At 44.5% G+C, this 123,450-nt stretch overlaps 2 protein-coding genes and 1 long non-coding RNA gene across 5 annotated transcripts; 2 read left to right on the forward strand and 1 right to left on the reverse strand.

The window, feature by feature from the left end:
* Positions 1-23,523: 23,523 nt before the first annotated feature.
* BARX1 (BARX homeobox 1) lies at positions 23,524-26,704 on the reverse strand. Its single transcript, XM_034066404.1, has 4 exons — positions 26,500-26,704; positions 24,523-24,811; positions 24,320-24,404; positions 23,524-23,992 (listed from the first exon to the last, which is right to left on the reverse strand). Exons 1-4 carry the CDS (start codon positions 26,702-26,704, stop codon positions 23,828-23,830), a joined length of 744 nt encoding a protein of 247 aa, XP_033922295.1. The 3' UTR covers positions 23,524-23,827.
* Positions 26,705-52,023: 25,319 nt separating this feature from the next.
* PTPDC1 (protein tyrosine phosphatase domain containing 1) lies at positions 52,024-79,322 on the forward strand. 3 transcript variants are annotated; one of them, XM_031049274.2, is made up of 10 exons: positions 52,024-52,063; positions 68,016-68,108; positions 70,933-71,104; positions 71,860-71,940; positions 72,163-72,281; positions 73,056-73,193; positions 73,893-75,097; positions 75,792-75,977; positions 77,874-77,984; positions 78,784-79,322. In XM_031049274.2, the coding sequence occupies exons 2-10, from the start codon at positions 68,024-68,026 to the stop codon at positions 78,898-78,900; spliced, it is 2,214 nt and encodes a 737-aa protein (XP_030905134.2). In that variant the 5' UTR covers positions 52,024-52,063; positions 68,016-68,023; the 3' UTR covers positions 78,901-79,322. The 3 variants fall into 3 exon arrangements, with proteins under 3 accessions (XP_030905134.2, XP_005149419.2, XP_005149418.2); XM_005149362.4 differs by having other exon boundaries at positions 52,032-52,313; XM_005149361.4 differs by lacking the exons at positions 52,024-52,063; positions 68,016-68,108 and adding an exon at positions 70,095-70,318.
* Positions 79,323-105,342: 26,020 nt separating this feature from the next.
* On the forward strand, positions 105,343-108,027 carry LOC115946561 (uncharacterized). The gene is made up of 2 exons (XR_004080616.1): positions 105,343-105,446; positions 106,340-108,027. It is a non-coding gene; the product is annotated as an uncharacterized lncRNA (long non-coding RNA).
* Positions 108,028-123,450: the final 15,423 nt, after the last annotated feature.

The following is a 123,450-nucleotide window of genomic DNA, read 5'->3' on the forward strand; positions in this document are numbered from 1 at the left end:
TAACTGATGTTATAGATCTTATAGAGAAAACTGATGTTAGATAACACACATGGGCTAGGCAGCCCTGAGCCGCCAAGCCAGCCTCCCAAGCACACTTCTGCACTTGAGAAGTTACAATTCCAAGCCACTTGGCTGGAATACAAACAACTGAAGTGAATAAAAGACTCAGTGTATGTGTGGGGAACATAAATGTGATATTAATTATTAATTTTGACAAGTCTGAATACCTTAATGATGTATTATTTTAAGTTGCAAGCATTTTAAAAAGTCTTTAAGGCTAAAATGAGCAGACTTTGTGGCTTGGACTCTCATTCCTCAACATACAGCAAAACGCACTGTGACAACAAAATGGGCTGTGACAGACTTAGGCAAGTGTGGTCTTGTTTTGTATATTTAATAAAGGGCTGATAAATACAACGCTTAAAGTGTAAGGGCTGGAATGTATCAGCCAGAAAACACTATGTGTTAACCAACCTGTCAAGACAGAAAAGATGATTTAATTTAATGCTTGCACAAACTGATCCACAAGCTGATTCCCTCTGAGTTCAGTCCTGTTGAGTAGCATGATACAGGTGCAGGTAACAGCATTTCTTTAACAAAAATGGATTATTTGTGCAGGAAAACATACCATGAGCTAATCCCACTCTGTTCTGCAGCCTTGCTGATGTGGGATCTATGTTAAATTTCTACCATGGATTTAAGAGCAACTTACTGAGCAAATCATGACAAGACTTTCAGAAGTACTGAGGGAAGCTTTACTTTTGACACCACCTGCAACAGCAATACCAAGCAGCATTTTAACACCCACCATAAACCTTTAAAGGGCCTTCTATCTACAAATCCCAGAGCATTTTACACCTGTTAATCAGAGAAAACTTCATAACATTCCCACAAGTTGTTACTATCTTTGTTAAATAGATTTCAGAAAAGAATTCATGAACTTGGACAAAAGGAATTCTCCAGTGCTCCTTCATGGCACAAGTGAAACTGTAGGCTTTATCTGAAACAGGCAGGGAGTTGGATATTGAAAAAGAAATATAGCACCAGAGTAGTGATGGCCATATTTTAAAACTGAATCCACATTATTTTCTTTCCTATCATCCTGTACAACTGCAGAAAGGTCTGAAATTTGATTAATCACACTTTGTTATAATCTGATTTCTAATATGTCCAGGGATGGACTGGGCAGTTCTCTTATTTCCAAGGAATGTCATAATGTTGCCTGTTATCTTTTACCTTCAGTCTCACAGTAGTTAGGGTTGTGGGGTTTTTTTCTTGGTTATATATAAAATGAAGTTGAGGCTTTAAATTTCTAACCCTCCGTGGTAGAGAGTGAATAATAAAAGCACAGAAAAGCTTTAATAAACACAGCCCAAACAACTTAAAAATCACAAGCAAAATAGTGTTTCATTAAGCTCTGTGATTCTTTTCAAGCCAGTTTTATGGTTCCTCGGGGTTGACTTCTGATTTTGAGCTGGGATTGACAGTTTTACAACCAATGTGAGATAATAATCAGGTCCCTTATACTAACTGTGCAATTCAGAAATTCAGTCCCTAAAACAGATATGTTCTCTCAGACGGTCTACCTGACTAGACAGAAATTGAAAGATGGAAACAGAAGGAAAACAAGTTCTCTTCCTTCTTAATTCTACCATACACACGTACAAACTAAAAAACCTTCAAGATGGTCAACAGACTCATGAAATCTGGTTCCTGCAGGTCTTGTTTCCTCAGAAAACACATTGAAAAATCTGAACCCACCAATTTTCACTGCAGCAAACAGGGATTTTGTAATAACCTCAAACTTTTTGTTGAATTGCTTGCTGCCATGTCCAAAAAACAGTCCTGCCTGCAGACTAAGTAACAAACTCAAAGACAAAGACACTTCCTTAATTCTTTGTTTTCCAAATGGTTGCTCTTAAAATATGAATAGCAACATACAGCTTTATTAGGATGACTAGGGTCTGGAGAACAGGTCTCACAAGGAATAGCTGAGGGACCTGGGGGGTTTAATCTGGAGAAGGCTCAGGGGGCCCTTATCACTCCCTACAACTGCCTGACAGGAGGATGGAGCCAGGAGGGGCTGGGCTCTGTTCCCAAGGAACAAGGGATGGGACAAGAGAAAACAACCTCAAACTGCACCAGGGCAGGTTTAGATGGAGCTGAGGAACAATTCCTGCCCCAGAGGGTGCTCAGGCATTAGAACAGGCTGCCCAGGGCAGGGCTGCAGTCACTGTCCCTGCAAGTGTTCACACACCATGGAGACGAGGCCTCAGTGGCATGGTTAGTGGAGGTCCTGACAGTGCTGGGCTAGACTTGGTGAGCTTAAAGGTCTTTTCCAACCTACTTGATTCTATGATTTTACAATAAAGGTCTGTTTCTTCTGTATAAACAAGGAGTTTGAAAGAAAGAATGCATCCAAATTCTGCATCTTTTTTGTTCAGTCTAGCAAACAACAGAGACCTTGCTATGCCCAGGTCCCTAATGTGATATACTATATTCAGTCCCTGCAGCTCCGTGTTTTTTATCTGCGGCTCCACTATTTCCCTAGTTTGTTTAAAAAAAATTGATCATTAAAACAGTTCAGAGTTTAGCCAACGTTTCAGTAAGTCTCTAAAACACCCGTAAGTAGCATCTACACAACTGTCTGTAACAAGGTTACTAACCCATCTGCATGGAAAAACAGCAAGGCTCCTTGACTGCTAGAAGCAGCCTAACCACAGAAGCAGGGTTCTGTACCATTTAGTATTGCTCCTTTACTTCTTAAATTAGTCCCCTCCAGTAGCTAAACAAGACCTTGTTTAAAACTATCTCCCATAACTCCACATTACACTTCAGCCTACACTACAGATTGACCTTAAATCTAGCTGAAACTAGAATTCTGTTTAGATGTAGGCACACTTCCCTGACTGATGCTGACACTGCTCTTTTCCTGCTACATAAAACCTAAGAATTCTGCTCAGCAAAAACCAATACAAACACCATTTTATTTTCAGAGAACTCTAGTCAACTGGTATCAACCTATGCATTATAGAAAACTTGAAGGACAAAGGCAAAACAAATATTTACCTGGCAGTATCAAATAAACATATTTATGCCCCCCAAATCCTATTTAAATTCCCCAACTTTAGGTAGAAGACAGACCCATCATTTTTAAACAATGCAAATTTTTCACCACTTTCTCCAACTTTGCAAATAGTTTGTTTCAAGGGAAAAATATGTGGAGTTCTGTCAGCCTAATTCCCAGAAGCTGGAGTCAGATGTCCAGGTGGTAATAATAATACATCAGTTAACCTGTGTGCACATGTATATCTCATTTTCTGCATTTATTTTGTAACCCTACTGGATAAAAATAGTATGGAATGAAAAGAACAGCTAAACTCAAGCTGTTAAAACATGCAAATACCATTTCTTAAAGAAACTAAATTAATCTTTCCCAGTAGTTACAATAAACATTAACTATCAAATTATCTGAAATAAGAGCAGCATTCAGTTAGGTGCAACTACCAGAATTTCCTGTATGGTAGTTTTCATTAAGCCCAAGTCACACGTTACCTAAGTGCTCCTTAATAAACCACAGCTAACTCTAAATGTCATCCTAAATCCTGTAAAGGCAAAAAGCTCAGTCACCTTCTACAAGCCACTGATGACCAGAGTTCTATGAAAATCATTCTTAAAACTTCTTCAGCCAAGCCCTTAAGCACATGAAAAACTCTCAGCCCTGCTGAAGTCCCAGAACTGTAGAATGTACGTTTAAAACTGGATTTTTGCCAAAGTAAAGACTGAGATTTAACAGGAACAAAGAAACCAAACGTTTAAGCAAATGCCTAAAAATAGCTGTTTCTTTTGTGAGGAACAATACTGTGGGCTTCTTCCTGTGTGTTCAATTAATGAAAAAATCCTTTTAAGCAAGGATTAAATTTCAGTTTCTACAAGGAAACCCTAGCAACATATACTATTTAAATGGATTTTGGGGTTGAATAAACTCTTGCCCATCTTTTTGTACCCAATTATGAACACAAGAATGTATTTCCCAGTTACAATGAACGATTCAATGTACGTAAAATAAATGTATGTTCATCTTTCCCTGTATGATACAGCATTCTTCTGATGTTTTTAATCATACCTGAAATGCTGGGGGGAAACTGCTTATTCCATAAAACAAGTGTGCTGCTAAAATAGAGGAAGATTTTTATCTTTTCAGTATACTACTAGGAAAAAAAAACCTAAATCACAAGTCTGTGGCAAACATTTAACACCTCGTGAATTAGGTTATGTCCTATATATGAGGTAAATTTAACTCTACTCACTCATAGCTGTCAAAACTCTAAGTATTTGCTCAGATGGCAGACAAATGTGTTATCTGTTATTATAATATACATGTTTGCATAAACAGACATAAAGTGGAGTCACAGATTCCAAACAGGCAAAACCCCCATGCGTACCAAGTCTGCTGGATGCTCAAGATGCCATCCAGCAGATTTCCAAATAGAATCATAGAATGATAGAACAGTTAGGGTTGGAAAGGACCTCAAGATCATCTAGTTCCAACCCCCCTGCCATGGGCAGGGACACCTCACACTAAACCATATCACCCAAGGCTCTGTCCAACCTGGCCTTTAATACTGCCAGGGATGGAGAATTCACCACCTCCCTGGGCAACCCATTCCAGTGCATCACCACCCTCACAGTAAAGATTTTCTTCCTTATATCCAGTCTAAACCTCTGCTGTTTAAGTTTCAACCCGTTACCCCTTGTCCTATCACTACAGTCCCTAATGAAGAGTCCCTCCCCAGCATCCCTGTAGGCCCCCTTCAGATACTGGAAGGCTGCTATGAGGTCTCCATGCAGCCTTCTCCAGGCTGAACAGACCCAACTTTCTCAGCCTGTCTTCATACAGGAGGTGCTCCAGTCCCCTGATCATCCTCGTGGCCTCCTCTAGACTTGTTCCAACAGTTCCATGTCCTTTTTATGTTGAGGACACCAGAACTGCACACAATGCTCCAAGTGAGGTCTCACGAGAGCAGAGTAGAGGGGCAGGATCACCTCCTTTGACCTGCTGGTCACGCTTCTTTTGATGCAGCCCAGGATACGGTTGGCTTTCTGGTCTGTGAGTGCACACTGAAGCTGGCTCATGTTCATTTTCTCATTGACTAACACCCCCAAGTCCTTCTCCGCAGGACTGCTCTGAATCTCTTATCTGCCCAACCTGTAACTGTGCCTGGGATTGCTCCAACCCAGGTGCAGGACCTTGCACTTGGCATGGTTAAACTTCATGAGGTTGGCATCAGCCCACCTCACAAGTGTGTCAAGGTCCCTCTGAATGGCATTCCTTCCCTCTAGCGTATCAACAGAACCACACAGCTTGGTGTCATCGGCAAACTTGCTGAGGGCACACTCAGTTCCATTGTCCATGTCAGTGACAAAGATATTAAACAAGACCGGTCCCAACACCGATCCCTGAGGGACACCACTCGTTACTGATCTCCAACTGGACATTGAACCGTTGACCACAACTCTTTGAGTGCGACCATCCAGCCAGTTCTTTATCCACCGAGTGCTCCACCTATCAAATTGATGACACTCCAATTTAGAGACAAGGATGTCATGTGGGACAGTGTCGAACGCTTTGCACAAGTCCAGGTAGATGACGTCAACTGCTCCACCCCTGTCCATCACTTTTGTAGCCCCATCATAGAAGGCCACCCAATTGGTCAGGCAGGATTTCCCCCTAGTAAAACCATGCTGCTGTCACCAAGCACCTTTCTCTTTTTCATGTGCCCTAGCATGCCTTCCAAGAGAATCTGCTCCCAGATTTTGCCAGGCACAGAGGTGAGACTGACTGCTCTGTAATTCCCTGGGTCTTCCATTTTCCCCTTCTTGAAAATGGGGGTTATATTTCCCTTTTTCCAGTCGTCAGGAACTTCACCTGACTGCCATGATTTTTCAAATATGATGGCCAGTGGCTTTGCAACTTCATTCGCCAGCTCCTTCAGGACCCACGGATGGATTTCATCAGGTCCCATGGACTTGTGTACATTCGGGTTCTTAAGATGGTCTTGAACCAGATCCTCTCCTACAGTGGGCCCAAGGTCTAGGTTTTCACAGTCCCTGCATCCGCCTTCCAAGACTTGGGTGCTGCGGTCAGAGCCTTTGCCAGTGAAGACTGAGGCAAAGAAGCCATTCAGAACCTCAGCCTTCTCAAAGTCCTGTGTAGACAGTTCTCCTGAAAGCTTCCAGAGGGGGCCTACATTGTCCTTAGTCTGTTTTTCAGCCGCTACATACATGTAAAATCCCTTCCTATTATCTTTAACATCTCTAGCCAAGTTTAGCTCCAACTGGGACTTAGCTTTCCTAACTTGATCCCTAACTTCCTGGACAACATCCCTGTATTCATCCCAGACCACCTGTCCTTGTTTCCACCTTTTATAAGTCTCTTTTTTCCTGTGAATTTTTCTCAGCAGCTCTTTATCCATCCAAGGAGGTCTCCTGGCCCTCCTGCTGCACTTCCTTCTAGTCTGAGCTTGTAGCAGGTGATCCTTGAATATTAACCAAGAGTCTTGGCCCCCTTGCCCTCTAGGGCTATATCACATGGAACCTTGCTAAGCAGGTCCCTGAGGAGCCCAAAGTCTGCTCTCTTGAAGTCCAGGGCAGTGAGCTTACTGCACGCTCTTCTCACTGTCCTGAGGACCTTGAATTCAACCATCTCGTGATCACTGCATCCAAGACTTCCCTGGAGCGTCACATTTCCCATGAGCCCTTCCCTGTTAGTGAGCACAAGGTCAAGCAGGGCACCTCTCCTTGTCGGCTCCTCTATTGCTTGCAGAAGGAAGTTGTCTTCCACACAATCGAGAAACCTCCTGGATTGCTTGTGACGGGGTGATGTTCGACTGGATGGTCTTTACCACAGCCATCATCAGACTGTTCCTAGATATCACCAGATGGCTCTTTCTGATGTCATGATATTCCAGTCAGTGAGAATGCGAAAGAGGAAGCTTCACTATTTACAAACAAATACATTCAGAGCAGTTAAAGCCAGAGAGTTCTTTCTAGATAACTGCAGTTTGGTTGAACGACAACCCGTATCTTGGTCCTCACCTCCCTACCTGATGGCTATTAGCTCACTCTAAGTTGTTGTATTATCAAACTAATCCCAGATAAAGCAGTTTACAGGTGGGATACAGATAGCTCAGCAGTGGCACACTCATAGCCAGCAGCAGCACATCTCTCCCACATAGGTGTTTCATTTTCCTTTTGTCATTTCCTTTGATTTTGGGCTAGCCAGCACAAAGTCCTCATCTTCTGGCAGCTAAGGTGTGCATTCATCCTTGAAGGGCAAGGGAAGTCCATTAATCCTCTTAATTTCTCTACACTTAGTAGGAAAGACTTCATCTTCATTTAAAAATAAACAGTGAACTCTGGAATGTAGTACAGAGCAGATGGATGGATAATCTAGGGAAGTTCTATATCCTTGGATGGATATACACCACAATGGACTGCAGAGGACATGAAGATGTGGAAGTCATCTACTTCTGATGAAATACAAGCAGCAGCAGTGAAGCTTTCTTGATAGTTCTCAGCCAATGTGCCTTGAGTAAAACATCAATTCCCAGCTGTAGCTCATAGAGCAGCTTCCACCCTCCTTCTTTCCCCAGGGAGTTCCCTTTCCAGTGTTTGCTAACAAGCTTGCAACTAGACCTGCATGGACTTTCATTAGATGTGTATTAGCACACTTATGCAAAGAATGCTCATTTTGCAACAATTTCCAACCAGTTGCTCATTATCAGCACAAGAACGACAATGGTGGTCTAGAAGCAATTATACCAAATTCTTACACCATCGCCTCTCTGATTTTCAACCAATACAGTTTAAATGTTAAAGAACCTTGTTGTTGACCTGTGCCAAAGGTCAAACTTCACTGTGAAATGATCATCTCATCTTTGAAAATCCTGTTCTTTTTGCTACTATTCCTTCTTCATATACTGAAATATGGCCCCAGAATAAGGGGGTGAACATGCTAAGAATCTTGAAGAAAATAAAGCTCTTGAAGTATTACTAGAAATCAAATCACTGTAATAAATTTCTTGTGTCTAGATGGGATGAGGATACATCAAACCACCCAATTAATATTGATTTATTCACATTTTCTAAAACACCAGATTAAGTTACTTAAAACCAAAACAATTTTTAAATTCACCTCAGGTAACTGGGAGTCTTTGGAAACAGATAAAACAAATCTGAGAAGATAAACCAGCAAAGACAACAGTCTTAGCAGGTAACTTCTTCCTAAGTTCAAAAGGACATCAATTATTACCACTCAATAACTTATTGCTTAACAGAGATATTTGAATGAGCAGATGGAAAACATAGAAGAAATTCATAAAGCACCAAAGCTAGTGACTGTCAACAGAAATCCCATGAGAAATTACATTTATATGTAATATATGCATAAATATTTATAAGTTTATAGTCCTTGAAATATTTGAAAAGCTTTCCAATAAATATTCAATTCAGCGTGATACCATTCCATCTTAGACAAAATAATGGCACAGAGACCAAAATGAGCAGCTGTAGTGGAAAACAGACCATTACCATCCAGCTTAAGTAAAAAATACTATTTTAAAGATGGCAATTGTTAAGTAATAATAAAAAAAGACAGCCAATTCCCATATTTGATGCAATCCTTAGGAACAAGGGCAGCAGCACAGTCCGGGTAAGGAATAACTAACTCTTCAACTGCTTTGTGGAACAAATCTTTGGTCTATTTGCAGACAACAGATACAACTTTCTGAAACCACCCTTAAAAGTGCTGGCTCAGTTGAGCAGTCAGAGAAGAGAGAATGGATAATGTGGACATCAGAACAACACAGTGAAGCATGTTGGCTGGGGTCCACAAGAAAGTTCAAGCCACCACGGCCTTGATGTTCTGTAGCCAAGCAGATAAGTTCTTCTTCCAAAGCTGCAAATTTCATATTTTTCGTAAGTGCTGGATTCAATTAAACAGGTTTCAGCTCAATGCTAACTAGGTGCATCACTAGTATTAAAAGCTCACTGTGGCTCCCACTGCCAAAACTTCCACATAAACTAAGCAAACTTGCTTATAATAGCAGGAAGAAACTGGATCTTTCCAAACACTGAGGCTCAGCCAAATGCATCCCAGAGCCCTGTCTTGCCATGAACCAGCCAACCGTCATTTGAACTGAGGCTGGGGCTGGTTTCCACATTGTTTTGTTTATATTGACTGCATTTATGTTGCCTCAGAAGTTGCCAGTAAAATATTTATTTAGCAGTTAAAAAGTTCTGCAAATGATTTTGCTGTCCCAAAAGATAAATATTTCTTAGCATGCTGAAATTATACATTGATGTTTTTGTTACGGAAATTGCATGTTGATAAAATTTTCTCGGATTACACTTGGTCGTTCCTTTGTATTTGAAGTGGCCACATTAATTTTTTTGTGATATTTATTGTAATTGTAAATTGCACTGAGATTAGAAACATTAAACTTACCATAAAATGAAACACATCTCAAGTATTTCCGAGTCATCTATTTAAGGGCTTGAGGACACTTTTGATCCTTCAGGTGGATTGGAGTGTTCTAAACTTACAGAACAAGGGTCCAATACAAACCAGATTCACACTTTAAACTTTTGGGGAGATATTTTCTTTTCTTCTTCTGTTTTTTTGTTGGTTTTTTTTTTTGAGAGGATTTGGGATTTTTTTTCCCTCTCTTTCCTTCTTTTCTAATCTGCAAATATACAGCACCACATTGAGGTGTCCCCGCACTGCAAAATTTCAATCTGAATGTGAGATTTACAACAGATTTATGCAAGCTATTAAATAAAAATAGGGACCACACTGCAATCTTCATACCTTCCTTCCACTTCCTTTAACCTCAAAACAATATTCACATCCATGGTTTTAGTTCAGCTTACCTGCTTAGAGGCAACTTCTCTAGATGAGGCCAGACACTTGCAAATGAGCAAAGGCTGTCAGTGCCCCACATCATCATGGAATCCCAGACTGGGTTGTGTTGAAAGAGACCTTAAAGCTCACCCAGTTCCAAACCCTACCATGGGCAGGGATGACTCACAATAGACCGTGTTGTCCAAGACTCTGTTCAACCTGGCTTTGAACACTGTCAGGGACGGACCATTTACCACTTCTTTGGGCAACCTGTGGCAGCACCTCACCACTCTCACAAGGAAGAACTTCTCCTGTTTCAGTTTGAGCCCATCACCTCTCATGCTATGCTGCAGTCTCTGATGAAGGTCCCATTCCAGCATCCTCCTAGCCCCCCTTCCAAACTGGAAGTTGCTCTGAGGTCTCCACACAGCTTCTCTTCTCCAGGCTGAACATCCACAACTTTCTCAGCCTGTCTTCATATGGGAGGTGCTCCAGTCCCCTGATCATCCTCGTGGCCTCCTCTGGACTTGTTCTAACAGTTCCATGTCCTTTTTATGCTGCGGATACCACAACTGCATACAGTGCTCCAAGTGGGGTGTCACGTGAGCAGAGCAGAGGGGCAGGATCACATCCTTCGGCCTGCTGGTCATGCTCCTTTTGATGTAGCTCATCATGGACATTCAGGTTCTTAAGATGGTCTCAAACCTGATCCTCTCTTACAGTATGCCTAAGGTCTTCATTCTTACATTCCCTGCATCTGCTTTTGTTGTGGTTTAAGCCCAGCCAGTAACTCAGAACCATGCAGCTGCTCGCTCACTCCCCCATCTTCTTCCTCCCCAGCTCCCAGAGGGATGAGAAGGAGAACTGAAAGAATGTAACTCCCATGGGTTGAGACAAAAGCAGTCCAGTAACTAAGGTATAACACAAACCACTGCTGCTACCATCAATGATAATAATGATAAGGGAAATAACAAGGAAAGAGAATACAACCACTCACCACCCACCAATCGATACCCAGCCCAACCCAAACAGTGATCTTGCCCTTCTGAGTAATTGCCCCCAGTTCATATACTGGGCATGACATGCTGTGGTATGGAATAGCCCTTTGGCTAGTTTGGGTCAGGTGTCCTGTCTGTGCTTCCTCCCAGGTCCCTCTCCTCCCTGGCAGAGCATGAGACTCAGAAAGTCCTTGGTCAGAGTAAACATTACTGAGCAGCAACTAAAACCATCAGTATTATCAACGCTGTTCCCAGGCTGAAAGTCAAAGCCGCAGCACTGAACCAGCTACTAAAAAGGAGAAAAATAGCTACCACTGCTGAACCCAGGACAGCTTTCCAAGACTTGGGCAGTGTGTCATACATTTTAGCCTACAGGTAGGTTCATAATATCAAGATATCTCTCTGATATTATAGTCTATGTGATGTCCAGTTCAGCTTATGCCACAACCCACTGTGTAATTCTATTGTATGTAGTAAAAAAGTGGTTGTACTTCCAGCCAGAGGTGACCCCAGATTGAAATCTTCAGATGCAACACTGGAACTATTCTGGGATTAGCATCTGCATTAATAAAATAAGCTACAGTTCTTGGACACTCCTGTATTTGGCATTAATAAAATGAGACATGAAGTGTAATAGAAAACCAGATGTCTTTCCTCTTTCTAATGCGAAGGAAGCTTGCTTTGGATTTCCAAGTATCTGCTGAGGTACTGTAGCTTACCAAGGACAGGAGGTGTGCTTGTTTGAACAGGCTCAATGCCTCATCTGCTACAGAAATAGTCTCTAAGCAGGTTCATAGCTGGCAAGTAATGTTTTACCAGCAGAATAAGACATCGCATGTAATGTAAAAATATGCAGAGATCCATAGATGTAATTCAGAAAAGGTCTCACCCCACACATAAACAGGCAGAAATATGGGCCCATTAAGTACAAATAAATATCCATACATTGCTAAATAAAACACCTTCAGTTTGCCTTTCAGATTGCTGGGACAGCTCCACAGTTTCTACCTTGATTTTCAATTCTAATAAATTCTCTTTAGAAGAATTTAGGAATTCAAATAGTTTTCAATGCACTCAATTGCCATTGTTACGTTACCACTCCTGCTGCATCCTCTGTGTGTGTGCATGAGTGTACACGGAAGGTGAAGGGAAGCTTACAAGAAAAGCATGCATAATGTACAAATAAGAAGAAGGAAAACTGTTCTTATGTATTATTTCTTCACTTCTTGTTCCAAAGAATTTTGCTTGTCTTCATACTTTGAAAATAAACTACATTTATTTTGGATAAGGGCTAAGATTTTTTTCAGATCTGGCAGGTAAAAGCCTTATGAAATCTCATGACAAATCAGAAATTCATTTTAAGGATGCTGGTTCACTACCTGATGAAAAAAAAAATCAATGTCATAGATCTTCAAGAGTTTCTTTCATTACAGAAAAGTACTTGGGCTTCGTAAACATGTATGACATCATCTTCACTTTGTAGGTTTGTAAATTTGGTTAATGTTTTGTTACTATTATTTCAGGATTTTCTTTTTATCTTCTTGTATATGGGTGGATTTTTTTATAGTATTTATTTTTTGGTTATGTTCAAACATTCAGCTGTATTACCGGCAATTTACCCCTCAGCAGGAGAAACTTGTTTTCAGCCCTACCACAGACTTCTTTCTTAAACCCTCAGTTACATCTTCTGAGAAAAATCAAACTAAACATACTACCTGAATGCAGGCAGAATATATGTGTGGAGAGCACAAGATGCTGCTGGATCCCAGGAGTTTATTCCCACTCAGAACAGTGCCAGAATAAGCAGTCAATGTGAAAAATATTCTACTTTGCTTACATCTTCCTCACCAGTCTTTTAATGCATCATATTACCTGGGGTTAAAACAAAACCATTTTTTCCAGCATTTGGAGGGAGAGATTTTCATACTTGCCCATGAAAGAATATTTTTTCCCCTATTTTCTTCCTTTATGGTTACTTTTGATAGGGTTTTTTATGCCATTTGACTTCAGTGGACTTAGAGAATTCATTGGGAATCTACAGGGACAGGACAAAACATTAGACACATAGGAAAAAGTTCCCATTCAAGCTGTTTTCAATCAAATTTTTTAAACAGTTAATACAAACTTTGCAGTAATAAACCTTGACATCAATGAATTCCAGCTCTTAAAATGTACAGTTAATTAAGAGAAATCAAAACCATCTTTATAAACAAAGAGGTTTGCAACCACAACGTCTGAAGAGGCTTCCACTTCTTCCTCTGTAAAGCACAGCTCCATCTCCCAGACAACTTATGAACCATACCCTTGGAGAGTGAAGCATTTAGGCCTCTTCCACAGGAATCAGAGTAATTCCTCTGGTCATCAACAGGCCTGTGAGAGTCTGGAATCAGAGCTAACCATTAGAGGGCAACCTGATTACATGAGCAGGGATTATTCTAACACAAGGACTGGGTTTCACTCAAAGAACACTGATAAAGGGGATTTAGGACAGACATGGATTTAAAACCAAAACTCTGAAAAACCTCTTGATAAAATACATGGAGGAACACAAGCCAGATGAGCAGTTCTTGCTTTAAGAAGCACTTTGCATTTCTACATAGTTAATGATGCTCTTCAGTTAGAAATTAAACCCACCACACCTTAGATCACAGAGTATGATGAACCTCAGTACAGATCAATGGGTATAACTGAGGTGCAGGAAAGGCAGAAAAAGGCTGAGGGGAATGATGACAGAGCTTCATAAAACAAAGATTTGCTTGGGGGAAAAGAAAAGAGGCTGTTACCTTTGTGGAAACATGACAACTAGGTATAAGAAATGAAATTATCAGGTAGCAAGTTTAAAAAGCAAGCAATAGGAAGTACTTCTTCACATGTTGCACAGATAACAGAACTTGTTGCCAGTGGTATTGGAAAGGACCTTAAAGCTCATCCAGTTCTAACGCCCTACCACAAACAGGGACACCTTCCACCAGAGCAGGTTGCTCCAACCTGGCCTTGAACACAGCCAAGCATGGGACAGCAACAGCTTCGCTGAGCACTCTGTACCAGCACCTCACCACACTCACAGGGAAGAACTCCCTAATGTCTAACCTAAATCTCCTCTGTTTAAGTTTAAAGTGCAACAGCAAGACAGAGGAGCATCCCTATTTGCTTACCTCTTTTCATACTTTTTTTTGAGACATATTGCCAATTGCTATTAAATGTAGGCCACGATTAAAGCTGAACTAGTGTTGCAGTCCTCATAGACTTCAGAGCTGTGGGATTCTAACTGTCACCCTTCTCTGTGGGTAAATATTATTCCTGACGGATGTGGTGAGAGTGAGGGCACAAGAACTTAGTTTCTTTAGCAACTTCAGCAATGACTGAAGTGAAGGAGGAAGAATGTAACTCAAAGTATAACATCCCTGGGGTTATCTCATTAGTCTTGTAATCTTTAAAGTGGTTCTTCCTCACATGTAAATTCTTAAGGGTTGCAGTGCAACAGTAACTAAAGAAATTTGAATATAAGGAATAAGGTTGTGCCAGACCCAAGTCAAGAACTTGGGTGGTGCAGGGGAAAATACTGCTGACTAGAAAGGAGCAGGATGAAACCTGCATTCATGCCACTCTAAACCAATCATCATTTCTGGCCCTCTTGTTTCTTAAAAAAATCGGCACATATAAGGATACAGTATTAAACCTACGGTTCTTTCCTGGGAAGAGAAGCTGCCTCTCCCAGCTACAGCAGCTCTATTTATAAAATCTTTGACCCTGGAAATTTTGCTTTGCCTAGAAGCATTCATCTGCATTGAATGCAGTAACAGAATGTATATTGGACAGAAGTTGTGGACACTCAAGGACACATTTACCGCGAATGCACTAATAAAAATATCATCAGGGAAAGCGCACCTGGAAAATGTGAGATATGTAAACGTAAGGTCAAAGAAGAGAATTCTTGTAGGCTGTATATATCCAAGCCTAAGAAAACACAGTGGGTTTTTTGACCTTAATAGGGCAGAAAAAACAAATGTATGCCACAGTCTTTGACTCGGTTTTCAGTACCGCCAATTATGGGCTCTCTGGTTATAAAGGTAGTATTTTCCTATCCAACCCAAACATAACTATTCCAAATTCATATAGGGATAACATCTCCTTTGGCATTTGTCTCACCTAAGAGAAGACACTGTAAGGAACTGTACAGAATCAAAAACTTTAGTTACAAAGAAATAAATTTTCTAACAATTTTTTTCCATATCCAACCAACAGATACCATCATAACATGATTACCAAGAATTCTGTCAGGATGCCAGATGCTTTTGTAAATTGCTTCATAAAAAATAAGGATTGTAACACTGGAAAGAGAGTACAACGGGATAAGAGCTGACACCCAGAAACATGGGTGACAACCCATAACTGGAACTTCAAAGTACTAACATGGTGTAAATATACCCCAGAAATGCAGTAGGATGGGTATAGTATCAAGAGTTCAAGACAATACAGAGGCTTTTTTCTGTCCCCCGCAGATGTTTCTGAGCAGCATTTCCATGTGCACCCCTGCTAAGCATGACCCAATAACCAGGGTACCTGGTTTTATAGACTGGAGACTACAAGGGACTCACAGCAAACAATAAAAATCTCTTCCTTACCTTCATGACAATCTGCTTTTTATTCTGAGGAGCATCCTCTTCTGAAGTAATAATTGTCATTTCAAAACCTGAAATATGTATCACACAACATAGTGAAAAGGGCTCTGCTGGAAGAACAAAGATCAGTGGACAGAAGAAAGCACAGTAAGTTCAAAACTGGTATACATAAACCTCTGCTTGCATAATCATGCAAACCAAGGAAATAAGCAATGTCTTTTATGTGTCTAGAAGCCTGGAAAATAGTAAACATCACCCCTTTTGAGGAGTTTGCAGAGCTGTAGATGAGACAGTAGGTATGAGTTCCTGATCGCATGAATGCCACAAACACACTTGCCAATGTTACAGCATTTGGAGACAGACCATCACTCTTACACTTCATCTACAGCTTCTCTGGCCATATATCCAGCATTTCTGGACACCCAGAAGCTTGTACAATGCATAGTCAGTGAGTCCATTACCTCCTGGATCTCTTGGGCTGTACTTGCAGTGTAGACACAGTGAAAGCACAAGTCAATTCTGGAAATCCAGAGTAGGAATCATGGCAGCAACTCTTGTATTGAATTTTAAGTATTAAGGACACAGGCAAGAGATCTTCATAGAAACCTGGGAATGTTTTGCCATCCAGATATTTCCTGTTTCAGCAGGGTAGGAGAGCAGCAAAACTTAACTAGAAATTATCTGTATCAAGGTGACTGGGAGATGGATGCCATGTGCTACCTTCTGGAGCACATCACCTAACAGCACTTCCCTTACTGACCCTTTCAATCTTAACAAAACTACATCCCAAACACTCTTTCCTCGGTGCAAGCCCTGCTCACTCCATGCCTGCTTTCACACTGAAAAGACAAAATTTGGCTAAAATGGCATTTTGTGAAAACGGTTACAGATTCCTCAGCTTCCATCCAGAGAATGAGTTCTTTGGAACCATGGGGAAAGATCTTGACTTGCAGACGTCTCTGAGAGATGGATCCTTGGCAACACACTTCTTCAACGTTTGGGTACTGCTTGTGCTTGCTGGAGATGAAGGAGTTAAGCTACGTGCTACTTGCTTTTCACCCATAAGCCAGTGAAGGCTACAGACCACTAATTCATGTGTTTATCTAAAGCTTCTGATGTTCCATGTGTTTTGGGGGAGGGTTTTGTTTTTGTTGTTTTTCAAACTAGGCTGTATTTTTCCCTTTAAACTAAGGGTATGAAAGCTAAATTTGGTGGGCTTAGCTTCTATTTCCACACTGGTAAGTACAAAGCACTGACATTTGCAAGCTTAGTGTCCCATACCCAAGTACATTACAGCTTCGCCAAAAATCTACAAATGTTCATTAAAATTCAGATGCAAAATCAGCCATATTTACAGCTGCTTCACATTTGCTTTCTGCAAATATTTGAGCACTTGTACTTTACTAGTACAAATAATAGTGAATAATGAATTCTCATTTCAAATAACCACTGAGCTTAATATGGTATGTTCAGTTATTACATGCGTTGCCCATACACTAACACTGACCCAGTGAGAAACACCATTTGACCAGGAAACAAGCCCCACTCTGTGACTTCTACAATTAACAGTATAAAACCTGAATATGAAATATTTCCACACTCATTAATGTAGAAATTTCACAGCACACCACAGAATTCAAGAAAACCTTACAGTGCCCTTTAAACCTTACCTCTGATGGTAATAAGCCTCAAAGAGCTCAAATGAGAGGAGGCTCTGAACGTCTGCAAGAACTGGCATAAAATTCCAGCATTTTGCACTGACTGAACAGGTCCTGTGAAAACTGCTGTTTAAGAAACAGGAATATTCAGCAACCCATCTGCCAGTGTTACAGAAAGGAGAAGACGATACTTCTTCTTAAACCTCTGTTAAAAGCTATTTTAATTTAGACAAGACATTATTAAGTCCCATTTTCAGCAAATCATATAATTGAGATAGTCTATAATTTGAAATTATATGTTAAATTCTTAAATACTTGTGCTTGATCTTTAGTAAATATCTCTGGGAGTATGTCTAGCAGCATTAATGGGGCAGAATCCCTTTGTAATCAATCAAGCAGCAGTGAAGGAGAAAGCCCATTGGCTCAAACTGAACAGCCAGCTTCTCCCCCCCAGTCCTTGTTGAGGTGAAAAAACGTGTGTTTTGGGTGTACCTGCCCAACCAGCCCAAGTTAGATTTGCATTTTGTAAAGATGTAATGCCATATGTAGATTTTTGCCCAGAATACTTCCCAGCACCACGTTCATACAATGTAAAGCACTAGTCTGGGAGCTGGAGGAGTTGTTCTGTAAGACTTGTGCTGAAATCCATGTAGAACAGCCCAGCATAGTGCCTGGGAGCCTCTTCTCCCAGTTCTTGCAATACAATGTCTTCAGAAAGATGTCAGAGTTCCCAGGACATGCAGTTTTCAATGTGTGAGTAACTTCTGCACATCTGCCTTTTCTCTTCCAGACTCTGTTTACCCTTTATTTTCTTTACCCTCATGGAATGTCACTGAGCTCTAGGGATCCTGCACAAGCAAGTTTTCCGGCTAGCAGTTACAAAATACCATGCTGCAAAGAGCTGTCCTAAACTAACAGGGTTTCTGCATAATTATTCCACTGCAAGTCACACCTGAGTAATTTTTGAGTATGAATGAAAAAGGACATAATGCTTTAAGCATAACTGTACTTGAACTCCACAGGCAATCTCTTCAACACTGACTCCTTGAATAGTGCCCTCCATTTAAATATAACCCACTAACTTCAATATCTATTCAGAGAGTGGATTTATACTGCCCAACACATTTACATTAACTGTATGCATGGGTGGGGGAAGGTGGTGGTGGAAATTGTGTTGAAAAAAATTAAATCTTCTAATCCCAGCTCATACTCAAACTTTTCACACATCAATCTGCTTTTACTCATTTCCCTTATACGCCATTCTAATTATGGAAAGTTTCCACATTCCCATACTAGAGAAAAAGAGTATGTTTTAAAAATGTTAAAAGCTTATTTTGTGGGTTGTTAATATAGGTGCAATATAAACAATGGATTTGAGTCTCTTGCAGAGGAAGAACCCATTTTATACATAATCATGTTTTAATGGACTCTGTTTGTAAACAGATGAACCCAGACAAGACTGGGCCTTTTTCCATCGCCACAGAACTGCGTGGGTAAGAGCACGTATTTTTAAAGCATGCTGCAAAAACCACTGCTTACTGACGCAGTGGTCATCACCAACTTCATCAAAAGGTAACCATCCCCACCCCAGAGCCCTGATTCTGGCAAATTTCCTACAGATATCATGGAAAAGCTTAGCCAAGCAGAGATACCATTATCAAGAGCTGTGCTAGCATGCTTAATGCAAACTTGCCCTGAACTTCATTTATTTATTACTTGGCCAAATTTCATGGAATAAGCCACTCAGCATTTTGATGTTATCTGCCATACAAGTCAGATGAAACAACCAAATGTCCAATGACTTTAAGGTTAAGGCAGAAGTGTAATGACAATACTTCACTTGCCAGTTAATGACATTCAGAAAATTTGACTGAATAGGTCCTATTGAGACCTTTATTATATTTTTACCCAAAATAGCGATAAAAAGTCTTAAATAGGTATTACCTTCTTTCTCTCCAGGTCCAAGGATGTCTAACCCACCCCAGCTTCAGCTCGGCACCCACATGTGATGCTAGGCAGTGCATTCTATCAGTAGCCAGGGGTGCAGGCTGCAGCTGCCTGTGGCATTCTCCCTCTATCCTCCCCATGTCCTATCAAAACCCCTGCATCACCCACTCACAACCCCACATACCCTTAATATTCCCCTTATGCACCCTGCAGCCCCCTACATGCCCCATCACCGTCCCTGCATCCCTTCAAAACCCCCATATTTCACCTCTCATTGCTCCATCCATCACCCGTAAGCACTCCCCTGAATCCTGCACCCCCATATACACCCCTCCACATCACCCTACATACCCTTGCATCTTCTTACACCACCCTCATGTCCCCTCACAACCTCCCCTCTCCTCCACCCTCTCAACATCTCTCCATACTCTACACAGGGCCTTTACATCCCCTCCCATGCTCCTACACCCCCTCAGTCTTGCCCCTCCTACACCACCCTCTGTATCCTCTGTCCTGATCCAACCCACATCCTTCTCCATCCTCTGCAGCTCCCCTCTGAAACCTCCGTAACGAAAAGGGCAGCCTTAAGACCATGTTCTGGGGGGGGTTGGTGGGAAATGCCTACAGGACGTTGCTCTAGGACCAGGTTTCATTCTCAGAAGAACACGTGCCTCACAGCTGCGTAGTAGTGAACCAGGGCACCTCTTTCCAACACCAGCATTGTGTCCAGTCCACTCCTGCTGGAGCAAGGACTCCTGTGCTTTTACTTCAGTATAAACCTCATGTCATTATTCTTAAAATCCTCTGCCTCCATGGAGCTATATTTAAATTGACATTGATGAAAACACAGAACCTTTCTCAGGTTTCCTCAAGATACTTCATAAATAAGGAATTCAGGATGTTTTGAACTGGAAACTCACCCAAACAGATTTTTGTTAAGAAAACCATAGTAACGTTTTCAATTAAGTGTGACCCAATTAGCATTCAAACATGGGAAGAAACCACTTTCAGTACTGCTTTTCCAGCCTTCGATCTACACCGTCCTACTTTGTTTAGAGAGAAAACATATGCTGTATCACTGTAATTAAAATAGTAGAGTTAGTTCTCCATCACAGATGCTTTTCTGCCAGAATAAATGTGTTATATCAATAGAGCTTATTTATATACAGAAAAGAGAATAAACATCAGGTGTTACCAGATACACATATACTTTACTGGCTCCAGAATTATACAGCACTGGAAACACCCTCGAGGTGATGGGCACCTTTTCTGGCATGGGGTGCTGCAAAGAGATCATTCCCACAGGAAGAACAGGGCTCCGAGGATGAATACCAGCACCTGACCAAGTCACCCAGATCTTCCGGGGCTCCTGTCAGACATCTCCGAGTGCCTGGGCCGACAGTGTTCTGCTGCTGAAGAGGGAGGAGAGTATTGACCATCGTAGCCTAACGGCATCCACAGTGCTTCATTGTAGCTGTGAAAGGTAGTTAGAAAATGAAATAACTCCGCTGCACTAACAAAGGTTACCATCGGCACCAAACCCACGTGCTGGTGTAATTTTCTCGTCAGCAAAGGTTATTATTGACGCCGGTCAGGGCAAGCCAAGAAACCCTGCATGTAAATGTGCTCAGACATTATCAAAACGCGTTTGGAAGGGCTCTCGCTAAGAGCTGGTGACACTTGCCTTTGCATCTCAAGTGGAAGATGCCACCTCGCTGGGACACTCCTGCTCCGGGCTCCGAGCTGCTGGGACAGCGGTGCGATGCTACGCCGGCCAGCAGCATGCCCTGTGCACGGGAAAATAAACTCCAACGGAAAATAACACACAAATTCACTAAAAGAAAAAATAACTTTCTTAAAAAAGGTATTTTACGAGAGGAAAACCCCCACCCCACACTCGCCAAGTTATGGGTTATTGTCAGTTGCTTTAACAGATTTCTCGTGTGAGTGGAAGGACTTTGGGAGGGAGGACTTCGGGAGTTACTAGTCTAGTGCAAAAAGGGGAGGGCTCCTCAGCGCAGCGCACATGCGTTACGTGCTGCAAACAGCCGCTTCCGAAGCTAAAGTTTGTCATTAAAGTTGTTACTATCCAAAAAGGTTTCTAAGCGAGCAGCTCCCAACATGGATCCCGTTAATCCCGAGGTCGCGATCTGCTGCCAGGGGCCGGTGCTCTCTTTCGCGGCGTGCCCACACACCCAAACACTGTTTGCGAGCAGACGGCAGAGCAAGCCCCAGACCCGGCTGCCCCCGGAGCCGCTCTCGGGCACCGTTAACACCGCGAGGGAAGCTGGTCCAGAGTGCTGCTCACCGGGGGCTGTGGGCGTTAAATAGCATCTTCCCTCTGAATTCCGCGGGAAGCAGAAACGGCCGGAGCACGACCCCCGGAGGGACACAGGGAAACGGAAAAAATCGGGGCTGCGGCTCGCTTTCAGCAGGGGAGCCGGACCTGCGGGACGCGGCCCCGCAAGCTCAGCCGGCCCCCCCTGCCGCTGCTCTCGCTGCCTAGGAGAGAAAATTTACACGCAATAAAATAACTGTTCTTCTTTAATGCTTTATGATCTGTGAAAAAAATAATCACTTCATGGTCTGCGAAAAATTATCACTTGTTCGCCACTTATTCAGATGCGAAAGAAAAATATTAAATTATATCGTAAGCGCGATAGCAATAACGGGAGCCTGGTTATATCCAAACCTCTTAATTCGCACGGGTGATAGACACAGCTTGTCGGGCTGTTAATTTAAGTTAATGCGCCAGTGAATCTACCTTTTAATTAAAAACCGCTGCTGTTTTTACGTGCACGGGAGCCGTTAGACCATAGCCTAACCATAAGCAATGGCCAGGGGGTGACATAGAGCGACAAACAACCCAAACACCGCCCGAGCCCAGCCCTGCTGCCTTCTTCCTCCCAGCCAGACCTCATCCTCATCTTAAATAAAGCATTTCCAATCAACTGCTGCTTTAATATATAAGCCAATTTAATGTAAGAATGTGAGCTTGTGCTCTCCTTACCCAGCAATGACTGTACCTTGTGCTTACAAACTCTCCACCGCTCATCCCGGGAGTTTATTTAATCTGGATAAGAGAACACGCACACACGGGGCAGGGGGTCCCCGCCGCTCACCTCCGCACCCGGCTCCTCGCTGCACCGAATCCGGATCCCCGAAGCATGACGAAACGAGCAGACGAAGAGAACCGGGAACAGCCGTGTCATTAGCAGGACGAGCCCAGCAGAGATCCACCTCGAAGGGGGAGGCTCGGGGCTATGGGTAAATAAAGCCCTCACATATCGTCAGCGCAGCTCCTCGCCAGTCGAGACGCTGTTTCTTGGCATTACCAGGGGATGAGCCGGTTCTGGTGCAGGGTTGTGGTGGATTAGAGACGAACCCACTCCCCACAGACGAGGCATTCCGGCTCCGCCGCCGCAGCGGCCTTTAGGGCACCGACGAGTCCCTGGCTGCTAATTACCACCTTTAACTGGGAGGCCCGGCTAATTACTCAGCTGCAGCAGGGACTCAGCCCGAGCCCCCAGACCTTCCCCGTCTCTGGCCACCTCCCAGCCCAGCAAGCAACGTAGCTGCACAGCTTCTGACCCCACTCCCCTTCCCTCTCTGCCTCTTGCCGCTTCCTGCGGTGCTGCTGATTTTTAGCAGCAGGACGGTAGTAATTGCATGTCTCGGTTGATGTTCTATAATTTGATACCTCGATGGAAAATGTCCAGCAGGGATTCGGGGAAAACAAGAGAAAAAGAGAAGCAAATGAAAAAGCAAAGCCTTGCGGCTTTGTGATGTGCTCAAGAGCCCCGGGGACAGCGACGGGCACCAAGCACAGGGGCCGGGCCTTGCCCCGAGCCTGGCCGCACTTCAGGACGGGCGGATGGACAGACCGACAGACAGACAGAGAGGATCCTTGCGAGACTCGGCACCCGACGGGAGAAGTGACTGGCTCGGTGATACTGCGGACGGGGAGCGATTTGCTCGGTCTGTCAGACTCCCTGTTACCCTCTGCGGTCTGAAAAAAGCACCATTTAGGATGCGCAGCGCGGAATCGAAATAACTGATTTGATAGCAATTAACGTATCTTTAAAATGTGAAAGCAGCCGAATTCGCTCGAGAAAATCTGCCCGCGAGCTCTTGCCTCTCCCGGCAAAGGCCAGGACAAGCCGTCAGGGAAAGCGACTGGAGAACCTGCCCCGGTGCCGGCTTCCGTCTGTCCCTGTGGATCTGCCTACGAACTCGGACTCGGCTTTCTAACCTGCCTCAGCAGGGGGGAAGAAATAAAAGAATAAAAACAATCAAAAGCATTACACATCTCAGAGCAATAGTTCATAAAATACTTTATTGAAATAAAGTAAATATCTTCGCATTAATAAAACCGATCATAAAATGCAGTTTTCGAATAACTAGGGGCACCACAGGGTTTTAGACAGCGAGTAGATGTGTCAGATGGGATCCAGTGTCCTTCCGGGCCCTCGCACACAACACCGGCGGCCGTAGCGCAGCACTCCGTGGGCGCGGAGAGGAGCGGCGGGGATGCGACCGGCCTAAAAGTTCAGTTCGCCGGAGGCCGAAGGCGACCGTCGCCATTAACTGGGGCCGCCCTTCGCCCCCGTCCCGCCGGAGAGGTTGGGGCCGGCCGCGGGCTCGGCGGGCAGCACCCGAAGGGCGGCGGGGCCGTCGGGGGGCCCCAGGCCATCACCCTCACTCCTCCTGGCTAACCTCGGCCGGCGAGCCCAGGCTCTCGGGCGGCTTCTCGGTGTCCCGGGCTCGCTCCTGCTCCGAGAGCTGCTCGCTGCTGGGGATGGAGTTCTTCTTGGGGCGGCCCTTGGGCTTGGTGGGGGACTCCAGGCCTCCCCCCTGCAACACCTGCGGAGCGGGGAGGGGGCAGAGGAGGAGGGAGGCACCCCGATAAAACCGTGCTGCCACCGTGAACACCCCTCTCCACCATCTCCCGGAGCAAAGCACCGCGTCCGGGCAGCAGCCAGGGGAGCAGCCGAGGCTGCCGGCGCGGCTCTTCCTGGGGGCAGAGCTGCAAGGCCGGGCAGGCTCGGACCAAGCAAAGGGGTGTCCTTAAGACCGGTTTTTAGTATCATTATCATTAGTAGTAGTATCTTTAAGGCAGGGCTGTCCCGCAGAAGGACTAGCCCCCTGGGCACGGTACCGTGCTCAGAAGGGGTGAACTCGGGCACTTACTATTTTCTTCCATTTCATGCGCCTGTTCTGGTACCAGGTTTTCACCTGAAGCTGGCTGAGCCCCAGCGATTCGGCCAGGTCTATTCTGCGGGCGAGAGAGAGGCAATGAGCTCCGGTAGCTTTCGTCTCGGCTGGCAGCCTCACTCTTTCTTCGGAAAAAACGGGCCCCCGTCTCGTCCCGCCCCTGATCCGCAGGGTCCTACCTGTCGGGCGTGGAGAGGTATTTCTGCTTCTCGAAGCGCTTCTCTAGACCCATGAGCTGCAGCTCGGTGAAAACGGTGCGGCTGCGGCGGCCCTTTTTGGCCTTGCTGCCCGGCTCCGGGGGGCCCGGCTCCAGCTTGCCACGAAGGTGCAGCTCCAGCGGGAGATGGGGCGAGACCGAGCCGCCCTGCAGCCCCGAGCCGGCCGCAAGCAGCGCCGAGCCCAGCCCCGAGCAGCCCAAAGGAGCCAGCGGGAACTTGAACACGGCGGCCGGCTCCGCCTTCAGCACCGCTGCGGGAGACAGGGACCGTCAGCTTCGGCAGCCCCAGGCCCTGCCCCGCGGACCCCCGGGGCTGCAGGGTGCTCGCCTGCCCCGCGGATCAGACCCAGGCAGCAATCCGGAGTTCTCCTTCCGCGGCAGCGAGCCCCTGAGGCCGGCGGATGCGGGACCAGCGGCGGGGTTTCGGGGCCTGCCCTGCCTGGGTCCCCCAGCTCCGCGAAGCAGGGTCACGCCTTGCCCTCCAACCGGCAGTTTCTAATTAGAGAATGGCTTGGGGGTTACACGTGAAAACAGTTTAAATCCCCTGAAAGAGTCCCCCTCCAGTGCCATGCGACAGTTGCCCGCGGCGGGGCCCGGGTACGGGCCAGGGGTTCCCTCACAAGTATTCGTCAGGACATTTTCTATAAGGGAACAATTTCTATACCTCTCCGTGAATCGCAGCCCCACGGTTTTCCTGTGGGGGCAGGGAACAATTCCCGAGGAGCCCAACGAGGAGGAGAAGGAGCATGCAGATACTTTCGGCAGCGGCCTCGGCAACGCAGCCATCCCGCAAGTCGGGGAACTGCTGCCTGGCCCGGCCCCGCTCGGCTCTCCCCGGCCCCGCTCCACCAGCAGCAGGCTGCGGCCCCGGAGCGAGCCCGGTGGCTTGGAAAGGCCTTTCCGAAGACTCCGTGCGGGCTCCTTCCCCTCGGCCTAGGCTGAAACTGCCTCTTTCCCTTCTTACAGGACCTGATCCTGTTGCTGCTGAACCCACGCCGTGAGGGCTATATGGAACCTTGAATCGGCTCCACCATTTCGAATCGGTCTGCCCGTCTTAAAACCCTACTGATTTACAAAAATTATAACGTCTTGCTGTGGGGATGACACTTTCCGCTTTCTCTTTCAAAAGCAGAGCAAGAACTCGGGATCTTCCCATTCCATTATTTTCTACAGATAAAAAGCTACGTCTCCGCAGATGGAGACGGTTTGGGGAAAGGAGCTTTTGCAATTGCACATTAAATGCCGGCGTTCGAAATATATTAAATATTGGCATTTAACAATAAAACAACTATTAGTTAATAAACTGCATTTGTCCTAGATACTGTGTCAGACTGCATAGACCTCGCTGGTTCCCGCTTTAAATAAATATATATATACTACATATTAATACTACATAATTATTACACAAAAATACTATGTATAAATATTTCTGCATTATATATAAATGTTGTCTATTATATATTTAAGATATAAATTAATATATATGTCGGGTATCCAGCCAAATCTCTGTCTGCAGAGCAGCCCTACAGATACAGACCCCGCTGCGCAGGCTCCAGCAATTCACACCTCATCCAAAAACACGTAGAAACACCCGCTCAGCAACAACGTTCTCCCCGTGGAAGTCAAGGGCCACGCTCTGCAAGCGCCGTCGGAGCCTGCAGCCGCTCTCTTCGTGTCAGGCTCCCAGACGGAGCCCCCGCTGCACGGCCGAGACCCGGCGGGATGCGCATTGCCGGCAAAGCCCGGCAGGTATTTTTTAAAGCAAAATTCACGACATTTTTCTTCAGGGAACCGGGGCTAAAACACGCTCGAATCCATCAGCGGGAAAAACCTCCCCGCCTCGCAGCCCTGTACCCTCAGCCGCTCCCCCCACGGCCGCGGGAACCCCCGGGGCTCGGTGAGAGCGCGGGGGCTCCCCCTGCTCCCCCCGCGGACGTACCGAGGTGGTTATGGTATGGCCGGGCGGAGAGCAACGCCTGTACCCCGAACTTGAGCAGCTCTCCGGCCGGCGCGGCCCCTTTGGCGTCCGGGGGATCGGTGAGAATCTCCTCGATCATGAAGCTGCGGTAGCGATGCGAGCGGTGGTCGGGAAAGGCTTCAGCAGGGAAGTAGTGCGCGGCCCCCAGCTCCAGCGGGTGCTGCATCGTCGCCGCCGCCCCGGGATCGGGGCGGGGGGGAGCCGGGGCCGCCCTAGCGCAGCCCCCCGGCCGGCAGCCGGGCAGCGGGGCGCCCCGCGGGGGCTCTGCCCATTGCCCCGCAGCCCCTACCCTGCCCCTGCGGGCCGGGCCCGGAGCGGCCCCCCCCAGAGCGAGTGGCCCGGGACCGCCCTGCGCAGCGTGGCGGACCGGAGCCGTTACCGCCGCATGCACACGGGGCGCAGCACCGGGGAGCGTCTCTCCGCCCCGGGACTACAGGCAGCGGCCTATTATAACCGCCGGCCCCGGCGGGGCTGTCAGCGTTGCGAGGGGAGGGCGCGGGAGGGGCTGCGGAGGAAGGAAGGGGCCGGGGCGGGCGAGTACCTGGAAGCGAGAGGTTACAGCAGAGCATTTGATCCCCTGCCATATAAAGCAAATTATCCTTTCTGCCAGCCGCGGGTGAGCAGACACCCAAACAAGCGCTGGCCCCTTTGGAGCGCGGCCCCGGCCCCATCCCCTCCTCAGCCTTCAGTCCTAGTCCCGGCCTCATCCCCTTCCCAGTCCCCATCCCCGGCCCCACCCTCGGCCTTGTCCCCATCGTCGTCCCCGGCCCAGTCCCCATCATCATCCCCGGCCCAGTCCCTTTCCCTACCCCTACCTTTATCCCCATCCCAGTCCCCGGCCATGCTCCTTGGCGGGGAGCCGTGGACACACGGAGCCCCCAGGGCACCTCCCCCCCACCTGGCCGCGCCTATCCCCAGGACCGGCTCCCCCTGGGATGCAGCCCCGCGTGCCCGGCCGTGGACCCTCACGTCCTTTTCGTAGGGAAAGGGCCTACCCCTACGGCACCACCGGCTGTGGCCGGTGGGAACCCAGGGCCCGGATGAGCCGGCGCAGCCAAGGGGGAGGCGGGGGCCACGCCGCCGATCTGGGGGTCAGGGCTGCCCGTCGAGGGAGCCCGGCCCGACGCCTTCAGATACCGGCTCCCTCCGGGCCTCTGCCCAATCGCTGCGAACTACACGGAACTGATCAGGGAACGAATCAAAGCACAGCATGAAGCGGAGTGTTTCCGTAGACTTTGATAGACTTTTCACGAATGTTTTTCTCTGTACAACGGGATTCGTTTAATTCCTCTTTAGCCCGTGTCACGCAAGAGAACAGATAATAAATGAGCCGTCCCTTCGCGTTTCTGACGTACTTCGTGCAAGACTTCTGCGCGAGTGTCCCAGCGCTCGTGATCCCGGGCAGGAAATGTGGGCACTAACGGATTAGAAGGGGCATGATTCGGTGGAGCCCCCGGATCCCGGCCGGAGGGTCTCCGCCGCAGGGACAACTGCCAGGGGCCGGGGGTGGGTTTTAGCCGGGCTCGCCCCCTCCCCACGGCGGGAGAGGCACCGGACACGCGGGCCCCACGGGATGTATCCCACGGTCTCTCCCCAGCCACGACAGAGCTGGCCCACGCAGGGGGACTGGCGTCGGGCTCATCCCCGGGAAGGGGAGGGAAGCTCAGCCTCGTCTTTATGGTTTTCGACCCCCAAAAAATGGGATTTCGGCCGCTGTCGGCTCCCGCGGGGCTGGCGAAGATGCCGCCTGGCCCCGCTCCATAAGCAAGACGGGGTCCCCCGGGCGTTCCGCACGGTGCCCCCTGTGAGCGCGTTAGCCGAGGGACGTGTTCCCCGCCCCACGCTGCCTGCCGCGCTTCGCGGCCCCGTCCCGCAACACGCAGAGGGGACCCACAGCCGCAGAGCCGCCGGTGCAGCCGGGGGCAGACCCGCAAGTCCTGGCGCCGAGGATCTCAGGGCCGGTAACTGTAGTTGTGAAGGAAGAGATAACGGGAACGGGTTGATCGGAACGATGCAGGACACGAGGCCGTGCTGCTCGCTCTTGCTCGCCTTATTTCAATGCTACTGCCCTGTCCTCTCAGCGGACCCACTCAACCCCCGCGCCCAACAGAAAAGAGGTGTTTCTTGAATTAATTTATGCTCTGTACTTCCACTGCCTTCCCAGATAACCTGTTCCATATGTTTACTGCCGCTTGGACGGAGGGGTTCCGCACGGATTTTCCTGGTTTCTTCGCGTTTCTTCAGTTCATAAAGACGTCCCCCTCTCCGTGGAACACGAAAGAGCTGGATCCCACCCCACAGGCTCTCCTCGGCCTCCTGCCGCCCCAGCTCCTGCCTATCTTTTCTCTGTCTTCTCTATTTAAATCACAAGGTATTTTCATGCCAAAGTGCTGCTTTCTAACGGCCGAAGCAAAAAAGGCCTTTGGAGCTATTGTAATAAATAACAAGGAGAATAATTATGAGTAAATTGAGAATAATTTGGGCCATATTCAAGCGCACACAAATCCACATCGGATTGTTTAAACAACCTCACCTCCGAGACCACTGCACTCAGAAACAAATGGCATGCACAGAATTAATTACCAGCTCCCTCCCACACCTTGGTTTTGTTGTTTTGTTGGTTTTTTTTTCTTTTAAAATAAACCGAAACTCACTGATAATTGCAAATATTTAAACCTCATCCGCATCTTTGTGCCGGTCAGGCTCAGTGCGGTACAGAGCTGGTGTCATTTCCCGGCGCAAGGTATTACCTGTGATCATGTCAGGATTTACAACCTGGTGAAACATCAGCCCCGATGTCGCTTGTGTGATGGGCACGGGCGGTCTGAGGATCGCGTCCCAAACCAGCCCCGGGAGCGGATATATACATATATATATATATATACACACGCAATAAAAAATAATCTTTATGCAAAAAGCTCATATTGTAAGATTTTGATGCCACACTGTGAGAAAGGGTGAACTTCCTCACCCGCTGCGACTCACAGTCAATAATTTAAACTCGTTGCAAAGCAAATCCTGTAGTTACAAGTCCATCAGTCGATGTTTTTTTAACTGTGACTCTTACAGTGTCATTTGTCTCATGCCACGAGCTCCCACCGAGCACCTGAGCCCGACCCGTCTTGTGGATCTAACCCTGAGTGTCACCCACCCTCTCCTTCGGAAACAGCAGCATTTCGGATGGGAAGTTCTGCAAAATACGTGGGGTTTTAGGGAGTAACGGGATGAACAAGCTGCAGGCCCCACATTTTATACACTTTCTCCACCCCCACCCCCTCACCAACTAGAAGGGGATCCTTTTAGTCTGAAAAAAATGCTCCTCATTTACTGACTGTTGGTTTCGTGGTTTTGTTTTTGTTTTCTTGCACCAGGGACAGATTTTACATGACTGCTAAAACCAGATAATTTCTAGAGTTATTTGTTTAAAAATAATTTTATACAGATATATGTAACTAGTTTCAGAATGATCAATACATTTATCGCATTACGAGGCTCTTCCAATCTTTGTTTTATTTAAAAGTAGAACTCATTTTTATAGGCTTCTTTCGCTTACTTTTACACTTCCGATAACTCGATAGAGGTCTCTGTTTCAACAGAACAACATAGAAGAGGATGGCTGTTAAGCTGGGGAAGATTTCGCTGTGAAGAGGAAACCGAGTTCCTGCAATGATTTGGATTTCCTCGCTGGGGTTGGAGCTCCTTTGCTCCTCTAGCTGATCACGGCTCCGACGGGAAGAAGGTTTCTCCTGAGGTCCGCACATGCCTGCCCCTCGGTTAGGTTCTGCCGGTGCTCTCCTAAAGCGGAGAGCACAGGAAGAGAGCTCCCGGGAACGGTCCCGCCGCTCTCCCGGGTTCCTGGTCCGAGCTGCGCTCGAGGCTCTCACCGCGACGTCTGGGCGCTCTCTCCTCCACTCCCGCCGCGGGGAGCCGGTTACGGAGCCGGAGGGACCTGGGGAGACCGGGCTGCGGAACCGGGGGTGACCCTCGGGGCACTGCGGAACCGCACCCTCATCCCCGCGGCTGGAGGGTGCCCGGGGGGATCACAGCAATCCAGTCCCCCCTTCTCCCGGCACTTCGTATTCAGGAAATCCACAAAGTGGTACGAGGAGAGTGGAAAACGTGACATCACGGGCTAATTGGGAAGGAGCATTAGGGCTGAGGGAATAGCTCAGTCCTGAGTAATAGATTATGCTCAACGGCTGAGTAAACGCACCATCAGCATTTAAACACGTATCCCTCTAAAAATTATTTTCTGCAAACACCTGGCCTCATCTGACAGCTTCGCTATTTAGTTACCTTTGTAAGTCACATTTAGAGGATGCAATTAGGTCTGAGCCAGGGCTGCGGGGAGCTGCACCCCGGCCCCTTCATTCCCCGCCCCAGGAGATGCATCACCCGTCTGCTGCTCCACACACTCCAACCACTCCACGGACCATGTGCCCCCCATTGCTCCCACAGATAAACAAGCATAAGGAAATCAACCCTAAAACTGCTGTTCGAATACATGTAATTTATATCGGTAAAACAGCCGGCAAAACCAGAAGGTCCCCACACGCACCATCTCCATCCCCACCAGTCTCTGCGGAAACCTCACACCAGGTGTCACAATGTGCTGCCCAGTGGCACCATGCACCCATCCGTGAGGCTGTTGCACCTTTTCGCTGGCACCATCTTATTTTGCAGAACACCAGAAGAGCACAGTGAGTAAGACCCACAATGTGAACCCCCGCATCTAGTTCACAGACAAGGGATGCAATGCTTGGGAACACAAATCAGTAACTAGCCAGAAACGTAACTGGACTGTCGTCTGGACCGTATTCCTTGTGACAGCATTTCCTCTGTGAACTGATTTCTAGTTATGAAGAGATCCCTAAGTTCTGAGGCTCCTTTACCAACACTACCATGAGCGCGGTGGCTGCAGCCCCCAAGAACAGCAATGGATTAGTTAAATTAGATTTTGGCTTGTCGACAGTGTCTATAAGCATCCTTCTCCACCCAGAGCTGCTATCAGGGAGCAGTGGGGTGGCACGCACAGTCCTCGGACTCCAGTCGGTGCTCAGCATAAATCCCAGGCTTCACATCAAAACTGATCTTGCGCAGTGTGGCTGCAACTGGAGTGGTGGATGTGAAGCTGAGCACGGACACTGCAGGCAATAAATGCGTTTTGCAAATGACAGTTAGGAGTTATATATAAAGTTAAATAGGGGTGCATTAGTTTAGTAAATAATACACTTAATCTGAAACAGCACCCATGGCTGCCCCATCCATCGCTAGACGCTGAAGGAGTTTCAGGCAGAAAACAACGAACTGTCCTTATCACTCTTGTACTAGCTGGAATTTAAGCAAGCTCTCCATCTGCTGCAAAGTTAAGGATGCCCTTAACGATACCACATTAGCCCCGTGGCTATAAACACTTCAGTGTGTGCTGAGGTTATTCGCTGCGTATACAGTCGGCCGACTGGAACAGGACTGTTTATAGTTCATAAAATTAAGTTAATGACTACATCTGTGCAGAGCTGGGGCCTTCAGGTTTTAAAAGTGAAGAAACAGACTAAAATCCCTGCGTTCTTTGGTTTTATAGTCAGCCTCCAGCCAGCTTTGCTTCCCAGTTCTCGGGTGCTACGTCAGATCTGGACAGTTTGGGTTTATAGGTCAGCAAGGAGATGTTGAAGACATTTAACACAATAACGACTAATTGAAGCATTTGATTTAAAAATACAGGATGGTTTGTACATATTAAAATCGTATTAAACCTGACGTCCCAGTCTCTCACAAGCATCACTACAGCAAGTTAAAACCCCCTAAGTTAGAGAGCCGATTTTAGCTTTTGTTAAATGCCAAACAATATAAAACAACGAGGTGATGAAGGGCTCCTTCCTGTGAACTGATTTCTTACACACGCTTATTATCCGTACATATCTTGTTTTAACATACAGGCACAAAAACATCAAAGTGCCCCTACAGTAGGGATTTACGGACAGAATCTCTTCTCATTCCTATAGAAACTAATGGTCCTGGCACAGGAGAGGGGGTCTGGAGCCTGAGCTCAATAAAAGGACAATCACACAGATCAGAAAACTGTTCTAAAACTGAACAGTCGGCTGTCTGAAATCTCCTAAATGGCTTCTGATCAAAGAAGTTTCTTTTTGTAATGCAGACTGCAGAGGGCAGTTAAAGATACCTGGGTTCCAGACACCAAACACGCTGAAACAGAGTATCATTTACCACACCAGGACAGAATTACTCTTCTTCTAAATAAAAGTGCACCACGCAAATGAGGATTTCTGTATGCTGTTTGTGTTCCTGGGACTCTTTACCAGTTTTGATCTCCATAGTATGGGTGAGATTCAATGGATTCTTAAAACCCCATTGTAGGACTCTTAGTCATAACCTAGTAAATGAGGTTAAACATTCAACAATGGTACTTGTGCTCAGTGTGAAGGATGCAGGTGATGGGGCAGGGACCTGCTCTCCTCGCTTCATCTGAGTGGGAAGGCATGAAGAAACACAGATGCCTGGTGCTAATGTGCTGAATTTAACCAAACGGAGCCCCCAGGTTTGGTCCTGAACCAGATGTCCCTGGTGGCAGCTGTCTCTGGTTCCATGAGAGCAGGATCTGTGTTTGAGGGAACCTGGTTTTCATGGGAGCTGACAAGAAGGCAGCAGCACTGGTTTGCAGGTGCACTTAGGCTCACAGCCTGGTTTTCAGGTCATTTCTCACTGCAGGGAGCTCCCTAACACCCACAAGAACACCCCTGATGCTGAGCGCCAACCTGCTTGAAGATTCTGTGCATCCTCTGTATAACTCCTCAGGTCAGGGCTTTGCTTAGTGTTTTCTGCTCTGAAACCAACCCAGGACACAGATCACTGCAAGTGAAATCAAGACTCCAGCTCAGGTCCTGCACCCTGCAGTGACCCTCCCTTGCTCACACCATTGGCTGTCCTTGAACACAGACACACTACACTGTGATATTTATGTCTATGGAAAATCTGTCCCATGCATTCACCTAGCCTGAAATGGAAGAGGGAAAGGGAAAATCCTTCTACAGTTATCAACGTCTGCCTCCTGTATACCACTCCATAGGATCATAGAATCATGGAATGGTCTGGGTTGGAAAGGACCTTAAAACTCATCCAGTCCCAATCCCCTGCCACGAGCAGGGATACCTTTCACTAGAGAAGGTTGCTCCAAGACCCATTCAACCTGGCCTTGGGGCAGCCACAGCTTCTCTGGGCAAACTGTGCTAGTGCCTCACCACCCTCACAGGGAAGAGCTTCTTCCTTCTAACCTGAACTTCCCCTGTTTTGGTTTAAACACATCACCCCTTGTCCTATCGCTACAGTCCCTGATGAAGAGTCCCTCATCCTTGTAGCCCCCTTCAGATATTAGAGTTCAGTATGGTTTTCTTACTGCTATTCACATACCAGGCTAATTTAGAATGAAACAGGGTATTAGGAAGGTCATATTTTAATGAAAAACTTTAAAAGAAGCCATGTTAATAGAGACCAATCTTTATACAGAAAACTCCCCTTGAAGGTGTGAGATTTTAAGAGATTAATTCTTTCACCATGCATGCAAAGGGAACTATCTGTATGCAGACCTCCAGAGGCCCCGGCGGGTGCCCGCAGATCGGCTCCTCTCGCGCTCCCGGGGCCGGGAGAGCGGCTGCTGCCGGGACGCGGCGGGAGCAGCCGGGGAGCGGGGGCCCTCTGCCGGCACCGGCGCCACCGCGGGACCGTCCCGGGGCTCAGCGCCGGCTCTGGGGCCGCCCGGCAAAGGGGAGTCCCGGTTCCCACCGCAGCCTCGCCCTGGCAGCCCGGGAGCCAGGCGGCTGAGGTCCGGGTCAGTGCGTTCTGTTATGCACAAGCTGAGAACAATCACTCACCCTGCAACGGAAACATCTGCAAAGGAAGCTGTAGAATAGAGAGAATATCATAGAATCACAGAAACAACTTTGAGATCATCAAGTCCAACTGTTCCCCCAACACGGCCAAGTCCATCACTAACCCACATCACAGTGGACAAAAGAAAGAGGGACTGGTTTAGCCTTTAGTGACTACATATTCGTGTAATAGGGAGATTCATGGAAGAGCAAACCTGAAGTGACAGCCTGTTGCCAGCAAACTGAGCACAGCAACACCAGCTGCTGAAGGTTTGGCCTCAAAGCCACACAGCAGGGCAGCAGCAGGCCCTTTTTGTCCCCATTTCTACTGCCTTTTTTACACATAGGTGTATTTCTGGAGAGTCAGAGTAGCCTACAGCCTCCCAGCTGCTGGTGCTTGTACTTAGGCCACAGCACCAAACACCAGCATCAACAGGAAACAAGTGCAAACACTCAGTATTAAAGACAGATTCAGCAGTACACTACTACTAATGCAAATCTGTCCATTAGTTTTAACAAGAGCCCTTTGCTTACTCAGAAGGATCAGATTCAGCCCATGTTTATTCCCCTTACATCCCAAATAAAGTTCCAGCTAAAGACAATTTTTTTGTTATATCACAGGGTTTTGATACAGAAAAGTAAAATTCCACTTAACGCATTTCAATGAATGGCAACATGAGTACAGAAAAGCTGTGATTTTAACAATGACAGTAAATAATACAAATCATTATTGTCAAAAATGTTTTGCATGTAACTGGCAATACCAATGCATCTCTGCATCCAACAGTTGAGGCACTGGCTCCTGTGGGTCATCAACAGCCTTTGAGACTCAGCATGTAAATACCTGCACACCCCTGCTCAGTCACCACTCAGACTGTGCCAAACGATCCTGGAAACTCCCACATCTCATCCTGTGACTGAGCAATGCCTTCCAGCACATATAGTGAGCTAAGATTAATGGTAGAGACATATGACAACCCTATGTCTTTTCATGATGTCTCCCTTGCCACCCTGCCTATGGAAGAGCAAAAGCTCAGCTGAAGGATGGAATTCGCCTTCCAACACTCCACAGCAACAGAGCCTTGCATGAATGTCAGCTGCACTGTGCTCCAGGCTGCTCACACCAAGCTGCTCAGCACAAACCAAACATGAGAGAGACCCAGAACTAAGTGCTGTAGAAGTGAATCATCCTACAGCTCTCTTTGGGTCTTTTAAACTATGTCCAAGTTTCTTCAGTCTTCTTTTAGCACACTTGCTGGTGATGCTCTGATGAGGAACCAGACTGGTAACTCATGAGTGGAAACTCAGGATTAGCTTTTCTCTCTGGAGGACTTCTTGAATGACTGTCTTTTGAGCCCTAAATGATAGCAATCCTCTAACAAGTTATGGAAGAGCCTTTGAGCTTGACATTTTTATAAACACCAACCTTTTTATCTTCAGTGTTTGTTGTTTAAGGAAATCCCTTCTAGTTGTTATGCATGTATAACATATAAAACAATTGAATTAATACCATATGAGGGTAAAGGGGTGAAAAATCACATCTACAGCCAAAATAGTTCAGAAAACTGCAGAGCTGACCTTTAAGATTGCCTACAGTGACTTTATATTTTGTTTAGACATTGGTGTTAATACTTCATATAGATTATGTGCAGTACAGATTACAATAATATGTGCTGTGTGATGTATAATTTATTAACTATTAAACGCAATTTTTATGTTTTACAGTTGTGAGTTATAACTAAACAGAATCTAAACTACCAGCAAATGAAGATTTCTGTTATTCTTTTCTTTTTCTTTCTGGATTAAACTGTTTCGTGGAGCAGGGTGCAGATGGACCCAGGGCCAAATATTCACACACCATCAGCAAGCTGAGAGCTCAAGCTCTATACATTTAAATATCTTTTATATTCTGCACATGTATAAGCTGCACTGGTGAAGTTCCAAAGGAGGGATTATCTGTCTAGTTTTGTGCTGTGCATGAAAAGAAGACTTCGGCAACTGAGGTAAAGAAGGCAGCAGGGATACAGTTCCACTTCCTTGGAACTACAGGGATGCCAGAGGAAGGGCTAATGGCTGTTTGACACCGAGTAGTGTCAGTCTTATAATGAACTGTCCTCAAAACTAGCATTGTAGCTTCTTGATCTTGCTCAGTGAGGCCCCAAAATACTTGTGACAGCATGGAGCTACAGGCAGGCCTAGATGCAATGCTGAGCCTCTCCTGCTTGCAGAAGTCCATGCAGGTAAGGAGGGCTGTGCCTGAGCTGTGAGACTAGAGCCCTTTTGCTGTGTCTGTGCAAGCAGCGGGCAGTGTGTGAGTGAAAGCCAGGAGAGGCACCTGGGAAGAACATAAGGAAATAGCTGTGCAAGTAATTAGGGGCAGGAGGAAAGGATCTATTAATAAAGATTAACCTACTAACACAGGTTTCCTTGGTTCCCTATGTAGTCAGTGGAGATTCTCATGTGCAACCTGTAACTCAGGTAAACTGTCCTCCTAGAACTCAAACACTGTCATTTGTGAATTCTAGGCTTCATCTCCCCTTAGCAGGGACACCTATAACTTGGCAATCCTGGGGTAATGATTGGATCTGATGATTTTAAAGGTATTTTCCAACCTGGTTGATCCTAGCAGGTTGATTCTAAGACTGCGGTGCAATGAGATTTAGAAACACTTTTACTTGCAGGCATCTGAAGAGTAACACATATCAAGTGAAAAAGTCTTGCGGTTCCCTCATCTCAGTTCTCATCTGTAAATACTACCTGATGCTAGACTGCCCCAGACAATTTTGCAGGGAAACACCTGCAAAACATTTTAGTTTATGGCCAGTATAACCACAACCTTTCTGTCAGTCCATTCTGTTTGCTTTGCACCAAGGAGACCATGAAGAGTGGGCTGAGAATCCCCATCAAAGATGTTCAAATGATACTAAAAAGCTGCACTGTTTTACTCAAGAATGAGTAATATTTATCACTCCAGTGCCTGGATTTTACACAGCAGCATTTAAATGGACAGCTTTACAGGGGAGAAAGGAGGAACCCAAATAAGGAATAAACCTGGAAAACCTGAGGAACTAACAGAAGGTGAGATTATCACCCTCCAGGTATGTTGGCAACAGTGGTGAACTCACTCCTTCTCCAGCTGCAGGCAGCTGCTGAGGTAGCCAGCCACTACCTCCTCCCCTGCTTACAGCTCACTCATCTATCGTCAGGACTCAGGGAAAAAACAAGTCTTGGCCAGATCAGGCTCTTATTCCTCATGGATACTCAGCATCTGGGGTTCTATCCAGCAGCTGAATCACCATAAGGACTTTGGAAAATTACACATTTCAATAAATTGTATTTCACTTTGACACGTTTTATTGTTTACAAGGTATACTTGGGAGATGAAACAAAAGTTAATTACATCAACTGATATGTCAAGAAAATGGATTGATTTGATATCCCCTCCAGATGGGCTTCCTTTGTGTGGCAGTGTGCATACCACATCTGAAAGAAGGGAGACAGGATATGTTAGGAAGGCACATTTGAGCCATCAGGTTGACACTTCTTTATTACAGTGTATTTATTTTTTATCATGTGCTTTGACAGAAGTCTCATAAAGTGTTATGCTCCTTCTGTAGGGTCAAAGTCTTGCGACCTTTCATGATTTTAGAGAGAAGGAACATAATTTTAGAGGGCATGTTTATTATTTCTGTAAACAGTCTGTTTTCCATGCCAAGAGAACAGTTTTTCTGTACGTACTTAGATGACAGCTCAACTCTACTGGCTCACTTTCCTGACCAAGTCTTGCCTGCCAAATGTTTTTGATCATAGTCTGGCAAACAAAACAGTATTAATAGTAGAGCTGAACAAATAATCTCCAGAAAACTGCTGATTTTTTAAACTCTTTTTTATTGCTTCCATAATATCCACAAATCAAATGCAGTTTCCTTGAGTTCAATCACAATTTTAAAGCACCCTATTTCTTATTAAAAACAAAATAACTCAACTTTGTGGAATAAAAAAAGCCACTTCCAGTTAGTTGTAGCAAAGCAGGTCTATGACATGATGTTGCTTATGTCCCTGAAGAACCAAGTGTCCACGCTGTTCCAGCACGAATGCTCGTCAGTTTAAACTCTGGGCAGACAGTGTCCAAATGTGCTTTTACAGGCACAAATGTTCATGGATGGTAGACAAGACCACAGCCTAAACAACTTCTGCTAAGTGCGCTGAGGTAACCTCTTTTCCTCTCAAAAGGTGAAGCTGTATTTCAGATACACCTTTCTGAATGTCCTGCCTTCATGCAGGATCTGATGCTCTGTTAAATGAGGATATTTGTACAATGTATGTGCCTAGTCTTTGTTCTCTGATGGCCTCATGGAGTCTTGCAGCACCATAAGGATGCTGTGAGCTTGAAGCAAATTGACCCCTTGCCTAATGGTTCTTGATGGGTTTTTTGAGGGGCACAGAGGTCACAAAATCCCCCCACCATTATGCCAAGAAAGACAGAATTACAGTAAGTATGTTTGACTGTTATTTGTAGAACAGTCTTGTGGAAACCAGCATAGATGAACACAGACCAGCTTTAATGATATGATGGCAGTATTGATGGCACTGAGCTAGACCATGTCCTGTTCTACTCCTGTTCTTGCATAGTAAACAGTGTAAGAGGGATGAAAAATCTGTCTCAGTATCCTCTTCACAATCGTACAGTTTTCTCTTCTAGGGATGGGTTTATTCAGAGACTTGGATAGGACTTAATGAAAATCCTAACTAAACATATCATGTAAAATACCAAGCAGCTGAGGCTGGAACAACCCTGCTTCTGAGGCAATTTGTGATGCTGAGGCTGGAACAACCCTGCTTCTGAGGCAATTTGTGATGCTGAGGCTGGAACAACACTGCTTCTGAGGCAATTTGTGATGCAGCTCTCCAGCAGTACTTCCATACCTGACAAAAGCTGTCCCCTTCCTTCTAGACACTAGCTGCAGGCGTAGCAATGAATTCCTATGAATACTTCCAAGTCTGCGTCAAAGTCTAACCCATCCACTGTCTCTTTGGGTTTTGTTCAGTGCTTTAATAGTCAGAAACCACAAGACTTCACTTTTGTAGCTCACTTTTCCTGATCTACATTTTCTGCCTTCTCCCTACAGCAGTCGTGTGGCAGATTGTTCAGACTTAGCAACCAAAGGATTCACACTGCCTGATTCTGCTTCGTGTCCATTTCAGGTGTTTTGTTAAAATTAATTTATACTTCTCCATCCTTGTTCTTTCTGTCCCCAACAAAAAAAAAAACCTCAAAAACAACCCAACCCAAAAGCCAAACTCACTACTTCAGTCCTCCTTCTTTCAGCATCTCCCTCGGGAAGCAGCTATTCCATTCTTCATATTCTCGTGTGATGATAAGAGAACTACTATTTAGTTAGTAATTGTTTTCAATCTGAGATACAGACAATACCCATTCTGACAGCAAATTAGCTGCACTCAATGGGCCTTACCAGCCATTTAGTTCACTATTTTGTATAGATATGATTCTGAATTTGTACTCAAAATCACAGGGGATCTAGCATTTATCACCTCTAGGTCAGAAACATCAGTCCAGCCTAACACAGAAGATGCTGAAAATCCCCTTCAATTGCAGACTTATGATATGGAAACAAACAAAAAAACCAAACCAAAAACAAAAAAGAGAAAAGCTGTAGACTGATAAGCTTTAAACAATGAAAAAAATTACCACTAGAATTACAATCAGAATGAACCACATCTCACTTAAGATATTTCTTACTAATGCTCAAGGCAGACTGGTAAGAGTGTATGGTTTAAATTAGCTCCCTGCAAACTTACAGCTGCTATGTTATCCTGTGGAAATTTATTTTCCCCCATTGTGGCTCATATTAATTTGCAGCTCTAGAGCTGCATGTAACTTCAACCATTACAGGCTTCATAGAATGAAAAATATGTAAGCGTCTGCTTTAGAAAGTAAAATGGTTACACAAAGGAGGATGATGAAAGCGGAGAACTGAAATAAATGCAGCCACTTATGCCTTTCCCTACCACAATGGTATTTCTTTAACACCTTTCTGGAAGGAGAACATGCACTACACACAGATGAGAGCATCTCAAAGCTCTTGTGTTCCCTGATCTGTGAAAGAACTCACCAGAGTCAAAGCTATAGACTTTGACTATCAAGTTTCTTAATCATGATTTTAAAGTACAGCCACTGAAAGCCCCAGACACTCAGACCTTTCCCCTGTGCTCCTGTAAAACAGGAGGTGATTATTAGCTCTCTGCTGATGTACAGTAATTATTAAAAAGAAATCCTTTAATGAAAAGTGTGGCTAAGGTAAACTACAGGAACAACTACTCTTTTGTGACAACAATCTTACCCTGAACAACTTTGCACTTGATTATCAGGCTATCAGCTCCATAAGGCCAAAGCACAGTTTTAAGCACAGTTTTAAGGTCTTGAAGCTAACAAATGTAAAGCACTCAAAACTCCAAAAGATGAAGGAAATGCAACACAAAGTCCCATAAAAACAACAACAACAACAATAATAATAATAGTAAAAGCAGTAAGAGTAAGAAACCTCTATGCAAAAGGGAGAAGACTGGTAACTGTGACTAAGAAACGCTTGCCTCTTGTTAGAAAAAACAGGAACCAGATACACACAAAACCAAATAAAAGGACATGAACTGGTCATAACAGGCAGCAGAACTGTATCTGCCGCACTTGTCCTGCCCTGAAACAAAGTCCCGTTCACAGTGAGGGGTCTCCATCCTCATACTGTTGTATGCCAGAGCACAGGAGGGGTGAGCAGGTGGTGTTACCAACACACTGTCCATGCAACACATCTTGGAAACCCTGCAGCCATGGGCATTACTTGACTTTTCCAGGAAAAGGTGGAAAGTTAAAAAGGTTAATGAGTTCCAGCACAATATTCAGCATCTAAAAGATCCACCAGCTCCAGTGAATGTGCACACAAACTTGTTTGTACTTAGGATCCACTCTCCAAACTCATAATGGGATGACCACATTCTATTGAGGACTTTCCTAGCCCCAGAAGCAGCCTCTTTTCTCTTACTGTTGGCATTGTTTCATTACATCTGCTGGTTATCCCTTGTAGTCTTTTGTTCCCTTCCCATCACGCTGATGTTCCCAGCAAACAAGACAGACATTGTACAATGCATGATGCGCCTGCATAAACAGTGCAAATAAAAGGCTTGTAGTGAAAACCTGAAACATCTTTGTAAAGGCTGTGCTTACACTGGAAGATAACGCTGCTATCTCTAGTGAGCACGTGGGATGTCAGGAAACAAAAAGAGGAATAAAGCATTTAAATCCAATGCTTATGCAAAAGAGGTAAGGGCCACAAACAACCTAGATGCAGAAAAAACATAGAAGGTTGAAGGTAAACACTCCATATTCTTCCCAATAACTGCACAGGGGTAATCCAAAAAGTTATTTTTCAGCTAGCTGTGAGCTTTGAATAGCAAGGTTTCTGGGAAGTACTCAGAATATGTTTGCTGAGAAGCACACTTTATGTTGGCTTAACATCATGGTGCAAAATACTACCACGTTGAACAGGCGGTTCCAAGCTTCACAGAACTTCCAAGATGAAGGGCAGGAACTCTGGAGATGAAACCCATCGTGCCTCGACATCAATCCAAGGAATGTAAAACGAGGGCAGAACCTTACCAGAGAAAAGCAGTGGTTTAGAGCTGGAAAAAGAACAGATGCATCAGGTTAATTTGCCACAAGGTGGCATGTGCTGATCTAAAATAAGCTCCAAGCAGGCAAGCGTTGTAAGATATAAACGGCAGAACTCACATCTGAGGGAGGCAGGTTCAACTTCAGTGGAGTTCCACCATTTGCATTAGGTCCGAACAGTGTTAGAGAATCTCATGTTCCCAGGATTTCCACTGAACCTGAATTCACACTTCTTCCCGGAAAAAAAAGTTTGCTTTTCTCCATTTCAGCCCTTAGATTCTGTTGAGTTGCTCTAAGCAAAACCAACCTTTTTCTGGCTGTATCTGGGGGCCTGTATCCCATGTTCAACCTCAGTGAGTTTTCTGCTGGTTCTGGCTCATTCTCTGACCTAGGAAAAAAACTGTGCCTGGCAGAAGATGAATTTCTGAACATCCCTGCAACACGGATTTCCCTGTGCCACAGTCCTGAGGGGCCCTTCCTGGTTCAGCCTGCACTCAGCTGGTGCAGGTAGAGGTGCAGCTGCACCATGAGCCAGACCAAGGGCACAGTGTGATGAAAACCTCATCTTCATCCTCATTCCAGACAGCAAGGCGCAAAGCCAGCATTCATTTTCAAACATGCAGTATGCCTCTGTGGTTGCATTTTGACACAAGAGAAACTATATGCTTTCTTCTATTAATTTTATGAACTTTATAACTCCTTTCTGAAGCACGCAGCAGGTTTGTTTATTCATGTAATTCTGTAATGATAAACACAAATCTTGGGAACAGATATCACATAGCCTGTGCACAGCCGTGCTCAGCATTCCAGCCTCAAGCCAGCAATGAGGATCACTCATTGCTCAGAATTACACACGATGGGTGTAATTGATGGCAAAGGCACAAATCACACTCAGCAGAACTGAACACTAAATGTGTGCCCTGTAGCTAATTTAAAAAACGAAGCCTGTAAACTCCAGCACCAGTTTCTGACAGGCACACAGGGGATGGAAATTGCATTCGGGTCTGTTAGGGCTAGACAGAGGTTCCCACAGCTGGTATTTTTGCTTGTTCAGAAATCACAGCTGCAGGAGGAAATGCGACGTGCTAAAGCTGTCAAAAAAAAAAAAGACATGTTTAAGACGCTTCAATACTAATAGCACCGACACATTTTAAGAAGCAAGTCCTGCATCTCCCACGCTGACAGCTCCTTTAGCTTAGCAGAAAGGAGTGACAGAGACCTCTTCTGCACTTCCACTGAGTTTTTATTTTAAAAAACCTAAGTAAACCCCACGTCAACACTGCCACTGTTTATATATGATAGAAACACGAATTCTACCAGCTGATGTACTAATATGGCTAATGAGACAGACACATAATACTGCCAAAAGTCTGCAAGTATCTTGAAAGCCACAACTTCATCAGTGTGTTAAAAGGACACTCACTCCATAAACAAACAGATGTTCCAGCCTAGCACGCTAACACATTACAGAGGGTTACACTGAAACAAAGAGGCACAAAATGTAATCAGTTCTAAAGTAATGATAAGTTTGGCTTTGTAATGAAAAGTAACCGTTTTGCCTGAAGGCAGTTTCAGGTCCTCAGAACCTCAATACAAAAGGTGTGACAAGAACAGAATGGAAAACGACCAAGGGGTGGGTAGCACCTGGGACTAGCTGATGGCCAGGATGGCAGTAGTTAAAACCTATTGATAAGTAAAAGAACAGGATGATTGCTATATCTGTAATGTTAATTAAGCTGGGAACCACCATCATATTTTGTATGAATGCGGGAAACTTTCTGGAAATGATGTAATGTTCTCAGTGACCATATAAGGATGACCTGTAGAGCAATACGGGGACACACGTTAGGAGGAGCTATCCCCCGTGTCTCCCGGCGCCGTAATAAAGAATACCTGCTTGTCAACTTGAAACTCTGTTGGCGAGTTTGTTCATGGAGTTTTCTCCGAATCAATTTGGCACCCCAGATGGGACCCTCTCTGCTCGGCTGCAGGACCCGCTGAGGACAGGGCTCCCTAGGGCCCTCGGGAGTTTTTCCTGGAGGGACCCCTCGACTCATTCGGATCACTGCGGGAGCAGACAAGGACCATCTTCAGAAAAGGTATTCTTTAATATTTTAAGGGGGGATCCTGCAAGACGCAGTGGCAGAAGGCGTCTTGTAGAAAGCATTGTATATTGGTTTGGTAAGCGTACGCATGGTGAGGAAGCCTTCCGTAAATCGAGATAGGAAATCTCGTGGGTAAAGGCGTATACCCGGCTGCTAGCGTCCGTTTGGTATACACCCACAAGAAGCAGTGGGCATCTTGTGGTTTGGGTTATGCAAGACGCAGTGGCAGTAGGCGTCTTGTAGGAAAGGTTTTTACCGGTATACAATCACAAGAGGCAGTGGGCATCTTGTGGTTTGGGTTATGCAAGACGCAGTGGCAGTAGGCGTCTTGTAGAAAAGGTTTTTACCGGTATACAATCACAAGAGGCAGTGGGCATCTTGTGGTTTGGGTTATGCAAGACGCAGTGGCAGTAGGCGTCTTGTAGAAAAGGTTTTTACCGGTATACAATCACAAGAGGCAGTGGGCATCTTGTGGTTTGGGTCATGCAAGACGCAGTGGCAGTAGGCGTCTTGTAGAAAAGGTTTTACCGGTTTACAATCACAGGAGGCAGTGAGCATCTTGTGGTTTGGGTCCGCAAGACACAGTGGGTGTCTTGTACAAAAGGTTTTACGCACGAGAGGCAGCGGGCGCCCTGTGGTTTACAGACACAGGGGGCAGTGGGCATCTTGTGGTTCGGGTCCGCAAGGCACAGTGAACAAAAGGTTTTACGCACGAGAGGCAGCGGGCGTCCTGTGGTTTACAGACACAGGGGGCAGTGGGCATCTTGTGGTTTGGGTAAAGGTGTAAAACAAGAGGCAGCGGGCGTCCTGTGGTTTACAATCACAGGAGGCAGTGGGCATCTTGTGGTTAAGGTCCTACAAGACACAGTGGGTGTCTTATAGAAAGTCCTGCAAGACACAGTGGGTGTCTTATAGGAAGGGTTTTGGATTTTACTGGTATTTGACTTCTATTGTGGCTTATTACAGTTGTGATTTTGGTCTTGTGATTTTTGGTATTGGTGACAGACTACTATAAATGTGTCTCTGTTTCAAGTATTGTAACTGTGGAGTGCCTATTCTGTGGCTTGTTATAGTGATGATTTTCGTCTTGTGATGTTAGTGTTGGCAGCAGGTTATAACTATTGTTTGATACGATTTTAGTCTTTGTCTCAAGTGTTGTAGCTGTGTGGAGTGTGTGTGTGGGATCCCGTGTGTGTGTGTGTGTGTGTGTGTGAATGCGAGATTGATAATGGGAAATCAGCAGAGTGGAGAAATCTTGAAAAAGAGTCCTTTAGGTTGCATTTTGGCCCATTGGAAGGAACTGGGAGGGTCTTCTGGGGGCTCGCTAAATAAGAAAACATTGGTGAAATATTGTAACCAATGGTGGCCTTTGTATAGTTTAAAAGATCAGGAAAAATGGCCTAAAAATGGAACTTTTAATTATGATACATTGTTATAATTAATGTTGTTTTTGAGGTGGCAAGGAAAATTGAATTAAGTAATGTATGCAGATATGACAGATGGAATGCAAAATTAATATACCTTCGCCAGATCCCTTAATTTTGGCTTTGGAAAAGGACAGGGAAAAACTTGAAAGCTAAGCTGGAGAGATGTTGTTCAGATCGTGATACTGGGGAAAGATGTTTAAAGTTAAGGAAAACCAAGAAGGAAAGTAGGGGAGCTCGGGCAGCTCCTGTGGTTGAGTGGGATGAATGCTGGGGAAATGCATGGGATGGCTCCGGTGGCTGAATTGGAGCTAGACTGACAGGAACCTGGGTAATCTACCCTAGTAGATCTACTGGTTAAATTAAAACCGGGGACTAGAGGAAATAAAGTAGAATTTTAGTGGATACAGGAGCAACTTGTTCAGAGTTAAGTCAGAGGGAAAAGAATTTGTTACAGATGTGGGAGCTAATGGTCACCAAGGAAAAAAAACAAACAAAGCAAAACAAACAAAAAACTTTCTGAAACCCTTTCAGACAATTGGAAAAACAAAGGAGAATGCATAAATTTATGCATACTAAATTCTCCAAAATCTATATTAGGACTAGAAGAAGCATTTAAAGAAGGTAAAATGGAATTGAGAGTTAAAAATCAGTTAATTTCAGTTTTGAGTTTATATCTTCAACAGAAAAGCGAACAGGAGGACACCCCCTGAAATAGAAGAAATCCATAATCAAGTATATCTGGGAGTATGGGCATCTGAAGTTCCAGAAATGGCGATAAGAACTGCTGAAAAAAGGTGGACACATTCGTCCTGAGTAAAAGGACCCATAAAAGAATGGAAAAGTTGTGACTGAACCCAGAGACGCCAAGTTGACCCTCAAGAGGACTTGGGATAAGTAACTGAGAGAATTCATATTGACTCCTGTAAATTTGATATGGGAAATGCAGATATAGTTGAAATTATTTTAAGAAAACATAGGATAAGGGCCAGTACCAGTCCATGTCCTATATGCAAACACTGCAATTTGTATATTAGACCTAAGTGTCCCAATTGTTTGAAGCATATTATTACTCGTAGGGGAGACCAGGAACAATTTTTTGAGAAATCAATTACAGTTCTTTTGCATTCGGTGTGAAATTACCACCTCATTGGAACAGTTGTTGTGGGTCAAATACTACTGCCATAGTAGCCGACGGGGAATATACCTTTAAGCTACCAGAGAGGGCAAGACCGGAGGGAATCGGTGCTGCAGCTGAAAAGGTCTGCCGAGGGCTGCAACCCCTGGGGCTGTGACCGCTGAGCACTATGATCCTGACCGGACCTCTTTTGGTGTCGGTTCTGATAGGAACCATATGGGAAAATGCCGTGGCTTCTAAAATCATTCACAACTGTAGTGAATGCATTACCACAACTAGACAAGGGAGAGTAACCTCTCAAATGCTGATCTACCACACCTTTTATGAATGCAAAGGAACAAAGACAGGCAGTTGCATATACAATCAAACTCAGTGAGAGCAAATTCAGAAGGAAGATTAATTGGAATAAGTTATAATGAAGTTATAACCAATTTGAGTACCTCACTGTCAATAATTTTTGATGCATGTGATATTATAGATGATGATTTAGATACTAATTGTGGAAGTTCAGAGTAGAGGCGGTACTACACTAGCCAACCAAAATATATTTGCCCAGGTGGATACCAATGTCACATAAATCCTGATGATGTACCTAGTCAAACGGCTAGATATCAGTCATCACACCTCTGTGGAAGAAAAGGATGGTCTTGTGTATGCTGGAATACTGCAGGCTGGAGATATGACTAAATTTAATAGCAGGAATAGCTGTACAACCCGTGCCTGCAAGCCAGTAAATTTAACTGAAATTTAACTGAAAAATTAGAAACAGAAAAAAAGTAACTAAAATTGGACTTAAAATATATGGAACTGAAGAAGACCCAAATGTGATTATTAGTATTAAGATCAAAGAAAAATATAAAGAGTCAATACAACATCATGTATTATCATGAAATGGAAACTGGAGTCCAATATGAAATTCCCACAGTTGCTAAAAAATCTCTTTGTAAATCTTGCTGAAAATATAGCTAAAGCATTGAATGTAACTAACTGCTGTGTTTGTGGGGGAAATAACCGGGGAGAGAGATGGCCCTGGGAGGCAATGGAGAGTAATATAAGTGACCCTGCAATCTGGAAAAATCTAAAAGGGAACAAATGGACCAGGCCAACAATGGCAGATTGACTTTACAGAACTGCCAAGGAAGGGGGGTATAGGCATTTGTTACTAAATTGAATAATAATCAAATGGTTTGCTGTCTTGGATTTAAAGGACTCTTTCTTTGCTTAATATTGGCCAAAGAAAACCAGAATTTATTGGCTTTTGAATAAGGAAAATCCTGACACAGTAAGGAAAACTCAACTAATTTGGACAGTATTACCTGAAGGGTTTAAAACCAGTCCAACAAGTTTTGAAATCAGTTAACACTGGAACTAGAAACATGGAATCCACCCACTCAGAGGGACTCTGTTACAATATGTGAATGACCTATTAATTGCTACAGGAACAAAGGAAGAATATGTCTTGTTAATGGTGGGATTATTGAATTTTCTGGGACTGAATGATTATCAGGTATCCAGACAAAAGGCCAAACTAATTCAAACCTGAGTTTCCTACCTAGGATATGAAACAACAGGAGAACATAGAAGTTGGAACTGCTAGAAAAGAAGCCATTTATCAAACACCACGACCATCAACCATCAAGGAGTTCTGTACGTTCCTGGGAATGACTGAATGATGCAGACATGGATACGTGATTATGGTGTTCTGGTAAGACCACTATATGAACTGTTAAAAGAAACCTCTCTTTGGAATAGACCGATTCTGTAGAAGAGGGCTTTAAAACAGAGCTAATGAGAACTGCAGCTCTGTGACTTCCGGATGTGACTAAATCATTTTGGCTATATTCCTATGAGGAGGGAATAGCTTTGGTCCTTGCTCAGAAGCTAGGACCCTATAAGAAGACAGTGGTGCATTTTTCAAAACAGCTCGATGAAGCAAGCAAAGGATAGCCCAGATGCCTAAGAGCTGTGGCTGCAGTTGTCATGAACATTGAAGAGGCTTGCAAATTTACCTTGGGACAAAAGATTACTGTACTAGTGTCTCATGTTGTATTAGCAGTTCTGGAACAGAAAAAAGCCCACTGGTTATCTCCTTCATGTTTTTTTTTTCTTTTGGTTTTTGTTTTTACCAAATTTGAAAGAAACCTGGAACATGCTGAACAAGAGCCCTGGAACTGTCTAAAGACAAAAGGATAAATATTTGGACTGATTCTAAATATGCATTTGTGGTCCATGGACATGGTGACGTCTGAAAAGAATGAAAACTTTTTTTAAAAAAAAAAATAAATAAATTTAAGCTGGTGACTCTGATCAGGAAACTGGAAATAATTTGGCCAATATTGGAGCCAAACAAGAAGCTGAACAATCTTAAAATCATTCTTTTAATCCCTGATGACAAACTAACAATTGAGAAATCTAAACCTAGATATTCAAAGGAGGATAGAAAATTGATTGAAGATCTCGAAGGACAGGAAAACAAAGAGGGTTGGGTTCAGATACCTGATGGGCGAATTGTAATTCCTTATAATCAACTCTGGAGGCTAGTTCAAGAGGAACATAATAAAACTCATTGGGGTAGCAACTCTTTGTATAAATATTTGGACAAACAAATTGTAGGAAGGAATCTATACACCACAGTTCAATCAGTGACAAAACAATGTCAGCTCTGTCTTAAGAATAATCCTAAAACTGAAAACAGAAATCAAATTGGGACCATTGGGAGAGGAAATTATCCGGGACAGCAATGGCAAATAGATTTCTCTGAATTACCAAGAAAAGGGGGTTACCAATATTTGTTGGTGTTAACGGATACTTTTTCAGGATGGCCAGAAGCATTCCCTTGTAGAATAAATAATGTAAGACAAGTAATTGGAACATCGTTGTATGATATACCTTGTTTTGGAGCACCAGAGGCAATTTCTTCTGACCGAGGCTTACACTTTAGAGCAAAATAGTTACAAGAAACTAGCAAAAATAGAAGCTGATTGGCAACTACATGTACCATACAGGCCCCAGGTCAGTGGGCAAGTAGAAAAGATGGTTCATCTGATCAGAACATCAGATTGGTAAAATATGTCAGGAAATAAATTAATATTGGTACCAAGCCTTACTGGCTCTATTAAGGCTTTGAACTAAACCTCGGTCGAAAGAAAAGGCTAGACCATGTAAAATTTTATATGGAAGACCATATCAGTCCCAGTTTAAAAGAGAAAGTCTTCTGGAAGTGGGAGAAGGCCATCTCTGAGAGTTTGACCACCTTTACAGCAGTGAAGATAAAGGAACAACCTGCTTGGATACATTATTCAAGAATAAAGAAAGCACCAGAACCAGAGAAGACATGGCGGATTGAACCCTCAGGCTCCTGGTGTATGAAATTGTATCGGTCGTAATTTGAACTTATATGATAACTGGCATACTAGTTTGGGACCAATACTTATACCTGAAATTAATGCAGAATGTTGCTAAAATTGTTAATTGTAGTGGCTGTTGAGTGTGTGCACAGTTGCCTGAATCAGGAGATCAGGGCCGTCCATTAATTGGCATTCCAGTTTCCAACACTATCTCATGGACAAATTTGTGGGTGATATCTAAAATGGTATTACAAAGCCGAATGGCTCTAGACATTATTGGCTTCACAAGGAGGGGGTTGTTCCATAATCAGTGAAAGTTGCTGTTCCTGAAACAAATCTGGAGGAAATTTGGAAATAAATTAAAATCTTTCATAAAATGGCCAAGGATGATACCTCCTGGGGGCTTAAAGAAATATGGAAAAAGTTAACTTCATGGTTACTTGATCTCTCCTGTTTAAGGCAACTGGTTGCAGGATATTGTCTTAATATTAATTACTTGTGGTATAACAAAATTTTCTTTCTGGTATTGTAAATGATCTATAATAAGTTATGAAGACTGGAAAAAGAAATGAAACTTAAGTATCAAGTAGAAACAGGACACTTTCAAAAGACTCTAGATGGTAATGGTATTATATAAAATGTTGCAAAAGAATTTGCAAAAGGACAGAAAAAGGGGGGATTGAAACAAAGAGGCACAAAATGTAATCAGTTCTAAAGTAATGATAAGTTTGGCTTTGTAATGAAAAGTAACCGTTTTGCCTGAAGGCAGTTTCAGGTCCTCAGAACCTCAATACAAAAGGTGTGACAAGAACAGAATGGAAAACGACCAAGGGGTGGGTAGCACCTGGGACTAGCTGATGGCCAGGATGGCAGTAGTTAAAACCTATTGATAAGTAAAAGAACAGGATGATTGCTATATCTGTAATGTTAATTAAGCTGGGAACCACCATCATATTTTGTATGAATGCGGGAAACTTTCTGGAAATGATGTAATGTTCTCAGTGACCATATAAGGATGACCTGTAGAGCAATACGGGGACACACGTTAGGAGGAGCTATCCCCCGTGTCTCCCGGCGCCGTAATAAAGAATACCTGCTTGTCAACTTGAAACTCTGTTGGCGAGTTTGTTCATGGAGTTTTCTCCGAATCAACACCTCTTATTATTTTCTTTGATCAGGAACTGTGCACTCAACTCTAGTGTTAAATCAGTACAATCCTATTCTACTCTGTGTCCAACAGCCAAGTACCTTTTATGCCTGCTAAACATATCCTTTAACCAATGTTGGTGTGGCATCTACATACCACCACCATGAAAATCTACAGTGGATTTCAGTTCCAACCCCTGCCACGGGCAGGGACACCTTCCACTAGAGCAGGTTGCTCCAAGCCCCTGTGTCCAACCTGGCTTTGAACACTGCCAGGGATGGGGCAGCCACAGCTTCTCTGGGCATCCTGTGCCAGCGCCTCAGCACCCTCACAGGGAAGAGCTTCTGCCTAAGCTGTTCAATTAAATTCCCAGGTTTTAACCACTGACAAGACGCAGTGCCTCACATTGATGCCAGAGACATCGAACCGTGGTTAATCACTGCTTTGTGTACATCGCAGTGCGCGGTAGCCGCAGGAAGCCCGACGCTTGGCTCCCGCCCAGCCCGGGCCGGCACCGGCCGCGTGTCTCTGACTTGGGGTCAAATGAGTGATCTTCGGTAACGCGGCCTCACCCATGAGGTAAACCGTCCTCCTCCCGCCACCGCTCCTGCCCGGCTCCGCGCCAAGCCGCCTCCGGCACAGCGCCGCCGAGGACGCGGCCGCCCGGGAAAGCGCAAGGCGAGGCCTGGGCCAGCGGACTCCGCGGGTCGCTCCGCATAGCGGCGCATGCGCCCGCCCCAGCACCGCCTCTCCCCATGCCGGGCGTCAGAGCAGCGGCCCGACGCGGCGGCAGCCAGGTGGGTCCGACGCCGTCCCCGAGGCCCTGCCCGCGGCGGGGAGCACCGACTGCAGGAGCACCGCCCCGCGCGTCCCCCGGTCCCGGCCCGCTCAGCTCCCACCGTTCCCCCGGGGCCCGCCCCCGTTGCCATGGCAGTGCGGCCCCTTCGTGGGTAGCGGCCATGTCAACCCCCGGCACCCGGACGCTTCCTCAACCCCAGGCGTAGGTCAAGCGGCTCCCTGGGACTGCCTATTCCCCTCCTGCCCGCGGTAAGCGAGAACAGCACGGACAGAACAGACTTAAACCGCATCCCGTTAGCTGGCGGCCGCGAGTGCTGCGGCAGTCCCTGACTGCTGCCTCGGCGACCCGCGGGGCGGAGGCCCTCGGTTAAGACCACCATAGAGACTCCTGCCCCCGCGCTCTCTGGGTTCCGGAGGGTGGGAGCGGCTCTGCCCCGGCACCAAGCAGGTTCCAGAGCAGGACCGTGAGGTAACGCAGCCCCTCCTGTCTGGTACATCACACCTTCACTGCGGCGGAGGAGGTGATGGCCGGGAGTGAGGCTAGCGCGGCCTCCCTGCGGGACAGCCGGGAGGAGGAGTCCTCCCCTTTCGCAGGCGTGCTTCGTGTTTTACGTACCCCTCACCATCGTTAAATGCAGCTTGGTAGGTCGCCTTTGGAGCTGAAAGGGCAGGTGGGCATATGGCACGTGCTTCATCCAAACACTGGGTAGTAATTTTTAGATGAATCTGTTGCTGCTTATGCCACCAGCCTGTTACCATCCTCTTCAACAGACTAACAAAAAGGCGTTACCAAGTACACTGGCAATCTCATCTTTACGCGTTTTCCCTTTGCCTAGCTCCCTCTCTTTGCTTTGCTTAGATCCACGTTTTCAGGAGGTCTGCACCTCTGAAACTGAGCACCGCACCTCTGAAACTGAGCACCACACCCCTGGAGTAATTAATCCCAAAAGAACATAAAATAAATGTAAAGTATTTGCAATTATGTATTGCTTAAAAGCATTTTTCCATTTCTTATGTTCAGCAGTAAGTTTATATGAAACATACATGGAGCTACATGTGTAAGGCAAGAAAGATGAAATACAAAATACACGAGTGAGACAGTCTTCATAGCCCGATGCTGTAAGAATAGCACCTCAGAGGTATAATTAGCAATGTAATCCTCTCACTGTGATTTCTTGGGTGGCAGCATAAACCGATCTGGACAGTGTTTCTTTCACGTATGTGAGTAAACGTTTTACTTCATCGCACATCCAGTGATACCATTATGAGGTGGGGTTTTTTTGCAGTAGTAGTAAAATGACAAGTGAGAGGAGTTGTGAGTAAAATTGTGAAATCTGGCATGGAGGACGCTAGTTGCTGGGAAGGAATATGCTACACATAATACATAAAAATGGATTACAAGTGCTCAGATAAGGTGTGAGAGTGCTTGTATTTCTGACTACTAGTTTGCATTCTATTCCCAGTTGCTGGCAATAAATTCCCACATTTAAAGAAAAGTATAGTTTGGCTTACATTAATTTCCCTTCCTGCTAGTGTATCATTCAGAACTAAAGACATACGTCTTCAAAGAGAACTCTGTGGGTCTGTGATCCTGTGCCATCTGTAACAACAGAGCCGTTCTCTGCTCTTTGTGCAGACACAATTCCCAGGCATTAATTCTCTGTGTCTTTTTGTGAAACAAGGGTCAGGCTCCAGAACTGCTTGAGCAAAATACAACAAAAAACAAATTACTCCTAACCTTGCCTTTGTTGGTTTTTTTTTTTTTTTTCAAGAAAATACAGAAATTCATAACAATTTTTACTTCTGATCTTGGGTAGTTTGTTATTGCTGAAAATGATAAAAACATGTAAAACCATACCCATTTCCTCGGGTTTCTCTCCACTCTGGATTTTTTCCTGGCCTTAGTCTTCTGTCAGGAACATGAGGGACAGCCACCTGCAACTCTTGATCTCTGACCACACAGTAAAATTTCTTTGACCTCTTTGGTTCTTCGCTCAAGCAGTTCCTGTGTTAAAGAGCTTGACCGTGTTGTTCCTCAGCAGAAAGCACATGATAAAATGCCTAAATGGATTGGCTGCCTTAGAGCTACCTGATTTTCTTAAAATTTCCTTAGTTCATGTAGCTAGTTTGCCATTTTTGCAGTTCTGTTTTGTTGTGCATGAACTCAGCCGCTGTTCTGCATTCCCACTGCAGTGTTTCATAGAAATCACACATACTTTTTGCAAAGGTCATCACAAACTGGTTTAATACATGGTGGTTCTTGAGAAGTTATAAGATTTATGAAAGAAGGATTTCTTCCTAATTTCTAGTTTCCAACAGCTGCTATTTTAAAGAGGGAGCTATGTATGCAAGTAGACTATTACTGGATGAGGGCTTTGCAGCCTCGTGGGTACCAGTGTGGCATGTATGTAGAAAAAGAGCTGTCCCACAAAGCAGAGCTAGATGGGGTTGCTGTAGCACTCTTTTCATTGTTACATCTACATCTAGTTTAAGTTGCAATTTTTCTTTAATTTTAAAGCCTGTGGCTAAGAAGAGATTCTAGACTGTTCTCATAGGCTTGGAGTCACCTTTTGCACTAAAAGGCCATTGAATGCCCTGTAAGTAATAGTTGATACAATTCTTCAGTTTTAGAACTGTCTTTTAAATGTAAATCTTCACACTGCTATGTTATGTTGCCTATACTTACCACTTCATTACATTTCCATTTTAGCATTTGTTGTCAATTTTGGCTAATAGTGGAACAAACAGGAAAAGGGAGACTGATGGAAGTACAGATGAAAGAAGACGGAGATCACAGGGGGGCTGCTGCTCTGGGATCTCATTAAGCAGCTAAATGTGTATTTTTCTCAAAACTGTAACACTGCCTGTAGAGTCAAAGCCTACTGAAAAGCCGGTTTTGACCCTGCTTTTTTGATTGATTTACAGTGGTACTGCATTGTGCTGAAGGGACATAAATATATGTATATAAAAAAATCTAAAAGCAAAACTTGTAGAAAGTCTTTGAGAGCATTTCCTAAAGTTTTAGAGTTACACAAAACTAAAGCTGAAAATAAAGCAACATGAATTGATTTTTATTATCCAAAGTGTGAGAAGAGCAAAAGCAAAATATGAAGCTGGGAATGTCCAAAGCCAGCTAGGAATCTAAATACATAGTTTTTCTAAATTAAAATGAACTTCTGAGTATATTAGGTTTTAGTAAAAATTAAGATTTAGGATAATTTGATATTTTGATTGTCTGTGTGCCAATGAAGACAGTGCTATCTTAGCAATGGTCAAATAATTGCATCCAGCTCCTGATGAGAGATTTTAGAGTTTTCTACCCACCTAATCTGATAAATCAGTACCTAAGGTGACAGAACAGGTGGATTTGCTAAGACCACTGTAAAGTAGCCATGAGGCAGCCCGTGCAGTGCGAGAGAAATAAGCTGCCAGAAGCCTAATAGTGATCCTGTTTTACTTAGCTAAAAAGCTTGATAGTAGCTTTAAATGGCAATTATCATTCTATAGAATTTACCAGAGGACCTGGGTTTCTTAATTTGATTTAAATAAGAAAATGCTGAGCCTAGGGAGATAAAAAATATGATTTAGTCACTAGCATCCCACCTACTCTGTGCATTCTCTCCTTGGAAATGGCAAATTATTTCAACCTAATAGTCATCCTCAGTTAGCATGAAGCCTTGTCTTGGCAAAAATATGATGACATAGCCTGTTCTAACAGACATGTTTGGCACCAGTTCCTGGAACTAGCTAAACTTTGCAGACCTCTAGAGAAAAACAGTCCTTTAGCTGGATAAACTGCCATTAGTTCCAATGAGTACACATGCAGGAACAGACCTAAGGGGCAACCCAGCCCTTAACACCTACAGTTTGATACAGCAAAGCACTGGGATCTAAACCATCCAGGAATTAACCCCCTCTGGAGTCAAATAGGTGAATAGTGTTATTATATTATCCATATGAAAATAAACAGTATATCAGTTACTGCTCCTTAAATGTGAGCATTTAGAGCTTTCCCCAAAATAGTATGCTCATATTAAGATTTTAATTAATATGTTAGTTACCCGAAGCTGCTTTTTGTTCTTTAGTAAAGTGAAAAAAATGCTAACTTCCTCCATTTCCTGCCACAGAACACTTTACCAGATGCTCCATTTGTTTAACACGGGTTTTGTGTGCTGACACTTGAAAAACGTGTGTCCCTTTACTCAGAATTCTTAGACTCAATTGATAGAGCCGCTTCTCATGACTACAAACCATGCCTAATGATGCCAAGAAGCAGTGCTGCTAACAGGGAGTGTTACTTGTGCAAGGACCTTCAGACAGGGAATCTGTCAGCGCTTGATCTAGCCTGGAAGTGTGCCCCGCCTTGAGCAGGATGTTGGACTAGCTCTGCCCTGCATTTTCCATGATGCTATTACAGGTTTCTACCAAAGGTCTGTAATTCCCATGAAGTCAACACTTCTTGCATTCTCCTGGGCCTCTTGTCACACAGGGACCCACTGCCAGGATCAGTGTTTTGGAGGTTTTGAACCTTCCAGTTCCACCTGTGGGCACTTAGCACCTGTGGAACTGAAACTTTTACCCACATACGAAAGATGTGCAGTGCAGGATTTCAGGCTTCACAGTCTGTTTGGGGTTTTAAGTGCCTAAGGTACCTTACTGTGCATTCTAAAGTAGCATACAAGTCTTTGGAAGCCCTATTTTGGGGCTTTTTTTTTCATAAATGTCTGTACATTTACATAAAAATGTACTAAAAATGGTTACTAAAATGACTGGATGCAGTTTAGTTCATGCATGCGATTTTTATTTTTTTTTTATGTTCCAGTATCAGTAAAAACGAGATGTGGAATTTTAAGGGCTACTTTGTTAATTTCTCTCTTTGCTCCATGAATTATTTTTTCTATCTGAAAGTAGTAGGATTCTTCATCCTGTTTTTATTAGCGAAAGCCTGGCTAGAAAATTATGTCTGAAAATTAACACAGCAATTTAGTCTTGTTACATGTCCCATCTCTCTGTTAGCCAGAATTAAGGCAGGTGTTTAGCTGAGATGACTCTTTTGGAATGAATGAGGTTGTGGCATCAGCTTTGAGTTGTCTCCTATAGCTTGGTTACCTTGCTTGCTTAAACAGTACACATGCCCTATCCACAGAAGCTTGCACAAATATTTTGTTTCTAATTAATCATGAAACATTTACAATGATGAGCAGTGAAATGTGCGTAATAATGCTCGGAAGTTTTAATAAGACGTGCAGGGAAGCAATTTTTTTTTTGTCAGGTAATAATTAGTAGTTGGAATTGATTTAGTAAAATAAAGTAAGATATTGTAACTTATTTAGCTTGTTTTATTATTTCATCTAGTACTTAGTTAAATCAACAGAGTCTTTGTGTTTTTTTTTTAGTAGATTATATCTTTTACATTCAGATGAACTGTTTTTTGTTATGGTTTTGAGCTATTACTTTTAACACAGTAATTTATATCTCAATGTAAACACTTCTATGCTTCATTTGGTGAAGCTGAAAAAAGCTTTGTTCAGAGTGAAGCAACAGATAACACCGAAACAGTTTGTCTGATTTTCTTTTCATCCTATTTCAAACTTAATGCATCAGTTTCACTGTGATTAATTTAATTCACAAAATTACCTCTGTAGCTACTTGCATAGCTGTCTGATGCATGCAGACACACACATACATATATTTGCTTGTAGTTGATTATAGGAAAATTAGGTGAACAGAAAAAGATGGAAAATTCAGTTATTAAAACATCAGGTTGGTGTGGCCTGTTTGCCTCAATCCCTTTAAAATCTAGGCAGACACAGAAAGCAGTTTATGGGATGATTATCTGCACAGGCCATAAGGCAGTCCTCATATAGTCTTAAGTGAAGAAAAGATAGTTACTGGCTCCTCCCAGATTACCATCAGGAATCCAATTAACTACAGGAAATACTGTGGCAGCATCATTTGCTTCTCTTCTGTAAAATGTGAATTCCCTACAGAATATTTCCTGTGGTTGATACTGCAACAATGAAGGGATCAACAATCACTTACTCTTTTTGCAGGGCAACAGGTAAGGCATTACAATGAAATTATTGAAACTATTCATAAACTTACTATGGCTTTGAATATGAGATTAAAGAATAATTCCTCTAATGAGGTAATTTTTAAACTTTTCCAATTCTGAATGCTATTTAAATGTGTTACTGACAATATTTCATTCTTCTGTATGTAGCTGGTCTTACAAGTCTGATGGTCTCTTAGTAAACATGATATTCATGATCAAGAATACCTGAATCACCAGTTCTGTTTGTGGAACAGTGAATGTATTCATTTTACACCATCTCCTTTATGGTTCTTAATAGTAATTACTGACTGCCAGCCTGTTCAAGGTAGTTTAAATAACTTCTGTTAACTACTGAGTTCACACTACCACAGAAAGCTGGTGTGACTTAAGATAATACGAATCAAGTCAGCCGTAGACATGTCCCTCAGTTTAGCTTGTAGTTTCTTGCCATTTATGTCAAAAAAACTATGATTAGCAAATACTGAATCATCAGACCAACACCTACATCATCTAATGAATTATATTCTTTTGTCTCTTTTGTGCATGAAAGCAGCTACAGTCCTTTGTAAATATCAAACTTAATGATTAAATGACATTCACCTTTTACTGAAACAGATGGGGAATATTTTTTTCCCAAAGGGGGAAAAACACGTACAGAAATAACATATCAGTTCTGGTTGTGGTCCCAGTGAAATCAGTTTTACGAGAGCTGCAGTATTGTTTTACTGTGCAATTCACATATAACTGAAGTATAAGAAAAATTGGTTAAATTATTACCTTGACTTCTCTGTCCCATATCTTGAGTAGTAAATAGTTCACATTTCAAATAAGCTGAGGGAATTGAGCTGTGTACCTACTAAATACTGGATGCTAAAACTGCCTTCAAGAGTTCTGTTAACTGTAGCTTAAGTATTTCTGAAATACCTACTCCTCACGATCCTACTTACTGATATATACATAAAAACAACACTCCTTGAGGCTGTTTTAACACAAAACAGTTACCTATGATTTTTACAGCACTTTAGAAATAAATTCTTTGTTATTCCCAGCAATGTTAAAATCAGCCTGTAGTAATTTAAAATACAGTTTCCTCTGCCAGTGCTTCCTGTAGAAGTGATTATGTCTCAGCAGATTTGTAAGATTTTTCTGTTAAAACTTTCATGATCTGCCAATCTCAAAACACCAGATTTAAAGCCTAAATTTAGAGACCAGGTTATAATGTAGTAGCTCTGGGTCACTTCGTTAACATACCCAGTCCCCCTTACACTATCATATTTTTGCTTAGTCTTAGTTGTCTAAGTTAACTTTAGTTACCTCTCTAAAACATCTTACTCGTGCAGTTTAAGAACTTTGCATTTTGGCCGTGAAACTTTATCCCATGTGATCTGATGTTTTGACTTCTGTGGGACTGCTCACAAAAGCAAAGCTGCTCAGGAGGATAAGTACCTGCAGAATCAGGCCACAGAGTAAATGTTAGAGGTATTACCCGAGTGCTTAGGTACAAAGCTGACATGGCCCCTACCTGAGTCTGTAGTCAACCATATGCCTTTAAAAATTGCACTATGGGATAGTTCCTTATATGTCACTGCAATGGGGAGAGGAAAATTCACTTTAGAAGGCAAGAAAATGTTAATAAAAACCTCCAAATTTCATGTGAGAGTGACAAGCATCAGCATTTGCTTATAGTGTATGAATATATGAGGTATAAAATAGCTTTTATTCTACACTAATGTTTTAAAATTGAAATCTTGACCAAGATTTTTCCACGTTCATACATAAATGTCATCTTTTGAAATGTGTGGTCAGCTGTCATATTCTTACTTACCAAACACACATGGGTCTGGAGAAATGAGACATCACTATTAGTAGAGAATTCCACAGAAATCCAGTGGGTAGCTTTACAATGGGATTACTGTTTGTGCCAGCAGCAGAACTGCCCCAACTGGAATTTTTCCAGTCTGGAACACAAACTTTTCACTCTGCCCTGAAAACATGTTCTGAAGTAAAAGATAGTAATTGCATCTTTTAAATAAGCTTCTTAACTGCTAAGGTAGAGTGAGACCAGCATCTTCTTGTCTCATCACTTTTTGGCTGTATGATTGTTTTCTGGCTGCTAAAACATTGGACATTGTTCTTTTCTCTCACTTTGTTCTGAAGCAAAAATTCAGCCCTGTGACTGGAAGCCACTGATTTCCAGATCCTGAAATACTAGAAGGAAATCTTCCTTGTTACAAGGCAATGACACCTAAGAAAGTTGCTAAGTGTGTAGCCCCACTGCTCGTTTGATGCGTCCACACTGCAGCCTGGTCACGTGAACCAGCATGATAAGCCTCCAGTGTGCTCCTTCTTTGTCAGCCTGATCACCAGAAAGGTCCAGAACCTCCTTCATTGTGGATCTCATTTGTCCTTGCTGCATGACACTTAACTACTCATCCTGTAACTTCACAGAGAGAGTGCTTTTATTTCAGAGGAAATGAGTGTGGACAAGATGCTGCTTCACTCCTTAAAAAAAATGGAAGCACAGGGTGCCTATACTACTTCCTCTGCAAGAAAGCCCCCTCTCTACATGTATGAAACAGTGAGCAGGGCTTGATAGCTATCATGTTACCAAAGGCAACAAGTGAATCAATGGTGCAATGAACAGGAAACAAAAAATGTTACATCCTTTCCGATAGGAATTGATCTGCTCAAAATCAGACCCCCCCCCCCCACCTCAAAAATGCATATAGACATCAAACCAAGTATAAAATTCACACCTGGAGGGGATTTTCTGAAATATTCCCCTTAGTCCTTGACATCTGATGGTGTACCATGATTTCTAGAGATCCTTGTTTCTTTGGGCAGTGTGATGCTGCTGGTTGCTTCAGACAGCCAACAGCACAGACATTATTTTCCCCTTGTCTTGATTTCATTAGCTGTGTTGTTCCTGCACATTTAATGATACTGCTTCCTGTGATAAACCATAAAGAGATGGAACATTACCTGAGACACCATTCTATGTCTTGAATGGGGACTGAAACAGCAGCTTCTTTGCTGTCATGGCAATAGAAATGCATGTCCCAGATACTGAGCGGATCCGATTAAGGTGGTACCATGATTGCCACAAGCACATTCCTCAGATGATGAGGACCGTGACCTGGAATAACACTTTGAGCTTGTTTTTTTCTCCAGCACCTTTCGAGTGTTCATGTGACAAGCAAACTGCTGAAGAGGACCTTTTAGGAACTAAGAGTACCTGCTACATAGAAGAATCAGGAGCGTCAATTCTTTTACTTAAGCACTGTTTTTACTATTAACACTCTATCTGTGCAGGAATGTAGTACCCCTCTCTAGTAAGATCAACACTGAGATAGTAGTTCCTGTCCCAAATTACATTTTACATCTGTTTGAGGGAGAGCAGTAGAATTCCGTGAAGTAATTTGTCATAATCTTGCTCCACTTTTCTGTTTCAGAAATAAATACAAGTGAATTGCTCACATGGATTATACTGTGCAATTTAAAACACTTGTCAGGAAATAATACAGCAAACTGACAGGCACGAGGACAAAATACTGAAGTCAGTTGGAACTGCCTGGCTATACAGCACAGGAAATAGGGTTTTGGTGTACCTTCTGAAATAAAACCAAGGGAGCTCTTATTTGCTGCACTGCAAATATACACAGTGTTTGCCTCTGCCATTTAAAACAATCTTGCTAGTATTCTGTAACACTGTAGGTATATTATCTTCTGCATTAATCTCCATCTCTTCCCTTTTCAGTTAAGGGTCCCTGACAGCCTGATTTCTGCTTAAAAAAAATAAAAAAATAAAATGCTTTATGTAATCTGATCAAGCTATTAGAAGCTATTAAGAGTTTTAGGAGAACCTTCTGAGAAGTAGGAACTCACAATTTTAGTTAATTCAACTCTTATTAATCTTAAAAATTATTTTGGGGAATAAAATAATTTCTTTAGCCACAAAGTTCTCTCTGATCATGAAAGCCAGCCTTTGCTGATTTCAAAGTCTCCTGGGAAAAGTACAGAGGTTCTGGAACTTCTCCAAATAGAATGCAATTATATGCAAGCATTCCTGCCTCTTTATTAGAGGATAGACTTTTAAAAGTGCAGAGTGGGATGCTCAAAGTAGCTGAGTAGAAAATGCTCCAGATATTCTTTAAACTTTAATAAGATTAATTTTAATTCACAGTCCTATTAATATGTTTACATTAGAAATTAATTTCTGAGGATCACTGAAGTTTCAAAGGGCCTTTGTCTTTTACAGACACATGCAATTCTTATGGTTTTGAGGCAACTGGTATAGCAGTATTAAAGATTTATTAATGCGTATGTGCATTCTGTTCCACCTTTAAGCATCATGACAAGGACAGAGCTATACTACATGACTGTCTGGAATAAAGTCCACTAGCACTGTTGGATGAACAGTTGATTCTATCACATATCAAGTATGTGATAAATAATGTAATATCTGCATGAATGAGATTCTATTTGAATCTGTTTAAATATTTACTTAAAAAACATCTATGCAGAATTACAGATAAAAGGTGGACAATAAATGTTAACACCACACTTGAGACTGTTACACCACCTCATCCCCACGTGCTATTTATTCTTTTAGCAAACCTGTCTTTTAAAACACTATGCTGCTGAGTCCTTATATTGGTTTCGCAGAATTTGGGGCCTAAGTTTTGTCTAGTTAGTAAAATTTCTATAGTTGCACATAGAGCAAAGATGTACTTAGTTTGGTATAAAAAAATGAGGTTTTGTTATACGTGCAGCAATTTTTCTATAGAGGTAATGAAGCAGAATGGTAATCTTACACTGGGTAACAGTATCCACTCAAAAGCCATGTAGATGTTTAATTCAAACATCAGAGTGGCTGATATGTTCACATTTACAGCTTTCCCTTATGTTTTTTTTTTTGTCAGATAGAAGGTCTTCAGAATCATAGAATCATAGAATCATAGAATAGTTAGGATTGGAAAGGACCTCAAGATCATCTAGTTCCAACCCCCCTGCCATGGGCAGGGACACCTCACACTAAACCATATCACCCAAGGCTTCATCCAACCTGGTCTTGAACACTGTCAGGGATGGAGCATTCACAACCCCCCTGGGCAACCCATTCCAGTACCTCACCACCCTAACAGTAAAGAATTTCTTCCTTATATCCAGTCTAAACCTCTGCTGTTTAAGTTTCAACCCATTACCCCTTGTCCTATCACTACAGTCCCTAATGAATAGTCCCTCCCCAGCATCCCTGTAGGCCCCCTTCAGATACTGGAAGGCTGCTATGAGGTCTCCACGCAGCCTTCTCTTCTCCAGGCTGAACAGACCCAACTTTCTCAGCCTGTCTTCATATGGGAGGTGCTCCAGTCCCCTGATCATCCTCGTGGCCTCCTCTGGACTTGTTCTAACAGTACCATGTCCTTTTTATGTTGAGGACACCAGAACTGCACCCAGTACTCCAAGTGAGGTCTCACAAGAGCAGAGTAGAGGGGCAGGATCACCTCCTTTGACCTGCTGGTCACACTTCTTTTGATGCAGCTTTCTGGGCTGTGAGTGCACACTGAAGCTGGCTCATGTTCATTTTCTCATTGACTAACACCCCCAAGTCCTTCTCCGCAGGACTACCATGAATTTCCTTTTTGCCCAACCTGTAGCTGTGCCTGGGATTGCTCCAACCCAGATGTAGGACCTTGCACTTGGCATGGTTAAACTTCATGAGGTTGGCATCAGCCCATCTCACAAGCATGTCAAGGTCCCTCTGAATGGCATTCCTTCCCTCTAGCGTATCAACAGAACCACACAGCTTGGTGTCATCGGCAAACTTGCTGAGGGCACACTCAATTCCATTGTCCATGTCAGCGACAAAGATATTAAACAAGACCGGTCCCAACACCGATCCCTGAGGGACACCACTCGTTACTGGTCTCCAGCCGGACATTGAACCGTTGACCACAACTCTTTGAGTGTGACCATCCAGCCAGTTCTTTATCCACCGAGTGCTCCACCTATCAAATTGATGACACTCCAATTTAGAGACAAGGATGTCATGTGGGACAGTGTCGAACGCTTTGCACAAGTCCAGGTAGATGACGTCAACTGCTCCACTCCTGTCCATCACTTTTGTAGCCCCGTCATAGAAGGCCACCCAATTGGTCAGGCAGGATTTCCCCCTAGTAAAACCATGCTGCTGTCACCAAGCACCTTTCTCTTTTTCATGTGCCCTAGCATGCCTTCCAAGAGAATCTGCTCCCAGATTTTGTCAGGCACAGAGGTGAGACTGACTGGTCTGTAATTCCCTGGGTCATCCATTTTCCCCTTCTTGAAAATGGGGCTTATATTTCCCTTTTTCCAGTCGTCAGGAACTTCACCTGACTGCCATGATTTTTCAAATATGATGGCCAGTGGCTTTGCAACTTCATTCGCCAGCTCCTTCAGGACCCGCGGATGGATTTCATCAGGTCCCATGGACTTGTGTACGTTCAGGTTCTTAAGATTGTCTCGAACCACATCCTCTCCTACAGTGGGCCCAAGGTCTAGGTTTTCACAGTCCCTGCATCCACCTTCCAAGACTTGGGTGCTGCGGTCAGAGCCTTTGCCAGTGAAGACCGAGGCAAAGAAGCCATTCAGAACCTCAGCCTTCTCCAAGTCCTGTGTAGACAGTTCTCCTGAAAGCTTCCAGAGGGGGCCTACATTGTCCTTAGTCTGTTTTTTAGCCGCTACATACCTATAAAATCCCTTCCTATTATCTTTAACATCCCTTGCCAAGTTTAGCTCCAATTGGGCCTTAGCTTTCCTAACTTGGTCCCTAACTACCCGGACAACATCCCTGTATTCATCCCAGGCCACCTGTCCTTGCTTCCACCTTTTATAAGTCTCTTTTTTCCTGTGAATTTTTCTCAGCAGCTCCTTATCCATCCAAGGAGGTCTCCTGGCCCTCCTGCTGCACTTCCTTCTAGTCGGGATGCAACACTCCTGAGCTTGTAGCAGGTGATCATTGAATGTTAACCAAGAGTCTTGGGCCCCCTTGCCCTCTAAGGCTATATCCCATGGAACCTTGCTAAGCAGGTTTCTGAAGAGGCCAAAGTCTGCTCTCTTGAAGTCCAGGGCAGTGAGCTTACTGCACGCTCTTCTCACTGTCCTGAGGACCTTGAATTTGACCATCTCGTGATCACTGCATCCAAGACTTCCCTGGAGAGTCACATTTCCAATGAGCCCTTCCCTGTTGGTGAACACGAGGTCAAGCAGGGCACCTCTCCTCGTCGGCTCCTTTATTGCTTGCAGAAGGAAGTTGCCTTCCACACAATCGAGAAACCTCCTGGATTGCTTGTGCCGGGCCGTACTGTCGCCCCAACAGATGTCAGGGTGGTTGAAGTCCCCCATGAGAACAAGGGCCTGCGAGTGTGAGGCTGTGCCTGTCTGTCTGTAGAGTTCTTCATCCACAGGTTCCTCTTGATCAGGCGGTCTGTAACATATCCCCACAGTAATGTGTCCTATCACCGATTTCCCCTTAACCCTGACCCACAAACTTTCTGTTAACTGATCACCTGTCCCCAGACAGAGTTCCATACTCTCCAGCCTATCCCTAACATAAAGGGCAACTCCCCCTCCCCTCCTACCGGGCCTGTCTTTTCTAAAAAAGTCTATAACCTTCCATTCCAACACTCCAGTCAAAGGAGCCATCCCACCATGTTTCCGTGATGCCTATTATATCATAGCCCCGTAGATGTGCCCACATCTCTAATTCCTCTTGTTTATTCCCCATGCTACGGGCATTTGTATAGAGGCATCTGAGCCGAGCTCCAAATTAAGCCGGCTCAGTGGCTGGAGCGGCTAGAATATCACTACATTGCTCAGAGTATTTATTATAGGTGCTGACAACTGACTGGGTGTATTGGGATGGAATGATGCCCTCCTCCCCCAACACATCTAGTTTAAAGCATCCTTGACAAGTCTGGCAAGCCTCCCAGCAAAGCCACTCTTCCCTTTCTTTATCAGAGCAGTTCCACCAGCCCCCAGTAGGCCTGGCCTACAAATGTGGGCCCCATGTCCAAGACACCCAAACCCTTGACTATGACACCACCCTTTTAACCATTTACTAACCTGTCCAATCCTCCTAGCCTTTGGAAGGTCCTCCCCTCTGTCTTGGAGAATTGTCAAAAAGACTATCTGAGCTCCAGAACCCCTGACCACCTCTCCCAGAGCTCTGTAGTCCTTCTTTATACTCCTCAGGCTACTACTATCTATATCCCTAGCACCCACATGTATCACTAGAAGCAGGTAATAGTCCGTGGGGCTTACTAGAGCAGGCAGCCTCTCCACAACATCCCCGATCCGTGCCCCATTTAGGCAACACACCTCCCTTGTGACCGGGTCAGGCCGACAGATGAGCGCTTCTGTCCCTTTCAAGGCAGAGTCCCCTACTACTACAACCCGCTGCTTTTTCCTGGTGGCACCAGTAGAGATCTTCTGTACCAGTGCACCAGCCGACTGTTTCTGATGCAAGTGCATTTCCTCATCAGCCCCCTGCAGGACAGCAAACGGTTCTGGGTGAGTACAGCAGATTTAGGAGGAAGCCCCTTGCTTTTAATTGCTCTCTTCCTCCTTTGGTTGTTTTTTTTTTTTTTGTTACTAATTCCCAGCTTCCCTGATCAACAGCCTCCTTCTTTCCTCCATGAGTTAGAGGGGAATCTTGAGGCCCCTGTGCTGTTTGGTCCTGGAGCAAGCAGTCCTGCTTCCTCTCAGCTTCCCTGACATCTTGCAGCTTACTGACAGCATCCCATAGCTCAGCCACCTGCTGCAGGAGAACCTCCATCAGGGAGCAGCGAGCTCAGCCCTGCTCATTCTGCACCTTTCCCTCACAAGACCAGTGCAGGCACTCTCTACATTCCAAGCTCTGCACCGCAGCCTCCCCTCTTACTGGCTCTGTCTGGGCGCCTACGCTGGCCACCACTGGGGCGGCCGGGGCAGCGCTCCCAGACCGGACCCTGGTCATACGGCGAGTGCTCACCAGCCCGCTCGCCTGCCCGCACAAACTGCCTCAACCCGCTCTGTTTGCCCCGTTCCCGGTCGCCGTGCTCCCTGGGTAGGTTTTTAACCACTCACAGTTGGTGCCACTCCTCCTGTCTCCGCCCCTGGTGAGTCACCTCCTCGCGGTAGCTGAGCTCTTTGCAAGTCCTGTCGAGGACTTGAGGCTCCCTCCTCAGTGGCTCTTGTCGCTCTGTGGTGAGGCTCCTGGACGCTGATCTCCCCCAGCTGGACTTGTATTAAAAATTATACTAAAACAAGGGAAAAAAACAGAGTTTGCTGCTTAAACAGATGGCTGTGTTCAGGTTTATTGTTACAAGAGAATTGTCATATATGTGACTTCAAACATGTCAACAGACTAAAAACAAAGAAGGGAAGAGAGCAGAGAAGGCATAAAGCCTGTGGACAGTCTGTTTGGCAAGTACCAACTAGAACTATAAATGGCGCGATGTAGAAGCGGTGCTGACGTTATGATACTGTTGATTTTGCTGAAACTGCCCATTACAAGATTTCAAGTCAGGATCTCTGGTCGTGTTTTTACTTTTAAGAATGTGATAAAATCAACATGGCTTTACATTAAATGAGTTGAGGGATTCTTGTCCGTCTAAAACACGCATTTACAAAGCACATCATCAGTCATACTCTATAGAGCTTGAAATGCACATTCAACTAAACTTCTAATTGCTAGGACAGAGAGTGAGGCTGTTGAATTTCAAGATGACTGCACCAAAAAGGCAGTACAGGCCCTGTCAGACTGCCCAGTTCTTGGACAACTTCATAACCAGGTGCCAGGTTTGTTTTTTAGCTTTATTGTGCATTTTTGAGCTTCTGTTACAGATTTTCAGTGAATGTTATTACTGTTTCAACAGGTACTGCAATGGCTGCAGGAGTTCTGCTGCAAAATGAACTACCATATTCTTCATTGCTAGAGAGCAGTTTTTATCTTGCAAATATGAGTTCAGGTAATAATTTTTCTCTGATATGGCAAGAAAAAAATGCTTCAAGAAATTCAGAGGTGGGGGGAACCACCCCAAAACCACAAAAAACCCCAAACCAAACCTCTGCAAAACCCCAAACTATTTTCCATTGAAAATTATAAACCCCAGAAATACTATCCCCAATTATAAACATAAAATATTTATATACAAAACCAAATTGCATTACTGTATCATTACCATGATGTGTTAACATGTCAAGCTTTTCTGTAACATTCCTGTTGTCAGATCTCTTGATTGAAGAAACTGTAATTTTTGTGCTCAGAAATGGCCCAGCTCTCGGAAAAAACAAACACACCTTTAGCAAAACTCCCCTTCCTAATAAAGTATTTCCACTCTTACAGGATGTAATTATTTCTTACTGTTTTGGGTCAAATCCTGCTGCATTCAGGAGGAAAATAATGACATGCAGTATTTTATATTGTTTATTTCTGGCTCCACTGTCTTTTGATATACACTGAAGAAGAATTTCTGGGTAGAGAAAAAGAATTACATATAAGAAAGCAATATAATTAATTGGAAAAGATCCTCCATGTTTCTTGGATATGCATAGCACCTGAAATAGCCTTTTTCATCTCCTCTTCCACCCAACCCCCAAGATAAAAGTATATTTAACTCTTTCCTCATCTCTTTATACTAGCTTTATTGCTGAATTACAATAGTCAGAGTTTTGAGACAACAGCTAACAGAGTCAGTGTTAACATTTTCCTTTCCTCACATGACATCACTACTGATGTTTCAGGCCTGGTGCCTGCAACAAACCTTGCCACATTTCCTTAAGGACTGAGGTGCAGTACTCACAGTTTAGTCACTCAATTGCTGTTCAGTACCTAGAAGAAATAGTAGATTTTTGCCTGGTGAATTTTTACTGGAAGAGAGCTTTCTCTTATGCACACTCATCTATAAGAGCTACTGGTTTTGTAGTACAAAAAGAAACACAGGTTGAATGTGTCTTCAGGAAAATGCAGCTGCTTATTGAACAAAGTTATGGTGGGTTTTCTTGATTTCCCCATCTTTAACCTACAGTCAAATGCACAGACAATGGGATGACAAAGTTTAGAATTGTTGCAGCAGTCTCTTCTCCACACAGTGGCAAGAAAATGTGCTTTTGAGAGTGCTGCAGTCTTTCTGGCCAGCTCATTCTCCTTCTTAGCACACTTAAAGAGAAGTGAGAGGCAATTTGCCACCTAATATCTACCTTCAAAAGCCTAAAGCACTCAACAGATCCATCTCCTCCCCCCCATCATCTGCTTTATCTCAGTCTGCAGGGCTAACAGCTTTGCTTAATAAAACAGCTGTGCCCTGAAAAAAAAAATAAGTCTTTTGTTTTGAATAACACATTGTGTTTTGTTAGAAGATATGAATGGTGCAGAGTGAACAGTCTACAATTCGTCATGTACTGAACCATTTCAGTAGGAACACACTAATCCCAATCATTACAGAGCTAATGATGCATTTTGGAGCAACTAAGTGGGGGAGGAGAGGTGGTTGTGGAATGTCTAACCAAAAGGTGGGGGAGTATAATGTGCTTACATACAGATTTCTCAGGAAGCTGAGTCTCCAGCTACATTTTGATTGTTCTTTTGAATTCTGTATTTTATGCCTTAGTGAGTTCTGAATGCATGTTATTGACAATGAACTGAATACCCACATTGTTTATGGAAAATGTTTTGGTTGTTCCCAATCCATTTGCAAAATTATCTACTTGAAATGCAACTATTTTCATCGAGCAGTGGAACAGTTTGTCCCAAAGAGGCTCCGTTCCTATAGACTGGAGCAGCCCCAAGGATGGCTGGCAGCAGCTCCTTCGCTGTTAGTTACTATGGAGATAGCTCAGCCCATGCTGATGAGCTGCTGGAGCACACAGAAGGATGCACAGCTCTACGCAACTTCAGCACTGAGCAAGTTGGGTTTCCTATCGGGGAACCCTCAGCAGCCAGCTGGTAGCTGGGGCTGGTCAGTCATGCAGGGCTCACCCCGGAGACGTTCGGCAGTCAGTATTTTTAGCAACTTTTTCCAGGGTCGGAGGCATTCCTCCTCCGATCCCCTGCTTCGCATCATCCAGAGGCGGCGGAGCTCAGCTGTTGAGGTCCTCTCATCATCGACTCACCGGGTTATGGTGGCGGTGTCATCTCTGAGCCCCGAGGAGCTGGATGCAACTTTTCCTGAGAAAAAAAGTAAAGTACTTTTTGTTAAGACTGTTGGCAGTTCTGGGCATTTTCTTGGTATTAAATGAATATACTTCTGTTAACTGTATTTTATAGAAATGCATAAAATACTCAGGTTTAATTATTTTTCCTGTTCACTCATTCCTTACTCAAGAATTAATACATGCTTTTCTCTGTGACAGCTGAGTTATAAAGAACCAGAAGCACATGTTCACACATAGAATCATAATATGATTAGGGTTGGAAAGGACATTAGGATCATCCAGTTCCAACCCCCATGTCAAGTGTATGACTGAGTATTTAAGTATTTTTGATTTCAGGTGGAAGAGGACAGTGACATGTTTTTCTGTTGTGAAGGGTATTGCACACCTCTAAATCTGTCAGAAAAACTAAAGTTACTGTGAGAAATGACAACTTCTGAAATAATGCAAGCAATTTTTTCCCCTCAGAATGCTTCCTTGAAGTCTGTGTTGAAAAATGAGTCTTAGATCTATATTCCATGTATTTATGGGTTTTGTAACTTTATATTGATGAAGTTGTACCGTTAAGGTTGAACTGACACTTTTAAGGTGGAGATGCATTTCTCAACTTTCTTATTAAGTCTGTTTTTCCCTGTGTTCCAGGAAGTTCGAGGCGTCCGACAGCAAAATACACTAAAGTAGGGGAGCACCTTCGCCACGTCATTCCTGGCCACATGCAGTGCTCGATGGCATGTGGTGGCCGTGCCTGCAAGTATGAAAACCCAGCTCGATGGAGTGACCAGGAGCAAGCCATTAAAGGGCTCTACTCTTCTTGGTAATAAGCAGCGTCTGCTCTCACTAAAATGTAATTGCATCAATTGTATTTATTAAAAGAGAGAATTTGAAAGAAAGTAATGATTTCTTTTTAAATCAGCTGCTGCTAAGATATAACGATAGCTTGGTTCAGAATTAGAACTTAACAGTAAACCATAATGACCATTGTACGTAACCCAGTAAAGATGATGAAAGATTTCTGTCGACATACACTAAGTTTAGTTCAGATCCAAAAGAATAAATAGTTATATGCAAGAATTACAAAGAACCTGCTCTGGATTATAGACAGTCCTTCCTGAAGTTTAAAATGCAAATGAATTAAAATGTGTTTATAATAGAATTTAGAACTAAAGGCATTTATTAAAGATGAAAGGCGTGTTCTGAAATGTGCTTATGTGCAGTAACAGTCAGGTGAAATGTGTCTCTACATTCTTAGTGATTTTTTTTTGCAACAGCGAGTGCTGTTCAGCACATACAGGCCTTAAAAGGCCAAACGGATCTGAATTTTTTACCGTGTTTATTGGCCTGGCATTTAAACAGTTCCAGTAATTGTCTTTTGATTGTCTTATGTGTACCAGCTTAACAGGATTTATCACTTACACTATATGATAGTAGAATTTACTGAAAAATAAGTTCTGGTTAATCAGCAAGATATTTCTGTTGGTTTTGATCATCACAGAGTATTCTTACTTTGATAGATTCATATCCAGGGAATTATTAATAACAGCATTATTATCTACTTTTCTGATTTTTCAGGATTACAGATAACATACTGGCTATGGCTCGACCCTCAACAGAATTAATGGAAAAGTACAAAATTATTGAACAGTTTGAAAGGTAACAAATTTAATTATTACTTACTATAAGTATTACTAGTGTAATTCCTGATCCATCTTCTCTTTCAACATAGATTTGGATTGTTGATAAAGATCCTTTCATTTTAATGATAGACGGGTAAAGATTTATTCTCCACTAAGAATAAATGCGTGTTTCAGAAAATAAGGGATAATGAGATTTTGGCTGCATATAATACCTTGACTCATCTATTCTTTCCTCAAGATGGGGCATTAAAACCATAATTAACCTTCAGCGTCCTGGGGAGCATGCGAGCTGTGGGAATCCACTAGAACAAGAGAGCGGCTTCACCTACCTTCCTGAAGCTTTTATGGAGGCTGGAAGTGAGTCCACTCCTGCTGCTCTTCCTCATTAATTATTGATTTTGGCACTTACAGGTGTTTGTACTTGAATTCTTGTGTGTTAAAAGCAGCTATGTAAGAAATGTTACACAAAATGGGATATAAACATGAAAATTGGCAAATATAATTGAGAGTGAATAACACATTGTTGAAGGTCATCGATATAGAGTGAGACATAGGGTTTGTGTTCTGGTGTTTAGAATAAAGACAGGACTAGAGCTGGTTAAATCTGTCTTTTTCTTCTGAGTTCACAATTAATGTGAACACCATTAATGACATTTCAAATTCTGCTACAATTCCTGTTTTCTTATCTAGACTATAAAAGTTTTTTTTCATTGGAGGACATTTGCAGTGACAGTATTTTTGTATTTTCATGTTATGATGAGATGAGGAGAAGTGCCTCTCTGTAGGAAGCAGCTTTTGACTGAAAAAGTGCTTTTATTTCTAAATTGAAAAAAATTACCCTCTCTCTATATATAGCTCAGTAATTGTGGTATGAATCACTGCATTTTATTACACCTTTTACATTCTTGCTGAACTTTAGTTTGACAAATCTTTGCTAGCTTTATGTATTTAAATTTCAATAGCAAGCGTACAGTGCAGTGGGAAAATGGTGTCTTGCAAAGAACATGTAGTTAGACTCTAAGATCCATTATGCAGTTTTAGTGCTCTCATTTATTAGTCATCTCTCTGCTGTGTATAGTACTGAAAACTTCACACTGGGGACGGCAGAAAATAACTCTCTTTTTATTTTAGTTTATTTTTATAATTTTGGATGGAAGGACTATGGAGTGGCATCTCTCACTACTATACTCGATATGGTAAAAGTCATGGCTTTCGCCTTGCAGGAAGGGAGGGTGGCTGTTCACTGTCATGCAGGACTTGGTCGAACAGGTATGTGCTCTCCTGCAAAATCCACAGAATTCTTTTTCTCTGGTTAGAAATGATTAATAGTTTGTTTTGATTCTGTATCATTGCAAGATATACATCTATAAAATGGTTAAAAATGCTTAAACACATTTCTGAAAATTATCTGAATGGCTACAGGAGATCAACTTTATTATATTAAAAACAGGACCTGTAATGTTAGAGAGTTTTTGAATCTGTATAATAATTCCCTGTTCTATTCACATGGGACAGCTTTTTTTTTTTAATGGGAAAAATTCACCTGTACTTTCATTTCACCAATAGTTTCATTGTCCAGTATTTATTACATGGTTACAAACCTGCCACTCACTTTTAGATGAGGCAGATTTGGTGGAGCAGCTAAAATCTGTTACTTCTTTCAAGACCGTTTTGCCCATGTCTTTGAAATGCACATATAGATGCCCATAGAAACCACCATTGCTCCTGTGTTCACAGATGATGGAACTCCCAGAGATGCTGTGGTGAGAAACTATCTCTCACTGAATGTGAGAATGGGTTTGCTATCTTGTGACCCAACAAATGCAACTATAGTTCAGTAAGAGCATCACATGAGAGAGGGCATAAAGCCTATATCTTCATCTATATTATTCTTTATCCTATAGTTCCACTAAGTATTTGCTTTAGTCTGACAGTTCTTCAACTAACGCTTGTGTTTATGTTTTCCAGGTGTTCTAATAGCTTGCTACTTAGTTTTTGCAACAAGAATGAGTGCTGATCAAGCCATTCTTTTTGTCAGAGCAAAAAGGCCTAATTCTATTCAGACAAGAGGGCAGTTGCTATGCATCAGAGAATTCACTCAGTTTTTGGTTCCTCTGAGAAATGTATTTGCATGCTGTGATCCCAAGGCACACACAGTGACCCTGTCCCAGTACCTGACCCGTCAGAGGCATCTGCTCCATGGTTATGAGAGTAGGCATCTCAAACATGTGCCAAAACTTATTCATCTAGTTTGCAAGTTGTTGCTAGACTTGGCTGAAAACAGACAAGTGATAGAGGCAGAACTGTTAGATCTACCAGATCTCTCAGCTGAAATTGAACAGACTGTTTCTCAGTTAGTGTCCACAGAGCTGCACAGAGAGCTTGCGAGGCAGGACAGTGATACATCCAACTCCCACACCAACTCGTCCATTTTTGAGACTCAGGATTCTCTTTTCTCTCTGGGACATGACTGTGATCCTCTTTGGAAAAGAAGGAATGTTGAAGGCCTCCAGCCTCTTACTCATCTGAAAAGGCGTCTAAGCTATAGTGAGTCAGATTTAAGGAGAACTGAGTTTCTTCTAGAACAAGGAGAAACTGCCTGGACAGTACCTGCTCAGATATTACTGTGCAATAAACTTAACCAGAACAGTGGTGAGGAATGTTCTGCCACAGATGACCAAAAGCCACAGTTTGATTTACACGAAGGAGCATTAGTGCATAATACATGCATGTTCTGGAGTCAAGGTAAATTCAATCTGGATGGACGAAAAGATGGATTCTCACTTCATCACAGAAGGAACTCTACCAAAGAAATGCCACGCAGCAGAACCTTCTCTTCAGGTCTATCATCTGTCCACAACACCAGGGAACCTGGAACACCAAGGCATAATTTTATCAATGAGACTGATAATAGAAAAGACCACAAGACTAATATGTATAGCAGAAGAGTCTGTGTCTCTGAGGACTCGGATTCTTCTTCTTCTTCTAAAGGGAACTTTTCCATTGGATGTGAAAGCCAAGGGAGCAAAGATGTGTCAGAGGCAATTCCACACATTGTTATACAGTCAGAATTAAGTTTGGAAGCCCGAAGAGTTTTGGCAGCAAAAGCACTTGCAGATGTAAATGAATTTCTGGAAGAGGATGAAGTGAAGCAGAAGGTAGAAATGTGGCAGGTAATTATTAACTTGTTTCAATGTTATGTGCTCTGCATATTTTACCTAGGTTAATTCCTAGGTGGCAAAAGTTCCACCATGAGCTTTGAAATGGCACTCTGGGACACCAGTTTATACTGTGGTTCAGTGAATGCATGTGTCAATTACAGGCCACTTCTTTCAAAAGCAAGGAAAATACACCTACAGTTTTGGTCTCTAGCAGATTAGAACATTGCTTCTGGTTGTGTTCATTCTTTTTAGTGACTAATGATAACTCATGCAGTTACTTGCAGTTGTAACTTGGCTGCTGGTAGCATAAGAGTACTACAGATTTTCATGTAGAGCTGTGTTGGTTTTAATCAGTGCTTTCTCAGAACTCATCACAGGATTCTGTGTGTAAAAGAATTTAGTAGAAACTTCAATGCTTATCCTCAAAGCCAGCTCCTCCTGGCAATGTTTGAAGTTGGAATCCAACCTGGTTTATGTATTCTAGTAGATGATGGGGAGGTTCTGAGCTGCACTGTATGTCATCCTTCTGTATTAAGGGATCACTTGTGTTACTGTTGGTAAATACTGATGCGTTGTAAAAAATTAGATATTTTTTGCAGCTCTTAAGTTGTGGGGTTTTTTTTGTTAGAATATAAGCAGCCAAGGGGAATGTTGCCCAAAGGAAAGAGATGATGCATTTTCAGTTTTGTTTTGTTTTGTTTTGAAGAAAGAATTGAATGCTCGAGATGGAGCTTGGGATAAAATCTGTACCGAGAGAGATCCTTTTATCCTCTGTAGCTTGATGTGGTCCTGGATAGAGCAGCTGAAAGAACCTGTTATATCCAAAGATGATGTTGACATGCTGGCACAAAAATGCACAGAGTCACAAGAGGCACTTTACTTACTGAGAAAGGTAGATCTTTCAATTAATGCTTTAACTGCCAAGTACATTTTGTTTTAAAGCATGTTAAATGCATTTAATGGCCTTCAGACATGGGGATTGCATTTGACTTCAGTCTTGTTCAAAATAAGAATGAAGATTATTGTGGTATTGAAGACTGTAAGTTTTAATCGGTACTATGATGATTAATATGATAGGAAAAATATCAAATACTATCTGTGAACACTGCTGAGTAGAAGCTCACCTTCAGCATATTGCCCTGCACATTCTGCAGAGAGAGATCCACAGGCAAAGATGAGAAACCTCACTGTAACTCGATGGATGGCTTTTGTTAATATCCCATCTGAAAGCTGTGCTTCATGACTGTCATATTTGCTGTGCAAGCATCTTAATCCATTAGCTTTGGAAGACCTGGGACAAGGAATATGTAAAATTTGCCAATTTGAGGAATCAGAAGCCAGGCCAAATTCTTCAATATAAATCACAACTGTCCATCTGTATTCTGAAATCTTTCTGAAAAACAGGTACTTCTGGTCCCAGCTGTTAAACTGTGCTTTCCCCAAAGGGTTAGATGTGATGTATATAAAAAAAACGAAACACCTTCCCATGAAACAACTCCCCTCTATTCTTCTCACATAATTCCATTTCCTAATTCTCTGTTTTTGAAGTATTTATGAAGAAAATAGCGCCCTTCTTAACACCCTACAGATATGCAGGAATACAGATTCCAATAAACAGGTGGTCAGAACTCTTTGTGCAGTCACCATCTTCGTGACATGACGTTCAGAATAATCGAGTTCATCTAAACCCACCATGTTTCTTCCTGAAGCATTCCTCCACTCTGTCAAAGTCTTAATTTTCTATTTGTATGAAATGAAAAATTACTGCCTGACACGTTATAAATGAATAGAAATGATTAATAATTAGAGGGATTTATATTTTAAAATATTGTTTTATCTTACAGTATCTTTTATAAATTGTTTTGGAATCCCAGAATAGTTGGCAGGAACCTCTGGATGTCTTCTAGTCCAACTGCCTTTCTCCAAACAGAGTCAACTGCAGCAGGTTGCTTGTATGTGAGATGCTTCAGTCCCTGAATTATCTTTGTGGCCCTTCACTGGACCTGTTCTCGTGTGTCAATATTCTTCTCGTACCAAAGAGCTCAGAGCTGGAACCAGCTGGCAACTCTCTGTTTAATGCAGCCCATGATGCTTTTAAGCTGCCCTTACCACAAGGGCCCATTTCTGGCTCATGTTCAACTTTGCATGCACTGGGACACCAGGTTCTTTTCTGCCAATCTGGTCTCCAGGCAGTCAGCCCCTGGTATGTACGGGTGCATATTTAGCTACTCCTCCCAGAAATCTGTCAAGTTTTAATGTAATTGTCACCAAGTGAAGTCCCTGGAGTGTGATTTATTTCTCTTGGAAAAGGGATGGAACTAGCACCCCAGAGATAACTTCACTCCCTTTGCTAGTACTGCCCAGGTGTCTTCCTGCAAGCTTCCTTCAGTGGTTTGCGGAAAGAGCCTTAAACATGCATAACATCTGGGGCTGAGAAGATCAAATCTCACTTTTCCCATGCCAGTTTCTCAAGAATGCCACTGTTTTATAGAGGACCTTTAAAAATCAGTCTCCACATGCACCTCCAACCTCCTAGAACTTTCCAGAGCTGTCTGTGCAACAAACATGCATCTCTTGCAAGACAAGAGTTTCTTCCACCATGACTGAAATAATAATGTAGAGGGTTTTTTTAGGCTGTTGAAAAGTCCCTCGCTAACTCCTGCACCTTAAAGATTCAATACATGAAGGCACAGTCTGATATTTAAGCAGCACTTAACAAAACCTGAAAATTAAATGTTCTTCATGTAAATATTTCTTCTAATGAGCTGCTGTTCCTTTTGCCCACCAGGAACAGTGTCAAACTATCCTTTGTATTTTACACTGTGTGGTGAACTTGCAAATGCTACCAGCCAATGTGGAGGAGGCCTTACTTGCTCGTGCTATTAAAGCTTTCACTAAGGCAAGTAACCATCTTTATTTATTTGTTTTAAAGCATGGAGGGTGCATTAACAGAGCAGGCCTCTGTGAGCAAAGTCACAGCAGTTCCTTCACACGTAGTGTCCACCTGCTTCACTCTCTCAGAGTTTACATGTAATAATAACCAGCCTACAGAAAGGGTATGAAATATTCTCAGCAGCATTAAATTCTGTCTCTACAGCCTTAATCCTTTGGTCTCATTTATATGGGTTTGGATCACTGCCAATTCATGGGCTTCTTCAGATTAAGGAAAAGATAATTTTTTAAGGCGTAAGAATAATTAGTCACTGGGAGTAGCTTACCAAAGGCTTCTGTCGATTCTGTACCACTTGGAGCCTTTCCATCAGATTAAAATCATATTCTGAATTACACTGTGGTTCAGTCATGTTTTGGGTCCTCAGTATAGGTTGTGCATAAATAACTTCTGCTTTTGGGATCATTTAATAGCAGTGCCAGCTTACACTTGCCATTGCTTAGCTCAGAGCTGCTTGCTTCTCCAATTCAGCAGGCAAAGTTATATGAACAGAACGTTCATCATCCTGCTTCCTAATCTCTTGTAATCTACAGACATGTTCCCTGTTGAAACAAGTGACGTTTCTCCTTCTATGAGTTTGTTTTACTGTCCAGTCAGCGTAACATTGAAAATACTCAGCATTAAGTACTTCACCATGAAACACAGGTTTCCTTTGATAAATCTTAAAACTTTATGTAGGTCATCACCTTTGCATTTTGCTGTATGACATCAATTTAACAACTGAACTTCAATTTCTCCCTTTTATCAGACAAGCTTCGATTCTGAAAATGGACCATATGTTTATAACACCTTGAGAAAAGTATTTCGACAAACACTAGAAGAAAAAAGAAAAAAGCTTAAGAAAGGAGCAGATAATCCCTCTTGATTTCTACACAGCTATGCCGAAGAATGAGATGGGCCCACATTTTCCAGCTAGTGTATTTTGTGCTATTTGGCATGATTTACCTAACTTTAGGTAACCGCAGATATTAACAAGGCATTTTATTTTCATAAAGCGTGTTCTAGTGACAGTTGTTCTATTTACACAGTTCTAAAGAGCAGCTCCTGTGTACTACAGCATTTGGTTTCAGATCCTGTGCTTTTATATTGTGAACTGTTTTCGCTTTCAAATGTATTTATTGGTTTAGAAACCTCTGTCGTGGGCAAGCAACCTGACTTTCAAGTTGCGACTGCCGTAAGATCAGTGCCATGGTACACAAAGATTTAATGGATGGAGTAAATACGAATTATGAATGTTTACATTAATTTTACTTTGCAGAAAATAAAAACTGAACTTATAAAACTCCATTTTGCTTGTAGAAATTTCCAAGTAAGACTAAGAGTAATAATGACCAGAGCGTGAGGTCTGCTGCTGACAGCAGGGAATCTTTTCCTTTAGATCTGTTTAATAATTGTCACCAAGGTGTTTCTAAAAGGTGTTGCAGTAGAGACATATATTAAGTATATCGAGTATTAGTTATCAGGGCCTTAATTTAGACTTCTTTGGCTAAGAAAACGTTAAAGTGTTTTGAACAGAAAATAGATTGTGGGATTTTAAGTGGCTTGGATAAGAGTGAAATTTTACCTTATTAGTGAAACTTTTAGATCTTACTTTAAGTGAGAAAACACCTACTTATCACACCTTAATAGGGAGGTAATTCTGCCTGTACTTCTTTTTAGCCAAATCTTGCATAAAGAAGTGTAATATAGTAATAGTAAAAAAAGAATTAATGAAAATCTTATCTGCAGTACACTTTGCAAAGGCATTTTTATCTAATAAACCAGAAAAAACTGGGATATCAACATAACTGCAGTTTTTGATCACACCTGTAGCATTAGGACTGGAATGTCAGTCTGCAGCATTAGCAGTTTATCCAGTTAGATAGATTTAAGTACTTAAACAAAAATCTGTTATTTTTCCAAAATATTATTCCTCAGTACTGTAAACAACTAATATTTAGAGATAAAAATAGGCCAGTTTAAATATATATATAAATTAGATATGCTTCAACTGTTAGATGATTGCATATCAAATTCAGATCCAAACAAGTACTTTGGCAGACACATCCTAAAACAAACATGCTTGAAGGTGAATTGTTGTATGTGAACCACACACATTAAACCGGCTTTGTAAAAGATCAAGGCTGTGTAACACACAGCGTAACAACAGCCAGTGAATCTCAGCAGCCAGACTTGGGAATACCGGTATGCATGACAAGGGGGAATGGTTTGAACTGAATTGGGGGAAGTTCAGGTTAGATATAAGGAAGAAGTTCTTCACTGTGAGGGAGGTAAGGCACTGGCACAGGGTGCCCAAAAAAGTGGTAAATGCTCCATCCCTGAAAGTCTTCCACGCCAGGTTGGACAGAGCTTTGGGCAACATGGGTTAGTGTGAGGTGCATCAAAAGGAGTGTGACCAGCAGGTTGAAGGAGGTGATCCTGCCCCTCTACTCTGCTCTCATGAGACCTCACTTGGAGTATTGTGTGCAGTTCTGGTGTCCTCAACATAAAAAGGACATGGAACTGTTAGAACAAGTCCAGAGGAGGCCACGAGGATGATCAGGGACTGGAGCACCTCCTGTATGAAGACAGGCTGAGAAAGTTGGGTCTGTTCAGCCTGGAGAAGAGAAGGCTGCGTGGAGACCTCATAGCAGCCTTCCAGTATCTGAAGGGGGGGTAGGGATGCTGGGGATGAGCTCTTCATTAGGGACTGTAGTGATAGGTCAAGGGGTAACGGATTAAAACTTAAACAGGGGAAGTTTAGATTGGATATAAGGAAGAAATTCTTTACTGTGGGGGTGGTGATGCACTGGAATGGGTTGCCCAGGGAGGTTGTGAATGTTCCATCCCTGGCAGTGTTCACGGCCAGGTTGGACAGAGCCTTGGGTGGCATGGTTTAGTGTGAGATGTCCCTGTCCATGGCAGAGGGTTGGAACTGGATGATCTTAAGGCCCTTGCCAACCCAAACCAGTCTGGGATTCTATGATTTGCAGGTGTTTTTGTTTCTTCAGAAGTTATGTCAGTTTACTACAGTTAACAGATTTAACTAGCCAGCATCAGTGGCTGTTACACGCTTGAGGTGTAGAAACCAGCTCAGTATTGTTTAAATCAATGTCATTTATTAGATCCAGCTAGAATAATCTTTCTGAAGGTAAGGTCAGGTGTTGGCATTTGAAAAATAACATACATGCAGCCTATATAAATGGATAGTATAGAACTGGATGGGTTTTATTTTGTGACTTTTTTGGTTCACTGACAAATGCAGTTGTGGATATGGGCAAACTGGGAAAACCCCAGAATGCCTCATCCAAATAATCAAACCCACAAGCTTTAGGAGCAGCATATTAATTGATTACTGATCCAGGTGATGTAAATGCTTAAATACTGAAGAACCCCTTTTTCTTATCACACCCTCATGCCCTAAACCTTGCAGCTCTGTGTGACAGCCTTGTGGGTTATGTGTGGGTAGATTTGTCTCTATGCTTATCACGAGCACTGCCTTGTCAGGCTGATACTACATCACCTAATCTTGCTGCAGCAAAATGGCCATGAGCCAGTGGAAGAATGGGACAAGAGGACTCCAGCTGGCATCTGCTGCCTTCTCTGTTCTTCCAAGAAATTCCTCTCCCATGAGAAGGTCACCTCAGTATCAGCAGCAGCAGCTATGAAGCGCTTCCTGCAACAGCCACTGCAGTGAACCACAGAAAATACCACAGAGTCATGTCAGCACGGCAGAATGCACTAGTGGACAGAATGAAGGCCTTGAAAATTACGGCTTTCCAGCAGCTGATCATGGCCAGGTGTTAGCAGCAGATGATACATGGAGGTGAAAGACTGGTGTATGGAGCTGCCAAGTATAGAGCGTTCCAGCACACAGAGGAAGCCCTCACTATAGCACTGAGGGAAAACCCATTATCCACACTTCTCGGGGAGAAGCCTTGGAATCCTCTCCCCCTCAGCACCTTTAGACCTTGCTGGCAGTAGTAACTGTGACCTAAGCCAAGGCCTCAGAACTAACACAGGCCCAGATACCCTTCAGTCTAAAAAGCCACGTACGTACTGCTGCCTCCTCCCAAACTGCCCTATCTGTGCTAATGAACGGCCTTGGCTGTAGATGTGTGGTTTGCTTTGGATCCTGCGAGCACAGGCCACAGCCTTAGCAGCACAGTTGAACTCTCGTGAATGCTTCAGGCAGCTTCAACACACTGACCATGGCATCTGTTGCGACCGCATGGACAGAGCTCTCCATCTCCACTGGGAGACAAAGGGCTTATCCCCAAAGCTGGTGGTCAGATTCTGTCCACGCACCCCAAGTCCCTACCCTAGAGGGGCACCTTTAGCCATAACTGGAGAGCTGGAGCAGTGAAGCTGTTTCAGTTGCAGCTGCAGGATGCTGGGCTGCTTCTACTGTGGGGACTGGATGAGGAGTGTGGGCCCTTGTGGAGGCTGAGAGCAATGGTTTTTCAGGCAGAAGCAGTTTTTGGTGTTGGGTCCATCTCTCAGGGGTGATGGTTTAGATGGTCTGGCTCCCAGGTTTGATGGTTTGGATGGTCCTGCTGCCCAGTCATAGCTACTGCTATGGCTACTCCTGCTGCCGCTGCAGTCAGGAATGAGGGCTGAGCAGTGGCTTTTACTGCTGGGTGGCACCATGGGGCTCTGTGACCTCACGGCTGGAGTGAGTTGGAAGATCATCCAGTTCCAAGCCCCTGCATGGGGGAGGGACACTTTCCACTACACCATGTTTTTCCATGCCCCTTCCAACCTGGCACTCAACACTGCCAGGGATGGGGCAGCCACAGCTTCTCTGGGCACCCTGTGTCATGGCCTCAGCACCCTCACAGGGAACAGCTTCCAAATGTCTAATCTAAAACTTCCCTCTTTCAATGTACTGTTTGGTGGATAAGGAATTGGCTGGATGGTCACATCCAGAGGGTAGTGGACAGTGGCTCCATGTCCAGATGGAAATCAGCAACATGTCGTGCCCATCTGGGGACCGTACTGGTACCGGCACTGTTTAACATATTCATTGGTGACACAGGGGGATTGAGTGCACCTCAGCAAGTTTGCTGGTGACACCAAGCTGCCTGGAGCAGCTGATACGCCTGAAGGGCAGGATACCATCCAGAGGGCCCTGGAGAAGCTTGAGAACAGGGCCTATGTGAGCCTTACAGATTCTCATAAAGCCTCGTATCTCAGAGGACATGCCTCTGAATATTAAAAATAAACAAGAAAACCCCCAAACAGCAAAACCACCCACAAATAAAACAACCCCCCTCCTTCTACCTGTTAACAGAAACTCTAAGATCTCTCTGATTTGCTAAATATTTTATTTCAGACTAAACAATGCGGTTCCCATTAGAGTAAACTTCCTATACACAAGAGGCAGAGTATGGGCATGGGATACTCATGAGTCTTCAAGTTACAAAATATCTGTTTGAATTAACTGGCTGTGGATGTACTTCTGCAGTATTTCACCTCTGCTCAGATTTTACTAATGTAAATATTACCTAAATAAAACGTATGTATTTTTTTCTGCATTACACAGGGTTATCAGAGAAACAAACAGTTCCTGTATCACTCAAACTAGTTTACGATTTTTTTTCTCCATAGGTCATTTACTTGGGGGGCAAAGGAAGTGTCATTCTGGTACAAAAGAATACTGGAGAAACTGAAATAAGAGCGTGAAAAAATCTGTACTCACAATAAAAATATTTATGAAGAAAATAGCGCCCTTCTTAACACCCTACAGATATGCAGGAATACAGATTCCAATAAACAGGTGGTCAGAACTCTTTGTGCAGTCACCATCTTCGTGACATGACGTTCGGAATAATCGAGTTCATCTAAACCCACCATGTTTCTTCCTGAAGCATTCCTCCACTCTGTCAAAGTCTTAATTTTCTATTTGTATGAAATGAAAAATTACTGCCTGACACGTTATAAATGAATAGAAATGATTAATAATTAGAGGGATTTATATTTTAAAATATTGTTTTATCTTACAGTATCTTTTATAAATTGTTTTGGAATCCCAGAATAGTTGGCAGGAACCTCTGGATGTCTTCTAGTCCAACTGCCTTTCTCCAAACAGAGTCAACTGCAGCAGGTTGCTTGTATGTGAGATGCTTCAGTCCCTGAATTATCTTTGTGGCCCTTCACTGGACCTGTTCTCGTGTGTCAATATTCTTCTCGTACCAAAGAGCTCAGAGCTGGAACCAGTAGTCCAGACATGGCACCTCAGTTGACCAGCTGGCAACTCTCTGTTTAATGCAGCCCATGATGCTTTTAAGCTGCCCTTACCACAAGGGCCCATTTCTGGCTCATGTTCAACTTTGCATGCACTGGGACACCAGGTTCTTTTCTGCCAATCTGGTCTCCAGGCAGTCAGCCCCTGGTATGTACGGGTGCATATTTAGCTACTCCTCCCAGAAATCTGTCAAGTTTTAATGTAATTGTCACCAAGTGAAGTCCCTGGAGTGTGATTTATTTCTCTTGGAAAAGGGATGGAACTAGCACCCCAGAGATAACTTCACTCCCTTTGCTAGTACTGCCCAGGTGTCTTCCTGCAAGCTTCCTTCAGTGGTTTGCGGAAAGAGCCTTAAACATGCATAACATCTGGGGCTGAGAAGATCAAATCTCACTTTTCCCATGCCAGTTTCTCAAGAATGCCACTGTTTTATAGAGGACCTTTAAAAATCAGTCTCCACATGCACCTCCAACCTCCTAGAACTTTCCAGAGCTGTCTGTGCAACAAACATGCATCTCTTGCAAGACAAGAGTTTCTTCCACCATGACTGAAATAATAATGTAGAGGGTTTTTTTAGGCTGTTGAAAAGTCCCTCGCTAACTCCTGCACCTTAAAGATTCAATACATGAAGGCACAGTCTGATATTTAAGCAGCACTTAACAAAACCTGAAAATTAAATGTTCCTCATGTAAATATTTCTTCTAATGAACTGCTTTTGTCCAGCTCCTACAAGGCGTGGAAGCAGCATTGCTGCAGTGAGGCTCTGATAGATCCCTTCTCTCTGGGCAGGCTATGGCAACTCCAGATGTGTAGCTACAACCTCACAGCTAAAGCAGAGTGAGATAGACTCACCGTGTCCTCTCCCCAGTTCCTCCACTATTTGCCTTAGCACTTCAGAGGGCTCTGGGGTCGTTATTCTGCCTTCATCCTGGAGATTTCCTCTTGGAGGACCTGAACAGGAAGTATTTGGTTCAGTTTCATACAAACAATTACAGAAAACCCCCCATGTCCTCTCTCCAGTTCCTCCAATATTTGCCTTGAGACTTGAGGTTGCTCCAGGGACGTTTTTTCCTTCTTCCTCCCTCTGCCGTAGCTGTAGGATTGCTTTCAGGCTTGGGAAGAAGATCAGCATAAGGAGCTAGGAAGCCGTTGGCCTGGAGAGGATCTGAAGGAATGTTGCACATGCATAAGCTCTTGCCACATTGACAGTTGTTGATTCTGTCAAGGAAAGGGACATTGAGGACTTACCCCCAGGCTGCTCCAAGGTCTCCAAGGGCACTAAACCAACATCCTGCCAAGTAGCCTCTCGACCATTGCCATCGGCCTTATCTAGACCCAAACGCAAGGGAGAAAAGTTGCATTACATTTGGAGATCCATTTCTGCCTTAGTGAACTTCAGGCACTGTGAGGGTCAGCTAACAACGTGGGAGCTTGACAGAGCTTCTGGGGGTACTGGTGAGCTCTTGGCTGGCATGTAGCAGCTACAAAGCCCCTTTCAAGGCCATGTCCAACACCCCTCGAGGGGTGGAAGGACCAACATGAGGCCACTTGGGGCGCTCTTCCAGGGAGTGCTCCTGCACACAGAGGAAGCCCTGCCTGAAGCACCAGCGCCGCTGCTCACCTGCTCTCCCCACTCGCCATGGAGCAGCCTCAGCCTGCGGGGCCAAGGGGAGGATGAGGAGGATGAGGAGGAGGTGATCAGCGAGGGCCATTGCTCCCTGCACTCACACCACACTGCTGAGGCTGTTGCTCCTATTGCAGTTAGTGGTGCTGGTATTGCTGTTATAGTGGCTTCTATTTCTGTTATAGCTGCTGCTACAGCTGTAGAGCTACTGCTATGGCCTCTCCCGCTGCCTCTGCAGTTAGGGCTGGGTTTGAGCGGCGGTTCTTAGTGCTGGGTGGCACCATGGTGCTCTGTGACATCATGGCCTAGCTGAGTGGGGGCAGCTCTCTGTCCATCTGTGGAGGCAGCACCTTCCAAGGGGTGCTCGCTCCAGGGGCTGGGGCACAGACAGTCTGCGGCTGAGCCCACAGCTCTACTTGGTTCTCCAGGTGCTGTCTCAGGGACAGCGAGGGGCTCACAGTCCCCCAGAACCAGGGGAAACCACAGCCAAGGGAGATCTGAACTCCTCAGGTGCAGAAGCAGCAGCTCATGAGGCTCAGGAATGAGTGATTTCAGTCCCAACGCAAGTGCAAGATCCCCTCCTGGAGGCATGTTCCAGGCTGGAGCCCAGTTTGGCACCTTGGGGGACCCCAGGCCTTACAGGTGACTTCCACCTTACAGGAAAGATGAAGCCTTTACTTTTCCATTTCCTGTTCCCATGGAGTTTAAGGGAATATTTTCTGTCCTGGTCCTCAAAGAATAAAGTCAATCAGTAAACCAAAAAATATTCTCTTAAGCTGACATGCAGAAGGAAGCTGCGAGGGAGCACACAGAGATCTGTGGTGTGTTGATTGTTTAGAGATTTATTTTGAGACTAAAAATTGGAACTCTGCCTCTTACTGTTTTGGTTCTTCTGTATGTGTCTCACAAGACACTGCAGGGTGGAAGGGTTGGGTAACATGATGGATGCTCTGCAGGCATTGCAAGGTGGAAGGGATGGGTAACATGATGGATGCCCTGCAGGCATTGCAAGGTGGAAGGGATGGGTAACATGATGGATGCTCTGCAGGCATTGCAAGGTGGAAGGGATGGGTAACATGATGGATGCCCTGCAGGCATTGCAAGGTGGAAGGGATGGGTAACATGATGGATGCCCTGCAGGCATTGCAAGGTGGAAGGGATGGGTAACATGATAGATGCCCTGCAGGCATTGCAAGGTGGAAGGGATGGGTAACATGATGGATGCCCTGCAGGCATTGCAAGGTGGAAGGGATGGGTAACATGATGGATGCCCTGCAGGCGTTGCAAGGTGGAAGGGATGGGTAACATGATGGATGCCCTGCAGGCATTGCAAGGTGGAAGGGATGGGTAACATGATAGATGCTCTGCAGGCACTTGGCCAGCGAGGTCCGGGTGCCTGGTGCTGCAGGCAGCAGGCGTGGAGGGCTCGTCTCAGGCTGTGTCTGCACTGTGGGCAGAGGGGCTGCAGCAAACGGTTCCGCAGTGCCCGTGGGATCGCGGGCTGTGTTTGTTGGATGGCAGCACTCTTGTGGAGCCCTGCAGCAGGGGCTGGGCTCAGCTGGGGCTGGCACTTGGGTGTGTGGATGTAGCCCTGAGCTGGAGCTGTGCTGGCTGGGGAGGTTCAGCAGGGACGGTGCTGATCCCGGGCTGGATCCTCTGCCCTTCACACAGGGGGAGGGGCCGTACACACCCTTCGGGAGCGTTTTTCCCGCTCTGACCCTTGGAACAGATACAAAAGGTTTCCAGCGGTGGGTTTGTGTGTTTCCCTGTTGGAGTTACTGGAGCTGCTCAGGGACAGCTGCTGGCTCCTGCCTCACCTCTCACACCTCCGTGGTTGCAGGTGTGCTGAGGACGGTGAGGACCAGGCTGACCTCCTCCACCTCTCCTCCCACCTCTCTGCCCCCTGAATGGGGCTGCCCCTGCGCGGCTGGCTCTCTGCATAGGGCTCCCTGGAGCAGATGTTATCACCAGCACTCTTCTGTCTCCATCCTGAAGTTTAGGAAGACGGGTGGCACAGCAAGGCAAACCAATGCACTTAGCTGATGTTCTGAAGCGGATATAGCCACGGCACTGGAAGCAATGCACAGAGGGAGGCTGTGGGAAGGGGTGGCTGTGGGTTTTGGTTCTTTGCATGGAATCTGGGGGGCTGTTGGGGGCCCTCCTCTGTTGCTGGCTGTGCTGCAGTGCCCAAGAGGAATGTAAGTGCTCCAAAGCTGGGAGCAGCCTGGTTTGATGCCACGAGAGCTGTGGGGGCTGTCTCACTGCTTCACAGCCTGGGTCAAGGAAACCTGTCCCACTGAGTTCTGTGCTCCCAGTGTTACTCCTGGGACCTGGGCTCTCCTGTGGCACCTGCATAGTGAGCACTTGTGGGCTGGCCTGCAGCCTGCTCTTGTCTTTAGGGTCTTAAGGACAACAAATGATCATAAAATCCCGTGGAAGAACGTTACACAGAAGAGGATATGAACTTCCCATCTATCCTGAAAACCAGGTCCCCATAATCTAACTGTGAGGTGTCTGTTAACTTTTGGATGCATTGTGGTGTTCGCAACAGGTTCATGCCCACGGATGTCTTGGTGGGAGGTAAACTGTGGAGCAGAGTGAATGGTGCCCCTATTTCCCATCTTTCCCACGAGTCCACCCTCAACTGACCCTTCTTTGCATCCATACCTAACCTATTATGTGACCTAGAAGTAAAGCCAGACTGTCAGTTAGGTAGAATTAACTTAGCCCTGACCAGTGGGTAGTTGCCATTGCCACCTGAAAGAGAAATAATGTGCCTCCTCAGTGGAGTCTGTTCCTTCTCGTGTCCCTATCTACCATCAGCCTTCAGGCGCCTGTGTCCGTAAGGAATATTGTGAAGTAGCAATCAGTAACAGCTGCCATCAGCTCAGGTCTGGGAGCCAGAGCAGCAGGGACAGCGACCCTGAGGATCAAGGTCTGAGTCTTGATTCCTGCATGTTGGCAGCCTAGGTTCAATGCTGATGGACTGGGCTCACACCCCAAACACCATGTTGTATGGTGTCAATCCCTCTCCTGACATAGATCCCACAGGACAGTGGTGAGGAATTCATGAGGGAAACCCAACCAGTTGCTGTAACTGGGAGTTGTGAGCCCATTTAATGCACTCAGGGAGGGCCCTTTGTCTAAGCACATCTCCCATCACCTCTCATGCTCAGTGCTGATGGAGGGCACTCCTCAGTTTCCCTTTTCTGCTTTGGTCTGTTGCACAGATTGAGGCTGTGTCTTTCCTATTACATTAACTTTAGCCAAGGTTCTCTCCACTTCTTCTCCTCTGGGACACCTGTGCAAGCTTTCATCTTTACTGGCTCAAACAGCTGACCCCCGAAGCTGTGAGTCAGATTCTGTCATCGCACCCCCAGTCTCTAGACTGGTGGGGCACTTCAGCCGTAGCTGAGGGCAGGAGCAGTGGGGCTGTTTCAGCTGGGGCTGCAGGATGCTGGGCTGCTTGCACCGTGAGGGCAGGCTGGAAGGTGTGGGCCCACGGGGAAGCTGAGAACGATGATTTTCCAGGCAGGAGCAGTTCTTGGTGTGGGGTCCAGCTCCCAGGTGTGATGGTTTGGATGGTCCAGCTCTCAGGGTGATGGTTTGGATGGTCCAGCTCCCAGGTGTGATAGCATGGATGGTCCTGCTGCCCAGTCACGAGGGGCAGGCACCAGTTTCCAGCTGGTCTGTTGGCCTGCAGAGAGGTGCATATCAGTATAGGAGGCCACTGAAGCCTTCGTCTGCAGATGGGGCACAGGGACTCTCCTCCACAGCACAGAGCTGGCAAGGCCACCACGAGTGCAGCTGCTAGCGCGCTGTGACCGAGGTGAACACGTGCACCTCACAGCAAGCAGGGGCATTCCTCTGGACAGGTTCACGCGTCAGGAGAGGGCACAAGTCCCCATCTCGCAGTGCAAACTCATCCCCTGCCCCATCTCGCCCTGCCTCTGCCTGTTGCTCCTGGGAGCTGCTGTTGTCCCGGCAGGCTGTTGGAGCTGGCACCGGCTGCAGTCAGAGTGGGCTCCCCATAAGGGGGGCCAGGAGTTAAGAGGCCAATTAAAACATTCGACTGCAGCAGAAACCTCCACAGATTGTCTTGGCCAACCACACATTTGCCACTCCACAGCAGCCTGATGAGAAATGCTTTGTACCAAGAGCAGGCACGAAGGAAGCAGAGTGTGTGTGGGAGAAATGACCAACTCACTCTTATGACTTCTTCCGTCGCTGGTACATGCAGTAGCAAAACACAAGTGCAAGAGGCACGGAAATCACGATGGCTGCTGTGCCGATCATGCAGCTCCTTCTCACGTCTTGTGGACACACAGAACCTGCGGCACCCTGAGCACTGGAAGTGCTTGAGGATCTCTCCTTGTCAGCACCTGCAGGGGCAGTTCAGAAGGTGAGCGTGGCCTGTGCACAGCTGCTAAACTGGCAGCATGGTGCTGTGCCCAAGAAAGACTTTCCCCCAGGGCTGGTGCCTGGAGGCTGCTCCCTGCCTTTGGGCCAGAATGCCCCAGTGAACACAACTCAGGGGCCAGGAGGAGAGCCTGGGGGGTCACAGCTGCTTGACCGACTGCCCCTTCGAGGGACAGGGACAGAACCCATCCCTGAAGCAGGCAGTGCCAGCCCCAGCTCTCCCTCCCCTCAGGCCAGCTCCCACACCCCGAGGGGACAGAGACACCCCTCTCGGGAAAGACTTGAGCCTTCCTCTCCCCTTCTGCCTTGCCTCCAGCACAGGCACGGTTCACAGCCCCTCCCAGGTTGTGGGATGTGTCTCATGCTTAGGGACCCCAGCAACGGCATTCAGTACCTGAGTCCAATGAATAGAAGGCATACAAGCGGCCATGCTGTTCCTCTCCAGCTCGTGACATCGCTGCCAAAAAGCAGAGATGACAGGTAGAACCTCAACTTGGTGCAGGCCCAGAGGGGGCAGGAGGGCAGGAGGTTCCCTCTAAGCCCCGGCCCAACCTGCCAGTCAGGGCAATTACCTGGCATGTCAGTGTCCTGCATCGCTGCTGTGTCTTGGGCAGACACAGGCTCTAGGATTCTGCGTCCTCCCGCAGCCGCCTCGCTCTGCACAGCCTCTTGTTCCATCCCTTGGGAAAGAAAGTTGGATCTGATGGAACCGTTCCCCACCAGGGAGATGGCACCTTCATGAGGCAATCGTTCTCAAGGACATCAGCCAGGTTTTGGTGCTGCATCTCATCACTACTCCATGGAGCCACCAGCCTGAGCACTGGGGACCTGGGAGTGGCAGTTGCCTCATGGTGGGCAGTACACAAGTGCATTTGTCCCCTGTTAAGGTGATGCTAAATGGTTCTTCAGAGAGGACAGGAGGAAGCTGCAGCCAGGACAGTGAGGAAACAGCCTTTCTGAGAAGGACTCCTGCACCCATCCCTATGAGAACCAGCAGTGGTCACATTCATCCCATCCAGCCATCGCTCTGCAGGCAGGAAATGGAATACATCCCAAGAAGCTGCTGAATCAGCATCTCCACTCAACTTCCAGTGCTGGGAAAGGGTTGCCAGGTTGGCTGGGACCTCGTTCCCACCTGGAACTGGCCCTGTGGCTGAGCAGCGCTGCACATGAGCTGAACACAATCTGGGCACACACCAGGCCTCAGTTCTGCTACTGCCATTTACAGAGACCAGCTCTCAGCCCTAATGGGAGCACTGGGGAGCAGCTGCCCCTGGCACTTGCTGGAACCACATCTGGCAGCAGAGGCTCTGACCCATCTCTGTGCTCTCCAGCTCCTACAAGGCCTGAAAGCAGCATTGCTGCAGTGAGGCTCTGATTGATCCCTTCTCTCTGGGCAGGCTATGGCAACTCCAGATGTGTAGCTACAACCTCACAGCTAAAGCAGAGTGAGATAGACTCACCGTGTCCTCTCCCCAGTTCCTCCACTATTTGCCTTAGCACTTCAGAGGGCTCTGGGGTCGTTATTCTGCCTTCATCCTGGAGATTTCCTCTTGGAGGACCTGAACAGGAAGTATTTGGTTCAGTTTCACACAAACAATTACAGAAACCCCCCATGTCCTCTCTCCAGTTCCTCCAATATTTGCCTTGAGACTTGAGGTTGCTCCAGGGACGTTTTTTCCTTCTTCCTCCCTCTGCTGTAGCTGTAGGATTGCTTTCAGGCTTGGGAAGAAGATCAGCATAAGGAGCTAGGAAGCCGTTGGCCTGGAGAGGATCTGAAGGAATGTTGCACATGCATAAGCTCTTGCCACATTGACAGTTGTTGATTCTGTCAAGGAAAGGGACATTGGGGACTTACCCCCAGGCTGCTCCAAGGTCTCCAAGGGCACTAAACCAACATCCTGCCAAGTAGCCTCTCGACCATTGCCATCGGCCTTATCTAGACCCAAACACAGGGGAGAAAAGTTGCATTACATTTGGAGATCCATTTCTGCCTTAGTGAACTTCAGGCACTGCGAGGGTCAGCTAACAACGTGGGAGCTTGACAGAGCTTCTGGGGGTACTGGTGAGCTCTTGGCTGGCATGTAGCAGCTACAAAGCCCCTTTCAAGGCCATGTCCAACACCCCTCGAGGGGTGGAAGGACCAACATGAGGCCACTTGGGGCGCTCTTCCAGGGAGTGCTCCTGCACACAGAGGAAGCCCTGCCTGAAGCACCAGCGCCGCTGCTCACCTGCTCTCCGCACTCGCCATGGAGCAGCCTCAGCCTGCGGGGCCAAGGGGAGGATGAGGAGGATGAGGAGGAGGTGATCAGCGAGGGCCATTGCCCCCTGCACTCACACCACACTGCTGAGGCTGTTGCTCCTATTGCAGTTAGTGGTGCTGGTATTGCTGTTATAGTGGCTTCTATTTCTGTTATAGCTGCTACTACAGCTGTAGAGCTACTGCTATGGCCTCTCCCGCTGCCTCTGCAGTTAGGGCTGGGTTTGAGCGGCGGTTCTTAGTGCTGGGTGGCACTATGGTGCTCTGTGACATCATGGCCTAGCTGAGTGGGGGCAGCTCTCTGTCCATCTGTGGAGGCAGCACCTTCCAAGGGGTGCTCGCTCCAGGGGCTGGGGCACAGACAGTCTGCGGCTGAGCCCACAGCTCTACTTGGTTCTCCAGGTGCTGTCTCAGGGACAGCGAGGGGCTCACAGTCCCCCAGAACCAGGGGAAACCACAGCCAAGGGAGATCTGAACTCCTCAGGTGCAGAAGCAGCAGCTCATGAGGCTCAGGAATGAGTGATTTCAGTCCCAACGCAAGTGCAAGATCCCCTCCTGGAGGCATGTTCCAGGCTGGAGCCCAGTTTGGCACCTTGGGGGACCCCAGGCCTCACAAGTGACTTCCACCTTACAGGAAAGATGAAGCCTTTACTTTTCCATTTCCTGTTCCCATGGAGTTTAAGGGAATATTTTCTGTCCTGGTCCTCAAAGAATAAAGTCAATCAGTAAACCAAAAAATATTCTCTTAAGCTGACATGCAGAAGGAAGCTGCGAGGGAGCACACAGAGATCTGTGGTGTGTTGATTGTTTAGAGATTTATTTTGAGAGTAAAAATTGCAATTCTGCCTCCTACTGTTTTGGTTCTTCTGTATGTGTCTCACAAGACACTGCAGGGTGGAAGGGTTGGGTAACATGATGGATGCTCTGCAGGCATTGCAAGGTGGAAGGGATGGGTAACATGATGGATGCCCTGCAGGCATTGCAAGGTGGAAGGGATGGGTAACATGATGGATGCCCTGCAGGCATTGCAAGGTGGAAGGGATGGGTAACATGATAGATGCTCTGCAGGCATTGCAAGGTGGAAGGGATGGGTAACATAATGGATGCCCTGCAGGCACTGGCCAGCGAGGTCCGGGTGCCTGGTGCTGCAGGCAGCAGGCGTGGAGGGCTCGTCTCAGGCTGTGTCTGCACTGTGGGCAGAGGGGCTGCAGCAAACGGTTCCGCAGTGCCCGTGGGATCGCGGGCTGTGTTTGTTGGATGGCAGCACTCTTGTGGAGCCCTGCAGCAGGGGCTGGGCTCAGCTGGGGCTGGCACTTGGGTGTGTGGATGTAGCCCTGAGCTGGAGCTGTGCTGGCTGGGGAGGTTCAGCAGGGACGGTGCTGATCCCGGGCTGGATCCTCTGCCCTTCACACAGGGGGAGGGGCCGTACACACCCTTCGGGAGCGTTTTTCCCGCTCTGACCCTTGGAACAGATACAAAAGGTTTCCAGCGGTGGGTTTGTGTGTTTCCCTGTTGGAGTTACTGGAGCTGCTCAGGGACAGCTGCTGGCTCCTGCCTCACCTCTCACACCTCCGTGGTTGCAGGTGTGCTGAGGACGGTGAGGACCAGGCTGACCTCCTCCACCTCTCCTCCCACCTCTCTGCCCCCTGAATGGGGCTGCCCCTGCGCGGCTGGCTCTCTGCATAGGGCTCCCTGGAGCAGATGTTATCACCAGCACTCTTCTGTCTCCATCCTGAAGTTTAGGAAGACGGGTGGCACAGCAAGGCAAACCAATGCACTTAGCTGATGTTCTGAAGCGGATATAGCCACGGCACTGGAAGCAATGCACAGAGGGAGGCTGTGGGAAGGGGTGGCTGTGGGTTTTGGTTCTTTGCATGGAATCTGGGGGGCTGTTGGGGGCCCTCCTCTGTTGCTGGCTGTGCTGCAGTGCCCAAGAGGAATGTAAGTACTCCAAAGCTGGGAGCAGCCTGGTTTGATGCCACGAGAGCTGTGGGGGCTGTCTCACTGCTTCACAGCCTGGGTCAAGGAAACCTGTCCCACTGAGTTCTGTGCTCCCAGTGTTACTCCTGGGACCTGGGCTCTCCTGTGGCACCTGCATAGTGAGCACTTGTGGGCTGGCCTGCAGCCTGCTCTTGTCTTTAGGGTCTTAAGGACAACAAATGATCATAAAATCCTGTGGAAGAACGTTACACAGAAGAGGATATGAACTTCCCATCTATCCTGAAAAGACGAGAAAAGACAGCTGTCCCAAAGCTGTGAGGAACATCTTCTAACTTTGTGTCATTTGTAAAGAGACATGTACTGACATTGTCACTGTCACACAGACTGAATAGAACTGGGACCAACCATGAATTTTATCACCCTTATCTCTTGCTTCTCACTTAGAGCCTGCTAAGGTGCTGCCCCAAGCTGCTGATCAAGCACTGTTTAATTGTAATGAATGTTGTGTTCAGAAGGTAATCTGAGCTTCACATGTCTAAGGTTACCACTTGTAATCGCTGCTGCAGTCAGGCAATGGTTGGCAAGTTAAATGCTCAGAATAACTTTACTGTCACTTCTGATCTTTTACACCTTATAAAACTGAAGCTTAAGTATGGTATGAGGTGATCCACAGGAGCAACATACTTTTTTTTTTTTTTTGCTGCACCTGCCAGCTGGGGTCAGAACTTGGGCTTTCTACATCACCTTTTTCCAAAGGACTTAATTTGATGGATTTATCAGAACGAGTGGTTTATACATCTGAATCATCTTCTGAACTGATGTTTGTTTTCAGCCTTTTTTACACTGTTATCTAGTTAGATGAGAAAAAGGATTAAAACTCTCCAATCATATACGTACTAAAGAAATAGAAAGGGCAGCAGAATTACCTGGCACTATTTTGCAAGACTCTTCCTAGGATATACATGACAATGCTGGGTTAACAGTTGGACTTGATGATCTTAAGTGTCTTTTCCAACCTAAATAATTCTGTGCTATTACATGTGAAGACATATAGTTTCAGTGTCCCTTGATCTGCTTTTGATCACTGCTAGTGAAAATGGCCTGCTAATCCACATCTGGGAATCCACAACAAGAAGGACTAGAATTCCTCATTACAATACAAGACTTAAGTTAGGCAAAAAGTAATAAAGCAATTTGTCACCTCAACAACTGTCTGGTGCCTGACTGGGCATGCTGTGGAATTGTTCTCTTTAAGCCAAAACCAATGGCACTTCCCATTTTACAGATATAGTGATCAACGGACACCAATGAATCAGCATGCATCTGGCAAAGCACAGGCCCAGGAGAATACCATCACTCACACAGTATTTCCTGCTTAAAAAGAAATGTGTCATCTGTAGGATGCTTCAGTTTTGAAAAATGCATCCATATGCCTCCTCGTGGATCTGGTAGCTGTGATTGCTGGAGGAACAGAGGCTGCAGTAAGGAAGTGAATCCTCACTATAGCCTGCACAAGCTGTAAATTACTGAAATTGCACATCTGAATTTACTCATACCTCTCATAACCTTTCTGAATATGACTCCTGGAAAGTAATATTTAATAACTACTACCTCTAGTAAACTCTGTTTGTGTGCTAGCAAGAATTATAACAGTGCCTCAGCAAAACAGTGTTAAGATGGTGTTTCACTGCTGAATGTGTTACTTGGACAATCACCTTTCTGAGTATTCGTACCCCATCTTGTGACCCATAGTGGAAGTGCAGGAGCGACCAAACCGCTTCTCACTTGTACCCGGAGAACACCTGACAACAGTTCTCCCCCTAACGCAAGCTGTAGCTTCTGTATTTTTGAAAGTAAAGATTAAAAAGTAATTTAACAGCCGGCCAAATTTGAAAAAGGCTTACCTGCACGAGGATGAAAATTGCATTTGGGTGCACCTTTTAGTTGACGAGGCACCATTATTTAATTTGACATACAAAGTATCTGCGTTATCCAGACAGGTGCTGGATTGCTGCTCCTTGCTCTCATCATCAAAACCAAGGGTCCATGAGCCCTTCTTGCATTTGTGATAAAAATCTTAACCTGTGAAGTACCACACACATTAGAACATCATCATTCAAACTCTCTACACCTTTACAAAGTTAAGAACTCACCAAAGTTCCATTATTTCTAAAATGTCTCAAAAGAAGAAAACAAAAGCTTAATTACAAAGAAAGATGGATAGGAATACTTTGCACATTCACACATTTTTAAAGTATCTCTCACCCACTGATCTTGTAAAAATTAAGAGACACAGAAAACAGAGCTATGTTTGAAGTTTATTTTAAAGCAGCGTTTCCTTCCCTGAGATTGTATTAGTCTTGATATCTCTGATTCTGCAGACATACTAACAAACTGCAGGCTCACCTCTCCTCCTCTGAAAGACTGATGTGCCTCCTAGCGCCTGTGAGTCCCCAGAACATTAAAAAAAGTCCATCAGGAATATAACCAGAAAAGGCATTTCAATCAAGTAGCAACACCCTAACATAGTACTTCCACGTCATGTCACTTCTGCAACAGAACAGGATAAAACCTAAACGCAGTGGGAAAGAGAAAAGTACAAATTTTCCCAAACCACACAATTCACAATACAGCATCATCAACGAGCTAGAGGATTATCTCACCCAGCTGCAATGGTCAGTAACTTGAAAACAAGAATCACAAGGGTGGCCACTGGAACAGTCTCCTCCTTTCCAGCAAGGAACAGTCCAAACTCATCACTTGCAGAGCTCATCAGGATTGCAGGGAATGATGAAGAAAGTGCTTCAGTGGTTACTCCCCAATCAAAGAGAATTGTCATCTATGAAGGAGTGCTATCAGCAAAGCAATTAAAACTCCAGTTGTTTTGCTCATTCAATCATCTACTTAAACAGGCTACAAAAACACAGTTAAAACGAAAGCTGTCAGTGCCAAGGAGAAAGCCACTCTTGCAATACAGAGGCTAACAAGAACTTTGGATAAACTGCACATCCACGTTTATACATATATATTTATATATGTGGATACATTAAGTGTATGTGCTTACCTGGAGTTGTTACTCCTCCTGCTTCTCCCCCCTCCTCCCCCCCGCCACGAGAGCTTGCCAGGCACTGCAGCAATCACACTGGTTAGCCTGTTCTGGCTGCGCTTGGTGTTTGTGATTTACCCGGTGTTGTACTACTCAGCGACACACAACAGCCTGGGCAAATCCTGCAAAGTTGTGTTAATGTGTTATCACTAGTCCAAATCTTCTCACTCATTTCCAGTGCAAACTGCTTATGAGAAATGACATGGGAGCAGCCACAAGGGCAATGGCAACGGCTCAAAGGGGATCCAAAGCCCTAGGGCTAGGTAACGGTGCAAATGAGAGCCAGGACTAGGGCTGTCCAAACTACAGACCAGCACCTGAGCGACCGCAGGCTGCAGGACACACACCCGAGCCTGGCAACTCGAGACCGCCCACGCTGGGCCTCGCAGCCCCTTCTGGAGAGAACGAGACTGGATCATGGGCCTTAAGGCTGCTGCATCAGCAGCACGGCAGAAAGGTATCCCCTGAGCGACAGGGCCCGCAGCCCTCAAGGCGACCGCTCCGAGTGCGCCGTGTCGGCCACCTCTGCCGCCAGGGGCGCCATTACAAGGCCACCCGCCCCGACTCCTGTAATAAATGGTGGAGGGGGCGGAGACTTTTCCACTGCTGCTCGGGGGGGCTGTGCCCCACGGCACCAACCCCAATGGGCGTCAGAGGCCGCGGATGACGGACGGGCTGCCTCCTCCGTCCGGTGCCTCCAGTGGGCGGGTCTCGGTGCCCATCAGCCAATGGGGCGTGCGGCGCGGGGCGCGTCGCGCCTTCCCGTGGTGCCGCGCGGGGAGCGGCGGCAGGAGCGGTCCCGACTCCATCCGGGTCTCGGCGCTGCTCCGGGTCACCCTGCGGCAGGTAACGGGGCGGTGGCCGCCGGCGCGGTCCTCGTGGGGCGCTGCCATCGCCCACGGGCCGGGCGGTGAGCGAGGGGCACCCCGCGGGGAATGGCCGCAGGTGCCTGGGCGCGGGGTTTGGGGAGCTGGCGGTGGGCAGGCGGGTGGAACAGACGGGTGGGCCTGGGCCCGGCCTCCCTACCCAGCTGTGGGCTGGAGCGCACACCCTTCAGCTCGGCTCCTCCACTCAATGCCCCCGCCCCGCGGAGAGTTGTACCCAGCGGGGGGAGCGGCCTAGGCCGCGGGCGGCGGCTGCCGGCCCGGTGAGAGGCGGGATCGTGGCAGTTGCTGTCGGGTGGGGCCTCCTGCTCCCCCCCCACCTCGGGCCCCCTGGTTATTATCGTGATTTTCCTCATCGAGGCCTTCCCCCACCCCCCCCTCCGTCTGCTCCAGACTAACTTGCGGGCCCGGAAGTTCCGCCCCCGGGCCCTCCGCAGTGGTACCTTGGCTCGGCCGCCCGCCGGGGATAGGCCGCGGATGCCGTCAGCGCCTGGGTACGTCACTTCCGCTATCAAGTGTGTGGGCAGGGGAGACCTTGGCCGCAGGGGGGAGCCCCCCCACCACCGGCACTGGGGGTGAGATCCGGGCCCGCCCTGCCCTGCGCTGGCGGTGCCGAGGCCGGGGGTCACTGGGGGAGACGGGCAGGGCCGCGCCGGGGCCATGGGGTCCCGCGGGGCGCGTGGGGAGAGTCACGTTCAGAACCAGGGGGCAGAAGTTAAGGAAATACTGGATGAAACGCACCTCCTTCAGCGGCGGAACGTGCTGCCCTGCGCAGGGCTGGGAGGCACCAAGTGCAGTTGTCCTCTGTTGTGTCTCAGTGTTGCTGCTTGCACAGGGTAGGACCAGTGCCTGGTCCGCAATAATGTGTGTATGTGACTGTTCTGCCACAGTGCAGTCAGTTCTGGAGGGAGAGACTACTCAGATGGTATCTTCATGACTGGTAGGAGTGGAAGCTCAACCTAGGGTTGAGGGGTGTGGTAATCCTCACTTAAAGATTTGTCTGTTCTGCATTGTGACTCTTTAATTGTCTTGCTTTACATAGACCATTTTCTGGCCGTGATACAAGTCTCAACTGGCATGGAAAAATTGATTCTGTTAAAATGTGCATAGAAGTCTTGCAGAGTGGTGCTTAGTCAGAGCAATGGGTCACATTTAATCCATGGCAGAATTTTGTAGAAAATTAATCTGTCCCCTCAAAACCAATAATATTTCTTTAAATTACTATTAAAGAAACAGGACATCCTTTCTTAATTCTTGGAGCAGGTAAGCCAGCCCAGTTGCCAGGGGACCTCCTTGTCAAATTTGATATGTTCTGTTCACAGCAACACTTGGCTGTTAAACAGCCTGAACTCACCCAAAGAGTTATTTACAGTGGTGGTTCAAACTTGCTTCAAGACTTGTTCAGAGTTGTTCCTGTATAGTTGACATGTGGTAACAGACATAGTAGTATTATTTTGTGTATAATAGTTGGCTGCACGAAGATGGGCTTACTAGACAGCTGTTTATCGTGGTATTTTTAATTTAAAATTGTTGATTGTAATTTCTTGCAGTGTTTCACCAAGTTGTACTCTGTATATCTGAAGTGCAACCTCAATCCATATAGGTCGTGCATATAGTTGTAGAGTAAGACTGGAGACTTGTCAAAAGGAAGCTTAGATAGAGCATGGACTCACTTGTTTTGTTTTTCTGCTACTAAGAAGCTGTGTCCATATTTCACTTTCCTTTTGATAAATGCCTTCTGTATTTTCCTCTCTTGTCAGTGGTGGAAAATATCAGTTCATTTGCAAGGTAGTGAAAGGCTCCCAGGCCTTGCAAGTTGCATTAGATGTTATGTTGGGAATTAATAATGTAACACAACATACTTGAAAATGTTCTCATGAACTAGCTTCATTATTTGTTCAGTTTGCTTAATTATTATATTAACATGCAAACTTTATGCTGGAAAAGCTAGCCCTCTTACTAGTGGCATGATGTAAAAAACACAAATCTAGTGATTAAATACAGTTTTATACTTAGAAATAAGTATGCATTCCTGTTTGAAGCAGGAATAAATAACCAAATTATGGTTTCCTCTTCAGAAGTGTATTGAGGCCTTTGTATCATTTGAAGCTGTGGCTAAACTGAATTTCCACAAATCCTTTTTGAATACATAGCATTTTGGTGTAGTACACTACTACAATGTTACTCATACAAAGTTTTTACAGCATTAATCCTTAGTATGTTACTCCTTTGAGGTTTTTGCCAGCCTTGTACAGTACTGTAATGCATGCAACACTTATACAGATAGTTTAATACCAGTACTGTAAACTTGAGTGTGTGTGTGAGAAGATGGTAGGATTTGTATTACTTTGGTTCTTTGTTAATATTGGAGATCTCCACAGGAGATGTGCTTCATTCAGTTCATGAGTGGGCAGTAATGACTTCTGTTTTCTTTCAAGCCACTGTTTCTGGATATTTATATTCTGTCTGTAACTACATGATTAAAAAATAAGCCAAAATGAAATATACTAATTAAAAATGTGGCAAGCCAGTAGTATTTTATCTTATAATTACTTAAAACCAGAATACTTTGTGTTAAAGCAGTTAATTGTAGATGGGATATAGATTTTTCTTTAAAAAATAATTAAAAATTCCTATTTTTGTTTGAGGCACCAGATAAATACATTATTGGTGACAATTGGTTGTATTAATCTTAGAATGTTGTGTGAAAAATGCCAAGAAATACCATAGTGGACTCGCATCCCTCTCAGGTGTGTGGACCTTGGTGCTTCTTGTGCTTCGAGGTGAAGCACATTTGTATAGCGTTGAGTGCTGAAGCTGCTTGTGTTCCTTTTCTCCTCTTTGTAAAACTTGCCACTTCAAAACAGTCTTCTGGTGTGATTCATACTTACTCCAAGTGTACTGTTGCTAAATGGACTAGCGTGGCTGATTAGATGTATTGAAATTTAAGGTTTGGGGCATGAAAAAGTGCCTGGACTTCACCTGGAAAGTGTAACATTCTGCTGAAAGAATTTTTGCTTTCTTGGTCAGCGCCTGTATTCCGTGCAGGTGAATTTGCTTTGCACAAAGTAACAAAAAAGAAACCGACCCCAAGCCAAGAAATTGATTTGTTTAGTCTGATAATCAGTAAACTGATTTCTTTAGTCTTAATCTTCACATTTTTAATTTACAGCTTTTCTTGTGCTTAATATTACCCACTTAATTTCTACAGCTGAACCGAAGCACTAGAGTAAGAGTCTTTTCAGATAACAAACTCTTCACAAATTTACAATTTCCAGATGATGCTTTTACAGAAGGATGTACTACAGCACTGTATACTTCAAGTTAATGTATATAGTTATCTCCACACTGCATGTAGGTGTCAGTAAAGCAGTTTGTGTAGGAATGTTCCTTCTACAAGCTCACTTTCAGCTTCAGGAGGTTTTTTATCTGCTGCAAAGTGGACATAATAACTGGGAGAATAAAATTAGTCTTTTAGAATCACACTGAGAAGAAACAGGACTTCTGTTATTTCCACACATACACATTTTGTTCCTTCAGCAGATAGTAAATAAAAATCATAAGTATTGAGCTATTTTTTTTTTTCAATTTTGCAGGTTGGAGAATAGCTTAAAAATGCTTATGTTCCATGTGTGCTACTAAACAAGAACATGTATATTCTTGAGCCTTTTTTTCCTATGCAGTTTAGGATCATTTCAGGCAGGTAGCTCAAGAAAAGCATGGAAAGCATGCTTCAGAGTGATAGAGCATATTTAGATTCTGCTACTGTTGCTTCTCTTCGACGCAAATTAGGAGCAAGGTTCTGGTCAAATAAGCACTTTATTAATACAAAGGAAGGTACAAAAACTAAATACAGAAGAGGAGAACATTTTAATTCACATCGAAACTTTTGTGACTAATTTTGCTGAGGGACTTTTGGAAAGAGGTGATGAGGTGTGCGTGTAGCATGTGACAGACGGTGCAGGGTAACTGGTGAGGAGAAGCAACGTGAAGGATGATCAAGTTCACATCAGTCATGCTGCTTCCTTTTCCCCATGAAAGCTTAACAAAAAGCTTGAATTTGTAAGTCTTCATGAAGTCACTGGAGTTAGTGCTGACTCGCGGCCTGGAGCTCCATCGTGTGGTAGAAGTTGTGTGCAGGCTGTGTCTCAGCCCTGGTCTGCGCTGGGCCGCTTCAGCGGAGAGGTTTGGCAGAGAACACGTGCCTCTTTACCAGTGCTCTGTGAAAGTCGCACAGTTCCACAACAGCAGTGTCCTTCGCCTTCACTTCTCTGGGGGTTTGAAAAACGTGGGAACTGGAGAAATAGAACTTTGAACTCAGCTTTTACCATGGAAAATAAGTTAAACTTTGTATTTCTTAAAAGCTTAAAGTCACATCATAGTCTAGGTATTTATTTCTGAAGGAGAGAATATGACGGTGGATAACCCAGAAACATTTGTGCTGTACTAAGACATGGTATCTTCTGCATGGTGACTTCAGTAGCAGGGGTGTATGCAATAGCAGATTCACTTGAAGATGAGAACATACCACATCAGTAGAGGCTGTGCCAGGAGCATGCTGTACATCCAGCTTCTCTGCTTCTGTGTACCAGAAAACTTTAATGTGTGGTATCAGGGAAGCAGCATGCAGCAGGCCTCCCAAGGAGACCTGGCAGATCTCATTCTATGAAAGGACATTGCAACTTAGGTGATAGGAGTTTTAAACACTATTAAAAACAATCCACAAGTTAGAAACTCCCAAAACTGCAGGATTAATATAAAGCAGAACACAAATTAACTAGACTTTGTGTAAATAAACAGTGAAAACAGAAAAGCAGAAGGTAGCTAAAACTTCTTTCAAAAGAGGATTTTGACTAGAATTTTAATTCTTTTATTTCTTTCTAGTATTAAAACAAAAATGGCACCTGAGTGATATAGCGTCAAATTCCTTTTCTGCAGTAGTTAGAAGAATGACCTGGTGATCTTTCATAAGGCATATTTGTTACAGAATGAGGTTTTCATGACTGTCCTATGTGCACTTACGATAACCACAGGATAACAGTTGGAAGTAAGGACGTGTTTTACCTTAAGTAACAGCCCATCCAGACCCGTATTAGATGAAGGGCTCTTGAAAGGATACAGATTCTTATTTATTGAGGCGCTGCAAGTACTGAGCAGGAAAATCTAGTGGTGGCAGTAGAAAATGAGTTAGAATTTATAAATTTGAACTTTAGATTGGAAAGGCCTACTGTCAACAGAACTCAAACTTTTTTCTACATCTCAAGTTGGTTAGGTTTATAACTAACTTTTTTCTAAAGATGATGAAATGCAGCAGGTTGTTTTTATGTATACTACCTTCCTTGTCTCCTTCAGAGTTCATTTTAAAAACAAAGGTGTTGTCTTACATTTTTTATACATTTTGCTTTTCTGACATATGGCTTTTTTGTGTAACACCTATTCACTTTTTCACACCACTTAAAGGTTTTCAGTATATTACAGAATCCTCAGCATCATCTTAAAGTTCTTTCTGAAACTCACCTGGAATTGCTAAGTAACAAACTGCAGATACTGAGCTGGCTCTCTGCAGCTGGGCTCACTGGACAGGCCTCTGCAGGCTGCCTCCCTCATTGAGAAGTGGGTGCTTTACAGGAATTCTGCTCAGCTGTTGAAGGTTTGGACACAGGGACCTGGAAGGGTCAGCTTCTCAACTGAATATGTGCTTGACAGTTGGACCTCTGCCTAAGCAAGTATAAAGGCTGTGGTGTGTGCCAGTATTCCTTAATGGTTTGACTTTGTCCCAGTGCTACTTTTCTGATTTATTTCTGTTTTGGGCATTAGGATCAACTGCTTGTGTCCATGAGTGCACGATAAAGTATATGTTCTGGTAGGCATGTAAGTTAGTAAAAGCAAATAATAGGATTTGTACCAGTTACAAGCAAGATTTTAAGAGTGATTCACCACAACTTGTCATAAATATTTGTATGAAGGATTCTGGAGTTAAGTGTTGAGGGGGTTGGAAAATAATTTTTTTTTTCTCTCCAAGGAATAACGTCATCCCTTTGTATATTAATGCATTGGGTCACGCGTTGTGGTTTTTGGCAAGGACATGAACATGCATTAGGGTGCTCCTGTTGTATCAGGGCTTTGTTTGAAGAGTGGTTTGAAAACCTCAGTTCAGAATTGGGATGAAGTACTAGTAAAACATGTATTTCATGTTTTAAAAACTGCTTTTCTGTAAATATGTTCAGCTGTCTTATAAATTACGCTAACAAAACAATTGTTTTTCCTCTCCAGCTCTATTCTTAGGATGTCCTTGTGAAGAAGGGGATTGTAAGTCACACATATCTCTGGCAAGTATTTTGATTTCAGTATTCTAAGACATTTTTTACTTAAGGATCATTTTGAGCTGTGTTAATGTAGAAATTGGCTTTAAGGTTATGTCATGAGCAGTTAGAGAAACCCACTTGTTTCTGATCTGAAAACTGTAAAATTGAAGTGGCCTTTTGGAAAGGCACTTTAACAATTAAGTGTCAGGGTATAGGCTGTAATCTTTATGAGTTTTGTTTATAATAAAAGAATTCCTGTCCATAGGACTGTATATGATTGAAGACAGACAGAAGCAGCACAAAATAATACTTTTGACAGTACATTATTTTCTTTGAGCTATTTACTGTTGAAATAGCTGGGAGAAGTAACTATATGTAATACTTATTTGATCAGAATTACAAATATTAGCGCCTTATACTGACCCAGGGAAATTGGCTGCATAGCTTTGGTTCTAGGTTTTATTATTTGAAAGTTGTAAAAAGGAAGAAGTTTATATCTGCATGTGATGTCTGATAGACTTTTCTTCTAATTTCAGATGAGAGGTTACAGCTGTGAAACAGGAATAGTTTTTTAACAGAAGTTTAATGACTAGTTTCTGTGACAGCTACAACCTGCTAACTGCTAACCTGCTAAAGATGAAATATAGTAAGACCCAAGCCTTTGGTAAAATTCTGTAATGAAGGAAACATCTTTAAAATAACTTCACTGCGTGAATGCTTTTTCTGTGGTCAGTATGTAAGTGCTGTCTGTGGGTAGGTTAACTTGTCTTTATTAAAGCAACACTCTTTCTACGTCCACTGTGAAGATGCCTGCACTGTGGGATGAGGTAGTAGGTTGTATAGTTTTAGGGTCATACCCGCAACTGGGAGATAACTATACAATCTACTGTCTTTCCTAAAGCAGCAGAAAATCAGCAATGGAAACTTCTCAATTTTAAGCTCAATGTCATATTCTACTGAGCTTTTGTACTTGTAATGCTTATTATAAGAGAATATATTTCTACAGTAACCATGAACAATTGTCTTCAGACTTCTCTAATTCTTAGAAAATATGTTTTCATTCTGCATTAGTTTTTCTCTTCTAACAAGTAAAAAAAAATGAAGACAGATTGATTCCTATATGAATATGGTGGCGTAATCAAATATAAATTTGTGATGTTCGAGTTGTTGTGTTGTTTTAACATTGCTAAGTGAAGTATCAAATATCCTTTAGAATGGAACTGTGGTTAGCTACTTAAGGTCTTTGCTGAAGTGTATGCTTCTCTGTCAGAGTGAGGTAGTAGATTGTATAGTTGTAGGGTAGTTATTTTACCCTGTTCAGGAGATAACTATACAATCTATTGCCTTCCCTGAGGAGTAAAACAAACTGCGGTCCTTTGCAGTCATTCATGTCTGCATTGAGTAAAAATTTATCTGCAAGATAAATTTAGGGTTGTAAAGTATCAGATTAATCAGTGACAGAGTTTTCAGGATTAACAATCAGTGCGAATGGTGTAATCCCCAAATGATGTATTGGACTAACACATCTTTTCTTCCAAGGTGAGTGGCACAGTGCTGGTTGGATACTGAGCACACACATGTTCCTAGGTATGGAGTGGAAATCATTTTAACACAATTTTGGTTTGAATGTAAAAATACAAGTAGCTCAGACTTGTACATTGTGACATAAACTGCTTTGAGACCCCAGCTTCTGTAATTCATTAAAATTCTTTGACTCCACTTGCTTAGTAGAAGTTGGAGGGAAAACTTGTAATTATATTTTATTAACAAGTCTGCTTACTTTTCTCCAACTCTTCTAGCATGTGAGACAATGTAATACAAAATTAAAGTGTTGAATGGCTAAAATGCACCCCTCACCTTTTGGGGGGAGTGTAAAACTGTGAAGTTTGAGCATCCAAGATCTGTAATTCTTCTCTGAGGTGATTAATGTTATAAAAAGACATTTTAAGACTTACTCAATTCTTCTTCCTCCTGACATCCTAGGTGTAACCAGTCTGAGTACTTCTGCACTAGTATGACCAGCTAGCATCTTGCTATAGTAACAAAGAAAAGCATGAAAATGCCTTTTGGGACTGAAAGTTTAGCATTGTGGTCACAGTGAAAATGGAGCCATTTGTGAGTATTTAACCCTGTAGTGTTAAAACAGGTTAACTACTTACCAAGCAACAATAACACTGTAAACTTGCAACTTGTGCCAAGGCCTAGAAGGAAGAAGACCAGAAGCAGCTGGTAAGCTAAAGTGACTTCACTGAGCAGCTGCTAAGGGAGAAGAACTGCAAAAAGGAAGCATTGGGCTCCTAGGAAGAGGTAGTAGGTTGCATAGTTTTAGGGCAGGGATTTTGCTCACAAGGAGGTAACTATACAACCTGCTGCCTTTCTTAGGGCTTTATTATAACACCAGGACTGTTCTGGCTCCACCCTAACCTCTGCAGCTTTGGTATGTAAAGACAAGCTATTTCTAAGCATATGAAACCACTATTGTCAGCAGACTTGGTACCAAACTCAAGTGTAATGCTGCTAGCTGGAATTCAGTGTTTCCAGCTGCTGGGAAATGCTGCTTTTGGGGGTGATCCTGCCATTTTGGAGACATTGGATTGTGATATCCATAGGTTGTGATATGTTAAGAGGCTGTGTTTGGAAGTCACCTCCTTCTAGAATAAGATTTGAGTTCCCTGCAGTTGGGATTGAGGTGGTATGGACTTGTAAACTGAACATTAAGGTACTAATACTGTGTTCTTAATCAGGTAGCTGAATTATATCTTCCTTTGGCTTTGTGCATTTCAAGTGACAAAATTGAAGTTTTCCTTTCCCAGCAGGATCAGCTTACAGCTTGCCTGAAACTGGTCATTTTTCAGCAGGTACAGGCACTCCTAATAAAAAAGCTCTTGGTCATGGATTATTTGCAGCCTCACAGAAGGGAAGTTTTCAGTCAAAATGAACAATTGCATGGCTTGTCTCATGAAATTAATTATATGTTAAAAAGTACCGCTACAGCAATAGTTCTGGTAGGGCTTCAGCAGGATACCCTCTGCAATGAGATACAGAAACTTTAAGTGCTGAGCATCTTGTATGGAGTTAACCTTATGCCTACACTGGCCACTATTTAAACTTGACAATGAGACAGAATTGTAGGTTATAAACATGCTAAATGTGCTTATATTGAACATCCTGTATGAATTTAATTGTATGTGTTTGATTTAGTTAATAAAATACAGTATTCTATGCAATCTTATGGTGAATGGACTTTACTTTCTCTAAAAAAAAAGTGAATTTTACAGGAAATTAGAGCCTATGTTGTGGAAATAGTCAGGACCACGTTAAAAAAAATAACTTTTAACTAGAATTAGTGTTAATCAGTGATTCAGTGTCTGAAAATTATTCTGTGACTTTTGTTAAGAAGAGCTTTGGTACAAGCTTTCACTGTGGGGCAGGAATCCATATTGCTGATGAATGTGCAGGAGCCCTGCTTGTTTAGAGCTGGTTTCTGAGTGGAAATTTAAATTGCTGCACAAAAACCTGGAGTGTAAAGGGGAGCTGTGTTAGTCTTAACTGCACCTTGGCTTTTTGCATAAATACAGCTGGTAGGGTATCAGCAGATTTGGGCAGAGAAACATACCTATAAATTTGATTCTGGAAGTACAAAGTGCCTTAAAAGCTTTAATATACTTCACATTTTAAGTACAAGGAGTATGCTTATGAAAGACACAATTATCTGCTACCCACTCCAGCTGTGATACTCCCATTGTCACTGATGCAGTTGTAAGGCCCCATTTGTGAGAGAAATAAATAGAGCTTGAGTCCTAGATGAAAATGAGTGGGTGTTTTATTTTACTTTTGGAGTAATATGCAAGTTTTAGGCTTAATGTACTTACTTTTGCCATTCTGTTACTGTAACGCTTGATACTGGCTCTGAGTGCTGCTGGGTTTCTTCAACTTCAGAAAACAAATAGATGACACTTTTAATTTCATAGTGTCTGACTGAAATTATGTACAGCTCGACATTATTACCACGGGGGGGGGTTAAGTTAAAAGTGTTAAAACCCAGCCCCTTTTGCAGAGGCCGAAGCGTGTCTTAGCAAGAGGATGTGAATTTTGGGATGAATGTCTCCATATCTTAGCATAGTGTGATAAGCAAGTACTGCAGAGAGCTACTGTGATACTGATTCTGCCACATGAAATTGAGCCCCTCTTGTGCAATACTGAAGTGACCTTAAGGTTAAGAATGTTAACCTTGACCCCCAGCTTTCTGCTACTGATTCTGTCTTAACCTGTAAGGTGTACAGGCGCTTTCCCCCTTGTAATTGGAAGCAGCTCGATGAATTGATAAGGCTCAAACTAGAAAGGAATTTTGCTGTGGTTCAGTAGGCCCATCTCATTAGATTATTTCTTACCTTGATTTGTCTGTGGGTTCCACCTAGTAAATGGTTTCTGCTCAACAAAGCACAGGATTAGTTTGCTTTTTTCCATGTGTATATTCAGAGAGGGGTCCAAGGATGAGGTGACACCACAACAAGAATCCTTCCAATAAAGAAAAAGTGCTTAAAGAATGCACAGCAAACAGTGCAGAAAAGTTTGCAACAGTAGAGACATTTTTACCACCCATATTGAAGTAATTGTATCCTGGTGGTCTTGGAAATGTTCCAGTAGATCTCCAAAAATAGAATACAGCATCAGTGCAGCTCCACATCCCAGGAGGATTGTTTCTGTTCTATGCTCTTCCATGCAGGAAGGTGTGCTTTGAAATCTTCCTGGTAGTGGGAAACCTGAGACCCATGAAGCTTATTTCCTAAGAGAAAACATTACCAATAAATTCTCTTGTGTTTCTGAAGGGGATTCTGGGCACTTGGTGCCATGTTCAGTGTATGAACTTTCTGCATTAGAAATTCTTCCCTGTGCTGCCTTATGTTGACCAGTGGGATTGTGGCAGAGAAGAATTGCTGATACTATAATAGATCCTAGAGAGCTGCTGCCACTGCCCAAAAGGGTGTTCCCTGCTGAGCTTTCTCAGGCTGGGTAGCAGATTCACATGCATAACATGCTTAACTTTTCCTGTGTGCTTCTCTATTCAGCCTCCTTCCAACCTGTGAGAGCAAATGCAAGGAAACTATCCTTTAGCTATCAGTTAATGTATGTAGAGATGTTAGTAACACATACCTAGAATTTTCACAGTCTATTTAGAATCCTTGATTGTTAGATCCAATCCTGTGGTCATTTGAAATGCCATGTCATACTTAGGCCAAAAACCTCTTCTTGCTCTCTCTTTTGAGAGGCCAAAAACCTCTTCTCTCTCTCTCTCTCTCTAAGTCCATCAAGCTGGGCTTAGGTGTGTACACATGGTTCATCTTTTGGCTTCACCAAGCAAACTATTAAGTACCTGATATATGTAAGGGGAGGGAGGGATGCGTGTGAGAGGGAGGAAAGTCTCAGATAACTGCTCAAAACAGGCAACTTCAGATGCATATTAGTGCGTTTGGCTGATATTCCCAAAAGACAAGTGAAGTCCCTCAGTTCTAGAGGCATCAGTGCGTTGTGGGGCCTTCAGACCTCTGCTAAGCTTTAAGGGGTCCAGCAAAGGAGGAAATTGGGTTTAGTCAAGAAAGCAACTTTCACTTGACAAGCTTAGCTGTATATTTAGTGCCATGGTTCTGTAGAGATGAGTCATGACAGGAGCTACTTGAAGCAATAGATGTCAATGTATGTTTTGTTACAACACTAGAAATCAGATCTGTTGCATGATAGTCTCACTGGAATTTGATTTTTATACTAGCTTGTTTCAGACACTTAAAACCACTGCAGCAAAGCTGTAGTGCAAAGCTTACATGCATTGGAAAAGAAGATGCTGTTCTGCTTCAGCCTGTTGTATTAAAGTGATCTTCAGAATAAAGCTATTACCAGTCATATACTACTACTAAGGACTGCTTTTTTGGTGCCTGAAAAGGTCCTTTCTAAAATAGGAGAATATTACTGAAAGAATACTTACTTCATTTGACATTAAAATTCTCTATAAATGATGTTGTGCTGATGAGTTAAACCCAGCACAGTATAAAGCCAGAGAGAAGCATCAAATAATGCAATTGCAAGTCCTAGTTCTGTGAGGGAACTTATTTCTCCCTGTATATGTTTCCTTATATATTATGCGCTCTAATTACCTTTGGATTTATCTGTGGTCTCAGTCCTCCCAACAAGCACACATAAATTGCTAAGTGAAAGTAGTAAGTAGTAAATCAATCTCAGTATCCCAAAATGGTGTCACACACGAAACCTGATTCACATATGGAATCTTCCGTGTATAAATGCATCCTGCAGTAGCTACCTAAAATGAAGAGGGGTAAGGAAGAAAAAGAGAGGTGTAGTTTAGTTTGAACTTCCCCACTCCTACAGAAAAAAATCTGCACGATGTCAAAGAGCTCATACTCATGACTAACATCCTGCCTGATTAAGCCGTGACTGATGCTGTTAGGACCTGGTACATAGAACTCAACCATATTTAATGCCAAAACAAGCAGAGTCGGAGACTTCCCTTGATACTTTACAGGAAAGTAAGACTGAAGCTGGTTTCAGGGACTGATGTAACACCATCCTGGTAGTTTCTTCATCAGTTGGCATATGCTGCCCCAGTTGCCTTATCATATGCTCTGTAGTGAAGGAGGTGGTGCAGCTGCAGAAAACAATGGCTAGGACAGTACGGAGCAAATTTCCCTCAATTTTGAACAAATGCAGGACATTTCCTTTTTCTGTTACTGCTTTAAATGTGGCTGCTGTGGGGAGTGCAGGAGAGCAGCAGTGAGCACTACCAGTGCCAGCAGGCCAAGTCAACACACTGACTAACCCCTTGCTATTCAGTGGTGGTGGTGAACAGAACAGTGTTCCTGCTGTTCCCTGCTCAACAGCAGCCTCCTGATGTACATAGGTACAGTAGCACTGGAGATGTTCTGATACAGCAGCATAGCACCAAGTCATAGATGGGATTTTTGCTGTTTTAGCAGATGAGAGAGGTTGGTCAAACCAAATCAGACCAATGGAAAATAACCTAAAGGCAAGTAAAACTTGATGCCTGAGGCATGAGAATAACAGGAATAAATAAACAGTGTGAAATAACAAGAGTATGTGACTGAAAGATGCAAACACAGGAAACGTGATTGTTGTCAGCATGCTGTTAAAAAGGTTCAGCTGTCATAAGAATTTGCCATGAAGTATAAAGTATTTCCACAGTAGAGTTTTATAAATGGATGAATTGCAACAAGCAGCTCTGGAAAGCTGTCCTCTGACAGGAACAGGCATGTTCAAGCCCTGTTTCAGCTGAAGTCAATGGAAATCCTTCCCTTCATCTCAGGGCAGGATTTCACTTTGAGCGCAAGTACATTTCCTACACAAGTGACTGAAACAAGGCAAACAGCTAACTCCTTAATATGGGAATTAACAGATTGAGGGAATATTATAAGAAACCAATAAACATTGGTAATTTGTGTTGAGTTTTTTAAGATCTACTCCCAGCTAGGAGAGGTTTGTTGTTTCCTGAGTTTACTCTGAATAAAATACCTGTGTTTTGTTTTACATTTCAAACCCAGTTGGAGCTGGGTCCCCACTGCCATGACTCAAGTCACTCCATTGTGTTCCAGGATTTCTGAACAGAGGCCAAGAAGTTCCAGCCAAAGATTACCTTATATATATATCTGCTGTACTGCTGGGCACACAGATCTCATTCAGTGCCCACAGGCTGTTGTATTTCAAGTAGGGGCAACACAGGAGTTTTCCTGTCAACTTCTCTTGCAATATCAAAACTCAAATTCCCTCCTGGTCCCTCTCCCTTTTGTTTTGGAGCAGCACTGAGGTCCTGTGAAAGGCACAGCCCCATTCTGGAGCCACACATAGTACAGCTGTACACAAAGCTTTCTACCTGCTCTGCCAATTCAGTTCACTGTTGATTCACAGATGGGTGTCCCAGGTGTTTTAAGACTGCCTTTATGTGCAGCCTGTGACAGTAACCAGATTGAAGATGCTCTTGAGTTGGGTTCATTAGCTGTGGGTGACTGCTGTGAATTTCAGTGCTCAGAAGCTAATTTCCAAAGATAAAATTTGTGTATGAAGTGCTCATTGGCAACTGAACACAGTGCTTCACTCTGGACAGCAGTACTGGGTGGATCGCATTGTGTAGCCCCTCTCCAATCCAGGGTTTCCTTCATCAAGATCAGCAACAGAAAATACTCAAATGGTGCTTTTGGATTCAGTACAGACTGTGTGACTAGATGACTACTAGATCTCTCAAGAGCCTTCAAAAGGAGAAAATGTGAATTATCATACAAACTGGCACATTTCTTTGTTCCTTCCTGTCTTTATTTCGAGACAAATCAAGAACCAGTGAAATATTTGTATATCCTTGGTGCACTAGGGTTTTAATACAGTGTTTTAAACCAGGCCCTGAAAAAAATAAACTGTGAAAAGCAACCCAAATATCGAGAGATTTCTGTGTAAGATAAAGTATTTAATTGTATGAAGACATTAGAAGAGCTGAATGCCTGGTACCTCACATGCTTTTCTACAATGATCCCATGCCATCTACGTTTCTCTCACAGATCACTATATCCAATTGGAAAGACTTTAGTGTGTGAAGTACTATCTGCTGAAAGCCAGTGTTCTCAGATCACAATAGTTGTTTCCTAGTGGAGTAGGATTCTATAAGAAACAAAGTAGAAAGCCTAAATATTGAAGGCGTAAGTAGATTTGCAAGATTGGCTTGGCCCTTAAATGTCACTTTTAAGGCAAGAGAAAAAATACATGAGCTCATGTTCTCACAACTTGCCCATTCCTGGCTGTAACTGTGCCATCAGTAGCTGCAGCACAAGTACCAGATGTTAACTTTCCAGCACCAAACACATTCCCTATTGGACAGATAAGCTGTGACAACTGCTTTTTCTACAATAAAATCAGTTAGAAAACCCCCAGAGTTAAATAGAACAGGAAGTTTTGAGTATCCACAGTCAGCAAAGTGTTTAAAGATGTGAAGCTCAGTATACCTGGAAAAATACTGTGCCCTTTAGACAGTGTATTATGACGTAGTATGAAATGACAGCACATGTGGAAGTTTCTCTCTTATGGATGATTAACAATTGAGATTTTACTGTAGGTTCAAGAAACAGATTAGCACTATTGATACATAGTTCACATGTCAGTGTACCTATACATCCCTAGAACTTTTCTGGAAGTGCTTCATGGTCAGGAAAGATGGGGAAAAGGCTTTAAAAATTATTCCCCATCAATGACCTGATGAGATACGCTAATGAGATAAGGTTTTGCGTCACCATCTTTTATGGAAATTCTTTGTTAGGGCTGGTAAGGGAGTGTTACATATAACCACTTTGTAAAGAAAAACAGACAGAGCTCTATTTTTAGTCTCCTGAGAATATAATGCACAAATGCTGTTTTTCCAGAGGTGATTTGTTGCTCAGCAATGCTTTGTTTAAAAAAAAACCCTTGCCAATATGGACTTGAAGCCTAAATTCATGTGACAGTTGCATCCACATCTCTGAAAGCATTGTATCTGATACCTGATATGAACTTAATAGGTAGCTTCTTTCAATATGCATCTTTGAGAGTGTAACCAAAACTCAATTCCAACTGAGCATTTTGAAAACTGTTACCTACCACCAGACAAGTAACTAAATAAACTCTATTTTCTCTACTGCCTCACCCTAAACCATGGTGAATATACACTTCCAGTTCCCCTACTTGGAGTTTTAGGTCCTTTACTGGACACAGTGTTCACTGGATCTGTTCTTACCTGGGTAGTTGGTGTGTCTTTCCAGCCACCAGCCTACTGTCAGGGACACTACTTGGGTGTTTTCACTGCACAGTAGTAAAACCCTGGGCAAATGTATACACGATGGGCCCATACAATGTGTGTGGTTTCATTTTAGCACTGTACACCCAAACCAACCCGATTTGGGTTCTTTGGGCAGTGGAAGCAGCCTCACCTGTCTGGGGACCTGTTCTCTGAAGTGTTGCTCCAGAACTCTGCCAAAACAAAAGAAAGAATTTTAGACACACTGAAGGCAATTCAAAGGCCTCAGCATCTTTTGCTGTCAAGGCAGCAGGCACAGATTGAACCTCTGTTCTGCCACTAAAGCCCCAGTTCTTTGAACCAGTGGTGTTTACACACTCAAACTGCAAGTGGAAGTGTAGGCCTGTGAGAGAACTTCCAAAACAGTGTGGTCATTGTTTCTGTTAACTTTTTCAAGGAAAAGTGAGAACAAAAATCACTAGAATAATCCACTTCTTTAATGTTTGAACTGAGAGAGCTCATAACTCTATACTATACAATGAAGGGCAGCAAGACCATCATAGAACCATATAATCAGCTGGGTTTGAAAGACCTTTAAGATCATCAAGCCCAAACATTCTCCAGCACTGCCAAAGCCACTGCTAATCCATGGCACTAGTCATCTACAAAATTAATTTGGTATTAAAAATAGTGAAATGAGTCACAAGGAATCACCTCTGTCCCATAATGATCCCACGAACTGGCAGCTGGTGGCTATGCACAGTGCCTCACATAGCAGTCTGGGGTTCCCACACCTCCCATTATGTGGTGGCTGCAGGGCACCCATCCTGACTCCCCGAGGAACGTGTGACCAGTTTGTTTTGGCTGGTCCTCAGGCAGGTTTTCACTCTGTGTGTCAACACTGGGTGTGCTGGTTGTTATTTCTTGATACCAAAAGTCATACACCCCTGTTTGGAGAATGGTATCATGCTCAACCTGTGTGTGAAAGGTTCACAGGGAAGGAATTCTGCTGTGTGAGTATACTGATACGGTGACATTAAAACAGTCCAGTTCACTGGTGAAACTGAGTAAAGGAGATGGAACAAGCACATGCTGGAGGCAACCAGTGCTGATACTACCAGGGACACGCAGGAGCAGGAGTCCCAGTCCCAGGAGCACCAGGACTTTGCTGGTGGTGCTTGGAGCCCATGTAAGGAGCTCTTTGGTGTGAGCAAAGGGCCACCTCTGCTGGCTGGGGCACAAGAGCAGAAGGGGTGGGGTTAGTAAGTTCCTCACTGTATTAGCAAGCACATGGCTGTATTGTGAATCAGCCACAACTTGCAGTCCTTGAAAGGGCAGCAGGACAAGTTGCAGCGGTTGCCACCTTCCACTTTACGTGCTCGGTGTACAAAGAAATGAAGTTTGGAGCTTAAGATTTTTCTCTCTTATTTCCTCTGTCCCTGGAGGGGTTTTACTCAAAACTTGGATTTCCTCTGAAAAACCTGAAGTAAAATCAAGTGAACTTGTTGGTAGCAGCTTGATGCCAAACTGCGATCAGGTTCTGCTGGTCTTGGCTAAAATCAGCACCGCAAAAGATTTCCCTGCTAATATGTATTTCCCATCCTACCTGGAAGTTACGGACCTGAAGCTACCTAAAACCAAAGCTAAAGTGGGGGAAAATCTCCCAAACCAAGCTTCTGGTCTACCTTTGTGGTGGCATCACTGGGTTTCATCCAGCTTCTGTATCCAGAGAAGGAATCTGAGATCAGACAACTACAAGTGTTGGGTAACATCTGCCTGATACAAACTGTGGTGGTTTGCACCGAAACTGGGAGGCACAGGATGTACCAACAGCCCCTGAGAAGCAGGTTGGCAGGAAAAGCAGAGCCCAGGTCTTCTGAGTGGTAATCCTGCCTGCTGGGCATGTTCCCTTCCTTACAGCCTTCTGGCCATGCAGGGCTCATGTTAAAGCCTGCACGGGTTATACTTTTCATGTTCAGTAAAATTTGACTTAATTTGTGCCAAAACCTTTCAGGATTCTCCCTCCCCTGTCCCCCGTGAGTTATGTTTCCTTGAAAAACCACAACCCTCTCTAAGTACCTTAGAAATGCACTATAAGCATTAAGCCAACACGAGATGATAATAAATGAGGCAAAATTACATGCCAGGATGTGCTGGTGATAATGTTTTCCACTGAAGACAGGAGCTGTGAAATTTTCCAGCATAACAACAGAGGCACTATTCCCCCTGTCCCATGTGAAACACGAGTAAGCTCTACCTCAGCCCCCGCTCCCCTGCAGCCCCGGCCTTGCCCCATCCCATACTGTCCCATAGGTGACACTGAAGCTGCGTTAGAGATGCCTGACCTTTAAATCCACCCTGCCTGTATGCCCAAGAGGAAGTCACATGTGTGGCACGAGCCTGACCCGGGAATATTGCCCAGAGTAGGATATTTGCGTGAATAAGGAAGGGCAGGGTCTGCAAGATGAATCACCGAAACAATCATTATCCTGAGGAAAAACCTTGGAGGGTGGATTAGCCGTGATAACTGCCCTGTCAAGGTAACAACAATGCGAGGGGCAGAAAATGCTTCAGAACAAAACATAACAATAAAAATGATGGAAGTTCTAAGCAGAGATTGGCCAAGGAGGCATCCTTCACTTCCAGCTGCCCCCAGCCCAGTCCACGATTGTTGTACAATCTGCCCCAAGAATTGCTCCACAGATTATTTTTAGAGCACCAGAGCTTTCAGTGGAAACAAATAAAGGGACAGACAGTTGCTATAAAGACAGGAAATAAACTTTAGAAACTATTTAGTTTTTGGCTAAGCTGGGCAACTGAATTGCACAGTTCCTGAGCACACATGATGGCCTCAGATAAGATGAACACCCAATGATAGGGGTTTGTTTCTTCCCTCTGATCAGCCCGGTTCTAACAAAACTGTTGGTGCTGTGATTGCTCCACACCTGGAGCAGACACCACAGCCAGTAAAGTCAGGGTGCTGCAGACTCTGCCTACATCTCTGGTATGTAGAATCACAGAAGAGTTGGATGGGGCCTTCAAAGCTCATCCAGTCCAACCCCCTGCAATGAGCAGGGACATCTTCATCTAGAGCAGATTGCCCAGAACCGCATCCAGCCTGATCTTGAGTGTCTCCAGGGATGGCTTTTCCCATGGCTGTATTGTGTACTACTGTGATGTGCAGGCACAGGGCTCACAGCCAGTGACTTCCGTCGGCAGTGCTGTAGTGCTGTGCTTGTGCCCTGTCCCTGGAGGTAGCTGGTCCTGGCCACAGCAGCTCCCCAGAGCAGTGTCCCCATCCTTCCCTCCTCAGCCCCAGCTAGCCTGTGTGCCCACCAGGCTGCTTGGCTGGGGCACAGCAGTGTTGGTGCCTTTGCTCGCATGGCACTTAAACTGCTCAGAAGAGCTTCAAGCATCCCAAAGACAGGCAGAGCTGTGGTGGCAGCAAGGGAGGCAGGACATGACCTCCACCAGGGATGGGATGAGAGCAGCACCTCCAGAGACACAGTACAGGAAGCAGGAACATGCAGGTATACCCAGGCAAACCCCAGTGGTGATGATCTGCTGCTAACCAAGCCTTTGCTGCATTGAAGGAGGAAAAGCGAAAGGCCTGATTCTGTCCCCCAACTAAGCAATGGCCAAATTTTAGTTAATGCGCCAACTTTGTGTTCAGTCTTAGCTACTTCAGCTCAACACTGAACTACCATGGTGCCAATCGGAGCTTATCTCCAAGAGGAGACATTATTTTGCTGCCTTTCACTTTTTCAGTCAGTGTTTTCCCTCAAGTTTGTTTTGAGTATCAAAGCTGCATCCCATCTGCTTACTGGGCTGCTTCCTAGGGAGAGGCTCCTCCTGCTCTTCTTCCTGGGGACCGGCTGCCAGCAGCAGGGATGAACATGGGAAGAGAAACCACGGCCAGGGTAAGGAGACCCAAGCGCTGCTCCTGACGCCTCGAGCCCACAGTTACCACAGAAACCTTGTGCACTTTGCAGTTTGTGCAGTAACTTCAGTAGTGATAAGAAAATAAATGAAGGCATTTCCATGTTTCAGTGTTGTGTGGATGCCTTTCCATCTCACTGCCCCTGAATTATGAGAAAGAGTAAATATGAGAGTTGCAACATATCATTATGACAACTGTGAGCAGTTTTAGGTACCTCTGCCACCACTTCTTCCTCAACTAGACACCAACATCCTCTTGTTCCTCCCCATGAGCCTTCCCTGAACGTCTTGGATGTCTATTTGGAGATGGGTCCATCAGCACTTGAAGGGTGGTTTGGGGTAAGGTGAGGTCAAATTACTTCAACATCCTCCTGTTTGATTTGCTTGATTAGCTGTACATGGAGTCCCTGTCTGACCACAGCAACATCCCTCTCCTCTTAAGTGTTAACAAAATGATTTTCATATTTTTATGTCTCCAAAACATAAAAAGCCCCACCTTCAGCCCCAGCCCTTCAGCCTGAACTCAGATGTGCCTCTCTCGGTTACAGAGCAGGAGTAAAACACGTTATCAATTTGGACACATCAGTTTCCTTTGTGGTGGAGCTGTTTTCAGTGTGCTGTGATGTGTATTACAAAAGCCAAAGATATAAATGATCAACTGGAAGCTTGAATTAATTTTTCCTCATGTCTAAATTAGGAAGGTGAGTAATTGCTGCAGTAATGGTGAGCAGAGCATGTTTATCAATGCCAGTGAATAACTGGCTATTAAACAATGGTGCACTTTGCCTTTGAAAATTCACAACACTCTAACAGGAAGCTCACTGCCAGTTTGATATTAGCTCGATGAGTGATGAGAGGAGTGGCAGGATTACAAACGCAGTTTGGGGAAAAGCTTTCTGACATGTCTCCCCCAAAAGCATCCCTGTTCCTGCAGAGTTCTCCTTGCTGCAAGGGTAAGTGTACAGTGGGCTTAGATTACAGCATCTGAAATCACAGGGCCAAAATAGCACAAGCCTAATTCTGTAATCAATCACCTCTGATTGCAGGCAGCCCAGCACCGCACCGAGGAGCCACAGGCAGGAGCTGCCTCTTGTTTTCTGGCTTCGTACATGCGTCCGTCTGCCCCTTGGCCGCTGCTCTGACCTCACCCTTTGTTCACAGCAGCAGCATCTGGCCCCATTATCTTCCTTATGCCTTCCCATTTTCCATGCCGAGCCTATCCTCTTCCCACCATGCTCCTCACCCCTTCCTTTGACAGCACTGGGTCGAGTCTCTGTCCTGGCATACCACCCTCTCCATCCAGCCACACTGACTGCACCTCCACCTGCTTTCCAGTGCCACCTCTGTGCTTCTTTCCACTCCTGGTTATCTCTGGGCCCTGTGAGCTCACCCCACAGCTCCTCCAGCTATCAGGAGCTCACCTCTGCTTTCTCCGGGTATCTGCCTTTCTCTGAGCTTCTTGGGTCATGGTTCAAATGGTTGGGGATCCCTCCCATTCCTGCTGCTTCCAAACCCTTTCTTTTGCCCAGCCTCTCCCCAGCCTCTGCCATGCTTGCTCCTCTTTCTCCTCCTCCCAGATTCCTACATTCATTCTTAATGGTGCTGGGTTCTGATGTGACAACTCACCCAGTTTCTTACATTGGCACCTCTATATCCTCGTGCTTTCAGCTGATCTGCACCTTCTGTTTGACTAAGTCACTCTGAAATGGTGAATGTACGAGCTTTTTAATCTAGCACTGTTCTTCCTCACCTTTCCACTCTGCAGGCTTCTCCTCTGGCCACTGCTCATCCAGGTAATTCAATCAGTGTTTCTTTCCTCCTCTCTTTGCAGACCTTTCTTCCCCATCCTTTCCTTAATTTGAAGATTGCTCATTTGCTTTCAAGCTTCATTTCAGTCTAGACTGCCTTCCCAGAGCCTGGCCTACTGACTTCATTTCACTTAGGTTTTCCCCTGAAGCTATTAACACAGCAGCAAATTCATTCTCTCCACCCCTCCATAGCGTCACCTTCCCAACTTAGCAGCTTTAAGATCCAGCTGAGGCTGAAGCAATATATCTGCAGCTCTGGCTGATGCAACTTCTCAACCACTTTCTCCTCCTGGCTCCCCAGTCCTCCCAGGAAGTTTGAGCTGACTGGTTTTCCTCCTCTCTGTGGTAGGGCACTGCATTGTTCTCCCTTCCAAAAGTATCTCCATACCATCTTAGTTTCATTAATCCCTTTTAATTCTAATTATCCTTAACCCACCTCCCCCTTGTTAAACCTTGAATCCTGCAATTTCCCCCTCACTAACATTCTTTGGCATCTCCTTTCTTTAGGATGTACCAAAAAGTCCTTTATTCCCTTTTTATCCTTACAGACACTGTTCCATCCTATAGCTCATTGCTGTTTGTACTGTCCCGGTGTTCCTCCAATAGCTTCTGCCCCTCACATCTTATGGAAGCTCCTCTGGTTGAGATCTCTCATATCTTCTTACCATTATTTCAGCCAGACACTGCTTCTTTATCTTTCTTCATTTGCTTTTAGCACTGTTGACCACACTCTTCTTGAGATCTTGTTCTCTGGATCCAGCACCCATCATCCTCTGTCTTTACCATCCCTCGCTGAGCACATTTGCTAAGCACTATTCTTCACCAGCATTGGGTAATCTTGGTTTCTTTTCTCCTGCCATCTCATTTCCAGGCGGAAACCACCCATCAAACCAAACAACAAACCCAAACTCACCTCCACGCACAAACTCAATAACCACCGCTGCAGAGACCTCCTGCTCTATGGCTCGACTCCAGACCTGTTCTTTCTATCCAAAGAAAAAGTAAAACATTAAAAGACCTTTCTGTAAGGCCATCTTTTATTTAGATCTGCTTTTAACTCAAACTCTTGCTGGCTAAAGCAAAGCCCCTGCCTGTACCTCCATACAATCCACCTACCTTCACTACTGGCATTGTGACTACATGTGTCAGTCACCCCACAACCCGCCACAGCCTCCTGTCTATCTCCTAATGCCTTGCTTATGAATCTGTTCCTTCAAATGGGGATTAATTCTCATGAAGTTGGCTCCTACATTGGCTCCTAGGAGCTGAGAGCCTTTCCCAGTGATCCCTCAGCTGAGCTCTCACCATCTGACATCTGATGAGACCATTAGCTTTACTCTTGCTTTGCTCACAGCAGTCCAGCACTCTGCCACAGTTTGTCACTGGCATTTTGACATACACTCCTCCTTTCACATCTCCTCTGACACCTCTTCAGCATCAAGTCTAAGCCACTTTGCTTTCAAGGCTCTTCAAGACATACTGTCCCTCACTGATAAGAAGCTGCTCTATGGCTGCTCCACTACAATGGCCTTTATCCCTCACTATTATATTTCCAAGGAAGCTCCTGTCTTGTTCCTGGGTGCTGAATTCCTGCTTAAAGCTCTTGTGACTACTTGTGAAAGCACTTCACTCTTCTCCTACAGCCACAGCAGCTGCTCACCATAATGATGAGCATGGTTTCCTTCTTACTCTCATGTCTTCCACCCTCATCGTCTCCATACACAGTAATGAATTTTTAGGATGAGATCCTTCATGATGCTGCAGAAAGGCAACCTACTGAAGAGATAGGTGTCTATCACCATCAAATGGCTTGCAAAGCATGACAATATGTGGAAAATGTAATTATCAGAGTCTACTCCTACCACACATCCATGATCAAACATATAAATCCTCCCAGGGATTCTTTCAGTCTGTGCCTTCTGCTCAGGTCAAGTGCAATGCTGACACCTTTCAAATGGCCCTGACTCCATGAGAAATTATTTCACAAGAGGGTAGACTCTGAGATGTCCAAAGGGTTTGTGTGCACTAACACAGCCCAGCCACGGCTCTCAAGTGCTTCCCAGGAACAATCCAGCAAAGGCTGAATTTCTTGGTATCCTTTCAGGCTTTCCCTTCTGATGAACTGCACAGCAAACTCCCTTGCTGACAAGAGCACTCAGGCAAACCAGACTAGCAAGAACATGGCTGCAAAGCCCTTTTGACCTGAACCACCAGCTGAAGGGTACATTTGGAAGTGCCTGCTAGCCCAGAGAGCAGACACCTTGCTTATCCTCTGTGACCATGTGACAGCCTTGGACTAAAGTGTGAAGTGCATTAGAAAAATTAACCATTTTGGCAGATGGACACTAGAACCAATGAAGCAGTGTCCTAACCTCGTTGTCAGAGGTGACCCCTTGTCTAGGTCCAGCTTTGGCAGAGCACAGGAGCTGTGGCAGGAGCAGGGCAGCACTGCCAACACAGCATAAAGAAACTTTAGTTTCCTAGTGCCAAGTCTTTTCACCTGGCTAAAGCCAGCAAACTTCAGTGAGGCCACAACAACTCACATCACCAGGACCATGGCGCAGACCCCCACCAGACAACCTCTGGCACTTGTGGTACTGATTTGCCTCCATCTTCCCACCTGCACAGAGCACATGCCAGGACTCCATCACGATGCCTTTGGTATTGTTAGACCCCCAGCAGTTTACAATTACATGTTTAGTACCCTTATTGTTGAATTTAGTGATCTTAAAGGTCTTTTCTGACCTAGTTGATTCTGTGGTTCTATGATTTACTCTACTTTTACATTACTTTTTGGAAATGCATAACTGGAGGGCTGTATGGCTCACTCTGAAGACACCACCTGGCCAATGGTAAACAGATGTGCTTCCAGTGTCTGCACAAGCAACCTTTCCTAAACCTTGGATTAGCTTAGGGAAGCATATTCCATTAACACATTTTTTGACAGATCAGTTAATATTGTTTACATAATTTGAAACTAAATACTGAATGAAAGCCTATTTTGCCTTACACCTTGACATAAAATATATCTCTGTGTAGATATAAAAAAAAAAGTTCCTGGCTTTGCAAGGAGATAGGAAATTATTGATAAGAGCCCTGATATCTGCAATACAACCTCCTTTCCT

The sequence above is a fragment of the Melopsittacus undulatus genome, chromosome 9 (genome assembly GCF_012275295.1).
Source record: "Melopsittacus undulatus isolate bMelUnd1 chromosome 9, bMelUnd1.mat.Z, whole genome shotgun sequence".
Lineage (NCBI taxonomy): Eukaryota > Metazoa > Chordata > Aves > Psittaciformes > Psittaculidae > Melopsittacus > Melopsittacus undulatus.

Bases quoted from the DNA above. Each gene is read 5' to 3' on its own strand.
- PTPDC1 (XM_005149361.4), top strand. From the start codon at position 70,105: ATGCAGGGCTCACCCCGGAGACGTTCGGCAGTCAGTATTTTTAGCAAC. The intron at 71,105-71,859 runs GTAATAAGCAGC...CTGATTTTTCAG, and splicing joins AAAGGGCTCTACTCTTCTTG to GATTACAGATAACATACTGG. The intron at 75,978-77,873 runs GTAGATCTTTCA...TTTGCCCACCAG, and splicing joins CACTTTACTTACTGAGAAAG to GAACAGTGTCAAACTATCCT.
- BARX1 (XM_034066404.1), bottom strand. From the start codon at position 26,704: ATGCAGCACCCGCTGGAGCTGGGGGCCGCGCACTACTTCCCTGCTGAA. The intron at 24,812-26,499 runs GTACGTCCGCGG...TGTCTCCCGCAG, and splicing joins GCCATACCATAACCACCTCG to CGGTGCTGAAGGCGGAGCCG. The intron at 23,993-24,319 runs GTAAGTGCCCGA...CCCGCTCCGCAG, and splicing joins GCATGAAATGGAAGAAAATA to GTGTTGCAGGGGGGAGGCCT.